Source organism: Ahaetulla prasina, chromosome 2 (assembly GCF_028640845.1).
Source record: "Ahaetulla prasina isolate Xishuangbanna chromosome 2, ASM2864084v1, whole genome shotgun sequence".
NCBI lineage: Eukaryota > Metazoa > Chordata > Lepidosauria > Squamata > Colubridae > Ahaetulla > Ahaetulla prasina.
Genome location: NC_080540.1, coordinates 21,746,563 through 21,861,068, shown reverse-complemented (window position 1 = coordinate 21,861,068; position 114,506 = coordinate 21,746,563). Strand labels below are relative to the sequence as shown.

The following is a 114,506-nucleotide window of genomic DNA, read 5'->3' as shown; positions in this document are numbered from 1 at the left end:
AGATCGAGGCTCGCCCTCCTTTCCCCTTCTTGCTTGGTTTCCCCACTACTTCCAATTTGAAAGGTCCGCCGTTGTTCATCAGATGCCTGGCAGGGCTACTTAAAAAACAAAACGAAGCAAGAGGGAGCCGGAGGACCAGCGCAGCGCTCGCTCTGAACGCTCGCCCAAAGCCATCCAAGCGGGAGGTTGGGAGTAAGAGAAGGGATCTGGGGATCGGAAGTCCACCCTAGCCGAGGGATTCAAGCTAGCTCGGACTTGGGACTTTCGGACGCCTGCGATAAACTTGGGGGAAAGAGACTTTTGTAGCTGCTGCTCCGGTGTCTTTATAGAAGCAGAGCGCGGCTGAGTTTTGGAAGCGGAGTCTCTCTGCCTGGTAACGGCGATTCTCGTTTATTCGGAAAGGGCGGTTTGCCCTCCTGCCAGGCTTGCGGGCTGCCCGCTCAGCCAGGATGCTGGAACACATTAGGATTACGGTCTGATTTATTGCAATTCGTCTGAGGCCGCGAGGGCAAGGAAGCTTGTTCTCAATTATGCTGAGGAGTGCACCCTTGAAGAACGCCATAGCATGCGTGCAAGGCTCTGGGCTTGCTCCAAGGCAGAAGTTCAGTTTTCATACTAACATGTTCAAACCATGAATTGAATGTTGGTCCTGGATTCCCTCCGTGTCACAGCAGTAGGTCAAACAAATGAGAAGAAAAAAAAACGTGCTTGATACAGAATCAGCATTTTGCCACAGCCCCCGTTTATGACCCCCTGCCAAGCTTTTTCCTTTCCTTTCCTTTTCCAAGGTCCCAATTCTGCGGTGGGTAATTAATTACCCTCCATTAAAGGTGGGGAAAACGCATGTGATTCTCCAGCAATAAAACACACGCAGTTCTTCTGAAAATCGAGAGTACAAGGAAGCAATGCCAGCTCCAGCCTGATGTTTGGTTTCTTTCTTTTTCTTTTTCAACAGCTTAACATCATGCTGCTTTTGCTCAATCACCTCATATCAAAGTTTAGGCGGAAACACAGCATAGAAAATTCCTGCCATTAATAGGCTTCATTACCGATGCCATATAAATCAGAGGAAGGAGTAGACTGATTGGGTCACCAGTAAAGAATGTGACCTGATTTCATCAGTGGCTCCATCTTACGAAGAACACGGCAGCAGCTTTGTCAGCCGACACCTGGTGCTCTCCCATGAATCTCATTCTGCGTGATCTATGGCAAGGGACTTTGGGAATTGCAGTCCGAAACCTCTTGAGGGCCCTACACTATCTACGGATAGAGATACCTGTAAGTCATCTACTCCAGCTATCTCAGAGGTGTTGGACTTCAAACTCCATAACACCCCCGCCCAGCACAGGCAAGGGAACTGCAATCCTGCACCTCTGAAAAATAGCAAATACAGAGAGCTATTCCAATCAAAAAGTGCTGCTTTCCATATGAATACATCATACTGTTATAGCAAGTTTCTTCTCTGAAGTGCCAACCAAATGGCAGGGCAGTTCAATGCTCAGAAGCAAAAAAGGGAAAAAAAGAAAAGAAAAGAAGAGCATTTACTTTTCCCCCTTTTAAATGTGAGACCTTATACTCAAGGCGGAAAAAAGCACTCTTATCTAGGCTAGCATTAAAATATAATTGATTTTTTCAGTGGTACAGAAAAGGCACTAGAGAACATGCTTCCTGAAAAAAAATCTCAGCTTTCATGCGAAGCAAAAAAAGAAAAGAAAAGAAAGCATTATTTAAAAGCAAATGGGTATTGCCTGCCGAGATTTCGGCAGCCGCAGTAACAGCTAAATCAGATTTTCAGTGAGTGGGATAACATAGGAAGAGTTCCATTGCTACATGATTAGCAATCCCAAAATAAATTATGCCAAATAATGAAATTGTACAGTTAAACAAAATAGGCAAGCTTGACTCGCAGGTACAGAACTATGAACGATCAAATTAATGTTGTTGTTTTTTTGGGGGTGTGTGTGCGATCTAGATTTCTTGGGGCCAGAATTCATAGGTTGCCTAGAATTGGAGAGAATTCTGCAGCCGATCTGAAGAAGAGCTCAAATGAACCCCTGAACCTCCATCAGCAGCTTCTTTGTTCACCCCAAAGAACTCACATTCTAAGTAGCATTTTTTTTTAAAAAAAATCTTCAGAGCCATTCCCGGCCAAACTCAGTATAGGACGTAGGCAAAGAGGAAGCAAACATATACACAAGAGTCAGAACGAGGAAGTTTTGACACATTTTACTGGTGATTTGTCAGTGCTTGCCAAGTCCTAAAAGACTGAGGAGAGGACCCCGTGTTATCCAGTGGAAATCAGCCCAGCTTGAAATAACCCAGACTGCAACCACAGTCAGTCAGATGGACCCAAAAGAGCTGGAGGTCAGGCAGCCGTCTAGAAGATGATCTGGCAGCCAAGGGCTCTGACACAGACCGAGAGCTGGCACTTGGGGTCACGATGGCTTTAAGGTTCCTTCACCGGTGGGATCAGACAGTAACCCATTCAGTGTGGTAGGCAGGCAGACGAAATGTCAAAGGACACTGCTTCCTCTGAGTCCTACGCCCCGAACAAATTGCTCCAGAAGACCCCCGATGGCTCCCGATGAGCTTGGCGACACCAATTTCAGCCCCACAGTGCTGTTGTAGGTAGACAAGAATGTTGAGCGCACTTCCTGAAGCCGAGATTCTCTCTCCGTCAGAGTCACCAACCTGTAAGAATAACAATGATGCTGTTTATACAAGGCAATTTTAGGAGGGTCAAAAAGAACTTCACATAAAAGCCACACGCTGACCATACACCACTGTGCCACTACCAGATATTATTTCATGGGACAGGTGGATGGGAGGGGCTGAGACACATTGGCTTTCTACAGCTGCCTAACGAGGCCTTAACCCCTGAAATGGGGAGTGGGGGTAGGTGGGTTCTGGTTCACAGCTCCGTCTTAAAACATGCGCTCACAAAATACAGCTGCAATGTAGAGATACCGATGTGGCTCAGAAGATGATTAACTATTCATAAATATTTCCTAGACCTCTTATGGGGAAGAAGAGGCACAGAATTGTCATGATGCAGGTGGTTTCTCCATCTTTTGTTTTATGCACTTTGATGCATAATTAAATGGAGTTTATGATCAGGAGATGGTCCAAAAGCAGAAGCCAAAATTCCTCAGGAAAACTGTCCTGGCTGTAGGTTTTTTTTTTATTTTTCCTGCGATGCCACCACTACAATTGTGAGGGGTTCAAAGAGAAGAGAATCCGCATCCGATGCATCTAAATTCTTTGCCTATGACTTGAGCTATTCCCTGCCCCCCCTGCCCCCCAAAAAACACCGCTGGATTTTACAGCTTGGATTAGGAAGAAGCTGTAAACAGAAGAAGACACAGGACAAAAAAAAGAAAAGAAAAAAAGAAAAGCAGAGATACACAAGGAGTCCAGGAGAATGTGACTCCCAACAAGTTGAACCCAGAAATTGCATGTCCTTGACCAATTACTGCTCAATAGGAAAAGCTCCTTCTCCCAACCTTCCCTCTTGCTTGCAATTTGCCACGACAGCCCCACAGGATTCACATCCCACCTGCCCTCTCCTGCTGCCGAATAAAAGAGGAAGCAGTGGGGGAAAGACAGTGCCCCCCCTTCAAACAAATCTGTTGCCTCTTCCTCCACCATCTAAGGGAACGCTGTTCAGGAGACAGGAAAGAGCGACTCGTGCTCTGTCCTGCTGGCTGAGCTTTCCACCCAAGAACTTTGGGATGAAACCTGCTTGGCCCCCCATAGCTCCAATATTAGTCATGCACAACTCTTCCCTCCACCAGGCTCGAGTTGGGAGCATCCTTTCCTGAGTGGGAGGAGGAGGAGGAGGAGAGGAGAAAAGCCCGAGGATTTCCAATCGCACCTCAGAGCATAAATCTATTCCCGCCTCCCTGCCATTCTGTGAAAAGCCAAGAACCACAGGAGAGGTGCTTTATGTGCAGTAAGGCCACTGTTTCCCCTCAGTGGCCTGCCTCCCCTCCATCTGATCTATGTACTAATGGGGGGGAAGTAGGAAGGGAGAGGAAGAAAAGCAAGCAACTCATTCCAGATGAGAGAAACGCTAAGGGAGATTATAGTTCAAAGGCATCTGTTCTAAATGTCTTAAGAAGAATGGGGGGAAAAAACATCTTTACTGTGTTTGAAGATGCAGCTCTTCCTACTTTCTCGCAAAGAGAATCAGGCCTTCCTCCGAAGAGGTCATCCCAAGGGTATGGCACCAACCTGCCCATAAAAAATTCCCTTTCATCTCCCCAGTGTTTCGCAGGCTAGAAACCGGCACTGTTAATTTGAATGGAAGCAGTAGAAAACCACCCACTGCCACCAGCTTCGAGTCCGGAAAGAGCAGCCAGAGGATACGTTGGAAGGCTTGGATTAAAAAACAAAAACAGAAGTCCAAACAGAATGGCAGCCAACTGGGTTTGCTATTTATCCTGTCAGCTTCACAAACACAGGAATCAGGAGAGAGAGGGGGGTGGGGAATGCGAGAAAAGGAATTTATTTTCCAGCTTCCCCATGTGACTGCAGGATTAGCAGATGGAACTCCCTGTTACAGGATGAAACATTTCAAAACAGAGATGGAATATCTGAGTATCTCATGTTACAAAATCCACTAGTCTACCGTATTTTTCAGAGTATAAGACATACCGTTTTTCCCCCAAAAAGAGGGTGAAAATCTGGGTGTGTCTTATACTCCGAATGTAGCCCTGCCCAGCTTTTTAAACTAAGGTTTCAGAGGCTGAAAAAAGCTTCAGAAAAGAAGCCCCCAAACAGTGCTTCAGAGGCTTTTTTTCTGAAGCTGTTTTGGAGGCTTTCTGAGGCATACAAAAAACTTTTTTTCTGAAACAGAGTTTCAGAAGTTTCAGAGGCAGGAAAAAAAGCAAAAAAAAAAAAAAAGCAAGGCAAATTGCTCACAACCAAGGAACCTGTTGCTAAATTTCACCTCTGGGAACAGCTGATTGGGGGTATTCTGGGAGGTCAATCCACCTGCCAATCAGCTTTTTTCTTATTTTCCTCCCCAAAAACTAAGGTGCGTTTTATACTCAGGTGTGTCTTATAGTCTGAAAAATATGGTAATTCAAGGGCCTACTCAGCAGGTACAACTGAGAAAATTCTTTGCATTGTCTTCCACTAAAACCAGAGGTCAATGTCCATCAAAGATGATTAGGGAACAGATGGCTAAAACATATGAAAAATGGTTGCAGGAACTGGGTATGTCTAGTTTAATGAAAAGGACGACTAGGGGAGACATGATAGCAGTGTTCCAATATCTCAGGGGTTGCTACAAAGAAGAGGGAGTCGGGCTGTTCTCCAAAGCACCTGAGGGCAGGATAAGAAGTAATGAATGGAAACTGATCGAGGAGAGAAGCAACCTAGAACTAAGGAGAAATTTCCTGACAGTTAGAATAATTAATCAGTGGAGCTACTTGCCTCCAGAAGTTGTGATTGCTCCAACAGTGGAAATTTTTAAGAAGATGTTGGATAACCATTTGTCTGAAGTGGAATATAGGGTTTCCTGCCTAAGCAGGGGGTTGGACTAGAAGATCTCCAAGGTCCCTTCCAACTCTGTTATTCTATTCTATTCTATTCTAAATAATATCTCCTATGCCTATCCCAAACCCTTAGAGGATTTTCTGGATTCATAGCCTCTGTGAGGTGGCCAGGAAGATCTTGGTCCAGTTTCAGCTCATACCCCACCGGTGAACAGGATGGATGGAAGGCAATCATTCCTGACCTTGTCATCTTCTAGCTACCTGGACATGCAGCTACCCTTGAAAAACCCCTAGAAATTTCAGCTGGTCCAAAATAGTGTAGCTCACATGCTTATTGGCCACTCTCAAAATAACATGCTACATCACTGCTGCATTGGTTACCAGTATATCCACAAATGGAATACCCATGCTTGGTTGCTATATGGCTTGGGAGTTTGGGTAGATACACCAGACCACCTTGACCAAATAAATTCTGCCCACCCAACCCTAGAGGACCAGAGAGCGCTTACTCAAGGTCTCCCTCTTGCAAGGAATATGATGGAACAGGAGGAGATTCCTATAGATATTCAATAATAATAATAACAACAGAGTTGGAAGGGACCTTGGAGGCCTTCTAGTCTAACCCCTGCCCAGGCAGGAAACCCTACACCATCTCAGTCAGATGGTTATCCAACATTTTCTTAAATATTTCCAGTGTTGGAGCATTCACAACTTCTGCAGGCAAGTCGTTCCACTTATTAATTGTTCTAACTGTCAGGAAATTTCTCCTTAGTTCTAAGTTGCTTCTTTCCTTGATCAGTTTCCACCCATTGCTTCTTGTTCTACCCTCAAGTGCTTTGGAGAATAGTTTGACTCCCTCTTCTTTGTGGCAACCTGAGATATTGGAACACTGCTATCATGTCTCCCCTAGTCCTTCTTTTTATTAAACTAGACATATTCAGTTCCTGCAATTGTTCTTCATATGTTTTAGCCTCCAGTCCCCTAATCATCTTTGTTGCTCTTCTCTGCACTCTTTCTAGAGTCTCAGCATCTTTTTTACATCGCGGCGACCAAAACTGAATGCAGTATTCCAAGTGTGGCCTTACCAAGGCATTATAAAGTGGCACTAACACTTCACGTTAATTTGATTCTATCCCTCTGTTTATGCAGCCCAGAACTGTGTTGGCTTTTTTAGCAGCTGCTGCACACTGCTGACTCATATCTAAATGGTTGCCTACTAGGACTCCAAGATCCCTCTCACAGGTACTACTATTGAGCAAGGTACCACATGTAATGTAGAACCTTACTTTCCTTCCTAAGCAATAGCCTATCTCCCTCAAGCTGAGAAGGACCCATTCTCAGGGATTTCTAGAAAACTGTAAAGGCCTTCTGAAACCTTTGAGTCATATGTCAGACAAAGTTTTATTATATTATTTTATATGCAATCAATTGATCAGAATAGAGCTGGAAGGGACCTTGGAGGTCTTCTAGTACAACCCCCTGTTCAAGCAGGAGACCCTCCCTACACAATTTGAGACAAGTGGCTGTCCAGTCTCTCTTAAAAATTTCCACTGTTGGAGTATTCACAACTTCTGGAAGCAAGTTGTTCCACTGATTAATTGTTCTGTTAGGAAGTTTCTTTAATTCCAGGTTGCCTCTCTCCTTGACTAGTTTCCATCCATTGTTTCTTGTCCTGCCCTTTGGTGTTTTGGAGAATAAGTTGGCTCCCTCTTCTTTGTGGCAGCCCCTCAAATACTGGAATACTGCTATTGTGTCACCTTCTTTTCTGTACATTAGCCATACCCAGTTCCTGCAACTGTTCTTCATACATTTTAGTCTCCATGCCTTTAATCATCCTAGTTGCTCTTCTCTGCACTTTCCCCAAAGTCTCAACTTTATAACACATCATAAAATACTTAACACATATCTAACGTATTATATAATGTATCACCAACACGCACACATACACAGTAATATTATTGTATATTACTATAAATTATAAACTGTCCAGAATCCAATCAGATAGAGGTAATATATCAATTTAATAACTCAATAGAAATAAAGATCTACCCATCCCAGGAAATCTTTCTCCCCCCCACCCTGAAGAAAACCATTTCACATATTCACACTAAATACAGCATCTGGTTTCCAAGCACATTTCTTTTTTGTGGGGTTTTCCAAACCTCTAATGAAACTGATTTGTAATAGGACATTCACAGCAAAACTTCAAATGCCACAGAATTTGCTTCTCTTTTTCACTGTTATGGCTTTCATAAGCTCCCATCTTTTTCCTCTCAAGATGTGCTTGGAGATACATCTATCTACCAACTCACCAAAATGATTAAACATAGGATGGTGTGTTCTAAAAATCTTTTGTCAAAATGGTTTTCTTAGGGGCCACAAGATGTTTTTTTCTCCCAGGCACAACTGCACCTCTAATTCCTATACTGAATTCATCACTCCAGATAGGGGCTGGCCTTCAGGTAAGGTACCAAATTTTTCGGAGTATAAGACGCACCTTTTCCCCCCAAAAAGGAAGGTGAAAATCTGGGTGTGTCCGAATGGAGCCCCACCCAGCTTCTCAAACGGAGGTTTCAGAGGCTGAAAAAAGCATCAGAAAAGAAGCTTCAGAAAAGATGCCCCCAAACAGAGCTTCAGAGGCTTTTTTTCAGAAGCTGTTTCGGAGGCTTTCAGAGGCATACAATTTTTTTTTTCTGAAATGGAGTTTCAGAAGTTTCAGAGGCAGAAAAAAAAAGCAAAAAACAAGGCACAGAGCTCACAACCAAGGAACTTGTTGCTAAAATTCACCTCTGAAACAGCTGATTGGGGGTATTCCAGGAGGCTGATCCACCTGCCAATCAGCTTTTTTCTTATTTTCCTCCCCAAAAACTATACTCTGAAAAATACGGTACACTGTAAGGCAATTAGGAAGGATTCATAAACTTACCAAGAGCACTAATGGACCTTCCTGAACTAAATCTCTATGGAGCCGATATGGGAGTAAAACCAAAAATCCCAAAGAGGTAAATTTACAGGCGATCCTTGACTTAGGACCACAGTTGAGCCCAAAACTTCCATTGCTAAGCAAGCCAATTGTTAAGTGAGCTTTGCCCCATTTTACGACCTTTCTTGCACAGCTGTTAAGTGAATCACTACAGCTGTTAAGTTAGTAGCGCAGTTGTTAGGTGAATCTGGCTTCCATTCTGACTTTGCTTGTCAGAAGGTCTCAGAAGGTGGTCACATGACCCCAAGATACAGCAACTGCCATAAATACGAGTCAGTTGCCAAGGGTCTGAATTTTGAACACGTAACAGTGGGGATGCTGCAACCGTCATAAGCGTGAACAACAGTCATCAGTCACTTTTTTCAGTGCCATTGTAACTTTGAACAATCACGAAACCAATGGTTGTTAAGACAAGGACTATTTGCATTTGGAGCAACGGATTACACTGCCCCAATGATGCTGAGCCTTTTGGGCTCAGGGGGTCAAAAATTCAGAAAATGCCTAACTTAACATTCCTATTGTGTCACTGCCCCAACAAGAGAAACAACTGTTTTACATATTCATTTACTTAAAAAAAAAACACAGTCCAATCAGATGTGATCCTATGGATTACAGAAAGGAATAAAAAATAATTGCAAAAAATGAAATAAATTTATTTTAGGAAGGTCTGGAGGCTGAGTGACAGCATACCCCATTCCCATATGGCCTCTGAATATCATGCGAGAGAACATGTCACCCAAAACATCTCGATATGTCACTTCTGGCACATGTGTCATTGCACACGTCATCACTGACCTACCGTATCCCGCTGGATTGGGATTGCAGGCTAGAAGAAGTCTAGCAGTTTAATTCAGTGGTGAAATCCAAATTTTTTTACTACCGGTTCTGTAGCCTGGTGGGCGTGGCAGGGGAAGGATATTGCGAAATCTCCATTCCCACCCACTCCTGGGAGAAGCATATTGCAAAATCTCCATTCTCACCCCATTCTAGGGCCAGCCAGAGGTGGTATTTGCTGGTTTTCCGAACTACTCAAAATTTCCGCTACCGGTTCTCCAGAACCTGTCAGAACCTGCTGGATTCCACCCCTGGTTTAGTTCCAGCTCAGCTAAAAGGCATCAGTTCAGGAAGATGTACAATGAACGTTATCAAGCCTTCTTCAAGGCGGATCTTGGCAGATTCTCTGATTTCAGTCTCGGCACAAACTGACCTACATCATCTCAGTTCAAAGGCTTTACAGGAACAGAACACTTTTTCCCCAAGCTCCATGTTGTCAGTTTAAGGATAACTGAGCTGCTACTGTCGCATTTCCCACATCTGTCTTTCCAGTAGTGGCTCCTTGAAAAAAAGACTTGCCATTCAGAACACAACAGCTGCTTCCCTCCATGCAAGGCCTAGTATTGTAAGAGAATTACAATACTGTCAGCTTAAGAAGATGGGGGGAGGGGGGGGAAGTAGTTTAAAAAAAAAAAAAGAAGAGAGAGAGAGAGAGAAGGCAGAATGATTCCTTTCAGCATACTTTTTTTTTAATGGAAAGACATAAAATGGCTTATGAATCAGCTATGTGGGACTTCGGAATATGGTTCTGAATGAGGACACCATGTCCTGATAGCATTTTGTTTACAACAGAGGCATCTCTTCTCCTGGAAAGAGAGGCTAAAAAGAAAGGAGCGCCAACTACATTCTCAGGGCGCACAAGCTCTCCAACCCGCAATAACCAAGAGGGACTAATGGACCCTCTAATGGACTTAAAGATTTCCCACCCATTTCAGATTAATGTAGCCTGCAGGATATTTAAGGGGAAGAGTCCTGCAGGCATAAAAAAAAACATTTTATAACTGCGGTCACCAACTGGTGGTCCACAAGAAAATTTTGGTGGTCCCCAGAAAAATTATTTGCATTTTTTATATTGCACTAAATCAGGAGTCCTCAAACTACGGCCCCTGGACTGGGTATGTGCAATGAACGTTTGTGTTGCTGCAGAGAGTCTCACCCTTTGGGGTCTTTTTGTGTGGATCGGGTGGGGGGGGGGAGAAATCCCAACTTGGGGTCTGCTTCAGCCTCCTGGTGTGGAGCTTTGGGCGAAGGCTGGAGGGAAGTGCCGCTGGTGGCAAGGAGCCGGAGGACCTTGTTCCAGTGGGACTGCCTCATGGCCTGGAACTGGCTGACCATCCCTGCCCGCTGAGCCTCCAGGCGCCGGTCCCTGGCCTTGCACTCCCACAGGTCTTCTCTCTGCTTGGAAAGCCTATGCTCCTAGTCCTCAGTGAGGTGCTTCTGCTGAGCCTCCTTCTCGGCCAGATCCAATTTGAACTGAGACAGCTGTTTTGCCAACTCTTTCTCGTGGTGCCTGCTAAGCTCCAACAACTGCTTCCTGTTGGGGCCCTAAGAGGCCGGGGCAGGCAGGGGAGGAGTGGCTGGGAGGGGAGGGGTGAGTAGAGGCCGGCGAGGCGCCCCTTGACGTGAGTGACATCAAGTTGGTCATGCCCACCCAGTCACATGACCACCTAGCCACACCCACCCAGCCGGTCATTAAGCAGATCATATTAGTGGTCCACGGGATTTAAAATTATGAATTTAGTGGTCCCTGAGGTCCGAAAGGTTGGGAAGCCCTGTTTTATAAAACCTTAGTAAGATCATACTGCATCCAGTTTTGGTCACCACATTACAAAATAAAGGATGTTGAGACTTTGGGAAAAATGCAGAGAAGAGCAACTAGAATGATTAAAGGCCCGGAGACTAAAACGTATGAAGAATGGTTACAGGACCTGGATACAGCATATTCTCTGGCTATGAATCTAGAGAAAAGGACGACTTTGGGGTGACATAATATTTCCAATATTTCAGGGTCTGCCACAAAGAAGAGGGGGTCAACTTATTTTCCAAAGCACCAGAAGGCAAGGCAAGAAACGATGGATGGAAAGTAATCAAGGAGAGAAGCAATCTAGAATTAAGGAGAAACTTCCTAACGGTGAAGTTTCACAACTAACCAGTAAAACGGGTTCAGAAATTGTAGGTGCTTTTAGGTTTTTTAAAGGAGGTTTTTAAGAAAAGACTGGACAGCCACTTGTCTCAAATTATATAGGGTCACCTGCTTGAGCAGGAGGTTGGATTAGAAGACTCCAGGTCCCTTCCAGCTCTATTCTGATTGGATGATTTAACCATCACCTCCTCTTTGACTGCCATTTGCCCCAAAGGGTCTCTGGGGAATTCTACGTTGCTTCTATCTTAGCTTATTTCTATCAACAGCTGTCTCAGAATGCAATGAAAATAATAGTTTCTTTGTTTGACATCTTAGTCAATAAATAGAAGCAGGCTCACTAGCAGCTCTGCCCAATCTTCAGTTTGCCTGCCTATTTATGTAGGACACTGGAAACTGCACAATTTTTCCAATGTTTCCAGAATTTCAAAGGACTGAAAGAGGACGTTCTGTGTGTAGATTGATTAGATTCCTACTTCAGGAACCAAAGGTGATGGACACATAATATGCACTCCTAACATTTTCCTCTCACAACTGTCAGTGAGTTTGGTTAGATAGCAAGACAGACTAACCTAGTAATCCATAGCTGTGGGTGGACATAAGCTAGGATCAGGGACTTGAAGGCTCATACTTTAACTTCTATATTTCATTACTTCTCTGGGATCAGCTACTTGAATCATATCTGTGCTCTACAGACTGATCAGAATATCAAAAGCAACACCAAACCTATCAAACTTCAATGGGGCTTTCTGGAACCTTGTAGGGTCCATAAATTCCCTAAGAAGGATTACTGCATTTGGTTCTTTATTCTCTATACAGAAAATTAAAGATGAAAAAAAAATGTATTCTTATTTATTTCACTCACTTCAGTTTTTTCTCCTACCCTAACATCTGGCTCACTGTAATCTGTTCTAGGGGTATGCTAGCATCTTTGGTAGAATTATTTTGAACCCAAAACAAAACTCAAGGATTCCAAGGTGGTGCAGTGGTTAGAGTGCAGTACTGCAGGCTACTTCAGCTTACTGCTAGCTGCAGTTCGGCAGTTCAAATCTCACCAGCTCAAGGTTGACTCAGCCTTGCATCGTTCCGAGGTCTGTAAAATGAGGACCCAGATTGTTGGGGGCAATAGTAAAACTGCTTAGAAAGGGCTGTAAAAGCACTATGAAGTGGTATATAAGTCTAAGTGCTATTGGTATTCCAAAATGCTATTCATTTTGAGGTCAGAACCTAATAATATTTTTGATTTCACATTGGAGCAAAAGGTAGATATTTTGAGCGGTGGTATTTCAAGCAATGTCATAGAAAACAGATTTAAAAGGGGATTCCAACCTCAACAGGTGCCATTTTGAATATCCTGCCTGATATTAAGTTTTGAAACAAAACACTGAATCCAATTTTAGATTTTGTTTTAATGGAACTCAGCAAACTCAGCCAGAAGGTTTTGAGTTGTATTTTGTTCTTTTGCTCAAACAAAACCATTTTTTTCAATATCATCCACATCCTTAGCCTGATCCTATGTCGATCTGCACATTATTTCCTTTCTTCTTATTTGCTTGAGTTTGTGGATTTCTTTAATCCAAGCAGTTAATAATTCCTCAATACATGAAATTTGTGTGCATTTTTCCCCAGCCTATGCCCTCTTTAGGGCATATTTCACAGGATATAATTTTTTTCACAAGTATTTTTTTTCTCCTGTATGTTTATACACACTTTCCTCAACACATTTTTTTTTGTTCATATCTTTTTTAAAAAATTGTGAACAGCATAAAAATACTCAAAAGGGTGGGTTTGGGTCTGTAAGTTTGCATACAGATTCAGAGGTGTGAATTGGGAAAATTCACATTAAAAATTGGAAACCAAACTAACTTCTCTGTCAATGATAAAGCAGAATAATTGACAAGAGTCTAAACAGGGTTCAACCTGACCAGGAGAAGGATGCTGAAGCAGAATCTTGCACTCCTCGACCATCATCTTCTTTCCAGGTAAATAATTCAACACTAAATTGTTAGGTTAATGATATACTGGAGCACCTTATGGTAATCCAGAGCTTCATTGTTTTAGTATGAATGCTGCCTTCCATAAATCAAATATCCCAGAAGTCATTATCCTAAGGCCACCTCTTCAGAATGACAGAATAATAAAGTAGCCTTGGAATTTAATCAATTCCAATTTTACAACAGAACACAAGCATCAAAACCTGAAGCCCTTGGAGGAGGCAGCGAGAAAAAAGAGAGATGCAATTATCTGAAGCAAGAACAATGCCACTCTTCCCATCTCTCAAATTTGTAAGTCACAGCCGAGAGAGGTCAATGCCACCCAGATAGATATTGAAGATACCACTCAGCTTATCCTAGCTGTGCTGAAGGTAGTGTATCTTCTGCTTGCATTATAGACCGAGCCATTTTTCTTTTTAAATTACTTCTTTAAGAGTAAGAGTATTATGGTCTGTTAATTTCTTCTCCTAAGTCAGATTCATCAATTCTTCATTACAGCGAAGCACTTCAGCACTGCAAGACTCAAGAGGATAGCAATTGGAACTATCTGTTGCCCAGACCATCCGTTCTATTAGTAGGGTACAATATGCTTGTGTACCAAAGCTACAATGGCACGCACATGTTTTGTTCCCCTTTGCTTCTATGTTTCAATGAATCCCTTAGGCGAACAAAAACTGAACTAATATCTATATGGTAAAAATTTGCTTGCTGTTATTTAGGTGCAATAGTTAATCTACATAAAGACACTTCCTTCGGAACAAATGATAACTTCCAAGTATTTCCAGTCACCATCTAAGAATCCTTCTGTTCTTGTTTTGGGAATTTTTCCCTCCACTCTTTCTTGCAGAATTCTTCCAGATCCAAAAATTTTCTTAGGTCACTTTGCGTTCAATCCATGTTTGGGACCTTTCAATCCCGTTCAGGACTGGGGACAGTGAAGGCCATTCAAACCTTCATATTTGGAGATACATTTCAGATCATTCATTTGCTGAAATACCCAACTTCTTTTCAGCTTTAATTTCTACACCAGCCATAGGAGAGTCATTTCTTAGGATATGCTGATATTTAGATGAGTCTAGTCATCCTTCCACCCACATGGTATTTCCTGTGCCACTGGCTGCCACACAACATCAGAGTATAATACAATTAGCCCCATGCCCAACAACTGACAAATCCTTCATCCTTTTTTCTGCAAGGATATGGAGTGTGGCTATGGGTAATGCTGTTGTTTCATCAAGCCAATCATTTCATTCGAAAATATTTCAGGCTTATCAAAAGTTTGGATAGAGAAGGTTAATTGTGGGTCAGGGTTGGACTGTGGGGTCCTTGCTGCTCGCTGAGCTCGGTTGGTTGCTTCAGACATTTCATTATCAAAAGGGTAATGAAAGGGCATGATAGCAGTATTCCAGTATTTCAGAGGAGGTGAGGGGGGGGATTGTCAATTTATTTTCCAAAGCAACCGGAGGGCAGGACAAGAAACAATGGGTGGAAACTGATCAAGGAGAGAAGCAACCTGGAATTGAGGAGAAACTTCGTAACGGTGAGGAGAGTTAACAAGTGGGACGGCTTGCCTTCAGAAATTGTGGGTGCACCATCCCTGGAGGATTTTAAGAAGAGACTGGATAGTCAGTTGTCTGATTTGGTATAGGGCAGTGGTGGGTTTCAAAATCTTTTACTACTGGTTCTGTGGATGTGGCTTGGTGGGCATGGCAGAGGAAGGGATACTGTAAAATCTCCATTCCCACCGCACTCCAAGGGAAGGATACTGCAAAATCCCCATTTCCTCCCAATCAGCTGGGACTTGGGAGGCAGAGAATAGATGGGGGCGGGGCCAGTCAGAATTTTTACTACTGGTTTTCCGAATTACTCAAAATTTCTGCTACCGCTTCTCCAGAACTGGTCAGAACCTGCTGAAACCCACCGCTGGTATAAGGTCTCCTGCTTGAGCAGTGGGTTGGACTGGAAGACCTCCAAGGTCCCTTTCAGCTCTATTCTGATTGATGGTAACTTCATTGGTACAAGGTTTTTACCTTCTGCATGCTTTAGACAATTCTGTTTATGATGAAGTTGGCGAGGAAGCTTCTTTCTCAGAACTGTCCTATGTAAATCATTGTACTGTATAGGTAATACTGTGAAATGTGGACTTGCTGTCATCTATTCCAGCGTCAGCTGTTTTTTGGAGTCACTTATGGGTTCAGTTTTGCAGACATGGCCAGTTTGGGAGCAGTTCGAGCAGATATCTTTCTTGATGTTCTATATATTGCCTTGATTTCAGCAGTTCCACACAACTCCCGTTTCCTAAACACACTTCTTTCACTGAAACTGCTAGCTGAAGCATTCAGATATTTTTCTTATAACCGCCACCTATTTTGTAAGAGTGAGTTCCTTCCTTTTCAAACGCTCAAACAGCTACTTAGGGAAACTCACAGTAGCAGACAATAGACAGAAGAGCAATTGCAAACTGAGGAGTCAGACGTGTAGAGAATTTGTGGCTCACCTATGGAACTGTCATTGTTTTTGGCTAATAATAGGCTTAATAAATCAGTCACCTTTTGGGGGCCTTCTCAATAATCAACTGGAAGGGTGTCAACAATTGCACTTCTCACAGTCACCATTTTCTTATTCTGAATCTGTAAACGGCACACAAATAGTGAGTATGCATTCAGATTTGCAGAAAGATGCTTGTGTTTTTCTTTGAAACCACCTACAGATTACGTTAGCTTCTACTTACCTAAGGATTATAGGTGGCTCTCAACTTACAATCATCCATTTAGTGATTGTCAGAAATTACAATGCACTGAAAAAAAGTGACTTATGACCATTTTCCACACTTATAACCGCTTGCAGCATCCCTGTGGTCAGGTGATCAAAATTCAGATGCTTGGCAACTGACTCATATTTATGACGGTTGCTGTATCCCAGAGTCATTGCGATCTTCTGACAAGCAAAGTCAACAGGGAAGGTAGATTCACTTAGCAACCGTGTCACTGACTTAACAACCGCCGAGGTACACTTAACAACTCCGGCAAGGAAGGTTGTAAAATGGGGCAAAGCTTGCTTAACAACGGTCTCGCTTAGCAAGAGATATTTTGGGCCCAATTGTGGTCCTAAGCCAAGGACCCCCTGTGACTGAAAGGTAACATTTGAGAAGGAGGCCCAAATTTTTTGCGCGCGGCTGTAGAATGCAGGATCAAGGACGACGTGGCGTAAGAGGTTCTGCAGCAGTTTCAAATCGTATCTTTGCACAATCCCTTCCCATGGAGGGGACAGGAATTGCAGCCTGAGGAAAAAAGGACTGTGATTTAACTAATGCTGGGGGAGATGCTGCAAATGTAGACGGTGAGCAACGGTCAAGAGAGGCTTCATGATGATCGGCAGGTAAAGAACAAAGCCTAGCCCGTACTGGTGTTACAGATGGTTCTTCTCAAATGCATTTTCCAAGCATCTATTAGCACGTGGATGGCTATTTGCAAAGGGGGATGAGTGGCTAAGTTGCCCTCTAAAGAGGCAAGAACAGGCCATCTCCTAATACCTATCCTGACCTGCCACTTAGAATACTACCTTTCAAAATGAGATGCATTTATTATGGATATGTTTCCCCCCACCTCTTCCTTCTGGAGCACAACGTCTGCAACAATTCTTGGCCAAAATACATAGGATTGGATTGTAAGAATAGAAAGGAAAGATGATTCGACTGACTTGATTATTCTTTTGCTGGCTTTGTGAAGGACCCCGGAAAGAAAGAGAAGAGAATCCCTATGCCTAAGAAGAGATAATTTAGGAAATAATCCAAGGGAATACTTTCGCTCAAAGATGCAGCTTAAACAAATTAAATCCTGACGTGAGGCTCGCAATCTCAAGGGCCACATGGAAGAAGTTAATAATGAGGAAGGCTAGGTTAAATAAAAAGTCCATGCTGAAAATAAATGGGTACTAAGAGCAGTTCGTTGTGTGCTCCTAATGGGGCTTGGGAGGGAACAGAATTTGAATTTGACAGGTATGATCCAAGTATCCACGATCTACTTACGGTACGCAACTCTTTGCAAAAAAAAAAAAAAAGGTGGGGGGATTTTGATGGATGTAAAAGTCCACAGGTATCTGAGGATCACATGAGCTACGTATATATCTGACCCCAGGACTTGAGGAAAAGCCAATCTGATTGTCAGCCAAGCCATGGTTTTCCTGTTGTGGTCCACCAGTAGCCAGCTGATCTGGCAACAAATTCAGACAGTGAGGAGATTGGGGAGGAACATGGGCCAGTCCTGGAGTCTGGGGAAGGCTCTGATGAGGGCTCTGCGTCGGAGGCAGAGAGGGGGCCAGGGCTGTATGCCAGTCATCAGCTGCCTTTGGAGTCAGACATCAGTGAGGCAGATGAACAGCTGGAGCCTGTTCCCAGTGTGCACATGCGCTGAGTTGCCAGACGAAGGGAACAGCTAAAGAACAAGGGTCGACTTGGGAGTAAAGCCACAGGTGGACAATGAATGGCCCCTCCCAGAGGGAATAAAAGAGGAACGAAAGGGGAGTGGAATTTGCAGGAGACAATTAGTTCATTACTGCATTCTTGCCAAGTATTGCGGCATCTGAAAAATATTGGCCTGGCCACTCTCCAAGCCTGATAAAGGTCGGTAATTGTGAACTATCTTGAAAGACTATGGGAGAGGAAAGACTTTGCTGGAGAGGAATTCACTGTAAATTAAATAAAAGGGGTTTATCTGGACGAGGACTCGGCTTCGTGCTGCTGGGGAAGCCTAGGTCAGAACATTTCTTAGGCATGGATTTGAAAGAAACCCTTACCCTATAACCAATAAGCCAGCGAGCCTACATTGACCGTATCTGTCTTGACCGGTAAGTGGCTCCTGAGGATCCTTAGGAAGATGTATTTTTCCTGGACTGGTTCTTTTAATTCTAGGATGCCGGGGACTGAACCAGAGACCTCCAACATGCAAAGCAGGGTCCTTCCACTCACAGGTCTCAAGCACTTACAAGGAACTGTTAGGGAGCTCATCTGGGAAGCTGCAAAGAGAGGAGGAGTCAGTCTGCTCCTGTATACTGCCGCTCCCTGTTACCATCTGCCAGCTGCCAAAGTCGGTGGAGATGGAGGATCCGGGAAGGGAAAGGTCAGTTGATCTGAAGCAGAGAGAGAGGAGATGATGCAAATCAGTGGCTTCGTTCAGGTCTTCTGCTTAAAAAAAAAAAGGTTCACTGGCGTTTTTTAGCGCCTTAAAAGTTACACGGCAATGCAAATGGGTCAGCAGGGGCATTTTAAAAAATAAAAATAAAAAAGATAAGGAGGACCACAAAGCCCATGGAGCTTCCCTTCTAAGAGTGAAAGACATGCCAAAGAAAAGTGCTCTAGTTCAAAGCAGGTGAATTGAGCCAAACCAGGCAGTGGTTATCTCGGAGCTGCAAGATCCAATAGCCATCATGCTTAAGAGCCCAAGAATCGGATGCTGTGCCCCTACAAGTGCATACTCACACCGTGTCATATGGGCCAGAGGTGTGTCTCTCCCCCCACCCCATCGCTCAAGGTCTGTAGGGCACAAACAGAGCTTTTTCTGGCTCTTCCCAGCCAGAGGAGAGCTCCCAATCTGAAGCAACATTCCCAGTTTTCTGCGAAACAACAGCCCTTTCCCAGACAGGACTTGGATTGCAAAAAGCAGGCAGCATCTGAGCAGGTGGAAGGCAAAAATTAGAATTTAAGAGGTTAAGGAGGTGATTTGGTGGCAGCAAAGTGGAGAACTCTTCAGAGTGTGTGGATCTTCATCTTCATCATCCAACAAGATACTTTTCAAATCTGTCATCTACGTTCTTCCTGTTGTTCCAGAAGGCAGAGCTAGTTGGTATACTGTGTTAGTATTAAATCATAATACAAGCCGGGCATATTTGGATGAAGTAAAGCAACACAAAAAGAAACACAGAAGCTTCGATTCTGCAATAGCAAGCTCACAAAGAGAGCATTTTTTAAAAAAAAAAACCCAAAAACCTTCAGAATATTTATTTCAATTGGTGCCCACAAACCTGATTTATAGTAATACTGGATGCCTTACCTGAAGGGTCATTTGTATGTACAAGGAACAATCCAGGTTAACAATTTGAAAATGCAACTATAGTACAGATAAACTATTGATCTTCAGTTTTTAGCAGGTGCCGCCTTCACACATCTCCCCTTGCTATTCTACAATATTGCCATAGGTGTTGTGGCCCGACAGTGGCCAGCAGAGCTGGCAGCAGAGTCAGACAGTGAGGAGGTTGGGGAGGAATGTGGACCAGTCTTGGAGTCTGGGGAAGGCTCGGATGAGGGCTCTGAGTCGGAGGCAGAGAGGGGACCAGGGCCATCTGGTAGTTCTTTGCTGCCTCCAGAGTCTCCGGAGTCTGACATCAGCGAGGCAGAAGAACAGCTGAGCCTGTTCCCAGTGTGTGCATGCGCAGAGCTGTCAGAAGACAGGAACAATTAAGAAAACAGGGTCGACTTGGGAGTAAGGCTTGGAGATGATTGGCTCCTCCCATAAGATATAAAAGAGAAGTGAACCGGATGTGAGCTTTTGCAGGAAGCAATTAGTTCATCTAGTCTGTAAAAGCTCTGGAAATGCTCTGTTGACTGTGCTAAGTTTGGCCTTGCTGTGCAATTAGTTTGGCAATTAGTTCTCTGGCAGCAATCCAAGGGAGATAAGGTGAGTGTTTGTAAACACTCCCCTGATAGACTGTTGAGAAGACTTTCAGACTGGGAATGAATAATTCACAGCCGTTTGAATTAAAGAGGTTTGCTGGGACTAGGTTTGTGCTAGGAAGCCTAGGTCAGAACAATAGGTAATTGCCATTGCTGACAACAGAAGCAGGAAAGCAATGTGCTTTCAAACTTTTTATTGAGTCCAGACCACCCCCTGGATAATCTGGTCATGATGATTCACTGATCTAAAATGCAAGTACAGCTAGTCCTTGACTTACGATTACACCTGAACCCCAGATTTATGCTGCTAAGAGAGACATTTGTTAGGTAAGTTTTGCCCCATTTTACAATGTTCTTCCTGCAGTTGTTAAGTGAATCATTGCAGTTGTTAAGTTAGTAAGATGGTTGTTAAGTGAATCTGGCTTCCCCATTGACTTTGCTTGTCAGAGGTTCACAAAAGATGATCAGACGTCACAAATATGAACCAGTTGTCAAGCATCCACATTTTGATCATGTGACCATGGGGGACGCTGCAACGGTTGTAAAAGTGTGGAAAACGATTGTAAACCACTTTGAAAGGTCACTAAATGCTGTTAAGTTGAGGATTACCTGAATTAGCTTTGTATTTATTGACTCTTGGACTTTTCATGTTATAACTTACAAATGAGAATAAAAATTTTCTACATTTTTTTTCCCAATGGCTTATCCAAAAACATAACTGATGGGGATTAGGTAACGGATCACATGCAATTTGTCGTAACAGCTAATGGGATATTTCCCTGAAATTCTCCATGCGGAATCTCTGAATCCAGAATACTGAATCTCCACATAGGTACTTTGACTATTAGTTACTGATGTTAGTTATCAGATGGCATCCATTCTGACTTCCTACATACTAAGACCAGGAATCTGTTGGCAGCCATTTTCCTTGGATCTTTCCAAGGATAATTTTGGAGGAGAAGTGGATTTGTCAATAAAGGGGGAAAAAACCCATGCCACAAGGGAAAAGGGACCTTCACAGTCAACTGTGGCTAACTCACAAGATAATGATTTGTGCACACACGTTCGCTATCGCTTTATTTGTAGAGTTTAAAAAATTGGGGGGAAGGAGGGAAGGAAAGGAATGTCTAGAAGGCCGTTTCCCTCTGCTTTGAAGAGGTTTTCCCCTTAAGCTTTGAAATCTGGGCTTCCCTTGAAGAGAAGGAAAGCTGGCAAAATCTTGCTTACAAGGTGCTGCTTAACAGAACTGAAAAGTATTTAAAGGAATGTGGGTTTCACTGAGAGAAAGTGAAGGGAAATGTTAATAGATAGAATAGAATTCTTTATTGGCCAAGTGTGATTGGACACACAAGGAATTTGTCTTGGTACATAGGCTCTCAGTGTACATAAAAGAAAGCAGCTATATGACGGACGTCTGGGTCTTGAGAAAATAGAAAGCTTGAGGAAGAAACTTCAAACACAACTCCACCTAGATTGTGTTGGGTATAAAATTAAATAAAGAGGGGGGGGGCCTCTGACAGACTTTCAAGAGTCTATTACTACCCCAGCTGCACATAAAGTACATTGCAAGACTCCTAATGCTTCCCGTTTCCTGACCTTGCCCATCTCAAATGGTTAACAGCGGGGGCAGCATTGTGGGAGAATCGGCTGAACAAGGAAACCTGCGTGTTGGGGAAATTGATGAACCAGATGTGGGGGTCAGGCGTTAATGGCTCCCGGAAGCAACCAACACACCAGCACAAGGTTTCTTTCATTGAAGTCATAGCAACCGTCTCCTCCTAGTGCAAGGGTAGAGGGCCTTGCAATTTTTACAAGATCATTTTGGGAGCAGAGGAAAGAGCAGTGGCAAATGGCTGAAGCCAGAGAGGAGAAGAATTATTCAGTGACTGGAACAGCACTCGTGTCCTGGGACTGAGATAAGAGAAATGGAGGTTGGGGGGGCGGGGGGGGGGAGGGAGGATTAGTTAGGAAGGCTTCAGGCAGCCAAGAAGTCTTCTGCAATAGGAACGGTAGAAAAGACTGTTTCATCTGAGAGGAATTACCTCAGATGGAGTTAGCAACAGGTTACGTTTCCTTGATTGTCAGAGGTCTAGATCAGTGTTTCCCAACCTTGCCTATTTTAAGATGCGTGGACTTCAACTCCCAGAATTCCTCAGCCAACATGGCAAGCATGTGGACTGGACTGTCCCACCTTATAGCAAAATAGCAAGAACAAAATAATGGGAAATCCAGTGGAATGTGAGAAGCGGAAAGCAAAGAAGATACCGCTGGTTTCTTGATCAGCAAATCCAAAGAAAGAGAAATGCCAAAAATCTGGCACGTGCACTGGAAACAGCCAAAGATGAAAAACGAAAGGCCTTAGCCAAAGCAGATTCAATTGCAAGATTTTACTACTGTCACAGCTGTGCTGCTCAGACTATGGAATCTAATATCTGAGTAAGTGCCCTGGGATGTTCTACTTTCATGAAAAAGGAAGGTTAGAACCAGTTTCTAGTCCGTAAGATTTTAGAGAAGAATTGAAGAAATAACATTGAGAAAAGGAGACTTTGAGAAGATTGTCCATGAGAAAAGCTTGATGTGTCCAGTTCACCTTCCTAGAATTAGATTGTCTTGTTGTTTTCTTGCCCACGTACAAATTACTGTAAGGGCTCAGCTTGAGGGTATAAAAATCAGCATTTTGTTCTCAGAATAATTGTTCAAATACTTCTGGGAAGCCACATGTAACATGTGTGAGCAACAGCATCTTCCATTCACGTACCACAACAACAGGCATTAAGAGATCATAAGTATTCTTAATGACTAGCAGCCACTGATTATACACAGTACATTTTGTCTAACTTCCCTTTTCAAGCTATCCAAGTTATAATAATGGAGAGCAGCAAATCTGTAGTAATAGGATTGGGAGGGATATGTCAGAGTGGAACTGAAATAAAAGTTGATGAAAAGGAAATCACAAATCCTGTGAAAATGGGGGGAAATGGTAAAGCTGCAGAAATAGAGGATGTAATTGGTGGAAATGTTTAAATATGGATGTGGTTTGCATATGGAGCCGCTGTAAGACTTACTGTGTGTGGGGGGGGGGGGAGAGAAAGAGAGAGAGAGAGAATATGATGATGATGATTGGAAAAATGTGGTGCAAAGATCACATAATTCATAATTGCAAAAACTACAGGACCATTACAGGTAGTCCTCATTTAATGACTATTTTATTTATTTAATTTTATTTATTTAATCAAATTTTTATACCGCCCTTCTCCCGAAGGACTCAGGACGGTTTACAGCCAGGTAAAAATAGAACAACAAAATAAATACAGAATAAAATAATATTTAAAATACTTATTCAATTTGGCCCAAATTAAAATATCTTTAAAACAATAAAACCCACTAAAATTAAAACCAGATAAAATCTAAAATCCTATGCCAGTCCTGTGTGGATGAATAAATATGTCTTCAGCTCACGGCGAAAGGTTTGAAGGTCCGGAAGTTGGCGAAGACTACAATTGAGATTGGCAATTCTATCGCTAAGCAGGGAGGGGGATTAAGTGAGGCACAGGAGAGAATGCCTACAGAAATCACTTTCCTGTGGGATAATGTTTTATTTTGATTTTTTTTTTAAAAAAAATGCTTTTAAAATTTGGATACCAGAGGGAACTAAAGATTAAACTAAAGACCACATAAATTCAACCTACAATTATAAAATGTAGCAAACTATTTTAATATTGGGCACACTAAAGAATATTTTTGAACAATGAACTTAATTTGAACAGGGTCTGTGCTTATTGATAGACTATGTCTCAAAGATTTTATGGAAGAGGATTAACTTTTATCAGATAAGGCCACGGCCGATTTGAAATTGGATTCAAAAATGGCAGGCCACAAAAATGGAATACAGAAAAAGATGGTACATTGGATATACAAATGAAAGCATAGGTCTTACTAATGAAAAAGGATATAAGATACAAATAAAAAACGTCGAAAAAGTGACTTGGATAACTTTCCTATATTGGATTTACAAAAAAGGCTTGTTAAAGTTTTGAAGAATTTTGTGAGAAGGCACAAAGAAAAAAATGAAAAGGAATCAATTTTCTATAACAATATTTGAAGGGATTAAAGATTATGATTGCAAGAAATAAAAGGAAGAAATATAGTGTTTGATCGAGGTTAAAATACATGTTATCTCTGGCAACTCTTAACAGATTTTTACTGACATCAGGACTGAAATGATATCGCTTGAGCGCAGAAAGCTCAAACTGCTCAAGGAGCTGCTGATCCAGTTCTACAGAGAAATTATTGAGTCTGTCATCTGCACCTCTATAACTGTTGTGTCTCGTCCGCTTTCACCACAGCCGGGGCCTTCTTATCTGCTTCCAAACGCTGAGGAATGTCCTAGTATGCCTCCCGGCCCCAGCTCTGGCTCCATGCCCAGACAGGCTGAGGAGGAAGAAGTACCTCCAGCCCCCAGCTCTGGCTCCATGCCCAGGCAAACGAAGCAACTAGACCCCTCCCCCTCCCCCACAGCATGTGAGCCTGAGGGAGGTCAATTACCAACAGCTGCAGACTGGAGTGACCCTCGCTTCAGAAGAATTGATAGGAGGCGGCAACAGAAGGAAGGGAGGGGCAGGCCTGGATAAGTGCTGAGTCATGGAGCCACACCCCATGGCCTATATAAAGGATCTGCTTTCTGGCATTCTCTGAGTCAGGCAAAGTCTAACATATCTTGCTGAAGTCACTTTCTGGTCTCCTGCCTGCCCTGAGAACTTTGCTAGGACTTTGGCAGAGCTGCAGAGGCACGCCTGATTCGGATTTCCCTGACCCGGCCGTCAGCGGAGGAGTGGGACACGACAATAACTGTCTGGTTTGGTTCTGCAACCCAACAAGACAGACACAGACTTCAGAGGATAATTAGAACTGCAGAAAAAACAATTGCTAACAACCTGCCTTCCATTGAGGACCTGTATACTGCACGAATCGAAAAGAGGACTGGGAAAATATTTACAGACCCCTCGCATCCTGGACATAAATTGTTTCAACTTCTACCCTCAAAGTGATGCTATAGAGCACTGTACACCAGAACAACTAGACATAAGAACAGTTTTTTCCCCGAACGCCATCACTCTGATAAACAAATAATTCCCCTCAACACTGTCAAACTATTTACTAAGTCTGCACTATTAATCTTCTCATTGTTCCCATCACCCATGTCCTTCCACTTACGACCGTATGACTGTAACTTTGTTGCTTGTATCCTTACGATTTATATTGATATTGTTTCCTGACTGCTTATTTGTACCCTATGACTATCATTAGGTGTTGTACCTTATGATTCTTGATGAACATATCTTTTATGTACACTCAGAGCATATGCACCAAGACAAATTCCTTGTGTGCCCAATCACATTTGGCCAATAATAAAAAAATCTATTCTATTCTATTCTTTATGGATTTGTTTATAGATAAGAAGAGATGGTATATAAGTAAAAAATGATCACGTTGTATTTTAAGAGAAGGCGATAAGGATAAATTTTTTTATACTTGCTGTGATGAAGGTGAGACGCCACTTCTTCATACAGTAGTCCTTGACTTACAACACTTCACTTAGTGACTGCTCAAAATTACAACAGCATTGAAAAAAGTAAGTTATGACTATTTTTCAGTTATTTTGAAGCATCCCCATGGTCACATGATCAAAATTCAGATACTTGGCAACTGGTTCATACTTAGGACCAGTGCTGTGTCCCAAGGTCATTTGATCATCTTTCGCAACCTTCTGACAAGCTAAGTCAATGGGGAAGCCAGATTCATTTAACAACCGTTGTTACTAACTTACCAGCTGCAGTGATTCACTTACCAACTGAGGCAAGAAAGGTCATAAAATGGGGCAAAACCCACTTAACAAATGCATCACTTAACAACAGAAATTTCGGGCTCAATTGTAGTAGTAAGTCAAAATATACTATCTGTATATTTCGTTTTCTTTTTTCTGTTTTTTCCTTTCTTTTCTGCACTTTCTATTCTTTTTCTATTTTTTTTTCAGTTGGTCTTAATATTTATTGTCTGTAATTATAAACTTTAATTAAGCTACTATTAAAAAAAAAAACAAGAAACCATGCAAATGCAATTGCAAAGACTGTGGTCTATCTAATGAAGAAATGCTTCTTGGAAGAATGGAAACTGGCTGTGTATTAGAATAGAATAGAATAGAATTTTATTGGCCAAGTGTGATTGGACACACAAGGAATTTGTCTTGGTGCATATGCTCTCAGTGTACATAAAACAAAAGATACGTTCATCAAGGTACAACATTTACAACACAATTGATGATCAATATATCAATATAAATCATAAGGATTGCCAGCAACAAGTTATAGTCATACAGACATAAGTGGAAAGAGATTGGTGATGGGAACTATGAAACGATTAATAGTAGTGCAGATTCAGTAAATAGTCTGACAGTGTTGAGGGAATTATTTGTTTAGCAGAGTGATGGCCTTCGGGAAAAAACTGTTCTTGTGTCTAGTTGTTCTGGTGTGCAGTGCTCTATAGCGTCGTTTTGAGGGTAGGAGTTGAAACAGTTTATGTCCAGGATGCGAGGGATCTGCAAATATTTTCACGGCCCTCTTCTAGAGTCTATTCCTGCCCACTATGCTATATGGAAGTGAGAGAACAGTAGGAGAAATATACTAGTACATTGAATGCACTAGCAATGGGGCATCTGAGAAGTGAATGTTGTAAAACAAGAGGAGACAAGAGGTTAAGAATGTATAGTTGCTGAATTAACATAAATCCAATTTAAAAATAAGTGGCCAATATAAAAGAAGTTATGATAACGTGGGTGGGTTATTTTTGAGAATGAGTAAGTAGTGATTTTTTTTTTAATAGAAAGTGGAAATTTGTGAATGCAATGGTCGGATGGAGGTGATGAGAGGCTCCAAAAGTACAAAGACAATTTGTATGATGTGATGGTTGAAGGTGGTACAGCAGGGGTGTAGAAAAGCAAGGCCACTCCCATTCTAAAACATCTGGTTACACCCTGTGGGCACCTCCTTAAATTAAAAGCATGTTTTCCTGCATCACACAGCTACTATAAAATGCTGATAGAAGAGGGTATCTGTAGCACAGGGTTGAACTGTGGGGACCTTGGTGCTCTCTAAGCTTTCTTGTAGAAGTTTCATTACCCAAGTAGTTAACATCTTAAAGCTACTAGTATATAAACAAGAGAGCAAACCCCACCCAGCCCCTTTAGCACTGATGATGTTAAGCTGTTGGGTAAAAAAATGTCTGCAAGAAGAAAAAAAGAACAAGCTCAAAGAAAACCAAGGGCCCCACCATAAAATCCCAGGACAAAACTTTTTAAAGGAAGTAGTAAAAGGTGCTCACACTTGCTCCAAGAAATCTTTGTGATACTGGATCCAAAGCATTGCATATTTGTAGGAAATAGATGAAAGACAAGACAAATTTCACTTGAATGATCTGAAGTGGAAGGTTTTTAATTTGTTAATAAAATGTTAGGACCATCTTTTAGCAGCAGGTTATGTGTATGATACCAGTCGAAATTCATTGGATTTCTTCAAAGCATTTCCATCTGAACTTGAAGGCGTTAAATTGTTAATAAACCTTAGAATAAGCTTTTTCCATCGTTAGTTGCTGCATCTCCTCAGACTCCTTTCCTAGCTTTCTATATCAGCTCAAGCACAGGTAGCTGACCTACATCTTCTGTAACGAAGACATCTGTTGTCTGATTAATCAAAGGATTAATTCCGTTTTCTACCGCCTTCCATTAATATTCCCATGTCATTCAGCTGCTCAACCATCTCCCAAGCCAGCTCCCTGCTCTGATTTAAGGATTTTGTGTGCTGGATTTAGCTTCATTAGCAATATGTTCCTTTACAAAATCTCTCTGTATCTCTCTCTCTCTCTCTTTTTTATTATTATTATCTTTATTCATTACACATGAAACTCAGTCAACTGAACATTCAAAAAGGCATCACAAATACCATTGACTGATGTTAATGGTTGATATGGGTTGCTGCCATCATCCTAGGTATCAACCAAGTACCTCCTCCTCCTCCTCCTCCTCCTCCTTCATAAAAAGTTGCATTTCTTTTGTGTAAGCTTGTATTTGTTCTTGTTCTTGTTCTTCTTGTCCTTTGGGCATGCCTTAAAAGCCATTTACTACAGAGCATTTTTTTCCCTCAAACTCAGTGTCTTCAAGATGTGTAGACTTCAACTCTCAGATTTCCTGATGCTGGCTGAGAAATTCCGGGAGTTGAAGTCCATAGGCCTAAAGAAATATTGCCACAGAACAATTCTGGAGATGAGTTCTTGTTTTCTTGACCTGACCTGTGAGCTTCTTAGAGGCGCTTGGCTAGTCAGTCTGCAGTAGAGAATGTTATATTGGAAACCCTTTAAGGTTGATCTAAGCAAGGTTCTTGCTGAACTGGGGATCGTTTCAATTTACAGCTTTTTCCCTACAACTGCAAAGCACATATGTTCTTGCTGAATACATTCTGCTGAGATATGATGCTGTGGTGTACTTCTCCTCTCCTTTTCTTTTTGCTGGTCCTTTCTTTTTAAATCAGGTTATTTCTCCAAAATAAATAAAAAAATGTGTTGGAATTCTTCAAGTTTTCTAGCTTGAATTATGTATATCGGTATAGTGCTCACTACTGAAAAGGAGTTCAGTGCCATTTATTTCTCACGCCATGTCCTAGGCATCTCTCCAGATTCACTGTTAACTGTTGTGGATATCTAAAAAAAGGACACAATACTAATGATATGATATATGGTATATGATGTTAGTGCCTCCTTGATATGATCAGAATAATAAACTAACAGAGTTGGAAGGGACCTTGGAGGTCTTTTAATCCAACCTCCTGCTATACCATTTCAGGCAAATGGTTGTCCAATCTCTTCTTAAAAACTTCCAGTGTTGGAGCATTTACAACTTCTGGAGACAAGTTGTTCCTCTGATTGATTGTTCTGTCAGAAAATTTCTCCTTCATTCTAGATTGCTTCTCTCCTTGGCTTCTTGGAGGGAAAGATGTATTTTACCAGTTTGTGCAACAGCAACTGATGTCACCTATTACAACACTTTATCTTGGGATTTCATCTTGAACATTTCAAGGGGCCATCAAGAAATGTCTCATATTAGTTGTATAACTGCGCGCTTTGGATTCCATATGCAAAACCCGCTTCGGAGTGCGTGGGAATATGAACGCAGCATCTCTCTGAAAAACACCTTCAACTGGCTGGGTCTCACCTTGAGATCACGCAGCAACTGCAGAAGGCAGCCATGTAATCCCAGGAAAGGAGGGCCTGCTTTGAGATGTTGCAGATAGCTAAATCATATTTACATAAGGGTTTGAGATGCTTTCTTTGAACACAGCGCTGCAGCAATCCCAGCAAGACTGAACTTTACCTAGGAGACTATTTCTACTCTCAATAAATTTTAAAGAACAAAATATAAGCACTGATCTATTTTAGGTTTATTTAAAAGATGGCTGGCCATCTATAGAGCACAACTCCGGGTAGCTCATAATCAAAACAAAACCACAAGAATTCTTATAAAAACAGAAATGAACGTCCTTGTTATGACATCTTAGTCCTAGACTGCTTTCCCTACAACGAATCCACTTTGGATGCAAGAAACATTCCCAGACCTCTTTCCCAATTTCTTGCTGTCAGCACTTTTCCTTTGGGAGCTGATCCACTTTCCATTTCCTATGTTTCTTTCTTTCTTTTTCTTTTTTCTTTCTTTTTGCTTTCAGATCCTCACTAAGCTTATTGTGTTACTACATTTCTTCTGTTGTTCTCTTATTTTTTTCCCCTCATTGAAATTCCTTGCAAGTTTGCTTTTAGTTATATCCTTTCTTCAGGATGGCCCACCCCATCTTGAGCATTCGTTTTCCAATCTATTTCTCCTATTACAGAATCCAACTTATAAATTGCCCCAGGTTCACTTAACAACTGGGACAAGAATGGTCATTAAATGGGGCAAAATTCACTTAACAAATGTCCTACTTAGCAACAGAAATTTTGGGCTCAATTGTGGCTTTTAGTTATATCCTTTCTTCAGGATGGCCCACCCCATCTTGAGCATTCGTTTTCCAATCTATTTCTCCTATTACAGAATCCAACTTATAAATTGCCCCAGGTTCACTTAACAACTGGGACAAGAATGATCATTAAATGGGGAAAAATTCACTTAACAAATGTCCTACTTAGCAACAGAAATTTTGGGCTCAATTGTGGCTGTTAAGTCAAGGACTACCTGCACATCGATAGGTTAGAAGGTTATAGCTTTAGTCTCACAGGTTTCTATTGACTAGGTGTAGGTAAATAAAGAACTCGGCTTGAATAAACCTCATTGTGTTGTCTTTGGACTTGACCTCTGCAGCTGACGAGAAAAATCATAAGACCACCAATATTGCTTTAATTCATTTTCTTCATTTAACCAAGATGCACTCAACATTATTGCCTAATTAATTCACTTGGATTTCTAAGCAGACATGAATCGTTTTGGCACAAAACACAATTCCTCCCTTTCTTTTGCTTCTATTCTTTTTGAACCTATGATATCCTTTAATTGCTGTACTTCCATCATGGCAAACAGCTCTCCAAGCCTCTTTCAGACTGTAAAATCAACAATGCTTGGAAGACAAACAGCTAAGCTTGTTTAGGCCTGCTGAGTATTTAGACGGGCGGCCCGAGGGAGAATCGGGGCTGTACCTAAGGCTGTGTATGTGTGTGTGTGCGCCTTAGACTTAGAGTGTTGGCTGCTGGCAACTGCCTGGACTAATCCCTGTGTTTTACTTTGGAAGCTTGTTTTGGAAGAGGTTTACCATTACCTTCTTCCAAGGCAATTGTGGTACATGGAGGAAATCCAAAAAGGCACAACAAGTCAAATTTAGTTCAAACTAACCTTTGCCTTTGCTTTATGCTCATTTTCAGGGGTGGGTTTCACTTACCTTTAACACAGGTTCGCCGTGCATGCACCAGCCTCAAAAACGTGCCTAAATAGCACGACTTGGAGCCGGGATGGGCCCCCCCACCTGCGATCGCTGCTCCGGTTCACTCGAACCGGTCCGAACCAGCTGAATACCTCCTCTGCTCATTTTGTTTGCCAAACTCTGAGTGCTAGGTCATAGACCAGTACTTTTCAACTTTGGCCACTTTTAAGTTGTGTGAACTTCAACTCTCAGAATTCCCCAGGCAGCATGCTGGCTGGGGAATTCTGGAAGCTGAAGTCCATACAGCTTAAAAGTTACCAAAGTTGAGAGACAGACCGACCTAGACAATGGAGACCATGATCTTTTTAAGCCTCTGATTTTTCAAATCTTCAAAGTCAGTAACAATAAGGTGCTGCTCGTCTTTGCAGTGTCATCTGTCCCCCACCTGGATTAATGGGAAGGGTACATTGTCAGAGGATTTATCAGCCTTGGGAGGTGTTTTGGAACAATGCTGAGCCTTGCTTTGTGTTTTCCATGTCTCCTGAAGCCTGCCCATTAAAGTTAATTACGGAGCTGTAAATACCTTTCAGTCCTACAGTAAAGGCAATCAAGCTTGTGTTAAGGCACCTCAGGCAATCATATGGTGCCCCAGAAGCCTCAGCAAGCTGAACAAAAACTAGAGAGGAGTTAAGGAGTACAATGAAATAACAGACCAAAGGAAGGTCTAACAAGAACATAGTAGCTAGCAGCAGATACTGTGGAAGAGGTATTTCCAACAACTGGCCCCTTTGTAAAGAAAGACTAAAATACTTCTCTGTAAATCTACTACCAGCACATAGCTGTGAATCATCAGTTTTCCTGAAGCAGCTCAGCTGCTTCCCTGCCAAAATTTATGGTCCTCTGAGCCAGCGTGACAGTTTTGGACTGTGCAGTTAGCTGGATAGTCGGATTTTCAGATCAGAGTCAAGAGTTTCTAGACCTGACTGAAGAATCCCAAGTCTCTGGCAAGGAGGACTTGTTTCCTTGATATAAAGATTGCTGCAGCTTAGGGTTTTTGGGAAGCTTGCCTCCTGTTCATCTCCAAGACATATCTGACAACGTATCACAATTTCATGATTTGACGGACCTGGTCAGCTTTATTTCAACTCCTTACAGCAGTCAGTGACCAAGTACTACATTTTTTTCCCAAAGAAAATCCATTTCTTTTCTGGTGTGTGTGCTAAAGTTTCAGAAATTAACTGTGTCAGTAAGTTACATTACCCTATGTTCCATATTCTTTGCACCCAAATGCCTTGGGAGTTTGAATCTTTTCTTCAGACTAGAGGAAAAACCCAGACTGGAGAAAAACTTCTGACTTGAGACAGGGAAAGTCAAGCACAAAAAAGTAGATAAAGCATGTAATAACTGTCGGGCCTGGAAACCATACTAGGCCTTAGGGTTCCAGACGCTGCCACATTTTTCCCCTGAGGGGAAGAAAGGGGGTTGAGGGGTATGGTAACATTCTTCAGGCGGTCAAGGTTGGATGGTGTTCACTTCTGCAGGAGGAGTGGCGAGAAGATATTCGAATGAACTGGGAGAACATGGGACCATGTGACCAGCACAGGAGTTAGGCGGGTGGGACTCTTGGGGTTTGTATAACTGGGAAAAGAATCTGGAAGTTCAGTTTTGGAATTTCACTCATCGTGTGCCAGTTTCCTCATGCTAGTAAAGAACTCTGAAAGACAATGGCTTCTGAGTTTTCTTTATGCAGAAGAGGTTTTTCTGGAACCGTGACAATAGCCAGCATCTCAGAAAAGAAATAGTCACATTCCTTTCATACTTTATACTGAACTCACATGACCAATCTCCCTACAGATGCTTAAAACAAATATCCAGCTCCGATGAAAGGGAATTTCAGAACGAGCGATAGGTAAGATTCTCCTGCAGTGATTTGCCAAAACAGTTGAGTGAGCATTAAAAAAAAAAAAAGCGTCTACTTTCAGATGAAAAATTAAACAACTTGGCTCCATGCTACATTTCTATTGATGGTAAATCTAGCTGCAAATATTGCTGATACTGTATCTCAAAACTGAGATGTGTGAAAAAATTAATGGTATTCGTACCAATATTATACAAAAAAAAGTGACTAAATTGGTGCATCAGGAAAACGCGGTGGACAAAGTATACTTGGACTTCAGTAAGGCATTTGACAAAGTAGACCACAGTCTACTTCTTGATAAAGATAGAAAAATGATGGATAGACAGTAACACCACTAGATGGATTCGCAGTTGGCTGACCAATCACACTCAACATGTAGTCCTCAATGGAACTATATCTACATGGGGGAAAGCAAGCAGTGGGGCCTTCCAAGGGTCTGTACTGGGGCCAATTCTTTTCAACATATTCTGACTGGTCTAGATTTAGATAATTAGATTTAGGGGACTAGAGGCTAAAACAGATAAAGAACGTTTGCTGGAATTGGGTATGTCTAGTTTAATGAAAAGAGGGATTGGGGTGACATGATAGCAGTGTTCCAATATCTAAGGAATTGCCACAAAGAAGAGGGAGTCAAGCTATTCTCCAAAGTACCTGAAGGCAAGAAACTAATCAAGGAGAGAAGCAACCTAGAACTAAGGAGAAATTTCCTGAAAGTTAGGACAATTAATCAGAGGAAAAACTTGCTTCCAGAAGTTGCGAATGCTCCAACACTGGAAGTTTTTTTTAGAAGAGATTGGACAACTATTTGTCTGAAATAGTATAGGGTCTAGTCCAACCCCCTGCCTGAGTAGGGAGTTGGACTAGAAGGCCTCCAAGATCCCTTCCAATTCTGTTATTCTATATTCTACATGAAGGGATCAAAGAGGAGCTCATGAAACTTGCAAATGACAACAAGCTGGCAGTAATTGCTAAATAGTTTGGAATATAGACTCAAGATTCAGAAGGATCTTGACAAACCTGAGCACTGGGCCCTAACCAATAAGATGCAACTTTCCTGCACTTAGACAGGAAAAACCAAATACAGGCACGGAATAGGTGGTATCTGGCTCACCGGCTGTAATTGCGAAAGGGATCCATGTGTCCTAGTGCACCACCACTTAAATATGAGTCAGCAGTGTGCGGCAGCTGCCTAAAAGGCAATGAAGTCATAGGTTGCATCAACCAAGGAATAGCACTAAGATTGCAAGACATGATAGCACTGCTTTATAATACACTAGTTGAGGCCACAGTTGGAATATTGAGTCCAGTTCTGGTCACCAAGATATAGAAAATATGCTGAGCCCTAGAAAGGGTGCAAAGAAGAGCAACAAAGATGATAAGGCTAAATTGTACAATGAGCGGTGGAACTAGATACGTCTAGCCTAATGAAAAGAAAGATCGGAGTGACATGATAGCTGTCTTCCGGAACCACAAAAAGGAGAGGGTTGACTTAGACCACAAAGCAGGGTAACACAAGAAGCAATGGGTGGAAGCTCATCAAAGAGACATCCAATATGGAATTAAGGAGACATTTCCTGACAGAACAGTCTGTGGGAAGTCACCCCCCTTCCAGAAGAATGAAATATTTTGAGAAATATTTAAAAAGGCAGGATAAAAATATTTCCCCTACAAGAGAAATATTTTTTTTAAGGGAGACATAAACTCAGAGCCCCAGCTCCCTCCTCCCAGCAGATATTTTGTGCCCATTATTGTATTCTTAATGGATTTTATATTTTCATGGTTTGACTTCTAAAAGTCATCTGCTTATATATCACAAAGATGCATATTTAGATCACATAGAGTCATACAAAAACGGATTGTAACAGAACAAAGGAAGATTAACAATTTAAAAACACTAATGAAACAAGTTTCCTCTTCCCTATTGTCGATAGAATAGAATCTAGGGCAGGAAGGGACCTTGGAGGTCTTCTAGTCCAACTCCCTACCCATAGCCAGAGGCATCTCAAACATGTTCCATTGATTTGTTGGAAGAAATATCCATCTGGTTCAGTTCCAAGCTGAGAGAAAGACACTGGAAACATGGAGGCTGATTGGAAAGATGGTTTAATGGAAACTGACAACTGGATAACATAAATAGATTCTTTGTATACTTACTATAGCTAAAATACTGGTAGTCCTTGACTTTACAACAGTTCATTTAGTGACCGTTCAAAGTTACAATGGCACTGAAAATAGTGACTTATGACCGTTTTTCACATTTATGACCATTGCAGCATCCCCATAGTCATATGGTTTTTATTTGGATGCTTGACAACTGGTTCATATTTATGACGGTTGCCGTGTCCAGGGGTCATGTGATCTCACCTTTTACAACTTTCTGACAAGCAAAGACAATGGGGAAGCCAGATTCACTTAACAACCATGTACTTATTTAAGAACTGCGGTGATTCACTTAACAAATGAGGCAAGAAAAGTCGTAAAATGGGGCAAAACTCACTTAACAAATTTTTCACTTATTTTTTTTTTTATTTTATTTTGAATTTATATCCCGCCCTTCTCCGAAGACTCAGGGCGGCTTACATTGTGTAAGGCAATAGTCTCATCCTATTTGTATATTTATATACAAAGTCAACTTATTGCCCCCAACAATCTGGGTCCTCATTTTACCTACCTTATAAAGGATGGAAGGCTGAGTCAACCTTGGGCCTGGTGGGACTCGAGCCTGCAGTAATTGTAATTGCAGGCAGCTGTGTGTTAATAACAGGCTGCATTAGCCTGGTGAGCCACTTCCCAGCTTATGTTTTCACAACATAAATTTTGGACTCAATTGTGATCAAAAATTGAGGGCTACCTGTACTGATACTCTGACACTGGAAACATAAATATATGGTCCCATTTATTCTATGGATTAAAGACTAAATTACACTTGCTACCTATCAGCAGATGGCCTAAAGACATAGATTTTGTAGGATAAATATAAGAAAATGTGGAACTTGTTTATACAAAGTATAGTAGGTTTAAAAAAGCACGATAATCATATAAGTGTAATGGAAATAAATAAATTTGAATGATGTTTGTATTAGATAACTATATACAGAATTCTAAGTATTGTTTTAACAACATATACTTTATTTATTTTTCACTTATCTAAGCACATATTTTTGATAATGTATATATATATATGTTCTTTTTCCTTTTTCCATATCTTTTTCTGTTGCTATTTTAAACGCAACACAATTTATTTTTAAAAAGTATTCCTTCCATCTTTTCATCCAAATAATTAACAAAATAATTAAAAGGCAGGGGACCCAGCCCTGATCCTTGTAGCATCCCACTTGATAATTCTCTCCAATTTGATGAGGAATCACTAATTAGCACTTCTTGAACATAATTTTAGAGCCAGATATATTTCTATTTAATTGTTATGCCATTTAGCCCATACTTAGCTAACTTGCTAATCTGCATGAAATGGGTACTTAATTAAATGTTTTGGAAAAGTTAAGAGCTATTACAGTATTCCCACATCCTATTAAGGAAGCTGCTTGATCAAAAACAAAGTAAGATAAATCTGGCAAGATTTCCTCTTGACAAATCCATGTTGACTTCTGATAACCACCAATCTGCTTTGCAAGAAGTTTACTGATCTCTTTATGATAACGTCCATAACTGTCTATCTCTATGATGTCTTTATAATATCTCGATAACTTTATGTCTCTATAACTCTCTGGCTTGGCTCTGCAACCCAATAAGACAGACACAGACTTCAGAGGATAATTAGAACTGCAGAAAAAACAATTGCTAACAACCTGCCTTCCATTGAGGACCTGTATACCGCACGAGTCAAAAAGAGGGCTGTGAAAATATTTACAGACCCCTCACATCCTGAATGTAAACTGTTTCAACTTCTGCCCTCAAAATGATGCTATAGAGCACTGCACATCAGAACAACTAGAAACAAGAACAGTTTTTTCCCAAATGCCATCACTCTGCTAAACAACTAATTCCCACAACACTATCAAGCTATTTACTAAGACTGTATTATTATTATTATTATTATTATTATTATTATTATTATTATTATTATTATTATTATTATTATTATTATTATTATCATCATCATCATCCTTCCTATTACCTATCTCCTCCTACTTATGACTATAACCATGTTGCTTGTATCTTTACGGTTTATACTGTTTTATTTGTTTCCTAGTATGATTTGATTGCTTATTAGTAACCTATGACTATCAATAAGTGTTGTATCTTATTTCTTGATGAATGTACCAAAGACAAATTCCTTGTGTGACCAATTACACTTGGCCAATAAAAAATTCTATTCTATTCTATTCTATTCTATTCTATTCTATTCTATTCTATTCTATTCTATTCTTATTCTATTCTTATTCTATTTTCTATGATATGATCTTCTTTAGAATCTTCCTAGTTGTTGATGTCAAACAGACAGATCTGTCATTTGTTGGATCTTCCTTTTACCCCTTTTTAAAAACAGGGACAATGTTTGCTCTCTTCCAATTAGTTCATCTGGCATTTCCCCATTTCTTCAGGATTTCTCAAAAGTAATAAATAAGGTTTGGCTAGATTATCAGATAGTTCCTTCTGTAACTAGAATCCAATTAACCCAGTCCTGGAGATTCAAAGTCATTTAAAGTCAAGAGATATTCTCTGACACGCTTCTTTTCATTTCAAGCTTCAGTCGTGTTCCTTAATCTTGTTCTTCACGACTGCCTGGTGTGGAAAAAAAGATTTTCTCTTAGAGAAGACTAAATCTATCAGTGGTAACTCTGCTTTCTCTATGTTAGTATTTTGCCTTTTTCAACGAGCAGCAGATATACTGATTCTTTATTTTTAGCCTCCTGAACACAGCTCCTTCTGAGGTTTCACTTTTCTGACCCCCAAATCTAAAATTATAGGCTACTTGTGTGTACTCTGACCTAGCCCCTTTTTCTATTCTCTGTAGTGTCTTTTTCACTAAGCTTTTCGTGTAGCCAATGCCATCCTGTCTTCCCTTAGTGAAATTGTCCGCAATTCTATTTTTTAATAATTTGCTCTTTAGGAATTCCCATCCACCCTGAGTAACTTTTCTCATTAGCTTCTTCTATCTTTGGTATCCTATTTAGAATTGTCCCCAAGTTAATTAAATGTTGCTTTCTTTAAGTCTAATATACACGGTCACAGTCAGTTTTAATTTTCTTTAAAATCAAGACCTCCTGCATGACACGTTCCCGTTCCCTGGTGTCCTTGCTAATTCCACTTTTACAACTGAGTCTCCCATGATGAGCATCAAGCCCAAGATAGCTGATCCTTCTTTGTCAACCCTCTGAAGAAGAAAGTTGACTACAAGATATGAATTTTGTGGAAGAATCGTGCTCGGCAACAAATATTTCGACAATCACTTTTCTCCTTTCAGCTACAACACAAACAAGAGAAGGAATTCTAGCTTTGCAATGTTTGCTTTTAGAGATGTGCCTACTTTTTCACTCAGACCCTAGCTTCTTCAGAGTTCCATCCTGTTGCCACTCTCCTAATTCTCCATAAAGATATAAGAACAGAAGGTAGAGCCCACTGGATAGAATAGAATAGAATAGAATAGAATAGAATAGAATAGAATAGAATAGAATAGAATAGAATTTTATTGGCCAAGTGTGATTGGACACACAAGGAATTTGTCTTGGTGCATATGCTCTCAGTGTACATAAAAGAAAAGATATGTTCATCAAGGTACAACATTGATCAGGCCAAGCCCATCACAACTTTTTTCTTACTCTGGTTAACCTTTTCCCTCGGCTGTTCACAAGTGGAAGATGGAAACATCCGTCTCTCTTGCTTACTGTTTCCCTGCAGCTCTTATTGTTGTGGAGCTGGTGGCAGACTAGGACGATGAGGAGGTTGGGGAGGAACTTGGGCCAGTTCTGGAGTCTGGGGAAGGCTCTGATGGATGCTCTGCGTTGGACACAGAGATAGAGCCAGGGCTGTCTGACATCTCCCAGCCACCGAAGAGGCAGCTGGCTTTGGAAGCTGAGATAAGTGGTGAGGAAGAACAGTTGGGGCCTGTTCTAGATGGACATATGCACAGAGCTGTTAGGAGAGGTAAACAACGGAGGACAAGGAGTCGACTCGGGGAAGCAAAGCACACGTGGACGCTGAATGGCCCCTCCCTGGCTGGAGAATAAATAGAAGGAAAAGGGAGTGGTGGTTGTAGGAGATAACAGTTCGGATTTCTGAAGATTTGGCTCATCATGTTTCAGGCCACAGAGACTGCTTGCCAAAACTTAATTTGCAGCTTTGCGGCTGGGAGCTCATGGCCTTGCAAATTATCCGATAAGGTCTGTTACTGCAGTTAACTCTTTGAAGGACTATTGCCTGGACTTTAATGCCCTTAATTCACAGGAGATAAATAAAGAGGGTTTTTTTCATGACAAGGAGTCTCTTTCTTGTTTCTGCTAAGGCTGAGTCAGAACACATATTTGGAATGATGTTGTACATTGACATTAAGGCTTCAGATTAATAGAACCTGACTACCCATACAAGTCTCCAAATCTTTAAAAAAAACATTAAAAGTGAAGCTCATCTTTATGCAGTAATGAATCCCAGATTAATTATTCCCTGTTTAAAGGAGTACTTTTTTTGGTCCATGCTAACACTTTTTCCAATCAGCACTATTGAATCGCTTATGATCATAGTGTTTTGAGAAAGGAAGGGGGAAAAAAATCCCTTTCCACTTTCTTCACGTTATGCATCTTTTATGCATCTCAATCACTTGTCTTTTTCTAAACTAAAGAATCCCAAACGTTCTAGCCATTTCTCATAACAAAATCATTTTTGGTTGCCTGCTTCTATGTGATCTTAGGCTGCAACAACAGAGGGATGGCATCAAGATCACACAAAAAACGATAAGACTAAATGCACTAAATTAATTAATTAAATTAATTAATTAATTAATTAATTAATTAATTAATGCACTAAATTAATTTTAATGCACTAAATGCCACATTTAGAATACTGCATCCAGTTCTGGTCACATAAATACCAAAAAAAAAAAAAAAGGAGCTGAGACCCTAGAAAGAGTTCAGAGAAGAGCAACAAAGTTGATAAGGGATCTGGAGGTTAAATCCTACAATGAACGGTTGAGAAAGCTAGGTGTCAGCTTTGGAAGCCATACTAGGCCGGAAGCTTCCGTGCTGCCATTTTCTCATCTGTGGGAAAGTAGGAGGGGGAGATTTAGTAGAGGGTTTGTCTTTAGACATAATAGCATTCTTCTTGTCGATCAAGGTGAGGCTGATCCTGCCTCTGGAGAAGGAGTGGTCGGAGGGCTGTCTCGAGATGGAACGACTGGCGATTGGAGTAGAGTGAGGCAATGGTTCTGGGGTTTTGATTTACTGAAGGAAAACCTGGACCAGTTTACCTATCCTAGTAAACAGAACTTTGAAAGATGCTTGCTTTGGAGTTTTTACTTGGAGTTGACACTAGGTATGTCTAGCCTAGCCTAAAAAGAAAGATTAAGGGTAACATGATTACTTGAGGGGCTCTTATAGAGAAGAGGAAATCAACTTATTCTCGAAAGCACAGAGAACAGGACAAGAAGCAATGGGTGGAAGCTTGTCAAAGAGAGATGCAACTTAAAATTAAGGAGAAAATTTGGAACAATTCACCAATGGAATAGCTTGATGGTAAATCTATTAGCTCCTGAGGTTGTGGGTGCTCCATCACTGGATTTCAAGAATATATTGGACAACTATTTGACTGGGATAGTATAAAGTCTTCTGCCTTGAGCAGAGGGTTGAACTACCAAGAACTCCAAGATCCCCTCCAGCCTTATAATTTTCAGCTTTATTATATCCTTTTCTCAAACACAAATACCAGAACTATATCCAAGGTTCCGGATATGGACATGCCACATATTTGCATACCACCATTACAATCTTAGCAGCTTGATCTTCCAATACTTTCCCTAATTATTCATGGCACTTGCTTTTTTTTTAACCAGATGCTATTTTCATTGATAATTATGATCCCAAGTGTTTTTTTCCTATTTATTTACAGACAGTTTGGACCCTATCATTATATAGCTGACATTTTTTAAAAAATTGTCCTAATATATTCAGTTACAATGAAGTTCAATTTAACCGGCCTTTGTTTAGTGGGCTTCAGAAACAAATAACATTTTTCCAGATATCCAAGCCAGATAGCGGACCTGTCCCTTTCATCCAAAATAACTTGTAAAAAATTTAAAAACCCTATTCAACTGACATTATTTCCAGCATTTACCGGTAAATCATTTGTGTGAAGCCATTACTACACTGGGGAAGAACAAATACCTCTCCCCCACTAAGGATCCATTACGTAGCCTTTTCACTGTATTTAATTTAAGTCACAATCCCCACTTGGCCCACCTTCACCCAAGTTTCCAAAGTTCACCCCAACCATTTTTTCTATTCAGCAGCCTTAATAGTTTGGTGTGATTCACAAATCTGGCCGGGTCACAGCTTCCCCATCCGTCAAGATAATATTGTGAACACTGGTCTCAACGCAGAAAGTCCTCGAGGGACTCTTCTTATTTTCTTCCATTGAGAAAAAAACGTATCCTTAGTCTTTGCTTTCTGCTTCTGAACCAGCAAGCAGTTCATAACAGGGCAGCCTTCTCCTCTGATCACTAAGCTTACTCAAAATGAAGGGAAAACAGAAACGCTGTACATCCTATAGAGAAGCCAGCCCGCCCACCAGTCCCTCTGAAAGGAAAACTGGCTAATGAGGGCAAGACAGGCTGTGATAAGGCTGTCCTTCTCTCTAGCAGGTAAACCATTAACATCCTCTGGGTTTTCAAGCAGATCAGGTTTAAGCTATAGTCCCGGAGAAAGGGCTTCGTTTAATTAGGTCATATCTTTCCACTGCACCAACTTTCTCTGCCAAGAAGAAATACCGGGGCTTCTGAGAACTGCTTTTTCATTCCTCCCACTGCCTGATTAGACAAGCCAAGTTAGCTAGTCAGGAAAAGAGAGAGAAACTTGAACAAAGACGCTAAACTTGGGAGCAGTGGAAGAAGGGGAGTTCAAGACTTGGCCAAGGATTTAGTCTGATAGGAGGTTCAGCTTTGGAAGCAATCTCTGTAGGGGAAGATATAAAGCTGCTTTAGGGTGCCTTATAGGGCCTTTGTTCTCTAATATACACTGAACACGAGCCGCGGTGGCGCAGTGGTGAGAGTGGAATACTGCAGGCTACTTCTGCTGACTGCCGGCCGCCTGCAATTTGGCAGTTCAAATCTCACCAGGCTCAAGGTTGACTCAGCCTTCCATACTTCCTAGGTCGGTAAAACGAGGACCCAGATTGTTGAGGGCAATATGCTGACTGTGTAAACCGCTTAGAGAGGGCTGTAAAGCACTGTAAAGTGATATTAAGTCTAAGTGTTATTGCTATTGCTATCTCAATAGAATATTTGTAGCTCAGGGTTGAATTGTGGGATCCTTGCTGCTGAGCTTTATTGTTTTTCTTGCAGGCATTTCATTACCTAACTAGGTAAGATCATCAGTGCTAGGAGGAAGAGCACCAAGGACCCCATAGCCTTTTTTTTTTTTTGCAAACTTTGCAGTAAAATCCAGATCTCAGGGAAAATCTTATTTTATCACTCGTTATTGGCTCCTTCCAAGTCCAGATACTGGGTTTGAATTGTAGTCTTCCACATGCTATTTTTTCTACCTATTGGCACAGACTTTAGTTACAAAGGGTATCAATTTGGGAGTTTGTTAAAGAGGACACAACCAGTGCAAAATTAGAAGATGTGGAGAGACCTGGCCCACAGAATTGCCAAGAGTTGAACACAACTGGTGATGAATGGATAACAACATCATCATCATCATAGGAGGACACAGAGAGTTCTCTTGCAAGTTCCTTTCATTTAATAACTCATTTCAGATATTAAATCTTAAAACCAAAGATTTCAAACGTATCAGGGACTGTGGCAGTTGTGGAGGAGGTCAGACAAATCTTTCCTTCTTAACACACGAAGAAGATCCATCAGGTGACTAGTCCTTGGTGCTGTCTGAGCTTGGTTGTTTAGCGCATGATTTTTTGAACAGGTGTAAGGATACAATCTGATAAGAAAAAGGAATCGTCACTGCACTGGTTCCTTGAAATAAAAGCTAGACGTTGATACAATGTGGCAGACTACAGCCACCTTAGGAAGTCTAATTTGGAAATATAAATACAGAATAAAATTAGTACCATACATAGATAGTCGCCTCAAGGTGAGATGGGCGGCAAAGAAATCTAATAAATAGCAATAGCAGTAACACTTAAGACTTATATACCGCTTCACAGTGCTTTACAGTCCTCTGTAAGCAGTTTACAGAGTCAATATATTGCCCCCAACAATCTGGGTCCTCATTTTATCAACCTCAGAAGGATGGAAAGCTGAGGTAACATTGAGCGGGTAAGAATCGAACTGCCAACCTGCAGGCAGACGGCAGTCAGTGGAAGTAGCCTGCAGTACTGCATTCTAATCATTGCGCCATCAACAGCTCAAACAAACAAACAAAAATTTAGTACATGTAGCCTTAGATCATGAGGAATCCCATAGTGCTCTCTGAGCCTGGTTTTCATGTAGACGTTTCATTACTCAAACTAGGTAACATCATCAATGTTAGTAAGGAGTAGAGTTGGCTCTCAATTTATATTCTAGTGGCTTGCCTTGACTAACACTGACAGGGCTGGCCACTAGAATATAAACTGAGAGCAAACTTTACTCCTTACTAGCACTGACAATGTCACCTAGTTTTTTTTGTTTTTTTTATTTGCATTTATATCCCGCCCTTCTCCAAAGACTCAGGGAGGCTTACACTATGTCAAGTAATAGTCTTCATCCATTTGTATATTATATACAAAGTCAACTTATTGCCCCCAACAATCTAGGTCCTCATTTTACCTACCTTATAAAGGATGGAAGGCTGAGTCAACCTTGGGCCTGGTGGGACTTGAACCTGCAGTAATTGCAAGCAGTTGCTGTTAATAACAGACTGTCTTAGCAGTCTGAGCCACAGAGGCCCTTTGAGTAATGAAACATCTGCATAACAACTACCAAATTCTGGGAATACCAAGGACCCCTCATGTTAACCCTGAGCTACACGTACTCTCCTTTCTTGGTAGCCTGAGATGATATCAACGAAACTGCAGTTTCCAATCTATGAGAAGATATCATTATACTCAATTTTGCATTCATTAGCTCAAACCACAGGAACTGAATCTAGGCAGCACCTTTTATGAAAAATTCAGAGAAACGAATATAATTTGAAAGAAGGGCAGTGGTTATGATTAAAGTGCTAAAAATTTAAAATCTGTTGAAAAGATTTAATTTAAGGTAAGGAAAGGCAAATTCCAAATGAACGTCAGAAATACCATCCTAACATTAAAAGTGGTTCAACTACTAAACTAGTTAGTCAGAGAAATGATAAGAGTTCTCTTCCCTGAACTCACTCAAGTGGAGGCTAGATGGCTATTTCAATTTGGATTCCTGAACCAAGTGGGAGGTTAGACTTGGATGGCCCAAATCAGCGTTTTTCAACTTTATTAAGAGGTATGGACTTCAACTCCCAGAATTCCCCAACCAGCCAGGCAGCCAACATATCGAGCAGTCTCATTTATGGGCCCATATGAAGTTCTGTACAAAGGTGGAAATAGTGAAAAGTGCACTTTGGGAACAAAAATATAATTTCCTAAGATTCTCAGCCTTCCAGAAAAACATTTATTTCCTACAAATCTACACAAGCAACTCCACAATACATTTCTGACATTGTGGAGAGAAATAAACCAGGATTTCAGCATTTGTGCTACGGATGCTTGCTAGCTTTTCTGTCAAACAGAAAAGGTGAAATAAATTGTATCAACATAATTGAAGAAGAACTTTTCCTTTTCTCCCCCTCTGTACTTTCATTCATTAGTTTACAGTAGTGGCCAAAATTGTGGCAACCTTTTGGGAAAAGTGTATTTTTGAGGGGTTTTTTGGAGTTTCAAGATAATTCTATTTCACTGCTTGAATGGCCTGGGAATAGCCCAGACCTTAACCCAATTGAAAAGCTATGGAGCCGACTAAAGAAGCTGGTTAAGTCAGAAGCGACCCAGCAATAAAACCCAGTTAATAGAAGCAATCATTCAATCTTGGTTTCACATTATAACAGCTGCAGAACTAAAAGACTTGGTTCACTCCATGGGAAGACGTTGTAAGGCTGCAATTCATGCTAAAGGTTACTCAGCTAAGTATTAACTGACATGGTGATAATTTTTGTACAGTATAACTCGTTTTTTCTATATGTTTCACTTTTCTTCTTTATATTGTAACTGCGATTCTAATAGCAAATCCTTCATAAAAGTTATTGCATTACATTCTTGATTAAATTATCTTTACATTGATATATAATTTTATGGTACTACTCCCCCAAAAAAGTGGTGTTATTAGCTAGTTTTAGAAAATACAGTTTTCCCAAAAGGTTTCCATAATTTTGGCCACTACTGTATACATGCAGCAGATTATTAATGGTAAAATTCTAGTGCCTGGTGCCTAAAACCGATAGTTGTCCATATCTGCCTGATGTAAGCAGCAATATGGTAATCAGCAGACATGCTAAGGGCTCCCTATGTGCAAATATTTAACTAGAAACAGCAGAGACCTAATATTCTCTCTATTAACAGTGACTGAATGGCAGATGGATCTTAGTACAGACCCTAAAAATACAACCTGCAATCAAACACCACTTGGGCCAGTCAGTAGAAATTTTCAAGCAAATCACTTTGCTGACACGTTACAGCATGTATTACCTGACTCAGGGTATAATTGCAAGCTCACAATAGCTCAGATCCAAGAGTTTTGCACCCCAAACCCCAAACGAGAAGGTCTCGCCTACAGCAATAGCCATTAGCTTATCTCAGAGATAAAATAGACTTCCCCAGGTTACAGCAATTCGCAGATACTCTAGACTCTAGCTAGTCTAGTGGTAGTGTCAAATTCTGATGAATCCAACTTGACAGGTAGATTGACTAAAGATGTTGTCTCCAGAGAGACCCAGATTCAAATGCACATTGATTTGCAGATCTTAACTGGGAACCATAATAAGTCATTCACTCTCCCTCAAGTCCAGCCTAACTCATAGGCTGAAGTAGAGAAAAAAATCAGAGGAAATCCTTGAGCAAGGTATAAATGCAATATATAAAAATACTGGGAATCTTCAGAATGGCTGCAGGTAAATATAGGAACAAGAATTTGCAATCAAATTCTTTGATTAAGCCAGAAGCTTAAAAATCCCAGGTATAGCAGGGATTGAGATGGGGAAGAAGAAAGTATACAGGTACTTTTTGTTTAGTGACTGCCTTACTTAGTCACCATTCACAGTTTCAATGGTGATGAAAATAATTTTACAACCAGAATGGAAAACTGAAAATAAGCTCATATAGCCCTCGACTTACAACAATTCATTTAGTGACTGCTTGAAGTTACAACACCACTGAAAAAAGTGATTTATGAAATTACAGAGTTGTCATTCTTTTTCGCCAAGCTAAAGTTTCAGGTTTTTTTTCAGATTGGAACGAATTCATTTAAAGAACAGACGAATATAAGAAGCATAAAATACAACTCTGTGAAGTTGTGGAGAAGACACCAGCACTCCATCCAACGGTCCATTCCAAACTTCTGGAATGATGCAGATAGTCCTCGATTTACAACAGTTCATTTAGTGACCGCTTGAAGTTACAACAGCACTGAAAAAAAGTGACTTACGACCGTTTTTCAGAGTTAGGACTGTTGCAGCATCCCCAATGGTCTGTCCCGTGATCAAAATCCAGGTGCTTGGCAACTGCTTCATATTCATGACAGTTGCAGGGTCCTTTTGTGATCGTCTGACAAGCAAAGTCAATGGGGAAGCCACATTCACTTTACAATTGTTTTATTAACTTAACAATTGCAGTGAGTCACTTAATAACTGCAGCAAAAAAGGTTGTAAAATGAAGCAAAGGCAAAACTCATTTAACTCTCTCATTTAGTAGTAGAAATTTTGGGCTCAATTGTGGTCATAAGTCAAAGACTACCTGTTTTCTCAAAATTATCACAAAACTGCCTGTGAATTTTTTCTTTCTTTCTTTCTTTCTTTTTTTTTTGAAAAAATGCTTCCAGATGCAGCATGAACAATTTGCTCATCACTTGTGTGAGTCTTAAACATAATTAATTCGGCTGATTGCAAACCCCCTCCTGAGCATCATCATTGCTTCTTTGAAGAATATTACTAGTATAGAATTTAAGCTGGCTTTAGAGTTCAAGCAGCTTGTACAGCATTGTGAACAACACACAAAATAAAATAAAAAAAATCCAGATAGGCCACGAAGTGCAAGATCACTTTAGATCTTACTTAAAACCAAAGAAAGCCACGAAGTGCATCTCAATGCAGGAGGGGGAAAATACCATGGACAGCTCCTCACAGTACAAAAATTCTTCATGCAACCAAGATACAAATTAATTAGTTGTATATTTGTGGATACATAAGCTATTATGTCTCATTTTATTCTTCTACCATGGGCCATGTTGGTTAGGTAGGTAGGGTAGCAGACAAATTGTTACAGGTGGTCCTCCACTTACGACTGGTCACTTAATGACCATTAAGGGCCTCTGGTGGCTCAACAGACTAAGCAGTCTATTATTAAAACAGCTGCTTGCAATTACTGCAGGTTCAAGCCCCACCAGGCCCAAGGTTGACTCAGCCTTATAAGATAGGTAAAATGAGGACCCAGATTGTTGGGGGCAATAAAAGTTGACTTTGTATATAATATACAAATGGATGAAGACTATTGCTTAACACAATGTAAGCCGCCCTGAGTCTTCGGAGAAGGGCGGGATATAAATTCCAAAAAAAAATAAAAATTTTTTTTTGAAGTTATGACATTCTCCCCTCTCCCCAAAGGTACTTATGAACTGGTTCTGAAGTTATGACAACCTGATTGCATCACATGATTGCATTTCGAATTCTTGGCAACCAGTCCACAATTATGGCTGTTTCCAGCATCCTGTAGTCACATGACCGTGATTTATTACGTTTTTCCCCCAAAACAGCATTTAAAAAGGGTTTGTTTAACGAACGCCACCAAAAGATCGTAAAATCGGACGAGTCACATGAGCGACCTACTTTATGACCGTCAAGACACAACTTTAACTGGCAGGCTCAATTATGGCGGTAAGTTGAGGACTACCTGTATTTATTTATTTTTTAAAGCATTTCTTTTCACCGCAGCTGAACAGAAAACCCAAATAGGAACGACCCAGCAGTCTTGCTGCAATTACCGTAGGAAGACAGACAACTCCCAACAGGGCAGTACTGAGTGATGCCTTTTAATTTCACTCATTCACGGCTTCGGGCAACTGGAGCGCAGGAATGCATATGCCTGCCAGCTTAACTGGCAATATGTTTCTTTGGCTTCAATTAAACTTCACTCCACCCTTCAGAAACAGACAGCCATGCCTAGTCTGCCACTCTGCCCATGTAACAGAAGAGACTTCTTCTGGTGGGAGATGGGATCAAAGCCAGCCAGGTTTTGGTTTTTTTTACTCCTTTTTCACAGCTGACTTCAACTCCCAAAATTCCCCAGCCTCCCAGAATTCTGGGAGTTGAAGTCCACACATCATCAAATGGCCACGGTGGAGAAATATTGATTTAGACTTTAGAAACATGCTTGTCTTACAAGCCGACCCCCACTCCACAGTCCTGTTAAACAGTTACTAGTGGAATACAAGCATCCAGGCTTTGTTTTTCCTCTTGGACAGAAGACGAAAGTTTTTTTAAAAAAAATAAAGGATCTGAAAGCATTCAATGTTTATTTATTACACCAAGTTTCTAGACAATAAACAAGTCAAGCTAGAGTAGAAACCTTAATACCAAACTGTGACACATAAAACAGGACACAACATTTGAACATTTGAACCCAAACCAGCCAAATGCATATCTATTTGGGGAGGGGGAGTCTGGGACACACGTCTGTAGTTCAATAGGCCCCTAGATGGAGAACTAGTCTCAAGAAGAAAATCCTGCTTAGGATCTGCCCCAAAATCTTTCTTTTCAAATGAAAACAACCTGAGCATGTTTTCATTTTGGCTTGGCCTGCTGTCATTTTTGCCTAGGATCAAGGTTTATTACAAGTACAGCAAATACTGTGTAATTTTAGCTTCTCCTTTGACAAAACTGAACTCCGCTCCGGTATTTTAAATACATCTTTGATAGGTTGAAGATTGTGACCAACAAGAATTACAGCAGAAGACTTACCTGGCCTAAAAGGCAAAATCCTCATCAAATTTGCATTTCCATTTTACCTGTATTATAGTCAAACTAGGCTTGTGCTGCTGAACTGCATCCGCTTAGATGGATGGGGTGTTCTTTCCCTTCCCATCAGCCTTTAAATCGCAATTCTAGTGATACATTTCCACATGTACGTGTCCTCTCCCAGTTATATAAATCCACTGCGCATCCTTCTTAGAGGTCCAAGAAGGACCTCATATACACGCATGCTACCTTTCTGCAAGCTCCTTAAGATGTCTGTGTTTGCATTAATGCTCCATAAGCATTTCCGCATGTCCCTTGAAATCTGGATATGAAATTTTGCATCCTAAAAATCTCAGCGTTGTTTCATTTTGATGACTATATCTTTTTTTCCAACCAGAAAGCCATGGACACAAGCCTATAAATTGCAGACATAAAATCATCAGAACCGGAAAAGAACCAAGCTGAACCTTCTGAATCTGTCCCAGATTCAGTTCATTACGGCTCTTTGTTCCTCTGATATGGTGACACTCTCCAAACCTCCAGACTCTGGACGCCAACCATTAAATTTACAGCCTTATCTCCACTTTCCCTGTGTCAGCCAAGTCTCTATTTATGGCAGCAAAAACAAGCCTCTCAGGTGGCAGAAGCCAGGTGTAGCTGAAAAGCACTAAATTGCTACTGTAATTACACTTTTCTACTGCAGGAGGCAAAAAAGCTCACGCTGCTTTTTCTAGAAAGTTATTTGAGACGCTTCCAGAAGATTCTCTGCAAACCAATTGCATGCGTCTACCTGACCAGATTTTTCCCAAACATAGAGATTTCCTCCACCCCCACCCCCCCACAATAGGGATCAGGGATTTCCTCTGTTCCCAGGAGGAGCCCTGCTCAAACCTGTACTTGCTAGCAACGCCCGAGCCCCATCCTCCCCTTCCCAAAAATTGACAGGAATGAACTGCCTCTCACCTGGTCTTAGGGACTTCGAGCGGACTGCTGCCTAGTCTTGAGAAATTCTCCGAATGATTGGAAGAAGAGGAGCTGGAGGACCTTGCATCAAGTGTGCCCTGGACGGGCAGCCTGTCTTCAGGTTGCTGTGTCCGATTCCACAGGACAGCCTGAGGGGACGATGCACAGTTTTTCCTCCTGCAAAGGCACAACGTTATTAATTTGATGTCTAATCCATTGGGGGAACTTTACTCAGATGGGTCTGACTCGGCCTTTATACCAGTGGAGTTCCTAGGCATGGCTTTTCCACTTTATAAACTTATAAAAGTTAAGGTGTTATTCCTCCGGACTTCAGAATTATTTCCAAATGAAATTAGTGTTGAGAGAATTTTTTTCCTGAAATTTAGTAACAGACTGGAAGCAACAAAGTTAAAGTTACTAACCTGTTTTAAACATGTAGTATAGAAAAACAGGCAGCCAATCTAATAATTAAAGATCTGCCAGCAATAGAATAGGAGGATTCTTAACATACAAATCACAATTAAGAACTTAAAAATTATTCATAGCCAGAAGGCCTCCAAAATAAATATGTAACTGTCTGACACAGTATTCCTACCATCGTTTTGTTCAATATTCAGAGGTTTCATATTAAGACAGTCCCAATATTATCAATGGGAAAGTCAAGCCTCAGATAACTATTTCTCTAAGTTACCTCACAAATGGGGCAAGAGCAGATTTTGTCATTCACAGTATTACTTTTGATGTTCCATCAACAATTTAGAGTCCTGTACAAGTTTTCAAACACTTGCACACTTAATAATAATAATATCAGAGTTGGAAGGGACCTTGGAGGCAGGGGTGAAATGCTCCCGGTTCAGACCGGATCGCGCGATCTGGTAGCGATGGGGGCAGATAGTTCGGAGAACCGGTAGCAAAAATCCCTGCCCCCCCCCACTGCCCATGCCTCGCTGTTCCTCTTCTCTGTCCCTGAAGCACTTGGTGGTGACATAGCTGCAAACGGCCTTAAATGACTGCCGCGGCACTTCAAAGGGTCGCACTACAGATGATCAGCGCTGTAGGCAGCTAGTAGCCCAGTGCCTCTATTTTTAAAGAAGGTAGACCGGTGCCTGCCCAAAAAAGGCACTTGGTAGACCGGGACCTCTCAGTAAAAGGCAACTGGTAGACCGGGACCTCTATTTTTAAAGAAGGTAAACCGGTGCCTCCCAAGTTTTGTATACTTTATTATTTTTATTATTTATTATTATTGACCATGCTCATTCAGTCACCTGACCAGCAAGCCACACCCAATTAAGCCACACCCACAGAACCCATAGGGAAAATTTTTAGATTTCACCCCTGCTTGGAGGTCTTCTAGTCCAATTCCCTGCTCAGCCAGGAAACCCTACACCACTTTAGACAAATGGTTATCCAACATTTTCTTAAACATTTCCAGTGTTGGAGCATTCACAACTTCTGCAGGCAAGTTGTTCCACTTATTAATTGTTCTAACTGTCAGGAAATTTCTCCTTAGTTCTAAGTTGCTTCTCTCCTTGATTAGCTTCCACCCATTGTCCTACCCTCAGGTGCTTTGGAGAATAGCTTGACTCCCTCTTTGTGGCAGCCCCTGAGATATTGGAAGGCTGCTATCATGTCTCCCCTAGTCCTTCTTTTCATTAAACTAGACATACCCAGTTCCTGCAACTGTTCTTCATATGTTTTAGCCTCCAGTCCCCTAATCATCTTTGTTGCTCTTCTCTGCACTCTTTCTAGAGTCTCAGCATCTTTTTTACATCGTGGCGACTTAACAGTCTTATTCCAAGATAACTAGGCTTCTTCTGTTATTGGAATTCATAGTTCATGCTTCCTAGCAAAGTCTAGTGAGTCGTGCAAGTTGATTCGTTAATCCAGCTCTTGACAGAATTGAGTTTCCTGAATATCCACAGGAAACATCCCTATACCCTCTACATCTGCATGGCCTCTTCTGTAATTTGTCACTTCCGTCATTTAAACTCCTCCGTGCCATATCCAGAAGCTTCTTTCTGTCTCTCTTCCCTCTCTATTATACAAACTGAGGGAAAGTCCTTCAAAAATCTCCCATTTTGGAAAGGTACGTGAACAAATTTGATAAAACAACACAGGTAGTCCTCAACTTACGACCACAGTCGAGCCCAAAATGTATGTTGCTCAATGAGAAATTTGTTAAGCGAGGTGGGGTTGCTCCGTTTTGTGACTTTTCTTGCCACATTTGTTAAGTGAATCAATGCCGTTGTTAAACTGGTAACACGGTTGTTCTGTGAATCTGGTTTCCCCATTGACCCTGCCTGTCAGAAGGTTGTAAAAGGTGATCACACGACGCTGAGATACTGCAACGGTCATAAAAGTGAGTCAAGTTGTCAAGCATCGTAATGTAAAACATGTGATCATGGGGATGCTACAATGATCACAAGTGTCATAAGTCAAGGTTTCAGTGCCGCTGTAACTTTGAACAGTCACTAAGTGAATTATTGTAAGTCAAGGACGACCTGTACATGTTTTTAGGCAGACCTGCTTAGATATTCATTAGCATGACAGACAGATAAAAGGGAACAGTCTTTATGTGGCTTAGACCACGGGTGTCAAACTTGCCACGTCACATTGCTGTCATGTGACATATTGCAATGGTTTTTGCCTTTGCGGAGCTGGGGTGGGTGTGGTTTGCGCTTGACACATCCGGCCCACAGACCGGGATTTGACAGCCCTGGCTTAGACCAACTGTTGTGGTCCACCAGCAGCCTGCGGAGCTGGCAACGAAGTCAGACAGCGATGAGGCTGAGGAAGATCATGGATCAGTCCTGGAGGCTGGGGAAGGCCCGGATGAGGGCTCTGCATTGGAGGCAGAAGTGGGGCCAGGGCCATTGGGGAGTAATGTGCAGCCTCCAGAGGCTGATGGTAGTGAGGCAGAGGAACAGGAGGCGCCTGTTCCTAATGCGCGCATGAGAAGAGCTGTCAGAAAGCAAGAGCAGCTAAAGCAAAGAGGACAACTCGGGAGTAGGGCCAAGAGATGATTGGCCCCTCCCATAAGGCTTAAAAGACCAGCAACGGCATATGGCCTCGTTGCCGGAAAACAATGTTGATAGCTTTGCCTTGCTGCACTTGTTTCTTATCGGAGTCTTCTGCTTTTGAACTTTTGCCAAGAAAGGCCTTTGGCAGTTTGCCTAATTAAGACCAAGGTTGGTGATAAGACTGAGGAACTGTGTTGGGAAGAATTTGCTTTGATTTAGTTTGGACTACGCTGAGAATGAGTTAACTTTCAGCTGTTCTAATAAAGTTTGTTTGTTTTTAAACTGACTGAGTTTACTACTACCTACTTGGGCCTGGGTCACAACACCAACCTGGAAATGGGCTGTATCCATTCCACACGGTCAACTTCCTTCCAGAGGCTCTAATTACTAAAAGAACTTCAGGGATCTTTCTGCTTCAGGACCAGCAAAGCCATACACAATTCAACTAGACTTGCTATCAAGGAAGTGCTGTGGCTTTTCAATTGTATTAATCAGGTTTTGATGCTCAAGGGATCTGAACCTGCCACAGCCTCCCTACCATGCCTTTCTATCTCCTTCGCTCCCCATCCAGGCATCTCTGAATTTCCGGATGCTTGCTAAGCAATTATCAGAAGTCTGGCTTATTTACTACCTGGGGCTGTGTATGTTAATAAGGACTCTCCCTCAATCCCCAGGATTTCCTTGGAAAACCCTCAGCCATTCTTTCTCTAACACATAACAGCAGCCCCAAGCTTTCAAAAATCTCTTCCCTCTTCCCCCTCACTTTCCTTGTGACTGTGGCAGGTACAAGGCTGAGATTTAATGAAGTGCTTAGTAGCTCAGCTAGCGGCACTCAAGCAAGCAAGCCGCCAGAGATGAGATGCAATTAAAAGGAAAAAGGCTGTTCCAAACTGAACAGGCCCCATGTCCAATTTGTGCAGCCATCCGAGTTCTGGTTAGAAGGGATGCTGAGGGAGAAAGACCCGGAATACCTCTTAAAAATGGGTCTCCTTGTATACAGGCGATTTCCTTTTCTCACCAGTAGTTTGTGTCACCTCACTCAAGCTGACATCATCATTGAAGCCCAAGCTTAAGACATTTCCCCCCCCGCCCCCCAATTTCATGACAACTCGCAGTACAAGACAGACAGCGTAAGTACTTAAATCATTGTGAAGTGACAGCTTCATTTTGAATCAAGGACTATGACCTTTACCTCAGCTGGATAGTTTCCACTCTCAAAAAAACTGTTCTACTTTCATTTTAAGAATTTGATTCCAGCACTTTTGTTTTAAAGGGGGAAATATACAAAATAAAAACAACTCTATTCAAAAATGCCCTTTCGGTTGACAAATAAGGATGTTTTTATCAATTTTAAACCTTGGGCCTATAACATGATAATCCCTAACCTTTGTTTCATTTTAAACTTGTTTCTTCAATATTCTTAGAAAACTGACTTCTTCTTTCAGCTCCTCGCCAGCAAATCCTTCCTTTACTGGACACTGTACATATGCTAGAAATAGGGTGAAATAAACAAGGAGTACATGGAAAAATAAGGCATGGCACCAAAGAGTATTGCAGACGTCCCCTCTGAAGTAATTTATGCAGTATTTGAAAGACGTCCCCTCTGAAGTAATTTATGCAGTATTTGAAAGACCATCCCCAATAAGGGTTTCTGTGTTGACCTGTGTATCTGAACCAGATACTCCAAGATTCAAAGGCTTAAATAATGTAAATAGAGCAGTCACTTTAGACAAGTATCTCACAATATACTTTGGTAAAATAATTTGTTCTTCCGGTTATGGAATGTCCATTCTTTTGCTCAGTCCTGCTGTCCACCACAAAACGACGACATTCAGCTTTGAATGGTTTGCCTGCCCTCCTGTTGGTTCAGTTTTCATCATCAGGTCTTACTTCTATGTGCATATAGCATCTATAGGGTACAGGACAGACTAATAGGCAAGGGCAGCCCTTTCTAGAATGCCCCTGCCAGGAAAAGATTTAGATTTCTCCGCCACAGACACATCGTTTATGTGCTTCAAGAGGCAAAGTGTGACACCAGCAAGCTGAGAATTTACAGTTACCCAGAGGACTTCCACTGGCTTCTCAGTGCAGCCCAGATTTAGCTCAGAATAATTGCACAGTAAAATATCATTAGCACACATGCTTGGGGAGAAGAAAGAAAAATTAAACGGAACAGGGAAAGCCTGCAGCAAGGTTCTGGACTCCCCAGCCTCTCTGCTCCTGCCTGTCATGTGGGAGAGGACTAGCAGGCTCCCCAGATCCTCTAAAAGGGCTCCAAAGTCCAGCCAAAGAAAGGTGGGGAACAGAACCCCAAAATGGAACTGGAAAATACTTATTTCAGCCAGGTATACTGCGCAACATTGTGCAGTTGTGCTGTATATTATGCCTGGGCAAATATACAGCTGCTGATTCGGTTCTACAGAGGAATTATTGAGTCTGTCATCTGCACCTCTATAACTGTCTGGTTTGGTTCTGCAACCCAACAAGACAGACACAGACTTCGGAGGATAATTAGAACTGCAGAAAAAACAATTGCTACCAACCTGCCTTCCATTGAGGACCTGTATACTGCAGGAGTCAAAAAGAGGGCTGTGAAAATATTTACAGACCCCTCACATCCTGGACATAAACTGTTTCAACTCCTACCCTCAAAATGACGCTACAGAACACCGCACACTAGAAAAAACTAGACACAAGAAGTTTCTTCCCGAACGCAATCACTCTGCTTAACGACTAATTCCCACAACACTGTCAAACTATTTATTAAGACTGTATTACTATTATTCATCTCTTCCTTACTAATATCTATCTCTTCCCACTTTTTACTATAACCATGTTGCTTGTATCGAAAGATTTATATTGTTTTTATTTGTTTCAATTTATATTGTTTTTATTTGTTTCCTAGTACGATTTGATAGCTTATTAGTAACCTTGACTAAGTGTTGTACCTTTTTATTCTTGATGAATGTATTTTATTCTCCTTATGTACACTGAGAGCGTATGCACCAAAGACAAATTCCTTGTGTGTCCAATCACACTTGGCCAATAAAGAATTCTATTCTATTTGCAGATTGAAGACGTATTTCTGCAAAGAACTACTGGGAAGCTGCTTCACTATGGCTGTGAGAACTTCAAGCTCAGCACTGACTACCCTCACCGGCATCCATTCTCCAAGGACAGTGAGGAATCTCTGCCTGGCCATGCCATAGATCTGACTGCAAGACTATCAAATGAACATGGAGGGGAGGGGGGGTTTCAGGAGAACCACTTTCAGCCCCAAAGGTCTCCCCAGCCTTAAATGAAGGTTTGGGATCATACAAAACAGGAGCCTCCTTGATGAAAACCAATGGGTGCCTTGGAGCACTGAATGATCGATTAGATTGTGAATGGATTTTTTTTTATTTTTTTTTGGTGGCCGACAGCCATGCTTAATATTTTGGAAGAGCTCACAGGGCACAATAAACAAAGCAATGATGCAAATGAGCCGAGCCTGAAGATGGTTTTGGAAAGAGATTCGGGAGTTCCTCATTGAAAGATTATTTCACCAACTTACACTACATTTTCCATGATTTGCTCTCACAAACTAGCACAAAACCGTGCTAGCAATTTTCACCCATTATGCCTGGATCAGACTGTTAAGAAGAGATGCTTCTCAGCTGTATCTGGTCTGCCCTTCATTGTGTGGAAACAACTTAACAATAGGACTTAGACTTATATACTTACCCTGTAGTATTTACAGCACTCTCTGAGCATTTCACAGTGTCAACATGTTGTTGCCCTCAACAATCTGGGTCCTATTTTACTGACTTCAGAAGGATGGAAGGCTGAGTCAACCTCGAGCCCATCCGGGTCAAACTCCAGACTATGGGCAGAGTTAACCTGCAATACTGCATCCTAACCACTGCGCCACCAGTGCTCATGCCCATTAAATTAATAATTCACCTACACATAATGAAAAGTGGTCATTATAAAGACATGTAATAATGAAGAGATTTGTACAATGTTATTATTTAGCAGCAACACCCACACGGGGAGGAGGGGGGAGGGGGGCAAGAAAGTATTCTCTCTTTCCATCTCCCTCTGCTAAATTAGGTTGCTGAAAAAATTCCCAGATTTTCGCCATTCTGCTTTCCTGGTCAATGTATAGAGTCATTCATCTTCAGAACATACAGATTTCCCACAGTAGAAAGTTTGTATATAGGTGCTGACCAAGAAGCTTGAGGTCCTGTTAGCATCAACTCCACAGCGTCGTAAGTGAAACTCCCTGCAGCTCCAGGTGAATTCTCCATCATAAGAGAAAAGTCACTGCTCAGACTGGTGGTGCTGCCCCGGTCCCTCTGCTCTGTAACACACAAAAGCATCCCGAGTAGGAGTGAATTGATATGATGTCCATACCCACCTGGAGAATGATGAAGTCCTAAGGTCCTCATTAACACATTTCCAAAGAGAAAAAAGCCAAGCATGAATTCATAGATGACAGAGAGAAACTGCTCATACTGCAGACTAGTTCAAGTTCTGCAGGTGGGTATCTGGAAATAGAACGCCAAGATATATTCTGGCTCTAATTTTTCTCAATAGCACCAGCAGCAAAATAATGCTTTTGTAAGATCACAGTAAATCATGTCTTGTTTAAGGATGTTTACTGGAATAAAATGAAACTTGCTGGAGTCATACAACCTGCTAAATCAAAAACAAGTAGTTGTTAAATTCCACTCATTTAACACCATCATAGCTTGGAATGGTCAGTAAACAAGTGGTTGTTAAGCAAGGACTACCTGTATTGCACTAGACACCGAGTGTTAAGTGCAATTTGTTTTTACACACAATACATCTATGAGTGTCTGTAACTGAGCCTGTTCTATCCCCTCTATATAATAGTTATTTCACTAGATTTCACATGAAAGTACATAAGTGAGTACAAAAATGTACAATGGAGGATTAAGGTTTTTTTAAAAAAACATTAATCCTCCATTCTATATTTTAAAAAAAAGAAAACAAACCCAGATTTAAACTTCAGAGGCAAGCTTGAAGGGTGGGCAGGCAATTACCTTAAAAAATCAGAGTTGTGGGAGTTTTTTGGCAAGGGGAGAGAGAAGGTAGATGTAAGATTTCAACAGCATAAATGGAAACGAATGTGTTTTGCATAACTTGTGTCCCTGTATCAATTAGAATATTCATGACCAAGTTATGGCTATTTTATGTGCATAGAAATTGGCTTTTCTTGCCAGAGTATACAATATCCTAAATTTGGAATGTCCAGAAATAGACTCTTTTTTAGAAGTGGTTAAAGAAAGCAAGCAGAATTAAAAGGACTCCTACGCTATTTATTTTAATTGCTGGAGATAGTCAAGATGACAGCTAAGCGATGCGTTTCAAAATTGAGCAGTGCCATCTGCGGAACCCAGCACAAGGCTTCTCCAGAAAAGTGATCATGTCATGTTCAGTGGACAAGATCTGCCAACTGGTGCTGGCTGGAGATGGCAAGACCAAGGCTGGGAAGAGTCCATGCTAAGACCAGCAGCCCTCTGCCTCTTACCCATCTTCTACCCCTTCCAGAGACAGCTAGAAATAGAAGCAGGAGTTGAAAAAGCTAGTGGCCAGAAGGCAGTCACAACTCTCCGGTCCTGCACAACAAAAACTGTTCAAGAAATACATCTTGGACAGAAGAGGCACATTGACATTATTGTTCTTATTTTGTATCAATGTTTCTGAGATATTGGAAGGCACACTGACTTATTATCCCATTCCCCTCCCATTGGAAGTCATCGGTCTGGCTCCTGCAGTTTTCCAGAGTCATTATCTTCACCTGTCCCCAAAGGGATGGATATGGGACAATGGTGTGTGTGGTGAACGATGGTAGTCTTTGGGAACTCAGACTGGGTGTTTGTCATATTTTGTAGCAGCGTAACACTTTCCAGACAAAGTAATAAGAGACTGGGGATTTAAAAGCTCACTACTCCTCAGAGAATCAACAACCCGTTAATCCTTAGGGCCTCTGGTGGCTCAACGGACTAAGTCTGACTGTTATTAACACAGCTGCTTGCAATTACTGCAAGTTCAAGTCCCACCAGGCCCAAAGTTGACTCAGCCTTCCATCCTTTATAAGGTAGGTAAAATGAGGACCCAGATTGTTGGGGGCAATTAAGTTGACTTTGTATATAATATACAAATGGACAAAGACTATTGCTTAATACATTGTAAGCCGCCCTGAGTCTTTGGAGAAGGGCGGGATATAAATTCAAAAAAATATTTTTTTTTTTTTAAAAATCCTTCAGGGTGTAAATATGGCCCTCCGCTGAAACAGACCATCATTAAAATCCCTATTGAAAATGCAACTGTGTTAACTTTCTTGCATTTTCTGATGTTCAGAGCAATGTATCAGTATTATCTAGCCAGAATTGCTCATCCACAAACAGGAAGATCAACAGGGGAAGCTTCCACAAAACTCTATCCGATAGAGTGCACTTCAGGCTGAGTATGCTCAAAGGTCACAGAAGACTGGCTTTTGGGAGGAACAGAACATCTGGAATGACACAAATACATGGAAGGACACAGGAAGGAAGGGGAGGGCTGTGGGGACACTAAAGAGCTGAAACGCTCATCTCTCTTTCAAAGCCAAAGAGCCAGCGCTGTCCGAAGACGTTTCCATGGTCATGTGGCCGGCATGACTCAACGCCAAAGGCGCATGGAGCGCTGTTACCTTCCCACCAAAGGTCATCCCTATTTTTTCTAGTTGCATTTTTTATGTGCTTTCGAACTGCTTGATTGGCAGAAACTGGGACAAGTAACAGGAGCTCAGCCTGTTACACGGCACTAAGGATTCGAACCTTTGAACTGCCGACCTTTCGATCAACAAGGTCAGCACCTTAGCCACTGAGCCACCGCGTCCCTATTGTGTGGTAGGTTCTGCTTTTTAACTCTATATTCTGTACTATCTGCTAGTGGCTACTTTCTCTAGATTTTGATGGACCAAACTGTGATCAGCTGACTTTACCAATTCCATGTGTCCTTCATAGCTTTCCTAAATCCTTCAGAAGAATCAAGAGTTACCATCTCAAAAACTGAGAAAATGGAGAGTCCCAGCTCAGATTAAGGGCCTTGTGTAAAAATAGAAAGAGAAACTCACTTAGCATACAGATTTCTTCCAGAGTGAATCCAGGTGGCAGACTCTTCCTTCTGGGACAGAAAGAAAAAAGTTAGGAAATGGGAAGGGCACATTCAAACAGCTCCATATCCTACTGCAGAAAAGATATGTAGCGCAGGGTTGAACCGTTGGGCTCTTAGGGCTCTCAGAGCTTGCTTTATATCTTACAGATGTTTTTATTACTCAGATAAATAATATCAGTGTAAGGAAGATGGGGTTTTTTTCTGGGTAATGAAAGTTGCATTGATGTTGTTAGTTAGCTGAGTAACTTGAAGCATTTGCAATTAAAAAAACAACCAAGCTCAGAAAGCACCAAGAACCCACCAGATCCATATCCTGAAATAGCAGAAAAAAATTCATCTTAGAATAGTTGCAGTCACATGATCTTCTAAATTATGGCTGAGGTTGAGGAACCAACTTTCTCTCCATTATGCAAGTAATTTCATGGATGGGTTTACACAACATGCCAAATCTTGGTTTCTGTGTTCTATCCTAACAAACAAGCAAGCAACCATGTTATGGTTTAATAGGATGGGCCAGTTTGCCCAATGCATTAAAACAAGACTAGATTTCCACAAGACACTGAACCACAAACTACCTAACCCTCCACTTTAACTTAATCTATTGCAGATTGAAGCAATGATTTACTTCCTATTTTGATTAAGCACAAGATGACGAAAAATGATTTGGCTAAGTCAATAAGCACCAAAAGAAGTGAAGAGAGAGCGAGCATATAAATTATGGGTTCTTTCCCAGTTTTTCAAATTTTAAAGAGGCCAGAGTCAAACTGTAATATGTGTATGTATGTGGATGACCTTGGAAGACTGGGGGGGGGAGTGATCAGAGTGTCCTACAGCTGCTCATGGTAAAGACCGATAAGCATCTTTAAGTATTGTGTAGCAATGGTCTAAAGTATTCTTGCCTCTAGTGGGACAATTGACATGCTGAAAATACTTTGGTAGCTCTTTCCTTAAGTTTGCCTTGTTTAGATCTCCCAAAATAATAGCCAGTGAATCGGGGTATTTGGCTTCAGCCTCCATAATTCAGTCAACTAGAGTTCGTAATGGCTTGTTTACACAAGACATAAACAGTAATTAGAAGAAATGAGGAAAAATGTTGCTTGTATCTTTCAATTTATATTGTTTTTATTTGTTTCCTAGTATGATTTGATAACTTATTAGTCAATGTGTAATATGTGTGTGTGGATGACCTTGGAAGGGGGGGGAGGGGGGGGGAGAGTGCCACAGCCAGAGGAACTGAAGTATAAAAAGCAGATTGGCCCACAGAGGAATGTGGGGATGGCAAAAGTCTAAGGACCCACCCTAGTTTCTTGGGCATTAAAGGAGATAGGGGAGAAATATATTTTTGAGATTGGCATGATGGTTTTCAATCTTGAGAGGTAATCCAGAGAGGAAACACACCCAGATGAACTAATTCTTACTTTATGTTAGGTTACAGAAACAGAATCTTGCAAGTCGGAAAGTACCTCTCTCCTTCATCACCTTTACAGCCTAAGAAACTAAGCCGGTCCTTTCTGAGACTTTTGCCATCCCCACAATCCTAGCCAAGCTGCCTTTTATATAACCACCTTGCTGGCTGCTGCACTTTCTCACCTCCCAAGGCCATTCTTACATACCATTACACAATGAGAGAACTTTCATCCCAAACGAAGTCCAATTCATCTCCTGAAACTGCTAACGCTATTTTTAGATTTTTTTTTTTAAATAAATCCTGCCTTTAGTATTTTTATAAATAACTTAAAAGCAGCGGATATACTAATAATTCTTCCTCCCTCCTATTTTCCCTGCAACAACCCTGGGAGGTGAAGTTGGACTGAAAGAGAATGAGTGGCCCAAAATCACCCAGCTGCCTAAGGTGGGACTAGAACTCACAGTCTCCTGGTTTCTAGTCTGGTGCTTAACCACAAGACCAAACTGGAGCTGATTATGATGTATTATTTTTGATTGTTTTCGGGGGAAGTTAGGAATTGATGATTGTAGGGGTATAATTAAGTTGGGACGAAAATTTTTTAGCATATGTTTGTTTTTATTTGTTTCCTAGTATGATTTGATAACTTATTAGTCAATGTGTAATATGTGTGTGTGGATGACCTTGGAAGATGGGGGGGGGAGGGGGGAGAGAGTGCCACAGCCAGAGGAACTGAAGTATAAAAAGCAGATTGGCCCACAGAGGAATGTGGGGATGGCAAAAGTCTAAGGACCCACCCTAGTTTCTTGGGCATTAAAGGAGATAGGGGAGAAATATATTTTTGAGATTGGCATGATGGTTTTCAATCTTGAGAGGTAATCCAGAGAGGAAACACACCCAGATGAACTAATTCTTACTTTATGTTAGGTTACAGAAACAGAATCTTGCAAGTCGGAAAGTACCTCTCTCCTTCATCACCTTTACAGCCTAAGAAACTAAGCCGGTCCTTTCTGAGACTTTTGCCATCCCCACAATCCTAGCCAAGCTGCCTTTTATATAATCACCTTGCTGGCTGCTGCACTTTCTCACCTCCCAAGGCCATTCTTACATACCATTACACAATGAGAGAACTTTCATCCCAAACGAAGTCCAATTCATCTCCTGAAACTGCTAACGTTATTTTTAGATTTTTTTTTAAAAAAAATCCTGCCTTTAGTATTTTTATAAATAACTTAAAAGCAGCGGATATACTAATAATTCTTCCTCCCTCCTATTTTCCCTGCAACAACCCTGGGAGGTGAAGTTGGACTGAAAGAGAATGAGTGGCCCAAAATCACCCAGCTGCCTAAGGTGGGACTAGAACTCACAGTCTCCTGGTTTCTAGTCTGGTGCTTAACCACAAGACCAAACTGGAGCTGATTATGATGTATTATTTTTGATTGTTTTCGGGGGAAGTTAGGAATTGATGATTGTAGGGGTATAATTAAGTTGGGACGAAAATTTTTTAGCATATGTTTGTTTTATTTTTAACTATACCTTGTGCTCGCTCCGGGAAGTCGGGGGGGGGGGGAGGGGGGTTGTGAAGGGAGGGGGGAGGGGAAAAAAATTTCTGTAAAACTTTTTGAATAAAAAAAAAGAAAAAAGAAAAAAAAAAGACCAAACTGGAACACGCAACCTATTATTTTGAAACACCTTCAACTATAACTCCCAAAGTCTCCAAGCCATGACTGTGCTAGCTGGGGATTACGGCATGAATAGTCTAAAAATGTGTGTCTCCTCTTGCATTGTAGGCCAATAGCATAAAACCCATACCGGCTCAAAATGGAACCTCAGGGGTCAAGGGCCGCAACTGGGTTCTGGAAGCGAGAGGGTATCTTGCTTGTGAGCTATCTGAAAGTTGGAATCCTGAATTAAATAGGCCCTTGGTGTGATCCATCAGAGTGGATCAGAATGCCTAACTGCAGAATGATGGGTTGCTCCCGGTTCGGTCCGGTTCCATAGAACCGGTAGCAAAACCAGCGGGAGGCTCTTCCCACCCGCCCCGACGTCATCAAGGGTGATTTGCGCATGCACAGAAGCGTGTGCGAGTGAGTGGTCCCGTTGCAAACTGGTTAAAGGTAAGTAGAACCCACCCCTGAACTGCAGGCGGTGTCACTGAAAAGGGATTGCTATGCTAAACTCAGCCAACAGATTAACTGAATTCAAGTCATGCTCTCCATCCCACCCCACCCCACCCCAATGTAGGGCTTCTAGAAATAGCTCTAGACCAAATGTTTTGACCCCATTTGTGCAGGTTACTGACTGCAAAATCAATTAAAATGAACTGGGCCAGGACACCAGGGTTTCTATTTTCCAGCAGAAAGGAAACGTGCGCAATAATAATATTCTCAGTCCTTCTTGCCTACCTCTGAGGGTGGCAGTTGCACTTACCTCAGCTGCTTAGCGGCAGAAAACTCCTCGGAGGTTATGTGCTTCAGAAAATCGAAGCAGAAAAAGAAAATCTAGAGGAAAAATAAGAGGAATAAAAGAGAGGTCAATTGCCACATGCAGGTAATCCTCGAACTTAGGACCACAGTTGAGCCCAACATTTCTGTTGCTAAGCGAGGCAGATGTTGAGGTTTCTCCCATTTTATAACCTTTCCTGCCACAGTTTTAATAAGTGAATCATTGCAGTTGTTAAGTTAGTAATACTGTCATTAAGTGAATCTGGCTTCCCCGTTGATTTTGTTTGTCAGAGGGGCACAAAAGGGGATCGCATGACCCCAAGACACCGCAACCGTCATAAATATATGCCAGTTGCCAAGCATCTGGATTTTGATCACGTGACCATGGGGAGGCTACAACGATCATAAGTGTGAAAACCGATTGTAAGTGACTTTTTTCAGTGCCTTTCTAACTATGAATGGTCACTAAACAAACTATTGTTAAGTCAAGGACTACCTGTAATCAAACAAGGGCTTCCTTCAGTTTGGCAAAGCACTGATCCTGGGGTCTGGCAGCCACTCCCACCAAACCCAATGAAAGTGGCTTCAGGATCTTTGTCTTCCACTGCCCTGCCCTCAGTACTGCATGCAAGAGGGATCAACAGTGGAACTGATTATTTAAGAAGATTATTTAAGAAGATAGCAGACTGCCATTTGATGGATGGGCAGAAATTGCTGTTTCCAATTCTCTAACTTTTATGAGTTCCCAAATCATTGGCTAAAAGTTATGAGGATCAGGCAAGGTGTGTTAAGAAAACCCATGATTAAATAATCCCCAAATCCCTATGGCTAAACATTACATTGGCTCAGGGTATCCACTGGATTCCTTGGAAGTCATGCTGATAGTGGGCGGCCAAGTTCTGACCTATGAAAAACGTAGGGAAATATATTGGATAGATTATATTTTGAGGGGGTGAAAAATTGAATTGGGTTTAATTATGTACCTGACTGATATCTTTGTTAAGAAAAATTTTAAAAAATTCAAAAAACCAAAACCAAAACCACATAGATTTATACAAATACCCTTTTCCCCCTAAAATAAGACATCCCCTGATAATAAGCCCAATTGGTGCCTAATGTGCTAAAATAAGCCCCTCCCAAAAAGAAACCCACCCCAAAAATACGCATGTGCAGCCGGTCCCCGCCATTTCCTCTGATTAAGGTTAGAGAGACAGAGCTGGAAATCAGGTAAGACAGCAAGAGGAGCCCCGTCTTGCTCCACCCCCCCCCCAAAATAATAAGACATCCCCAAAAATAAGGGCAAGCGCTTGTTTCGAGGTTCAAAAAAATATAAGACAGGGTCTTATTTTTGGGGAAACACTGTATAATTCTTCCAGGATTTCACAATTTTTCCAATTTGGAGCACTTTTAAACCACTTTCCTCAACTTGGTGCCCTTCTAAATTAAACTATGAATCCCTTGGGGCAGTGATGGCTAACTTTTTTGCCATCACGTGCCAAAAGCAGGGGGGAGATCAGGGGGGTCGCACACGCACATGCCCACATCCATAATTCTATGTGCCCTGCCCCACGTATCCCCCCCCCACTTTTGGCACGTGATAGCATGGTGGGCCTGGTAGGCCCGTTTTTCACTTTCCCCAGTTGGGAAGTGGGCTGTTTCTGGCCTCCGGACCATCTCGGGGGAGGCTGTTTTCACCCTCCCCAGGCTCCTAGAAAGGCTCTGGAGCCTGGGGAGAGTGAAAAATGGGTCTTCCCCCCACACCCCCGGAGGCCCTCCAGAGGCCAGAAACAGCATGTTTCCTGACTTCCGGTGGGCCCAGAAGGCCTGAAAATCAGCTGGCTGGCGCGCACATGCGTGACAGAGCTGAGCTCGTGTGCCCACTGGTGTGCCACCTGTGGCACGCATCCCATAAGTTCGTCATCACGACCTTGGGGCACCCTAACTGATACTTATGAGGGCCGTATTCTAAATGTATCTGGAGGTCACAAAGTCAGAGGCTGCTTTAGAAGATCCACTTGCTCAATCTTGTGTTATCTCAGTATTAATCACAGCAAAGGACGGGATGGGGAGAAAAGTGTTAAATGTCTCATTAAAAAAAAACCACAACTAACCAGCGTGACTGTAGCAGAAGGTAAAATTAGAGAGGGCACAGATGGGCAAGCCAAGTCTACAGTGAGACTTGTGCCAGAGGCAGTTTATTTTTCTCTCTCCCCTAATCCCACTTGCAAGACTGAACCAGAAGGGACCACAAGCCTGGCTGCGGCATGAAATCACACAGACACTCTGTGTGTGCCCTGTTTAATAAGCTGAGATATAATCACATGCAAGGGGAAAGGCAGGGTGTGTGGGGGCTAAAAATCTGGTTTGGGAAGTTCATAAGCATGATATAAACATGAGATATTGCTTGCTGGAGATCATAACATGATGGGTGCATCAAAGCCCAGAGTTCAAAATGGCTCTTTAGGCCAACTGTTTGCTCAGTTCAGGAACCCAAAGCAAAATATTTTTAACAGGTGGATGTCTAAATCTTCCCTGAATGAGAGCAGAACTATTGCTGCCGAGATCTGCTTGGGAACTTCCTAAAGGTGTCTAGCTGGCCACAATGGTGGATTTTTGGTAAGATCTAATGAAGTTCTTAGTTAGATTCCGTTTTCTCAATCCAGAATCTAGATATTGTGTACTCTTGTTAACCTCAGGTGTAGATTCATATTCAGAATAACAAAGTTGGAAGGGACCTTGGAGGTCTTCAAGTCCAACCGTCTGCTCAAGCAAGAGACCCTAAATCATTTCAGATAAATTGCTCTCCAATCTCTTAAAAACCTTCAATGTTGGAGCAGCCATACCTTTTGAAGGCAAGCTGTTCCACTGATTAATTGTTCTCACTGACAGGAAATTCCTCTTTAGTTTTAGGTTGCATCTCTCCTTTGATAAATTTCCATCTGTTACTTCTTAGCCAGTCTTTGGCTGCTTTGGAATCCCCTCTTCTCTGTGGCAGCTTCTTAGATATTGGAACATGCTATCATGTCACCCCTAGTCTTTCTTTTCACTACACTAGACATGCCCAGTTCTAATTCAGATGAAATGTATATATATATATATTTGAGCTTCTCTCTATTTTGCTGACTGGGAAATGCTTAAAAAGCATCTTTAGCATGACATGGACACTGCCGTTACATGGCACAATTTCTGGAGACACTTACTTCCTCTCCTTTGCTGAGCCGATCCACTAACATGTGCCTGTAGGAGGAAGAAGAGAGTTTTGTATTGACCAAGCACGTTCCAAACGGCTATGAAGACAGGTCCATCACATCTACGCAGACTAACCAGGATGTCTAGAATTTAGGTAGGGGTCTAGATCAACCCTAAGGACTGCGAGTCAAGTTCCCACTCCAAAGGACCACAGGACAGATGCAGAAACCCCCCCTCACCCGAGACAGAGGTTTTGAAAAGGATTAATCAAGAGGAATGGAGAAAGCAAGTTAAATCAGGCTTATCAATGCCTATGTTCTTCCCACCACCATGACCGCCTAACCCCAGCATGCCTACCCAAAGAGGAACCAATCGTAAGCCACTGTCAGGTAAAGAATCTCTGCAGGTTCCAGGGATGTGTGGATCAGGCCATCCTAAAGAAAAAAAGACTGAGAATACAGTAAACATTATAACGATTCCCTGCTCTGCGCTTCCCTCCTTTGTACACAACCAAACACCAAAATGACTTAGGAGCTTTGTGCAGCAGGACAGACAAACAAATCCCCTTTAAGAAGCCTTCTACAATATTCTCCCTTCTACAATATTCTTTCTTGTGCTGTGCATTCTGCAAGAAACTGCACAGCAGCATACAGTCTCGACCCTGGGATTTCCTGAGCTTAATGCCTTATTCCAAAAAGAAGCTGGAAGTTTGTTACAGATTCAAAGTGGTAGCATTAAGAAGCTCTTTTCCTACATCCTTTTCCTCAGGATGGCCTCTTGACTCAACATTTCAGTCTTCTTTAGGGGGTTTTTTTTCCTTCCACCACACAAAAGTTGAATTATGCAAATGGAAAAGATCCATGCAAATTTCATGTATGTGTGCCCAATTGGTTCACTGATAAAATAGCAACTTCTCTTCAGAGACATTGTAATGGTCAGGGGTAGAATCTGAACTCTTGAGTTCCCAAATTAACCCCCAAGTTACCCTAAAGCCCCTATCTTTTATAGAACAACCCCATGTTTTCTTCCAGCAGAGTCAGGCACTTTTAAAAGGCACCCCACAAAACCGTAGGGGCCTTGAACTCACTAATCATATTATAGGTTAAATAAACCTCCATTTTCATCACCACCACCACCACCACCACCATCCTGCCAAATCGTGGCTACACCACCCATACTAGCTACAGATACAGGAATGTGCTTATTGGTACTCACAGCCCACAGGGAGAGACGCAGGAGAGAGATGAAAAGCGGCGTCCTGTCCCATCCGGATATACAATGAACCAGGAGCCCACCATCATCTGTGCAAAGCCGGCAGGAAGGGAAAACAACAGTGGAGGGAAAAAGCTGAGTTACTTGTATGGCATTCGGATGAAAAGCCTCCCGCTGTCCCTGGGCCTCCAGCGGTCTCCAGGGGATAACGTAGCATATGCTAGGCCAGCTGCAGAAGACAGAGCCTTCTCCACACCCTGCCAGACAGAGGAGGTAAGAGCTACAGCAGGCTGGAGGACAACAGATAAAGGGGATATCAGAAATCACCCAGGAGGAAGGCTAGCTGCAGCATCTATTGTATAAAAGTGAGCAAAGAGGGGTTCATTTAAGCAGAGTAGCATAGAGTGGCGTGGCGTGGCATAGCAAAGCATAGCATAGCATAGCATAGCATAGCATAGAATAGAATAGAATAGAAGGGACCTTGAAGGTCTTCTAGTCCAACCCTCTGCTCAGGCAGGAAACACTACACCACTTCAGACAAATGGCTGTCCAATTTCTTCTTATAAACTTCCAGTGTTGGAGCATTCACAACTTCTAGAGTCAAATTGTTCCACTGATCAATTGTTCTAACTGTCAGGAAATTTCTCCTTAGAACTAAGTTGCTTCTCTCCTTGACTAGTTTCCACCCATTGCTTCTTGTCCTATCCTCAGGTGCCTTGGAGAATAGCTTGACTCCTTCTTCTTTGTGACAGCCCCTGAGATATTGGAACACTGCTATCATGTCTCCCCTAGTCCTTCTTTTCATTAAACTAGGCATACTGAGTTCCTGCAACCGTTCTTCATATGTTTTAGCCTCCAGTCCCCTAATCATCTTCGTTGCTGTGCTCTGCACTCTTTCTAGAGTCTCAACATCTTTTTTACATCACGGCGACCAAAACTGAATGCAGTATTCCAAGTGTGGCCTTATCAAGGTATTAGGAAGTGGTATTTTTGTGTATTCTTCCCACATGGAAGTGAATAAGGAATAATACACTGGTCAAATCATGTGGCAAAGAAACCCTCTATTAAATTAAATCTACTGGCTTCATGGTTGGTTTCCCAATTTTTGCCTAATTATATCTCCTTGATTTTTTTTAACGATCACTAAAAATTACAAGTTAGTTACGAAAATCCCCCAAATCACGAATTAACCAGAAGAAAAATAAACAACACCTCACCGTCACTATTGATAATGGAGATCAGAAGCTTCAGGTAGTTCTGTGTCTGCTGTACAAGGTCCCAGTTCTGGGTGGGGAGGGGAGAAAGAAAACAGAAAACATGAAGCAATAGGAGTCCATTGGGAGACACGTCCAACCCTGTTCACGATTTGGTTTCAAACACATTTAATCTAAACCCATCACCTGCTAACCTAATTTGTTTCTTTGTATATCTTGGCTTCGGTAGCAACATCTCAACTTCCACAAAATCAAATTCCCAAGACCAACTTTCACCGATTCTATCTTTTCCTTTTCAGAGGTACCAGTATTTAGTGATGTTTAATCTTTTCACTTGGCATGTGTTCCTATCTAATTGCAAGGCCTATTTTTCTCAACAGCATCCCTGAGAGGTAGATTGGTCTGAGAGAGAGTGACTAGCCCAAAGTCTTCAAGGGAGGACTTCGAGTCCAACTCCTTTACCACAAAACTACGCTGGCTTTCTTGCTCCTGTGCTTCTAGATTTTAAGGGCATCCTTTCTCTTTGTAAGTATCCAGAAGAGATCTGCCAAAAACTACATCCGTAATCAATAAGGACTGCCCACTTATGAGGTCCTAATGCAAATTACGAGAGAAGAGCTGCTTCCTGATAAAATATAGAAGGAGCTGTGTGGGCTTAATTATCCACAAGGGTTGAAGTTCAAAAGGCATCGGTTCTGCTTTTTGAAAACATTTCAAACAATACTCCTTAGCATAAAGAAAGTCCACTTTGACTGAAATCTTAGAAACTGAAATAGATTTGGGAAGGATCTGCTGCCCATAAATGACCTTCATGTCTTCCTAGTCTTTCCTATACCCCTTTTTCATCAATCCCATTCTCTGTAGGAGGTTCTGGCCTACTCTTTTCCTTATTTAAGATCATCTAGACCAGGGATGTCAAACTCGCGTCGTCACAGTGTCATCACGTGACGTATCGTGACTCCCCCCCTTCACTAAACCGGGCGTGGGCGTGGCCAGCGTGTAATGCATCTGGCCCATAGGCCGCAAGTTTGACAGCCCTGATCTTGAATATGTCTGTCATGTTTGCAGCTTAAATACCTGTCACTTGTGCATGGTGCTTCTCCTGTCATTCATTTCCCAATATAGCCAACTGAATGTTTTTGAGCCAGTCTCTCCCTTGCAGCCTCACAGGATTGTTGTTGTGAGGAAAATAGGAGGAGGACGGTGTGTTGGATAAGTTCAATGCCACAAATCATTTGTAAAAATAATGAAGGTGGAGTAATAAACAAATAAACGAATGAACAAAAGCAAAAGTGAATATATTGCAGGTCCACTAGAAGAGAGTGTTGTCTGTCCTGTCTGATAGGGAACTACAGCTAGTGGGACCCAAGATTTGGGCTTTTTCTGTTGTGGTGCACACCCTTACTTCAGAGGGAACATCATTCCTTCTGAGGTAAGACTGGCCCCATCCTTCCGGAAGTACAGTACCTTGGTACTCAACTGCTTTGAAATTCATTGAATGTGGTACTCAATACATTTTGACACAAAAATTTTGTCCCATTACTCATCATTTGTTTGCTACTCAACACACAAGCTAGAACTTGTCCGTATCGGCTGCCTTGTGACTCACTATATTATTCCTTATGGGAAAAATGTCTTTGGCAACTCATTGTTTTTGGTACTCATCTCTCTCAGAACCAATTAACGATGAGTACCGAAGTACCTCAAAACATGGCTGTGTCAACAGACTTGGGGATTTCAAGGATCTGGAAAATTGTTGCAGTGGGATACACTACACTGTCTTTTCGTCACGTTTAACAATACGGGTGTTTTTGTTATGGAATGTTTTCATATCTGTTTCTTTATGGTTATTTTTTATTGTACAATATGCCACCCAGAGTCACATCTGTGAGATGGACAGTTACATAAATACAGCAAATAAATATAATTCCTAAAATTACTTTTGAGATAATGGAGGATAGGTTGAAATATATAACAGACACTTGTTATATTAACAGTTGTCAAAATACCAAGGAAATTCTTTTATATCTCAGCAGGACCCAAATTCAAATCTCTTCGCTCCAGTTTCATTCGGCGCTATAGCTCTTTATTCTAAAGAGAATATCTGAATTGCAATTTATCGGGTCTGGGTTATTTAGAGCGAGGAGTAATGGTGGTAGAAGCACAGAATCTTCCAAAAACGAAGACACCCCCCCCCTCCATAACTGCGGAAAAAATGGAGGAAAGGAGAAGGGAGCAGCATTTATGTATCTGAGGATATTACTCAATTGTTCAGGAGAATTAGGTCCCAGAGAATTATAGAGCACATGCAAGACTCCTAAAGCTGAGAAAATCACTCCACGGCTCAATAACAAAGCACTTTCTGAAAGATTGATTAGAGTCTGTGAATATCCCTGCTGGGTCCTGACCCACTTCAGCAAAACCCCCAAAATGGGGGAGCTACACGGCAAAAATAGGACACACATGCTGGTAAAAAAGGGGGCTCGGTAAAAGAAGACAAAAGGATGAGTTTTTCCTCTTTGCACCAGGAACAGCTTCTTTTACACGTGCCACAACCAAAGGGATATTACACAATGGCTTTATTTTGGAATGACCCCAAGTCCTCACCCTTTCCCTGCTACAACCCACTCACAATTCTAGTGCCACAAAGTTGGAGATAGCAAGAAGAGATCGTCAGGTCTGCAGGCAGCATATATGTCAAACTAGTAACCAAGTCTGCACTACTATTAGTCATCTCATTGTTCCTATCACCCATCTCCTCCCACTTATGACTGTATGACTGTGACCTTGTGCTGGTATCCTTAAGATTTATATTGACTGTTTCCCTATGACTATCATTAAGTGTTGTACCTTATGATTCTTTACGAATGTATCTTTTCTTTTATGTACTCTGAGAGCATATGCACCAAGACAAATTCCTTCTGTGTCCAATCAACTTGGCCAATAAAGAATAAAGAAATATATATATATATATGTATGTGTGTGTGTGTGTGTGTTTTTCTGAGGTTTTCGCGGGTGTTTGTATGTAGGTCTTTGGTTATTCGGGTTTTCTCCTGTGTAAAATTGGAAGTGTCTTGGCAACGTTTCGACGAAGTCTCATTCATCATCTTCAGGCTGCTGTTTTCAGCTTCGTGCTTCTAGGAGCAATGTGTGATCGCAGCTGTTTCTTCCTTTTAACTGCTGGTGGGGGTTTGAACTGGCAGACTGGCACCCACCATGGAGATGTGGCACGACCACGAACGCGAAGCCAAACAACAGCAATGCAGCTCACCAACTCAAATCCCCCTGCAATTCAGACTAACCTGAGCACAACCAAGCCCCCACCCAAACAGAACACACCCCCATCCAATCAGAGCACAGTCAACCCCACCATCCAGTCAGAGCACAGCCAAGCCCCCAACCAATCAGAACACACCTCCACCCAATCAGAACAAGTCAAGCTCCCAACCAATCAGTTCAAACCCCCACCAGCAGTTAAAAGGAAGAAACAGCTGTGATCACACATTGCTCCTAGAAGCACGAAGCTGAAAACATCAGCCTGAAGATGACGAATGAGACTTCATCGAAACATCGCCAAGACACTTCCAATTTTACATGGGAGAAAACCCAAATAACCAAAGTGTCAAGGTTCCAGAAAAACCTCTTCTGCATAAAAAAACTCAGAAGCCATTGTCTTTCAGAGTTCTTTACTAGCATGAGGAAACTGGCACACGATGAGTGAAATTCCAAACTGAACTTCCGGATTCTTTTCCCAGTTATACAAACCCCAAGAGTCCCACCCCCCTAACCCCTTTGCTGGTCACATGGTCCCACGTTCTCCCAGTTCATTCGAATATCTTCTCGCCACTCCTCCTGCAGATGTGAACACCATCCGACCTTGACCGCTTGAAGAATGTTACCATACCCCTCAACCCTCCTTCTTCCCCTCAGGGGAAAAATGTGGCAGCGTCTGGAACCCTAAGGCCTAGTATGGTTTCCAGGCCTGACACAAAAACCTACATATATATATACATACATATACATATACATGTTTTCTGAGGTTTTCACGGGTGTTTGTATGTAGGTCTTTGGAATAACCAAAGACCTACACACACACACACACACACACACACACATATAGGTCTTTGGTTATTCGGGTTTTCTCCCGCATAAAATTGGAAGTGTCTTGGCCAAGTAGAGGACAGTAAGGTGGCCCTCGACATGAGAGACATTGAACTGACTATGCCCACCCAGTCACATGACCAACTAGCCATACGCATCCAGCCAGTCATTCGACAGATCATATTAGTGGTCTGCAGGATTAAAAATTATGAATTTAGTAGTCCCTGGGGTTCAAAAGGTTAGGGACCCCTGTTTTAATGGATTGTTTGGTTGTATACACCGCCTAGAGTCCACTGGAATTGGGTGGCTCTAACAGATTTAAATAAAGAAATGACTAAGAAAAAACAATCTTCCTTTACACACACATCACCGTGATTCACTTAACAACAGTGGCAAGAAAAGTCGTAAAATGGGGCCAAACTCACTTAGCCACATAAATTCTGGGCTCAATTGTGATCGTAAGTCGAGAATTACCTGTATCTTTCCGTATCATTAATCATAGTGACCAAGGCTGCTGGGAATTGTAGTTCAACAACACTGGATGGTTTCGAGTATCCTGTCCCAGAACTGACTGCAAAAGCCATTCTAGAGAAAACCTTTATTCCAATGGAATCCCCAGTCCTGAAATAACTTGGGCTACTTATTTTCATGTGGCATCAATGCTCTTTTTCAGGGCCGGCTTCCATTTTTGTTGGGGTCTTTGTACCTCGCTGTTCTCCCCTCACGATTCTGTCAGTTAGTAGTACTCTGGCCAGCATTACTCTGACCAAAAGATCTCCTGTATGGAGAACTAGTGCAGGGAAAGCACCTCAGAGGGAGACCATAGCTGCGATATAAGGATATCTGCAAGAGGGACCTAAAGGAATGGACATTAACAACTGGGAAACCTTGACCTCCGATCGTTCAGCTTGGAGGCTAAAGACGCAGCATGGCCTTCTCCAATTCAAAGAGACACTTGTTCGGCACGCCGGGAGGCAAAGAGGCAGTCCTGGAACCAGCGAAATCTGCGGGCTGGGCAGGGGACAGAATGTATCTGCCCTCAGTGTGGAAGGGATTGCCACTCTCGAATTGGCCTTTTTAGACACACCAAATGCTGTTTTAGGATCTCTTTCCAGAGCACGATATCATAGTCTTTGGAGACTCAAGGATGCCAATGATGGCCAGCATTAGGCAAAGCTTCTACTTTTATGATAGCTATTTCAAATTCACCAAATTGCCCTCAAAGGACACTACAAGGTAGGAAATGTGAAGTCTGGCAATTGCTCGACACTGACTAGAATTCTAGGAGTTTTTTTTTGTTTTTTTTTAAGGGCATGATCAGGATTGGGATGCAGACATCTCTCCGAGAATGCTCTGGATTAAACCCAAGTTTGCTTCTGGCCTTTTACTTCCCATCTAATTCTATCATGTCTTTGCTTCTACAATTCAAGTGAAATATCTATACATTTAAGTAAAGAATATTTCATCCCAATTTAGCCCCAACCCCACCTATTTGTTGGTTTTCAGAACAAATCCATCACAGGCAGATTAACTCTCTCCACCCCCCACTCCTCTTCCTACAACTGTGTTAGCACCACCTGGCTGCTGAGGAATTGAAAGAAAATGACTGACATGTTATCACAACATTCTTACTGGCAAGGATGAATAAAAAAACCTCCACACAATGGTAAGCTATATGCTTAGCAGAATAGAGATGAAACTGCAGGGCATCAGCATAATGCCTCCTTTATAAGATAGGTAAAATGAGGACCCAGATTGTTGGGGGCAGTAAAGCTGACTTTGTATATAAGATACAAATGGATGAAGACTATTGCTTAACACATTGTAAGCCGCCCTGAGTCTTCGGAGAAGGGCGGGATATAAATTCAAATAAAAAAATAATAATGTTAAAGGCAATTATTGGCTTTGTCATCTCAGCATTCTCAGAGCTACGATAGAGAGCATCCTACAGATGTTGGGCGTTATAGCTTAAGTAATTTTAAAAATACAAGTAGTCCTTGACTTACAACAGTTCATTTAGTGACTGTTCAAAGTTACAATGGCACTGAAAAAAATGACTTATGACCAGTTTTTCACACTTACGACTATTGCAGCATCCTCATGGTCACGTGATCAAAATTCAGATGCTTGGCAACTACCTCATATTTATGATGGTTGCAGTGTCCTGGGGGGTCACGTGATCAGCTCTTGCGACCTTCTGACAAGTAAAACCAATGGGGGAAGCCGGATTCACTTAACGACCACGTTACTAACTTAACAAAAGAAATGATTCACTTCCTGGGGCAAGAAAAGCCGTAAAATGGGGCAAACTCACTTAATAAATGTTTCACTAGACAACAGGTAAATTCTGGGCTCAATTGTGGTCGTAACTCAAGGACAACTTGATCAGAAAACACAACTGACTAAATGTTGCCACCAAAGGCACTGATTTTAAGTTCCACATCTTCCTACCCTCCTTTTCAAAAATGGGCAGGTGATTTTGAGAAACTGTATCAGCAAAGACATTTTATTTATTTATTCGTTCATTTAACTAATTAATTAATTTATCAATTGAAGAGACTATTTGTACCTCAGGGCTGAACTATGAGGTCCTTAGTGTTTTTTGAGCTTGGTTGTTAGCTCAGAGGTTCCCAATCTTTTTCGCCCGCGGCTCCCCCGGAAATCCGACCTGCAACTGCGCATGCGCACCAGACGCCCCAGAAATGGCGCATCAGCGCCAGACCCAGCGGGCGCAGATATTCCGCGGCGCCCCCATGACGATAGCGCGGCTCCCTGGGGAGCCGCGGCTCACACTTTGGGAATCACTGTGTTAGCTTGTAGATGTTTCATTACCCAACTAGGTAACCTCATCAGTGATAGAAGGGAGCGGAGTTTGCTCTCTGTGAGCAAGAAAACAACCAAGCTCAGACATCACCCAAGGACCCAACAATTAATTAACTTATACATCAAATTTATGCAGCTACTCATCTCACAAAAAGTGACTCTGGGCAGTGTACAATAAGTCATAAATAGTAAATGCATAAAAACAGACATTATTAAGAGAGAACAGATGTTAACAGCAATAATGGAGCCACCTCAAGGTCTCAACAGTTCCTTGGGACCCCAAGGCCTACTGACATAGCCAGGTTCTGAGAGACTTCTGGAAAATCAACAGAGAGCAAACTAGCCTCACTTCTGAGGGGGAGAATATTCCATAAGGAGTATTCCATAAGGGCAATGTTAAGTCAACAGATCCTTAAATGAAGCCAGTTAAGTGATTTCAGAGAAAAGGCAGCTGTTGTTAAGCGGTAAAATAACTTTTAGAAAAACATGTTAATCTAACTACTGTCTCTTTAACAACAGAACATGAATGTCGATGGAGATTCAGTCATCCAGGTCATGGTTGTCCCAAAGGTACTTTTTTTCAAGAGGCAACAGGACTTTCTGGTTTTTCTTTGAAGACGTTTCGCTTCTCATCCAAGAAAGCTTCTTCAGCTCTGTTGATATGTTTGGTGAATGCTTCCAATTCCTGTATTTTGATCTTGACCCAAGTACCGTCCATATCCCTATATCAGTGTGGATGGAATTCACGTGATGGGGTCTTGGGCTTTGGTTTCTACCTCTTTCATGTAGAAATTGGCCACAACGGGGAACACGTGAAAAAGCTGAAGAAGTTTCTTGGATGAGAAGTGAAACTTCTTCAAAGAAAAACCAGAAAGTCCAATTGCCTCTTGAAAAAGCTCCTTTGGGACAGCAGAACGTGAAAATCCACCGATTTTGCACAGCACAAGATTGCTGCTTCATCAGAAAGACAACTTTAAGTGCTAAAAATCTAGCTACTTACCACTTCCCCCTCTTTTTGGTTACCACTTTCCTGCACTGACACTGCAGTAGATTCCTACTGTAATTTTCAGAACATGAGAAAGATACATTTCATATGGTAAAACAAATCAATAATGCAGCATCTGCTGCTGCAGCCCAACTGCTACTGTCTTTAGAATTGGACCCAACAGGCACTGAACATCATTTACTCAAGTGACAAATTATATAAGTTTTAAGGGAAAGCTTTCCCTAGTAAGATTGGTTTTTCTTTTCATCTCTACACACTTCCCACAAAGTCTGGAAATTATCTATAAGCACGATTATCTCACTTTTCAAGCCAAGTTAGCATTTTGACACAGTGACAATAGGAAGGAACTAGGATAAAAATAAAGCTTGCATCACTTGGAGAGCTCTAGCTGTAAAGCTGTATGTGTTTAGGGAGATGGCAAAGAAGGATGGTAAAAATACCTCATTTTTGGATGGCGGCCTGAAAATCGTAAGAGAAAATGTAGAATGAGAAGTTCCACGAATTAGAGAGAATGAAAAGTCTTGTTATTTTAGTTGAAATGCACAGAAAGTGAGATTAAGCAGAACTTTGAGAGGAATTAGAATTCCTCTCAGAGTTCTGCTTAATCTCACTAGACATCTCACAGATGGCTAGGAAAAAAAACATATGAATTTGCAAGAATAGATTCTTCTATTTAAGCCATGACTTACCATTACAGCTTCAACACTGAGCAAGCCTTTCTGAATATAGTACAGAAAACGCAAAAGTATGACCTGGTCTAAAATTTTGTGTCCCATTTCCAGGGTGAAGATAAAGGATGGGGAAACTGCTCTCCTTCCAGATATCGATTAACTTATACATCTCTGCAATCCTCACTATACAGGTAGTCCTCGACCTACAGCTGGTCACTTAATGACTGTTCAGATTTACAACAGCCTGTAAAGAACCCCTGGTCATCATAAACGGTTGCCTCTCAGTCACATGACCGCACTTTGGGTGCTTGGCCATCGGTCACCTTTATTACTAGTCACGGCATTCTGTGGTCACATGCTTTGATTCTCAATGATTTTTTTTTGCTGGTTTCTGGCAAAAAAGACCAACTTGAATGGATTCATGCTTATGACTGTTGCATTCACTTAACAACTGTGGATTCACCTAATGGCCGCAGTGTTCTCTTAATAATTACCACAAAAATGGTCATAAAATAACTTCCGGTCATATGGCATCTTGACTTATGACCTCATTGTGGTCATAAAGTCAAGGACTACCTATATTTACTTATCACTTTAGGAACTGTAATTAAGCAACTCATGGAATTATCACATTAACATAACATAACATAACAACAGAGTTGGAAGGGACCTTGGAGGCCTTCTAGTCCAACCCCCTGCCCAGGCAGGAAACCCTACACCATCTCAGTCAGATGGTTATCCAACATTTTCTTAAAAATTTCCAGTGTTGGAGCATTCACAACTTCTGAAGGCAAGTCGTTCCACTTATTAATTATTCTAACTGTCAGGAAATTTCTCCTTAATTCTAAGTTGCTTCTTTCTTTGATCAGTTTCCACCCATTGCTTCTTGTTCTACCCTCAGGTGCTTTGGAGAACAGCCCGACTTCCTCTTCTTTGTGGCAGCCCCTGAGATATTGGAACACAGCTATCATGTCTCCCCTAGTCCTTCTTTTTGTTAAACTAGACATACCCAGTTCCTGCAACCGTTCTTCATATGTTTTATCCTCCAGTCCCCTAATCATCTTTGTTGCTCTTCTCTGCACTCTTTCTAGAGTCTCAACATCTTTTTTACATCGTGGCGACCAAAACTGGATGCAATATTCCAAGTGTGGCCTTACCAAGGCATTATAAAGTGGTACTAATACTTCACGTGATCTTGATTCTATCCCTCTGTTTATGCAGCCCAGAACTGTGTTGGCTTTTTTAACAGCTGCTGCACACTGCTGGCTCATATCTAAATGGTTATCCACTAGGACTCCAAGATCCCTCTCACAGGTACTACTATTGAGCAAGGTACCACATATACGGTACTGGTGCATTTTGTGTTTTTGGCCTAAATGTAGAACCTTACTTTTTTCACTGTTGAATTTCATTTTGTTAGATAGCGCCCAATGTTCAAGTCTGTCAAGATCTTTCTGTAACTTGAGCCTATCTTCTGGAGTGTTGGCTATTCCTGCCAGCTTGGTGTCATCTGCAAATTTGATGAGTTCCCCATCTATCCCCTCGTCCAAGTCATTGATGAAGATGTTGAAGAGTACTGGGCCTAAAACAGAGCCTTAGGGTACTCCACTGCATACTTCCCTCCATGTGGATGTAGTTCCGTTGAGGACTACACGTTGAGTGCGGTTGGTCAGCCAGTTACGAATCCATCTGGTGGTGGTGCTGTCTAACCCACATTTTTCTACTTTAGTAGTAGGTTATGGTCTACTTTATCAAATGCTTTACTGAAGTCCAAGTAAATTATATCGACAGCATTTCTCTGGTCTACTAATTTTGTCATTTTGTCAAAGAATGCGATAAGATTAGTCTGGCATGATCTGTTTTTGACAAACCCATGTTGGCTTTTGGTTATTACTTTGTTTGCTTCTAGGTGTTCGGTGATTCGTTGCTTGATTATCTTATTCTTCATTCTTCATCTCTTAGCTAGACAAGCAATTCTTTCCTATTCTTCCCAAACTAGGTATGCCTATTTTTCCCTAAGTGTATTTTTTATTTTACAGGCTATGTTTTCTCCTCAATCCAGGCAGGAACCAAAATGAACTGTCCACAAGCCTGTTTATACTTTTCTAGTATTTTGTATCACAGATGAAATTTTTGATGTGTTTTAATGATCAATATTTTTTGTAAATAAAACCTTATAAGCTACTTGTGGATATATTTCTAAAAACGCAAGATGCAGCTGCAATAATAAATTGCCACCCTCATTTAAGAAAAGCATATATGTACATTTGACATATACCACTGATTAACAGGTACAGGAGATACAATGAAGATAATAATTTCCTTTGTGACACTGCCTTATGTATATCAATTTATACAGCCACTCATCTTGCAATTGCAATTCTGGGTGGCAAACACCTGATTTAAAAACTAACAGAACAAGATTAAGAACACACAACAATGACAACAAATAATACAGCAGCACAGGAGAATAATAAACTCAAATCTCAAAGCCCAAATAGGACAATGAAAGATGCAACAATGGCCTCATCCAATCTACAGGCCCTATCCCTAAGGAAACATCTAGGTTTTCAAGGATTCATGAAATGCCAGCAGAGTTGGGGTAAAAAGAATCCGGAAAAAGGGGGTGTGTGTATATTGTTCCAAAGGACAGGTGTCACAAAACAGAAGGTTCATTTCCTAGATCACAGCAGATCACACTGGTTCATAGATGGGACCTGACACCTGCCTATTGTGCTGGAACTAATGGGTCAGGCTGAAACAATGAGTCAAAGACAGCCTTACAAATAACATAACCCCATGTAATTAAGGGCTTCATAGGTGGCAATCTTTTGTAAACTGTCCAGAGTAACTGAGAGTAAGTGGGCAACCATACATATTTTCTCAATCAATCAATCAGCACCCAGAATTACACATGAAAGCCCGCAGGCAGCCAGTGCAGCTCATGAAGCAAAGACATAGCATGGGCATACCAAGGTTTGCCCATTAACTACCCACGCCATCATATTCTGGACCAACTGCAGATTCCACATAGTCTTCAAAGGCAGCTGCATGTAGCCCACCATTGCAATAATCCATGTGAGAGCTGACCAAAGCAGGAGTGACCAAGAGCAAGACCTCCATGATCTAGGAAAGGGCACAACCGACACGTAAGATGCAATCTATGCAAAAGCTCTCCTGGCTACAACTGCTACCTGCTGTTTCTCATACAGGAGTTATAAGATCGGGAGGCCCCTGAAGTTTATGGACCAGCAGTGAGAGAAGGAAACTCTTTAGATATAAGCATTCTGCTGACCACTGCTGAACTGGTTGCTGAGATCCACCAAGAACCTTATGTGGATTCACTTGCAAATTTAACAAATCACTCTTTTTGCCCAATATACTGTTTAGCATAACAAATAACTGGAAAGAATGTGGAAATTCTATAAAGGAACGTGTTCAGACTAAGCTTCTCGACTAAGAAACTCCTGAAGAACTCCCCAAATAAATTGTTCTCCGATTCAGAGAGAACAAGAAAGGTATAGCAAAACTAATGGGTAAGGCTTTACAAAGCTGTCTGGAAAAACTAAGAAGCAGAGGATAAAATATGAACTCGTAGATTTTATTTGTTTATTAAACTTATATGCCACCCATGTTGCTATCTAGAGGGGCTCAAATTTTGGACACTGTGATTCAAGCATTAATCCAGGCAGCCCCTCCAATACTTTCATGTATGACAAATCCTGTATCAAATGACTGCAAGGCAGAAGTCACCGCAAACCCCAACACAAGAAACAGCCCTACAATTTGTGGCTCCAAGAAAGCCAGTTTCATAAAGACGCCCCCCTTTTTCCTTCTTACCTGATATTCACTCCAATCGATGTTCAAAGGCTTGGTAAGGGAGATTGGGATACTTAAGGGGGCATCTACATAATCCTGCAAATAAATGGGAATATTTATTTTTTCAATAACCAGGTGGTGCAACAAAGCAAGGTTTAAAAAATATCAGAAACAGTAGAATGTAATTTGCTTTTGTGTTACCCTTGCAATACAAAAGTATATACCAGTCAGGGAAAGCCAACTCTTTTAGTCAAGATCTATGCATATTTTACAGCAAAGATACTGCCACAAAACCTCCCAGTCCTTGGAATCTTAGTTCTGCCTTTGCTTAGCAGAACAATGATTGTCCTGATGTGCCAATGCCCATGTTCCTCAGTGGCTAAGTTATCTTCCATTCTCCCCAGGGGTTCTTCTTGGCACTGATTGTTCTGGTCATCTAAACAAGGGATGGCCATCCAACAATGCCTTGCATGCCCTGCTGGTTTTGACAGAAATAATGCTTTGCATATTCTTACTTGCAAGCAATGCAGAGGTGGGTTTCAGCAGGTTCTGACCAGTTTTGGAGAACCATCAGCGGAAATTTTGAGTAGTTTGGAGAACCAGTAGTAAAAATTCTGACTGGCCCCGCCCCCATCTATTCTCTGCTTCCCAAGTCCCAGCTGATCGGGAGGAAATGGGGATTTTGCAGTATCCTTCCCCTGGATTGGAGAGGGAATGGAAATTTTACAGTATTCTTCCCCTGCCACGCCCACCAAGCCACGCCCACCAAGCCATGCCACACCCACCAAGCCACATGCACAGAGCTGGTAGTAATAAATTTTGAAACCCACCATTGAAGCAATGATATTGCCCACTTGTCTCCTTCCTAGGCAAGGAGAAATCCTATTGGTGCTTATAGCATCAAAAGAGTTTCTCAATGGGAAAAGCTTGATGATGATGATGTTGATGATGTAGGAGCACGAAGCAGCAGGAAAAGGCTGAAAGCATCTAGCCTTCCGCTGGCAGCAAATACAGGAGCGGGGTGGGGAGTAATCTGATAGGCACTTTCTTAGCAACGAGGCTAAACCGAGTTGCATTTTGTGTATTTTTGGGAAGGCTAAGGATTGTGTGGGAGGGGTCATGACGCAAAACCACTGGTACTGCACAAGAGACTAGACAGTCACTTGTCTGAAATGGTATAGGGTCTTCTGCTTCAGCAGGGGGCTGGATTAAAGGATCTCCAAGCTCCCTTCCAGCTCTATTGTGACTAAGGATGAGATCGCAGGGTTATTTCACGCTTGGGAGGAATGGGGTTTAAACTCCTCAAGTCTGCTCTTGATTCTTATGACATATTTCAAAACTGTGGGAATGGATGTTATTTTTAGCAGTTGTATCAAAAACAGCCAACATGTCAGAAGAAATGTCCAGACATAGGCCAGAGGCGCAGGTGAAAACCTTCTAGAGCAGGGGTCTCCAACCTTGGCAACTTTAAGACTTGTGGACTTCAACTCCCAGAATTTCTCAGCCAGCTTTGCTTTGAAGTCCACAAGTCTTAAAGTTGCCAAGGTTGGAGACCCCTGCTCTAGAGGCCTCTTGGGTTCATGTGGGGCTAACCTTATATTAAACAGAGCAACTGGGTCAATTCAGGTGACAAATGCAGAGTTTTCCTATCCACCTAAGCTAACATCTACCTGTCACAGGCAAGGTCACAGTTCCTTGGCTGGTTGTTTTCTTCCAACAAGGCAGGGATGTTGATTACAAGCTGGGACAAGCCAAAGTGTTCATACAGACTCCCAGTTTAGATAAATCCCATTCAAACAGCATTTGGGCGAGTCCGTTCTGCTGCCTGGCCCATACCTGTTTCCAGTTGAAAACCAGTCCTTCTGCTGCGTAATCACGTTCCTTGTACTCCTTGAAAAATTCACAGCCTGTGCAAGAAGGAAAAAAGGGGATGGTGAGAAAGAAAAATGGAAGGAATGTAAGCTGAGGTAAAGAAGCTCCTCCTAAGGAATCACAGATCCCAGAATAAACAGTGTTAGAGCCACAGCTTGACTCTTATTAGGTGTTTAGAGCAGTGCTTTTCAAACTTGGAAACTTTTAAGATGTGTGCACTGCAACTCCCAGAATTCCTCTGCCAGCATGTGACTGTGGAATTCTGGGAGTTGGAATCCACATAACTTAAAGCTGCCAAGTTTGAAAGATGCTGTGTTAGAACTCAAACTTTTTAAACAGGGGGCCAATTCATGGTCTCTCAGACTGTTGGGGGCCAGGCCGGCTCGGTGGGCATGGCTAGGTGGTCATGCAACTAGGCAGGCATGGCTAGGTAGTCATGTGACTGGATGGCCATGGCCAATTTAGCAGTCCAAACAATACACACAAATTAAACTTTAAGTTGTTTTGCTCCTGGGGGTAGTGAAGGGATGTGGGTGCCTTAGGGTATGTATGAGGGACTTGTGTGTGTGTGTGTGTGTGTGTGTGTGTCTCCCTTCCTCCCTCTCTCTCTCTCTCTCTCTCTCTCTCTCTCTCTCTCTCTCTCTCTCGGCCGGGGAGGCCAAAGATGGGCCTGTTTTTGGCCTCCCAAGATCTCCACGCATCCCATTTTTGGCCTCCCCGGCCTCCAGAAGGAAGGTGGGAGCTGGCGGGTAGATGGGACGATGTGGGCGGGGCAGCCGGGTGGTCCCGTGCGGGCCGGATTAATGGCTTCAGCAGGCCGTATCCGGCCCATGGGCCATATTTTAAGGACCCCTGTTTTAGAACAACAATCATCCCAACCTCTTGCAGCAAGACAGGAAAGCAAGCCGTGATGAACAATTCTCAGCTGGAATCCAGCATCGCTGGTAAGCAGGAGCCTGAGCTAGCCAAAAGCTTCAGGAGCTTATTTTCAACTTTGCGTCCATAGCTTATGTCAGAGATCAACCGGCCATTCTCCAGTACTCTGGAATTCTGACATAGAGCTGATTGCCCAGAGAGGCGTTCTGGGGAAAGCCTCAACACTCCGCAGTCTAGGGATCGTGGCTACAACCAATAGCAAAGATGACCCCTTAGCTGGGAATGTATAGATGTTCTGGGGATATGGCAGATTCTGTACCCCTCTAAATCGTAAATCGTAAACTGCTAGATAGGATTCAAGGTACAATATAGGTAGTCCTCAACTTACGACACACACCCCAATCTACTTCCAGAGTTCCAACATTTGCACACACGCACCCCTGTGATCACGTGATCACATTTCAGGCACTCGTTATGGCTGGCGGCAGCAGTCCACAGTCACATGACCACAGGCTACGACCTTTTCCCCCCAGTTTCCAACTTAAAAATATCCATAAGAAGACACGGATACGTTTTAACAACCATGGTGTTTGCTTAACAACTGTCGTAAAATCAACTCTGGTCACATGGGTGCCTCAACTTATGACCGTTATGACTTACAATGGAAATTCTAGATCCCGTTATGAACGTAAATAGAGGACTATCTGTAATGCTTCTAAACAGAGAAGCCTAAGCACTGTGTGTGTGTGTGTGTGTGTGTGTGTGTTTTGGTTTTCTGCCCTAATGCTGAGCAAGTTTTATGTTACATTGCAACATAAAATAGAGATATAAAGTCAGACGCAACAACGGATAGGTGGATCTAAGAACAAACAGGTTTGGATTATATAAAATGCAAAAGTTTATAGAATTGTGTCATTCTGATTCTCTCTCATACATGCAAAGACCCAGGTAGTGCCTAAATGGATTCAGAGAGAGAGAGAGAGAGAGAGAGAGGAAAAAACGTAATTTAAAAAAAAATAAAAACCCTCCAACCTAGTTACTTAGTAATTTCAAAACCGTGCTCTGGAAGGGAACTTCATCCATGGCTTGATGTAACTTTAATTGGAATAGTTCCTCTGTGGGCTCTCATCCATTAAAAGACAACGAGTGTTTATGTGCTCATTTTTCCCATGTGGCACCTCCCAAGGAACATCTCATAATGCATAAGAACTTTCCAGGTCAGTATTTCTTAGCCAGAATTTCCTGGCAGCGCTTAGCTCCTCGGACTGTGATTCACTGCAGCGAGATCAGCTTCGGGAAGAGCCAAGATGAAAGGGGAAACCCATTTTCAGCATTGCGCTGAGAAGCCAAGCTAAAACCTACCGGTTGTATAGTATCCTTGCCCGCTACACCAATTTTCAACCCTGTTAATTTTTACTGAGATGTTGAACAGGCTTCCAAAAGCGACGGGGCAGAGAAGGCAAATTACACCCCATATCTGAAATAAATATTGTTCGGACAGAATGATTCACCTTATCTTTTGATGGAGGAATCTTTCATTTGGGGGAAGAGCCGCTTTCAGAAAAAAAACCCAAAAAGAACTCTTCAACCAGGTGAAAAGTTGCAACTAATGTTCCCTATGAACAATGGATAAGTTGCAGTTGTTAAATTAAGTTATATGAAAGCCGGCTGGGGGGGACTTTCGGCTGGTCACTCCAGCTAACCTCACAGGGTTGTTGTGGGGAAAAGAGTATGATTGCTGCCTTGTGTTAAACCTAAAAGGCCCTCAACCTTTTGGGCACCAGGGAAGGGTTCTGTGGAGATATTTTTCCACGGACCAGAGGAAACGTGGTTTCACGTGCTGCCTGCATACCAGAGAGGAGGCTCGCTTGTTTGCATGGCCCGGTTTCAGGCACTCTGATCTAGGTGGCATCTGGCTCAATAGTAGTAAGTGCAAGAGGGCTCTTGGAGTCCTAGGGGACAATCATTTAAATATGAACCAGCAGTGCAGCAGCAGCCAAAAAAGCCAACACAGTCTGGGCTGCATAAACAGAGGGATAGAATCAAGATCACATGAAGTGTTAATACCACTTTATAATGCCTTGGTAAGGCCACACTTGGAATACGGCATCCAGTTTTGGTCGCTACGATGTGAAAAATATGTGGAGACTCTAGAAAGAGTGCAGAGAAGAGCAACAAAGATGATTAGGGGACTGGAGGCTAAAACACATGAGGAACGGTTGCTGGAATTGGGTATGTCTAGTTTAATGAAAAGAAGGACTAGAGGAGACATGATAGCAGTGTTTCAATATCTAAGGCAGTAGCCCCCAAACTTTTGGGCATCAGGGATGGGTACTGTGGAAAGAGGTTTTACTGCAGACCAGAGGGGTGTATGGTTTCGTGCTCTGCTTGCATCCCGTGGATGGGGCTTCGCTTGTTTGTTTGGCCCGGTTTCTGGCATGCTGCAGACTGGTGCCAGTCCATGGACCGGGAGTTAAACAATAAAAGTGGGACTAAAAAAACAAAAAAAAGAGCCTGAAATACAGTTTCACATGAAGATCAAAAACTATATAGGTAGTGTCGTGTCCCTCTCCCCCTCCGACGACCGGGTCTAGGAAGTCCATATCAAGCGTGGCCACGAAGCCTCTGCAGCTTTGCCAAATTCCTTTCAGATTTCTCAGGGCAGGCAGGAATCCAAGTTGTGACTTCAGCAAACTAAAGGAGACTTTGCTTGACTCAAAGTTGCTTGACTCAAGCTGATCCTTTATATAGGCTGTGGGGTGTGGCTCCATGACTCAGCACTTATCCAGGCCTGCCCCTCCCTTCCTACTGCTGACATCACCTCTCAGATCTCCAGAAGCGGGGATCTTCCCACTGTGAATTCTCTTCCTCTGGATCTGCTGCCGGTAATTCCAGCACGTGGCTGACTCCCAGCTCACACGCTGTAGGAGTGAGGTTTGTTTGTTCATTCCTGACATTCTGTCTGGGCATGGGGCCAGGGCTGGGGGCTGGAGGCATGCCAGGCCGTTCCTCTTCATTATCAGACTCTGAATCTGATAGCAGGCCCGAGAGGCAACAGGAGGGGCCCGGCTGAGGAGAGGAGGGAGGACGAGGCATAACAGGTAGCCCTCAACTTACAACAGTTCTCTTAGTGACCGTTCAAAGTTACAGCAGCACTGAAAAAAAATGACTTAGGATCGTTTTTCAGAGTTACGGCCTTTGCAGCATCCCCATGATCATGTGATCAAAATTCAGATGTTTGGCAACTGGTTCATATTTATGACTGTGGCTGTGTCCCAAGGTCATGCAATCACCTTTTGTGGCCTTCTGACAAGCAAAGCCAATGGGGAAAGCCAGATTCACTTAACCATCGGCTTACTAACTCATCAACTGCAGTGGTTCACTTAACAATTGTGGCAAGAAAGGTCACAAAATGGGGGCAAAACTCACTTAACAGATGTCTCACTTAACAACAGAAATATTGGGCTCAATCGTGGTCGTAAGTCAAAGACTGTCTGACTTCTACTTTTTCACCTCGAGTCTCTGAAACATCTTCTATCCCCAATTTATCTAACACATTCCAAAGTCAATTATTTTGCTACTGCCAAAGTTTTGATCTACTGCTCCAACCTACCTGGGTAGGGGATGGAAAGGAGAGTGAAGTCAGCATAGCGCTGTGCTTTATCCACTTTCTCAGAAGACGTCACACTGAAAAGAGACAAGGAAATGCACTATGTGGGGGTGGAATTCTTTGGCAATATTTAGCAAGAGCGCATTAATATTCTGGAGCCACTTCACTACACCTAGAAATTCTGGGTCTATTTTCTTTTATACATTTGCGAACCTTAACTACATTTTCTGGCTCTCAACAATTAAGGCTGTGAGACAATGTCTGTGGTCAGTTCTCTCTCTCAACCCTCTAAACAAATGGGGCTTTTATTTCTGGGAGAGACATGGATAACAACAACAATAAGGTATCATCCTCTAGGAACCTTACATTATTTTATTCCCCCCACCCCCCATAGACTTCAGGGCAGCAATCAGGATGACTTCCTGCCTTTTATCCTCACAAATGAGATGGGCAACAGCGCTTTGCCCACAGTCATCAAATGAGGACAATTTGTGGTAGAATAAGAATTTAACAGAATTGGAGGCAACCCTGGAGGTCTTCTAGTCCAACCTTCTGCTCAGGCATGAAACCCCGATACCATTTCAGACAAATGACTGTCCAACCTCTTTGAATCTAGTTATCACTGAGGCCGGAGCCCAGCTCTAAGTTGTGGGTGAAGAGATCGGACAACCGTTTGTCTGAAATGGTCCAGGGCTTCCTTCTTGAGCAGGGGGTTGGACTAAAAGACCTCTGAAGTTCCCTTCCAACTCTGTCATTCTGTTAGCATCCTTCAGCTGGAAAAATGTGGCTCAAAACTTCCCTGATGCATCAGGCGTACATCATGCACAGGGGCTTACTTCAATCCAAACTTCACTTTTTTGTTCTCCACCATCAGATCACAGATGTATGCAACTGACAGATACCGCAAGAGCTTGATGTCGTGACCTCGGACTTTGTCAAAGAGTTGCGAGTCTGCATTTCTGAAATGAATAAGCAAAATGAGGTTTCGCATTCCATTATGGGGGATCAAAAGATTCTAGGAAGCTTTACATGCCAGAACATCCATGAAGTATTAGTACCATTTTAATAAAACCTTGGTAAGACCACACCTGGAATACTGCATTCAGTTTTAATCACCACATTACAAAAAAGATGTTGAGACTTTGAAGATGTTGAAATTTTAGGGTTTTTTTGAGATTTCAGTACAATTTCAAATTTATCATTTTTTAAAAAAACAATCTGCCATAAACTACCTTGAGTATCTTCAAGAGCTTCTTTTGAAGTTAAAATAAAATAGACATTAAATAAAACTCACAGCAATGCTGTAAGACTTTCATCCTACGGTCTACAGAGTCTTGGCTCTACCTATCTCTCCTGATAGCCCCTAATTTTATTTATTGATCACATTTTTTTGAACTGCTCATCCGCCTCACAGAGGGAGGTCCAATAAAATACTTATATAACTAGTTATACAACTTATATAACAGGACAATGGCTATTGCTTCAACTACCAACTTCTGAAGTTCTAGGGATGTTTTTAATTGTTTTGCACTGGCACAACAGAGATTCATAACCATTAATTACTGCCCCTGCAATTCCAGGCTAGTGAAAGAAACATTTTGATGAGTTTGAGTTGGAGAGAGAGAGGGAGGGAGGGAGGGAGGGAGGGAGGAAAAGGGGGGGGGAGAGAGAGAGAGAGAGAGAGAAAGAGAGAGATGAGGAAAGAAGTCAGAATTTGATATACAACACAACAGCACAAAAAGCAAACAAACCTTAAAGCAGAGTCCTCTTCTGACAAGTCGTCCGTATCTGCCCAGGGATCATCTGAACCACCTATAAATAGCCATACAAAAAGGAAGAGGAAAGCAAGTTAGCCTTCGCATCAATGCTTGTGATGAATGATAGCACCTGTGGTTTGGGACTGAGAAAGTTCTTTTTATGATCTAGTACTTTTCCTAGATTGTTTCAGACTTCCCATCAGTTAAGCATATTAAAGAGTCCAAATGGACTTGCTATTGTGAATGAGTCAAGTGAGATCATCAGGGCTATCCCAACCAGCAGTGTTTTTGAACCTTAGCGACTTTAAAAAGTCTAGACTTCAACTCCCAGAATTCCCCAGCCAAAATCGCCTACAAGGGAATTCTAGGAGTTGAAGTCCAGACTTCTTAAAGTTGTTAAGGCTGAAAAACACTGCTGTAGAGCAGGGGTCTCCAAACCTGGCAACGTTAAAGCTTGTGGATTTCAACTCCCAGAAATCCCCAGCCAGCATGGTTGGTTGAGGAGTTCTGGGAGTTGATAACCACAAAAATGCCACGTTTAGAGACTCCTGCCGTAGAAGATTCTTATTGGGCAATCCCACAAAGCCAAGGAAATAAACTTGGTTGGGTTTTGTTTTTGATGCAAAAGATCACCAAGTTTCCCTTGGTGGCTAAATCTTGGAGTCTCTTTGTGCATCACAGGAACTTGGTTTTCATCCTGAACTAACCAGCAGTTATTTACATATAAACATTGTGTGCATTAACCTATGATTTGTTTTAACTTAACGCATGCACAACAGTAAACATTAAACCACATTTTACAAGCCAAAGGGCCTGGATTTATATATAACACTAACTCAAACCTAGCAACCCATATAGAATATATAGAATAGAATTCTTTATTGGCCAAGTGTAAATGGACACACAAGGAATTTATCTTGGTGCATACGCTTTTGATGTACATAAAAGAAAAGATGCATTTGTCAAGAATCATAAGGTAGAACACTTAATGATAGTCGTAGGGAAACAGTCAATATAAATCTTAAGGATACCAGCAACAAGGTTACAGTCATAAGTGGGAGGAGATGGGTGATAGGAACGATGAGAAGATTACTAGTAATGCAGACTTAGTAACTAATTTGACAGTGTTGAGGGAATTATTTGTTTAGCAGAATGATGGTGTTCAGGAAAAAACTGTTCTTGCTTAAAGGAGCAACCCCTACTAATTTCCACAGTGCTCCATTTCTCTTCAAATAGCATTATCACCAGTAAAACTACACCTCCCACAAACTTCCTTTCCCTTACCTGAGAAAATGTAGTTGTATCCTGTTCGCCCATAAAGTTCTCCCCACCCTGCCAGTGTGGCTGATCGGCATATATGCTGGGGAGACAAAGACCAATAACAGTACAAAGATACAGCAATGGATTCTATTCTCCTTCAAGATTATGGTACTATCGCAAATCAAAATGGTTTTGCTCTGGAGCCTTCTTGCTAGACAGTTACAATACAGGTTTCATTCCTTACCACAGTGATCCCAGTGCTGAGTTCTCGCACCCTTCCCATTCTACCATGCAATCGGTCTTAGCAGTGCTCTTTTAATGCTTATCAACTCATTATCTTTAATGAAGATGATCTCATTTAAGAAACAGTGGGAATGTTGGGAAAAAGTAGTATTAAAGTTCTTAATTTTATTAAGGAGAAGCTACCCTAAAACTACGGTAACTATATTCAGGCAAGTCTCTTGCCCTTTAGAAGGATTTTAACCAACTCTGGAGCAATGATAAGCAAGATCTCAAGTATACGGAGGGAGATTCTCAGTCATCCAGGCCATGGTTGTCCCAAAGGTGTTTTATTTCATGAGGCCAACTGGATTTTCTGGTTTTTTTCTTTGAAGAAAACTTCAAAGAAAAACCAGAAAGTCCAATTGCCTCTTGTAAAAAGCACCTTTGGGATAAGATATCATGGCATGAGAGGCTAATGGGAAAAGGAGTTCAAGCTGAGTGGAAGTTTCTAAAGAAGGAAATATAGGTGATCCTCAATTTATGGTCAGTCGCTTAAGGATTATTCACATTTACGACGGTCACAAAACTGGTGCTTTACACAGCCTATAAAGCACCCCCTGGCCATTTTAAACGGTCACATTGCACTTCTCCCTCCTGGTCACGTGAATGCATGTGGGTCCCTCAACTTACAACCATAACAACTTATTTCTGATCCCAGTGGTGTACGTAAATCGAGGATTACCTTCACTATAAATACACAAGCAAACAATTCTAGCAAGGAACAAAATAGAACACCACCCGGGGAGGGGAGAAAGCATGCATGTGGGGGGGGGAGCCCCAATGTGGCTACACCAGAAGCTTATATTTAAAATCTGAGAGCAGAAAAGGAGATAGAAGGAGGAGAAATGGGAAACAGGCCAGGTCACAAAGGGAGAGTATAGAGCGGAAGCCCAGAACTGCAGGGAAAGTGCCAGGGAAAGGTCCAAGCTCAGAATGAGCTGAGGTTAATTAAGGAAATTATAAATAGAACAGAACAGAACAGAACAGAACAGAACAGAACAGAATAAACCTTGGAGGTCTTCTAGTCCAACCCCCTGCTTAGGCAGGAAACTCTACATCACTTCAGACAAATGGTTATCCAACATCTTCTTAAAAACTTCCAGTGTTGGAGCATTCACAACTTCTGGAGGCAAGTTGTTCCACTGATCAACTGTTCTAACTGTCAGGAAATTTCTCCTTAGTTCTAAGTTGCTTCTTTCCTTGATCAGTTTCCACCCATTGCTTCTTGTCCTACCCTCAGGTACTTTGGAGAATAGTCTGACTCTCTCTTCTTTGTGGTAATCCCTGAGATATTGGCACACTGCTATCATGTCACCCCTGGTCTTTCTTTTCATTAAACTAGACACACCCAATTCTGCAACCGTTCTTCATATGTTTTAGCCTCCAGTCCCCTAATCCTCTTGGTTGCTGTTTTGTGCACTCTTTCTAGAGTCTCAACAAAGTCTCAAATAAATATGAAAGGCTTCTTGACAAACATCCAAAGAAAAGAAAGAAGGAAAGAACCAGCTAATCAGTAACGGCAGCAAATGTTAACAGGTAAGGAAAAAGTCTGAGCCACCTGACTTCTCCAAAAAAACGAAACACCCTGCGCCATCCATCCCCAGTAAAACCCCTCCATGTGTCCCACCACAAAACTGTGACAAGCTGAAGGCTTAAAAGTGGGAGAAGGCCCCGTTTCCTCGTCTGCCTCTCTGAAGGGAGCTTCAGGTGGTGAGAAGAACCAGGAGGGTCACCCACACACACAGAAGGTCCTGGCTAATTTTCAGGCCTCCTAGTTCAGGGGTCTCCAACCTTGATAACTTTAAGCCTAGAGGACTTCAACTTCCAGAATACCCCAGCCAGCAAAGAGTTGAAGTCCGCCAGGCTTAAAGTTGCCAAGGTTGGAAACCCCTGAACTAGTTACTTCAGTCCATGCAGGGATCCATCTCCCCAAAGACAGAAGCGGTCTACGGAAGGTGTTACAGGATACACACAGCTTTACCTTTCCTTTGTAGAGGATAACAGGGCAGACAAATCGGCCTCTACATCGGGCCATTTTACTTCGGTGGATCAGGTCTTGCAGCTTGCCAATCTGGACGGTGCTTTCAAACCTGTAGGGAGAAAAGCAGTTCATTAGTGTTGTACGGGCTCCCTTTTGATCGAGGAGGGCTGCGTCACGAGGAGGCATGCAAATTCCTACCTGGGCACCTGGCATCAGCCTTCAATAGCTTGGCTGCTTCGGTTTGTCCCTTCTGAGGCCAATAGTTTGAGAGAAGGGACAGAAAGGCTCGCATTGCGAAACAACCCCCTGCTTTTGCAAACTTTGTGGCCATAAGAGAGGCACCCCGTGCGAAGTGCAAGTTGCATTACAGAAACGTACAAGGACATTCTGGTCTCAAAAGGGAAAGACGATATTTTAAAGTTTGGTTTCACATAGCTAGTTTTATTTCCCCACCTCCCCCAGCTTAAATCCATTCAGAATTAACTTTTTTTTAAAATGAAAATGTGTGTATACATTCCTCTGAAAAGATGTCCTTTTTACACAGACTTTCTTCTGACATGCCTATTTTTGGAACTGCAAACCACATTACAAAAAATAGGAGAAAAGTAGACTCGGCGATACAAGGATGTTGCTTTTACACTTCTCCGGGTCTTGTCAGAGGGCAGGATAAAAATGGAAAATGACATAAATAATTCTGCTCATCAGGTTCAACAGAGGCGGCCGAATGTTCAGGGCTGTGAATGTTCACGGCTGAGCAAGACAAGACACCAGGGCCCCCAAATCACTTTTAACCACTTTTACTGAAGTTCGCAGATGACACAACAGTGATCTGTCTCATTCGAGACAATGATGAATCCGCATACAGACGAGAGATTGAACAACTAGCTTCCTGCTGCGACTGGAACAATCTGGAACTGAAATACACTCAAAACCGTAGAAATGGCGGTAGACTTTAGGAGAAATCCTTCCATACCTCCACCTCTCACAATACTAGACAACACAGTATCAACAGTAGAAACCTTCAAATTCCTAGGTTCTACCATATCGCAAGATCTAAAATGGACAGCTAACATCAAAAACATCATCAAAAAAGCACAACAAAGACTGTTCTTTCTGCCCCAACTCAGAAAGCTCAAACTGCCCAAGGAGCTGCTGATCCAGTTCTACAGAGGAATTACTGAGTCTGTCATCTGCACTTCTATAACTGTCTGGTTCGGTTCTGCAACCCAACAAGAAAGACACAGACTTCAGAGGATAATTAGAACTGCAGAAAAAACAATTGCTAACAACCTGCCTTCCATTGAGGACCTGTATACTACACGAATCAAGAAGAGGGCCGTGAAAATATTTACAGACTCCTCACAACCTGGACATAAACTGTTTCAACTCCTACCCTCAAAATGACGCTATAGAGCACTTCACAGCAGAACAGCTAGACACAAGAACAGTTTCTTCCCAAACATCATCACTCTGCTAAACAAATAATTCACTGTCAAACTATTTACTAAATCTGCACTATTAATCTTCTCATAGTTCCCACCACCCATCTCTTTCCACTTATGACTGTATGACTGTTACTTTATTGCTTGTATCCTTATGATTTATATACATATTGATTGTTTCCTGATTGCTTATTTGTACCCTTTGACTATCATTAAGTGTTGTATCTTATGATTCTTGATGAAGGTATCTTTTCTTTTATGTACACTGAGACCATATGCACCAAGACAAATTCCTTGTGTGTCCAATCACACCTGGCCAATTAAAAATTCTATTCTATTCTATTAAACTATACCCATGATAGCGAACCTATGGCACGTGTGCCACAGGTGGCAAGCAGAGCCCTATCTGCGGGCATGCCAGCCATCGCCCCAGCCCAGCTCCACCGTGCATGTTTGCGTGCCTCCCATTGGCCAGCTGGTCTTCGGGTCACTGCTGCGCATGTATGGGGACGTGCCTCGTTTTGGGCCTGGAAAGCCTCCTGCACCAACCTGGAAGCCAAAATGGGGTGCGGGGGGGGCCACACATGCACGGGGTGGGGAGCATGTGCAGGGTGCTCGCATTGCATTTTGGGAGTTCTGGCACGCACACATGCATTCGCACGTGTGCGCACTCACTTTGGGCACTTGGCACCGAAAAGGTTAACCATCACTGAACTATACCATTCTGGCTTTTGAAATCACGTTCTTTTCCCTACCCAAAGGATTGGGGCTCCCCAAAGGCTGACATTTGTAACTTCAGCATGGAAGTTTAACTAAAGAAACATGATGTAGGAATGAGTTGCCTGGTGTCAGTTCCACTTCCATGTTTCATAAATAAAAGGCGGGTTTTTTTTCAAACACCAAGACAAAATAATATATAGACAGAGGTTCTTGTGAAAGATGCTCTGCTGTTTTGTCCTCTGAGAGGTCAGATATGATTTCAGAACTATTTTTGAAAAGAAATTTGTGTAATAATGATATTAATCTATAGAAGACAGTCTGCTGCCCACACAGTGAGAGAGACGCAACTCAACTCTTTCCAGCTGCTGATTAGGAAAATAGCAGCTGTTCTTCTCTTCTACAGTAAAATAAAAAAGCACAACATCTGAATCTATCACTGCCACAGAGTGACACGGTATACATAGATGTTCACGTTTCCTAACTGATCAGCTTTTAAAGGGTTGCTCCTTGCATGTTTAAGAGGCTGCGTGTCTAACTAGGAAAACGGGAAATTTATCTTCAAAATTATCAATGATTCTTCAAAGTGAAAGCCTGACACAGAAGCAAAACCGGAGGAAACCGACACTATACGGTTAATCTCATAAATAGCCCCAAAACAGCCAAAACCTTAGAATAAACAGGGATGTTATTTACTCTGGATAATCTGGATAACACAGAGGGAATCCTGGACACCTGACAAACCCTCAAAGAAATCAGATTTAAGGCTGTGCAATAACTATATGCTATATATCCTAATCTGACTCTGGATTAAATCCAACTCAGAAGTGAAAATTTCCTTTTTCCTCTGTCACCTTTTTTGCAGTCTCCAGATCTGCTCCTAAAGTATCTTCAATTCTCCCAAACACATACCCGGATGGGGGAACTTGATCCACTAACAAGAGTATTTACCATCGTCAGAAATTCGAATTCAACCCTTCGTCTTGAAATTGGCCTGCACAATTGGCTGAAATGAAAGTTTCCTTCTACTGACCACACAGAAGCACGCAGAAATTTGTGCAACCATTAGAAAAAGCCGAAGAACTGATTGATTGCTGCCCAGGGGTCCTAATAAGAATGTGTTCAATCATTCAAGGGAAAGAAATATTTTTATATTTTATTCAATTTATTGAATCAATCTGTAGGGCCACCCATTTTATGGATGTGACTCTGGACAGCCAGAAAACACATTAAAGGCACATTCAGCCAGGGATGGGCTTCAAAAAATTTAGCAAGGGGTTCTCTGCCTGGTTGCTGTGTGGGCGTGGCCATGGTGGGCGTGGCCTAGTTGGCCTCCTGCACCAAGGTGGGGGGGGCTTTCCTTGAGCCTCTGGGAGGGCAAAAATGGCCTCCCCAGGCTCCAGAGGCCCTCTGGATGCCAGAAACGAGCCGGTTTCCAGCCTTCCCGAATTTCTGGTAGGCCTCTTTTTCACCCTCCCCGAGCCTCCGCATGCACCATGCACTTACCTGCATCCAAAATGGACCATGTGGGGAGTCCTGGGAGGGGAGGGGTGGGCGGGGCCAGCCAGGAGTGGGATTTGGGGGTTTTCCGAACTGCACAGAATCTTAACTAGAGGTTCTCCCGAACCCCCAGCAGCCCACCCCTGCATTCAGCTCTTTTTCTGTTTTAGATAAGATATTGGAATGGAAGCACAGTTCAGATTGACTATGACAGCTTGCTAGGTGATTATTTATATGCTACATGTTACTATGATTTGGGTCAGTCATTTTGCCTTAGTCCAGCCTACCTCACAGGCTTGTTGTTATGGGAGGGAAAAGTAGGAAAACGGAGCACTTAGCACCCTGCCCTGAAGTTGCAGAAGAAAATTGGAATGTAAATTTAAAATCAAGCAAGCAAACAACAGTAGGCTGCGAAGAGAATTACACCAGTTATGTAGCTATCTTCCTTCCGTCTGTTTTTACATGTCAAGTTTGAAGCAAGCCCATTATCTTAAACTATGATTCAAACATACTAGTATCATACTTAAACTTCGAAACGATAAAGAAACAAAATGAACTGAAGGAGAAGGTGGTTTTCCTGGCATCAGAAAAGTGAGGAGACACAGCAGCACGAGCTTCTCTGGATTACAATCCACTGCATCAGGAAGAACCATGAAGCAGGTGGCTGGATGGAAAGGCATATCCAAAGGGCCAGAGAGAAGACCAGAAAACATGGCAAGACAATAACTGGCACCAGCCAACACCTGTTCGCTTCAAACATATTTCAGTCGCTGGATCAGAAAATCCACCTAAATCTGCTCACTGCTCACATTCAAGCATTGAGCCTAGGGGAAAAAAAGCATTTCACAGAAAGTGACCCAGGTTTTTGGGGACAATATGCAAATAACACTTACATTGTAAACCACCCAGAGAATGCTGTAAAGCACTATGGGGTTGGTATACAAGCCTAAAATGCTATTATTGTTGCTATTTGATTTCTTGTGCACTTTGTATTGTCGAATTCATTGGGCAATACAGGGTACTGCCCTGTACTCTCTTCCCAGAAAGTTTAAAAAGAATCTTCAATGCGTACACTGTCACCAACAGCTCTGGTGGTTCACATTAAGTCTGGGTCAACTGGCCATCCGTTTCTCGTCTTCTCTCTCATCTTTCATTCTGTCCAGTTTTTTTACTCCATGCTTTGCTACCCAAACTGCTGGGTGCAAATAATCTTTTGAGATACTGTCTGGAAAAATTCTGGTTCTATTCTATGTAGCCGACATTCTTAAAATTTAAAACAGTTACATATTCCCCCAGAATGTAAAAATAAAGGTGCTCTTGAGTCCAGCTTGGTTCCCACTGATTGCATCCATGCAATTTTGTTGCCAGTTTTATTGAAATGGTTAGCCACAGTTCTTCCTTTGCTATAAAATACATATATAACAGTTGAATACTGCATATAATGGGAGAGGAAGAAAAGCCCAACTTTTCCAAATAATCTCCATCCTGGCAGAGGAAAATATTTTGTTCCTTTAAGGAAGAACCCTCTTCTTTAGCCCTCGGCGGAGGTAGTTTGGTCTCTGGGATTGTTAAAAAAAGATTAAAGTACATTCTAGAACAGGGGTCACCAACCTTTCGGACCTCAGGGACCACTAAACTCCTAATTTTAAATCCCGTGGACCACTAATACGAATTTTTTTAAAAGATAAATAGTATTTAGTGCAATATAAAAAATGCAAATAATTTTTCTGCAGACCACCAAAATTTTCTCACGGACCACCAGTGGTCCATGGACCACTGGTTGGTGACCACTGTTCTAGAACAGTGGTTTCTTAACCTCAGCAACTTTGAGGTGTGTGGACTTCAACTCCCAGGATTAGAGGAACCTGGGAGTTGAAATCCACACGCTTTAAAAAGGATAGGAAACACTATTCCCCTCCCTGGGGGCAGCCTCACAAAGCATTCTAGTGCCAAGCCATTAGGTTTACAAAAAGTTGCAACTTAGCACTCTAAATTACACTTGGAAATGCACCAGCCATTCCTGGAGGGCCATTAAAGCAGCTTTAGAGAAATATTTGGCCAGTTCCTCTTTCACTTCTCTTGAGGCTAGATACAAGTTTGGCTTCAAAGCAAGGAACAAACAGCAATTGCGGAACTGAGAAAATGTGGTGTGTGTGTTTTATTTTTTTTAACATCGTGCTGCAACTATTTCTGCGGGATTTAAAATTTCAAAAGCTTGACTCCTCTTTTGTGAAACGTTAGATAAGCAGCTCTAAGAAAAAGGATTGGCTACTATCATATGTAGTTTTTCCCCCCCTTCGTTGAGCAACATGGTTCTTTAAAAAAAAAAAAAATACCGGTATGTATCATTTTAGATGCCTTCACAGAAAGGCAATATATGCATGTATAAATCAACATCTGTTAGGTGAAGTTCAACCTTCAACCCTGAAATAAGTGTACAGATCTAGTGTTTTCCTGCAAAAACTAACATAAACATTTGAAAAAATTTTCGTTGTGGGGTGTTTCACACAGCACAGCTGCAATTTTTCACCCTGCTGTGGTAAAAGAGACGGACAAGCCACCTGCAAGGCCTAGAGATGCCAGGAACACCAATCCTTTTGAACTTGTGGTTTCTAGAGACACAAAGAAGTCTACCATTTTTCAGCCTAGGGTGGCATTTCTCAATCTTAGCATCCTGAAGATATGTGGACCAATTCCCAGAATTCCTCCGCCAGCATGCTAAGTGGTGAGTTCTGGGACTTGAAGTCCATAAATCTTCATGTTGCTAAGGTTAAGAAATACTGGCCTCTCATGGACTGTTCCTCTAACACAGGGATCTCCAACCTTGGTCACTTTAAGACTTGTGGACTTCAACTCCCAGAGAGCCAGCAAAGCTGGCTGAGGAACTCTGGGAGTTGAAGTCCACAAGTCTTAAAGTAGCCAAGGTTGGAAAGCCCTCCTCTAACATACAGTTTGTTGTGACTTGTGAGTGACAACTCGGAAAAAGGGCACATTTTGCATTGCAAATTATTAGGAAAGAAGTGAAAAATGAACCTCATAATGTTTAGAGTTTTGTGTGTTTTTCTAGTCACTACACATCCAATATGCGTACAGTCAAGGCTTATGGTTTTCCCAGTTGCAATGTATGGCTGTGAAAGTTGGACCATAAGAAAGGCTGAGCGCCAAAGAATCGAGGCCTTTGAACTCTGGTATTGGAGAAGACTCCTGAGAGTCCCTTGGACTTCAAGGCGAACAAACAAGTCAGTCCTAGAAGAAATCAACCCTGACTGCTCTTTAGAAGGCCAGATCCTGAAGATGAAACAGAAATACTTTGGCCACCTAATGAGAAGGAAGGACCCAGTGGAGAAGAACCTAATGCTGGGAAAGATTGAGGGCAAAAGAAGAAAGGGATGACAGAGAATGAGGTGGCTGGATGGAGTCACTGAAGCAGTCGGCGTGAGCTTAAATGGTCTCTGAGGGATGGTAGAGGATAGGAAGGGCTGGAGGAACATTGTCCATGGGGTCATGATGGGCCGGACACAACTTCACAACTAACAACAACAACACATCCAATATTATATTAAGGCCCTAGTGAGAAACATCAGATTTACAACTCAGTTTTTTTTGTTAAGGCAAGGTAGACTATGATAGAGGTGTCAAAGACAGGAAAAATTTTTTCCCTCTTTTCTCAAAATACTAGATGTGGGATTCATCTGATGAGATCAGGCAGAGGTTTGGGACATAAAGAAAGCGGTGTACTGACAGGAGAGAGTATTTGTAGCTCAGGGTTGAACTGTGGGTCCTTGGTGTTCTCTGAGCTTGGTGGTGTTCTTGCAGACATTTTGTTACCAAATTAGATAACATCAGCACTTGTGACATCACTACCTAGTTTGGTAACGAAACATCTGCAAGAAAGCCACCAAGCCCAGAGAGCATGAAGGACCCCATAGAAAGGTGTGTTTCTGAGCATGGGTGCATCATCCTACTCTGGAATTTACTGCCACAAGATACAGTTATTGTTTTGGATGGTTTTCAAAGGGGATAAAGGTTTTGCATCAATTTATCTCTCAAGGCCTTCTGTTATGATAACTCTAGTTTCTCCAGTGTTGAAAGAAATGTGCCTCCTGATCCTAGTTGCTTGAACTGAAGTGACTTCTGACTTGCTTGTACGTTTCTGGTTGGCCATAGGGAGAAGAAAATTCTAAACAACACTGAACTTTGAGATGATCCAAAGTTATTCTTCTTAGGTTTTTACGGTTTAATGCCAACTCCATTAAGCTTCCCAGTCAATTTTAAAAAGCCTCTATAAGCTACGACATTGCTATGATGACCCAAGCCTTTGGTAATGAAAGATACATAAATTATAGTAGTATTACAAGTATTAAAAAGCATGAGCATAGAGCAAACATTGCCAGTTAAGTCTGAATATCCCAGAGAATATTCTATGACCCTGTATTGTTCATATATCCATCCAACTAGCAGTAAAGTTGGGTGATAAAAGTCATGTCATATAGACACACAACTGTTCCATTGCCAGCCTCTGCCAAGGGTTGTGGGGGGGGGGATAACAATTTAAAAACAGAAGAAAATGATTAAGCTTCTTTTCTCAACCTATAACCCTGTGTTCGATTACAACTTCTATCATTTCCAGGAGCAGAGCCATTACTAATAGATAGATAACCTTTATTGTCATTTTTTACTGTGGGAACACTGGCACACATTAAAAAAGATTCTGTTGCCGGCTCTCAAAAGGATACACACACACACACACACACACACGAATACATATATATATATATATATATATATAGTATTTTTTTGGACACCCCCCCGCAAAGTAGGTGGAAATGTCTGTGCATCTTAGAGTGAATGTTGCCAAAGCCCTGCCCATCCACCGACCCTCACCCTCTGGCCTCTTCAGCACAGCCTGATTTAGCACAAGTAGCTGATTGGTGGTTGGAGCTGCCTCCCAGAATACCACCGATCAGCTGTTCCAGGCTGCAGGGATAGCCACCGCCCATTGGCACCATTGCCGTCCATCGCCACCTCTTTGCACCCCATTTATGACCTCTGCACATCCCATTTTTGACCTCTGCACATCCCATTTTTGGCCTCTGCGCACCCCATTTTCAGCCTCCACGCAATCCCTGCCACCTGGAACAGGCCAAAAATGGGGCGTGTGGAGGCCAAAAATGGGGTGCGCGGAGGAGGTGATAGGTGGCACTGCCGATCAGCAGCGACAGCACTGATGGGCAGCAGCAATCCCCCCAGTCTGGAACAGCTGATCAATGGTATTCCAGGAAACAAATCCAACCACCAATTAGCTGTTCATGCTGAATCAGGCTGTGCCGAAGCTGATCGGACTGCCTGCTGTTTACTGCAAGGAGGCAAATTGCTGGGAGGCAGAGGCAGATTTTTTTTCCTTGTTTTCCTCCCCAAAAGCTAGGTGCATTTTATAGTCTCGAGCGTCTTATAGTCCGAAAAGTACAGTAGATATACATAAACATATATATACACACACATGCATGCATATCCAACATTTTCCAACATTTTCTTAAAAATTTCCAGTGTTGGAGCATTCACAACTTCTGCAGGCAAGTCGTTCCACTTAGAACAATTAATAAGTGGAATGATTTGCCTGCAGAAGTTGTGAATGCTCCAACACTGGAAGTTTTTAAGAAAATGTTGGATAACCATCTGACTGAGATGGTGTAGGGTTTCCTGCCTGGGCAGGGGGTTGGACTAGAAGGCCTCCAAGGTCCCTTCCAACTCTGTTGTTATATTATATTATATTATATTATATTATATAATATAATATTATATCTATATTATATTATATTATATTATATTATATTATATTATATTATATTATATTATATTATATTATATTATATTATATTATATTATATTATATTATATTATTATATTATATTATCTATCTATCTATCTATCTATCTATCTATCTATCTATCTATCTATCTATCTATCTCACTGTCCATTTTGAATACATAGTGGAAAAAGACAAGTTGAGAGTTCACAAGGTTGATGCTATATGGAACTGCCAATGATCTTTTCTACCATCTTCACCACTCTCTGCACCGCCTTCCTGTCCAAAGCAATAATGCTTCCAAACCAGACTGCAATGCAATATGACAGGATGCTCTCAATCATCCCTCTATAGAAAGTGGCAAGTAAGAGGTACTCTTCTCATGTAACACAGGAAATGAAGGTGCTGCTGTGCCCGCTTCACACAGTGTCTCGCTGTTGAGCAACCAAGCGTGATGGATGGTGGATGACATGCTCCAGGCTTCAGAAAACTGCAATATTAAACTGCGGCCGTCTCCAGGAGGGCCTTTCACCAAGTACGCTTGGTTCGCCAGTTGCGCCCCTTCCTTGACCGGGATGCCTTATGCACGGTCACTCATGCTCTTGTCACTTCCCGTTTGGATTATTGCAATGCTCTCTACATGGGGCTGCCCTTGAAGTGCACCTGGAGGCTGCAGCTAGTCCAGAATGCAGCTGCGCGGCTAGGTAGTCATGTGACTGGGTGGCCATGGCCAATTTAGCAGTCTAAATACACACAAATTAAACTTTAAGTTGTTTTGCTCCTGGGGGTAGTGAAGGGATGTGGGTGCCTTATGTATAACACCGCTCCTGCGCAGTCTGCACTGGCTTCCTGTGGTCTTTCGGGTGCGCTTTAAGATTTTGGTTACCACCTTTAAAGCGCTCCATGGCTTAGGGCCCGGGTACTTACGGGACCGCCTGCTGTTACCTTATGTCTCCCACCGACCCGTATGCTCACACAGAGAGGGCCTTCTCAGGGTGCCATCCGCCAAACAATGTCGGCTGGCGGCCGCCAGGGGTAGGGCCTTCTCTGTTGGAGCTCCTACGCTTTGGAACGAACTTCCCCCTGGTTTACGTCAAGTGCCTGATCTTCGGACTTTTCGCTGTGAGCTGAAAACGCACCTATTTATTCAAGCAGGACTGGCTTAAAAGTTTTATTAAATTTTTTAATTGGGGCTATTTATGAATTTTAGGGTTTTAAATTTCGGCCATTCCTGTAATATGCTCGGTTTTAGTTTTGTTTTAATGTGTATATTGTGGGTTTTTACTATTTGGCTGTACACCGCCCTGAGTCCTTCGGGAGAAGGGCGGTATAAAAATCTAATAAAATAAATAAAATAAATAAATATTCTTGTACGATCGCCTCTGCCCTGTTTAGGCACTTATCAGCCAGATGTCATCTCACCCACAAGGAGCTGGGACAATCTAGTTCTCTTGTTCAGATATATGCAAACAGAATGGGATGCAGCATAGTGTGAGGCAATACTATATCGATAATCTATTTCAGGGGTCTCCAACCTTGGCAACTTTAAGACTTGTGGACTTCAACTCCCAGAATTCCTTTGCTGGCTGAGGAATTCTGGGAGTTGAAGTCCACAAGTCTTAAAGCTGCCAAGGTTGGAGACCCCTGATCTACTTCACAGAATCCTAGGGCTGGAAGGGACCTTGAAGGTCTTCTAGTCGAACCCCCTCTCCCAAGGCAGGAGTCCTTATACCTTCCCAGACAAATAGCTGTCCAATATTTTCTTGAAGACCTCCAGTGATGAAGCACCCACAACTCAGGGGGACAAGCTGTTCCATTGATTAATTCTTCTCACTGTCAGGAAATTCCACTTTATTTCCAATTGTCCAAAATAAATAAATAAATAAATGCAGGTTGGTGCAGAAGTCTTTTATACAAGGATAACCATGGATTTTAACTGGCAGAATGGGTTGCAATAACCGGTAGGGCACAATTGGGATGGCAACTTACGTTACTAGGTAATGCGGTTGTTGAGTTCTCAGTTTAAGGAAAGTATAGCTGCTGTTCCCAAGTGGTAAAGACATGAGAGACCACATTATCAGTGGGTCTACTGAGGAAATTTTTTTTTCATATTAATTTAGGTATAACTTCTGAATATGAAAGGTGGCTCAATGGCTAAGACGCTGAGCTTGCCGATCAAAAGGTCAGCATTTCAGCATATCGAATCCCTAGTGCTGCGTAACGTAGTGGTGGGATTCAAAAATTTTTACTACCAGTTCTATGGGTGTGGCTTGGTGGGTGTGGCAGGGGAAAGTTACTGCAAAATCCCCATTTCCTCCCTATCAGCTGGGACTCCGGAGGCAGAGAATAGATGGGGGCGGGGCCAGTCAGAGGTGGTATTTATCAGTTCTCCGAACTACTCAAAATGTCCGCTACCGGTTCTCTAGAACTGGTCAGAACCTGCTGAAAACCACCTCTGGTGTAATGGGGTGAGCTCCCATTACTTGTCCCAGCTTCTGCCAACCTAGCAGTTCGAAAGCATGTAAAAAATGCAAGTAGAAAAATAGGGACCACCTTTTTTTTTTTTTTTGTTTAGTCATGCCGGCCACATGACCACGGAGACGTCTTCGAAAATGCTCTTTGGCTTTGAAACGAAGATGAGCACTTCCCCCTAGAGTTGGGAACGACTAGCACATATGTGCGAGGGGAACCTTTACCTTTACCTTACCACTGAATATGAAATCGTTCCCTCATTCTTGCCTCTAGCCAGAAATATCTGCAGTGTGTGTGTATGTTTATATGAAGGGGGGGGGAGGAGGGGAGGGAGAGAGAGAGATTTTTTGGGGGGGGGTCTCAGGCAAGGCAGAATGAGGAAAGCAACATTGCACTGTTGTAAAACAAGCCCCTCCCCCTTTTAATATATCATTAAATTGCATATATGTGTGAAAAGGAAGGCGCTTACCACGTAGTGCTGATTTAGTCATTTTAGCAAAAGTAGGAAGCTTCTGTTTTATCCCCTTTTATCCCCAAAGCGGAGCTAATCTATACAGGTGATCCCTGACTTATGACAATAATGGAGGCTGCCTATCACGATCATAAGTTGTGACAGTCATAAAGCAGGTCACCATGTGACCAGACCCATTTTTATGACTTTTTTTTTTTTTGCTTCAGTTGTTAAATGACCATCATGGTCGTTAAGCGAAACCACTGTTCACCATGGGTTTTTTTTTGCCAAAAACTCAAAGTAAATGTCGATTTTCAACAAAAAAAAAGGTCATAAATTGCAATCGCATGGCCGTAAGTGTGGGCCGGCTGCCAAGCACTCTAATGGCAGTCATGTGACCACGGGAGGAAAGGAAGCGGCTGTCAGAATTTCAGAACTCGGCCAACCAACTTTTTGTCAAGGACTTTTTGTCAAGGACTATCTGTATCCCATTCCCTGCAAAAGGTCAAACTATACAGCAGGAGTCTCCAACCCTGGCAACTTTAAGCCTGGTGGACTTCAACACCCAGAATTCCCCAGCCAGCAAAGCTGGCTGGGGAATTCTGGGAGCTGAAGTCCACCAGGCTTAAAGTTGCCAAGGTTGGAGATCCCTGCTATACAGTCTATCATTCTATCCCATTGCCATGCACTATAAAACACATAAAATTTGCTTCTGAGAACCTGCTTTCACTTCAGGGAAACTGCCAGAGACATTGCAGGAAAGCAAAGCACATTTAGGGGCCAGTCATAAAGTAACCCTAATCCTCATACTGATTATGAAGATGGAACCAATTCCAGTTCTGCCTCATCCCTAATCTGACTCGATATTCTGTTTTTGTTCTTCTCGACCACACAAGGAACATCTTGCAAGATGAAATTGTGTTCGTTCTTATGATAACAATGGGCAGAAAAGCTGTGAAGCTTTTTTTTTTTTACATGAAACCTATTCATGTATTGAATGTCTTTCCGATTTATTCTAAAACTCAGCGTGGTTTGCAATAAATAATACAAATCTTCCCCTATTGCTGAGCAACATCCTCAGATTTTGTCCCAAAGGTGCCCTCTGGGAGTTCATGGCAGGAAAGAAGATTGATCTTAGTAGGCATAAACCAGAATCAAAGCAGCAAGAACCAGGCGTTCCAAAGTCCTGGAACTCAGAGATCCAGTGATCTCTCAACATCAGTAACCTAACCTCATTGAAATGTACTCAAATCTTAATGATTGGCAGGCTGAGTAGGTTGCCAATTCTTTTTTTTAAAAAATATCACGGAAATCAGGAAGGACAAAAATCATGCTATGCAGAAAACAAACGAACACCAAATGTAGGCATTTGGTTTTAGCAAAAAAACAACAACCCCATTTTACTTACATTTTTATTTTCTATATCAATTGTCGAAACAACCCATCTCACACAGAGAGGAACCTAAATAAGTTTTAAGGTTACACTGATTTGAGTAATCAAAATAGTTTGATCTCAAATAAAAGAAGAGTTCGAAGTTTCCTTTAATCAGATACCATCTTGTTTTGTCCTTTGGAGATCAATTGACTACTTAAACCCCCAGGCTTGACGCTGTCCCCAGCCTCGTGTGTGCAGCTTTTTTCAACAGTTGTTGAGAGCTGGCACTACACAAGGCCTCCTGACCCCTGCCCATTTGCACAAGCACAGAACGCACAATTATATGAACAGTTCCAGCAGGGACCTCAAATTCTCCGGTAGCCAGAGTTAAGGAATTTTTAGAAGTACCCTATTATCCAATATTTGTTCCTACTTTTCATTTTCTAAGCACTAGGGAACGAAGGGGGAGGGGTTGCATTAGAAGCCTGATAGCTCAAGCCAGGGGTGTCAAATTCACAGCCCGCGAGCCGGATGCGTCACACGTTGGCCAGGCCCACCTCCGGTTTAGCGAAGGGGAGGGAAAAGTCGCGATACATCATGTGACGACAATGCGATGACATGAGTGACACCCCTGGCTCAAGTGAAATTACTGTACATGGGATAGAGGACTATGGAGACCTTCCTCCAGCCCCTTCACAATCCCAATTAATTCACATCAAACAGCCAGGGGGAAAGAAAGAACATCTGGAGATGTTTACTGTGGGAACATGCCTGCTTTATACTCATTCCACAAGCTCATCTCTAGGCTCAGCCATTCTACTTTGGGGGGGAAAAGGATGCAGGAGTTGATCTGGAAAGCTAAACAGGGTCAAACCTGTTCAATATTTGGATGAAAGATAGACTGGATATCCTAGACTGGGACTTTAAGAAGGTAATGACAAACCACCTGTCACTGGATGAAGCCATCAGTGGAACTTGACTCAAGGGCATCTTTCCAAGCCACTAGGAGTCGGTACTCATGACACACCCAGTTTTTGCTTATGTTAATTAGGGGCATAAGAGGTAAGCATATAAATAACTGCTGGCAGCAATCTGCCCATTTCTTTCTACTGCAACTAAAGTCTTGGCTACTATTGAGTGACCGGCTTGCTGGCAAGCCTCTAAAAAAAAAATTGCCACTGTACATGGCAGTAGGGGAAGGCCACCTTAAGTTATCTGCAGGTGGGGGAGATGCAATCAAACCAGAAACAACAGTGTTGCTGGAGAATCAGTTCTGGTTTGTGGCTAGTGTTACCACTCAGCTCAATGTCCAGATCCTAGGAATTAATCATTGTTTATTTACTCACTAGGGACGCGGTGGCTCAGTGGCTAGGACGCTGAGCTTGTCGATCGAAAGGTCAGCAGTTCAGCGGTTCGAATCCCTAGTGCTGCGTAACGGGGTGAGCTCCCGTTACTTGTCCCAGCTTCTGCCAATCTAGCAGTTTGAAAGCATGTATGCAAGTAGAAAAATAGGGACCATCTTTGGTGGGAAGGTAACAGCGTTCCGTGTGCCTTTGGCGTTTAGTCATGCCAGCAACATGACCACGGAGACGTCTTTGGACAGCACTGGCTCTTCAGCTTTGAAATGGAGATGAGCACCTATTACCTATTTACTTACTGCAATTGGGCAGTACCCAGAGTCATGACTGAAGTGAGTTACTTTAATACAAACCATGGCACTAGATTGCTTTGAAGCAATTTATGCAAATGTTCCCTATGATTTGTTCTAGGAAGCTCAATACATTATCCTTCTCCTTCAGGATTAGTGGTTAGGACTGAGGCAGGGCAGCAAAATATGTAATCCAAAAGAAAGAGAAATGAAGGAGAAAGAAATATATCCTTTGAGTTGTAAACTTGTGTTTGAAGGATGCATCATTTTTCTGTAAGCATAAAATAAAAATATTGATTTTATTGTATCATTTAATTCTAGTCTCAATTTCCTCTTATTTATTTATTTACTCTGTATTACTAATTCTTCTCTTCCTTACTAGTATCTATTTCTTCCCACTTATTACTATAACCATGTTGCTTTTGTTCTTATTTGTTTCCTAGTATGATTTGATAGCTTATTAGTAACCTTGACTATCACTAAGTATTGTATTCTTGATATTCTATTTTTATTCTTGATTAATGTATTTTATTCTCCTTATGTAGGGAGCATATACACCAAAGACACATTCCTTGTGTGTTCAGTCACACTTGGCCAATAAAGAATTCTATTCTATTCTATTCTATTCTATTCTATTCTATTCTGTTCTGTTCTGTTCTGTTCTGTTCTGTTCTGTTCTGTTCCAGAAATATCTAATATCTGGAAAAGCCCATTCTTTAGCCAAAGGATTACCAACTGCTGAACTTTTGATTTATCAAATAAATCTAATTGGGCATCTTATCTAAGTCACTACTTCTCTTGGCTCTAAATTAACTAAAGACACACAAAAATAGTACCAGAAGTCACTCAGGCACAGAAAGCATTCACATGGAACAAGGGAAATATCTTGCTGATGATGGGTATATTAAAAAAAACACAATAAAGCACTGTTGCATTTGAGGAAATCTGTAGGTACTTTGTGTACTTTCACAGAAGATTAAAAAAGAGAAAGTTGCAGTTCCAAACAGAAGAATGAAGAAATATAGAAAAGAATGTCACTGCAGAATGAAGTATTACTGAATATGTTTAGTATAGAGACTACCTACTGATGTAGCACCTAGGAAAGAAAAGTATATGAGGCTATAAACAAAACCTTTATCAGTGATGTTGCCCTCATCTTGATATTCAACCATAAAAGGAAGAATTCAGGTAATACTAGACTTATAACCAGATGGTTATGATTGTTCAAAGTTGTGACTTACCTGCAAAAAGGGGAGTTAACCATAAAGCTGATGAGTTTCAGAGTAGAGTCAAGTTATCAGAAAGGAGAGCTGGGTGGAATAGTCAGGCCTACTCTTTCTAGCACTCAACTCCGGACATAAATCACCTAACAGATTTTCTACATAGCTGCCGCTATCATATGAAATGTCATGCACTTTATGACTTGTGACCTATGCATGGAACATCCTGAATTAGAGCTGTAAACAACAACTTGCTTGGTCACCTATAGCAATAAAACAGAAGTCCCATACTCACTATGACACTTCAGTGCCTACTACTGAGTTTCAAGAGATTTTCAAAATAACATCATACACAGCATGAATGTAATCAGCCACACAAAAACCTATTAAATAAAAATGCAATTCTTTTTTAGTGTGTAAAAGTTTGCATGAACAGTTGCTAGTAAGATTTATAGTCTATTTGTATGGGATTATCCAATTCTTTCTCATATAGCCCAGCATTTACACACATTCACAGGTATTTCTGACAAGATACAATACAAAGCATTTTTATTTCATATGATTCAAGATTTGCAGTTTCCAACAGGAAAACAGCATTACTATGTAGGATGTTAGGTATCTGCAAAGTGACTCCTCAAGACAGCCACAATATTAACTCAGTTTAACTGATTAATAAATCAGTTAAATACTGATTAAATACTAAGATCAGGAATGGTTCTGGTACACCAGCCTCTTCATCAGTGCTGTCTGAACCTTCTCCGTTTACTCTGCTATCCAAGTGAACTATTTAGTCACCAAATCAAAGGGATTCTAAATAATCACAGGAAGAAGTAAAATAGCTGTGCAGAAGGTTTCCTCAGAGCTGAGGAAGCTGAGTTAAGGAAAGCATCCTCATAATAAAGATACTAACAACACAAAATAATCTTGACCAAAGTCAATCAATACAACTCTTAATACTGTTCAGATTTATGTCCACATATTTATTTCTACTTGGTGATTGGCAAGTACATTTTCCACAAAACTATTTAATTTAGATATCAACTACACAGTCTTCCCAGGACAGTCACAACTTACATGTGTCTTTCTCGATCACTGCTCTCATATTCCAAAATGACCATCAGACGTGGGTAATGACTGCAGATTTCACCATTCACATTGTGGATCAGGCTATAGCAATAATCCTTACTGAACAATTCAAGGCAGCATTTTTCAATGTGCTCTACCTACATGGGTGAGAAGAAGTTATTACAAATGTAATGTTGCACACCTCATAAAATTACTTATACATCAAGTACAATAGCCTCAATTTTAGAAGTTTAATAATCCCCCAAAAAAGTGACACTAATATTTAATATAAATTAAAATAAAAAAAATCAAACAGATATTCTAAGCAGTTAGTATTTATCCCATGGATTTGCAAGGTAGTCGCCATATTTGTTCATAGAGTAGAATTCATTTGAAATGCTTATCATTCAAAAGGCTAACTTTATTGGCAAGTTTGGCAAGGGAACTTTTTAAATAGAAGTGGTCATTACACAAAAACTAGAATAATTTTCCTAGAAATAACAGGGTTCATGAGATGAAGCTGGAACCTGTACAGAGTTAGGATGCCTGCACTGAACAGTTTCTACCAAATTAGGGAACAATGTCCATTACTTCATACAACACAAAATTTCCCAGCTGCTTTTCAGTTCTCTAATTTTTTTTTTCAGGAAGCATCAAAAAAGAAACATACATTTCATGCAAAAATTCATTTTAAAAAAAGAACATCAGAACAAGAGCAGCTTTCTACAGCTCGTCCTCAATTTACAACAGTTCATTTAGTGACTGTTCAAAGTTACAATGCCACTGAAAACTTATGACCATTTTTCACACTTAAGACCATTGCAAGCTTCCCCATGGTCACGTGATCAAAATTCAGATGGTTGGCAACTGGCATGTATTTATGACGGTTGAAGTGTCCCACCTTTTACAACCTTCTGACAAGCAAAGTCAACAGGGAAGCCAGATTCAATTAACAGCCATGTTACTAACTTGACAACTGCAAGGATTCACTTTAACAACTGGTCTTAAATTGGGGCAAAATTCACTTAATAAATGTTTCACTTAGCGACATAAATGTTGGGCTCAGTTGTGGTTGCAACTCCAGGTAAACTCCAGTAAACCACTCCAAACTCGATTGCAACTTTAGTAACAGAGTGGTCAATGCCTGGAACGCACTACCTGACTCTGTGGTTTCTTCCCCAAACCCCCAAAACTTTAACCTTAGACTGTCTACTGTTGACTTCACCCCATTCCTAAGAGGTCTGAAAGGGGCATGCATAAGAGCGCCTATCGTTCCTGTCCTAATGTTCCCTTTTATTCGTATCCATTTCTTGTACTCATAGCCATGTTTATACTTTATCTGTTATCTTATATATGTGTGATGAAAGAAAGGAAGGAAGGAAGGAAGGAAGGAAGGAAGGAAGGAAGGAAGGAAGGAAGGAAGGAAGGAAAAGAAAGAAAGAATGTAAGGAAGGAAGGAAGGAAAGAAAAGAAAGAAAGGGAAGGAAGGAAAAGAAAGAAAAGAAAGGGAAGGAAGGAAGGAAAAGAAAGAAAGAAAGAAAGAGAAAGAAAGAAAGGGAAGGAAGGAAGGAAAAGAAAGAAAGAGAAAGAAAGAAAGGGAAGGAAGGAAGGAAGGAAAAGAAAAGAAGACAGACAGAAGACAGACTCCCTGTATCGGGAACCTGAGATGCAAATAAGGGCACACACTTCTTTAATAGACATGCAACACGCAGACACACACACGCACACACCCCGGGTGGGCTTCATGCCGTGCAAACCAAATGCTCCAACTAAAAAACGGTCTTTGCCCTTCGGGTTGTTTTACGGCTGCAGGAAAGCAACCCTCCCTTCTCTCGTAGGGCAGTTGAAAGTCCCGCGCAAGAGGCTTCCCAGGCGTGGTGGTGCCACCCAGAGCCGCCTCCGTCCCTCTTGAAAGAGGCCATGCAGGGAAGGCGGGGGCCATGCAGCAAAGTCCCACCAGAGCCTCTTCCCTCATCACCTTATTATTGCCGCTGCTCGCAGCGCTGCCTCCAGCTGCTCCCCCGCTTTCCCGGGCCCGGTACTGCGCCCTCGAAAACTCCAGCAGCAGCTCGCCCAAGGCGCGCTCTCCGGAGCCAGCGGCCTGCAAACAGGCGGAGCCGCTCCGGGCACTTGCCATCCGCACCCCCGCAGTCACGGGCCCAAGCCCCGGACTCTCTTCCCCAGCGCCTTCGCCATCCCCAAGCTCCTCCTTCCGCTTCCGGAAAGACGACGATGACGCCATTGGAAAGCGACGGAATCTTTCCCCCCCCCCGCGCGAGCCCGCCTGGAGGGGGCCGCGAAAGACCCCTCCCGCCGCCCCTCCTCTTACAGAGGACTGAAGGGAGAGGGCGTGGCTTGGTCCCTAGTGGGCGTGGCTGGGAGTTTGGAATCCTCCAGAAAGGCGAGTGTGAGGTGGGGGGAGACTGGAATTGTGTCGTAGCAGAGATTAAGAGCAGCCCTCTTGCTGGGCTGGGGAATTCTGGGATATCCACATATTTTAAAGCCGCCAAAGCTGAGAAACACTGATGCCATGGTCTAGTGCAGGGTTCTCCAACCTTGGTCCCTTTAAGACTTGTGGACTTCAACTCCCAGAGTTCCTCAGCCAGCTTTGCTGGCTGAGGGATTCTGGGAGTTGAAGTCCACAAGTCTTAAAGGGACCAAGGTTGGCGAACCCTGGTCTAGTGGTCTCCTGTGTGAGCAGGGGGTTGGATTAGATGACCTCCAAGATCCCTTCCAACTCTGTTACTGTTAGCTTATACACCATAGTAACCTGAAAGCTGTTTTTTTTAATTTTATAACTTTTTTAATTATAGACTAAAATTATAAATAAATAAAATTATTATAGACGTGCCTA

The 114,506-nt window shown here is 42.0% G+C and overlaps 1 protein-coding gene across 5 annotated transcripts; it reads right to left on the bottom strand.

Moving 5' to 3' along the window:
- Nucleotides 1-2,210: 2,210 nt before the first annotated feature.
- MTMR14 (myotubularin related protein 14) lies at nucleotides 2,211-113,909 on the bottom strand. Of its 5 annotated transcripts, none has more exons than XM_058167609.1 (19): nucleotides 113,631-113,909; nucleotides 111,662-111,810; nucleotides 93,957-94,065; nucleotides 91,718-91,793; nucleotides 90,428-90,488; nucleotides 89,513-89,635; nucleotides 88,680-88,753; nucleotides 84,155-84,225; nucleotides 82,340-82,414; nucleotides 69,902-69,968; nucleotides 68,688-68,773; nucleotides 67,830-67,906; nucleotides 67,484-67,520; nucleotides 64,270-64,340; nucleotides 60,394-60,443; nucleotides 57,477-57,609; nucleotides 50,248-50,424; nucleotides 18,436-18,579; nucleotides 2,211-2,691 (listed from the first exon to the last, which is right to left on the bottom strand). In XM_058167609.1, the coding sequence occupies exons 1-19, from the start codon at nucleotides 113,892-113,894 to the stop codon at nucleotides 2,514-2,516; spliced, it is 2,022 nt and encodes a 673-aa protein (XP_058023592.1). In that variant the 5' UTR covers nucleotides 113,895-113,909; the 3' UTR covers nucleotides 2,211-2,513. The 5 variants fall into 5 exon arrangements, with proteins under 5 accessions (XP_058023592.1, XP_058023593.1, XP_058023595.1 ...); XM_058167610.1 differs by having other exon boundaries at nucleotides 60,394-60,440; XM_058167612.1 differs by lacking the exon at nucleotides 113,631-113,909 and adding an exon at nucleotides 109,501-109,638 and having other exon boundaries at nucleotides 111,662-111,800.
- Nucleotides 113,910-114,506: the final 597 nt, after the last annotated feature.

Bases quoted from the DNA above. Each gene is read 5' to 3' on its own strand.
- MTMR14 (XM_058167609.1), bottom strand. From the start codon at position 113,894: ATGGCGTCATCGTCGTCTTTCCGGAAGCGGAAGGAGGAGCTTGGGGAT. The intron at 89,636-90,427 runs GTTTGTTTGCTT...TATTCATTTCAG, and splicing joins GAAGAGGACTCTGCTTTAAG to AAATGCAGACTCGCAACTCT. The intron at 67,521-67,829 runs GTAGGCATGCTG...TTCCTCCTACAG, and splicing joins TACGATTGGTTCCTCTTTGG to GCACATGTTAGTGGATCGGC.